Consider the following 144179-nt stretch of genomic DNA (forward strand, 5'->3'; position numbering starts at 1 on the left):
TTTTGGAAGAAATCAGGCAGCGGCAACTAGACGTTTACTACGGGCCAAATATACATTTTTGTGTATATAAAGAGAAATAATCAACCGATTTCATTGAAATTTAATATATGAACTCCTCGTATTAAAACAATGAACATATAAATTTTTTGGAAAGATCAGGGCTCGAGAACTGATTTGCATGCCGATTTTACATTTTTCTCCATATCCACAGAACAAATTGATGAAATTTCTTGAAATTTGATATTTGACTTCTGGTTGTTACCGAAACTAACTGGCGAACATTTGAGGGAATTCGGGTAGCACAAAGTAAAACTCTACTAAGAGCCAAATTTACATTTTTCTAAGTATGTTAACTATAAGCTTGCTAATGTCCTAAAAATTGGAAGAAGTATTTAACAGACATTTTTATAATATTCTGTAACACTTTCATTTAACTAGACAATACACTAGACAATACACAATGCGGTCGGTTATGTGCTGACCACATCAGATTTTTTTTAATATATAACTATTATTATAAAAGTTTAAAGAAAATTTAAAAAAAAATATTGTTATAATAGTTTAAGTTTTGTTATAATTTTGCTAAGTACAATAATATGTATGTATGTCTATTTTTTTTTAAAGCTTCCTGAGTAATTTTTTTTAAGCTTTCTATATGAATTGAATAATATTCAAAACTGTGGTTTGCTATATAGAAATAAATTTCAAACGCATAATTATTAAATCATGGGGGTAAACATACAAAAATTAATTTTTCAAATAAAGAAAAGGTTTAGTCAAAAACTAAATAATAATTTTATTCACATATATGTATGTATGTATATAATGAACGTATAAGAATTGAAGATTTTAAAATTTTTCGTTCCAACATATGAACGTATGTACATATGAATGTATTAGTATTGAAAATTTTGAAATTTTCTGTTGGAACAATTAAAAATAAAATTATAAGTACAAACATACATAATTATGAATGGATAGCTGTTTTTTTAAAACTGCGGGTGAACATATATGATTGAATTTTTCAAATAAAGAAAAGGTTTAGGCAAAAACAAAATAATAATTTTATTCAAATATATGTATGTATGTATGTATGTATATGTACATATGAATGTATTAGAATTGAACATTTTGAAATTTTCTGTTGGAACAATTAGAAATAAAATTATAAGTACAAACATACATAATTATGAATGGATATCTGTTTTTTTAAAACTGTGGTGAACATATAGGATTAAATTTTTCAAATAAAGAAAATGTTTAGGCTAAAACAAAATATTAATTTTATTCAATATATGTATGACATATGAATGGATTAGAATTTAGCATTTTACAGTTTTTCGCTGGAACAATAAAAATAAAATTTTAAGTAAATGCATACGTACATAAATTGGGCATGTATATATTTTTAAAGCTTGCTGACGAGACATAATATTCAAAACAATAACAAATTAAGGATTAATATTCAGTTGCCACAAAACATCTGATGTCTTTTATAAAACCTGACATTTATTTAACTTTATTTCGATTTTTCGAACTTAAAATATGTGAGATCATTATGTTTTCGAATATTATTTATTTCTCGTTCTCGATTTGTGTTTCTAATAATAAAAATTATTATGTTATTTGTTGGGTTGCGTTTCTAGTAATATGAAGTATAAAAGAAAAAGGTCCTTTTGTTACATAAAAATTGTTTCAGAAAATCTTAAAATAGGGCTATTTCGGGGCCAAAAAGTTCCAATGTCAGATTTTTCTGGGATCCTGGAGGCAAAACCATATCTAATGCCTTTTGTCCCATGTCTGTAGCCCTCCAAGTATTATGCCTGTAGTTTTGAAATTGTGTTCCATTCTGTGGCTGAAATATTTTAAGTTTACTTGTATTTTTTCAAAAACACACCCGTAATATACATATAGATACATTTTTTTCTTAATATTTTATAATATAAAACTTAAAAAAATCTGATGTGGTCAGCACATAACCAACCGCATTGTGTCTTGTCTAGTTAAATGAAAGTGTTACAGAATATTATAAAAATGTCTGTTAAATACTTCTTTCCAATTTTTAGGACATCAGTAAGCTTATAGTTAACATACTTAGAAAAATGTAAATTTGGCTCTTAGTAGAGTTTTACTTTGTGCTACCCGAATTCCCTGAAATACTCGCCAGTTAGTTTCGGTAACAACCAGAACTCAAATATCAAATTTCAAGAAATTCCATCAATTTGTTCTGTGGATATGGTGAAAAATGTAAAATCGGCCCGCAAATCAGTTCTCGAGCCCTGATCTTTCCAAAAAAGTTGTATGTTCATTGCTTTAATATGAGGAATTCATATATTAAATTTCAATGAAATCGGTTGATTATTTCTCTTTATATACACAAAAGTGTATGTTTGGCCCGTAGTAAACGTCTAGTTGCCGATGCCTGATTTCTTCCAAAACATACGAATTTTTGCGGACGGTCGAGGTGAGCTTATATATAAAATTTCAAGTAAATCGGTTGAAGATGTTTTTCAAAATGTTCAAAAATGTAAAACATGATCCGTGCCATGGTGGAAACAAACTTACATATAAAAATTCATCAAAATCGGTTCAGCCGAACTTGAGATACACGCTTGCACACACAGACCGACAGACCGACAGACCAACAGACGGACAGACCGTCAGACCGACAGACCGACAGACCGACAGACCGACAGGTTGCTAAAAATAGTTTATTTACACTTCCCTACTATGGAGAAGTACGTTCCCACCGAAAACTCGATATGCAAAATTTGTTGCCATCACATAACCTACCTATTGTTTAGACAATACGGTCGGTAATAAGGAAAGCTCTTAAAACTAATTACGAAAAAATACATAATTAAACAAATAATTAGTTCCTTTGAGATCTAATATCTTTTAGTAATTTATTTTAGAACCTCGCTTTGAGTTATGTCGCATAAAATCGTAAAATACCTTTCACAATATGCACTTTAAGCGATAAATTACTGTGTACGCATGAAATAACTTGCTAATAAAATTCATGCACGTATGAATTTGGATTTTATTATACACGCGAATAAAACGTGTTACTGTAGAATGAGCTAACACCAATACTAACGTATCTAGGGTAATGCGTATTGAATGCGATTTATATGCAAAAAGTCCCAGGTTCGAACCCTGTAAAATGCGATTTGCCAGATGAACTTTTTTTTATTAATAATTTTATTTTTTTTAAAATGAAATTAAAAAAGCTTCTCTCTTACAAATCAATATCAGCGAGTTTCCATTCTAAATATTTTTTTGAAAATACACTATTTGTAAAAAGTTTAATGCAATAGAATAACATTTTCTTATTAAATTTTGCCCTAAAAATATATTGTCAAGAAGTTTAATGTACACTTATATTTTGCTTACTAATACATTTTGCAAAAGATCGCGAAAAGAATACATAACAGTAGTATAGACTGGGGGATTCTGTATCAATGAAAAACGGAGAAATTGTGGATCTCTGGGTGGATTTCTATGAATTTTTTTCTGGATACTTTTTGTTGTGATAAGGAATTTAAAATTTAAAAATTTTTGTGTGATAAGGAATTTAAAAAAAAAATTTTTATTGGTGTTTTTTCATTCCTCCATTCTACGATAGTTGGTTTGGTTTGAATGCGATCCGTTGTGTGTGTGTGTAGTCTTAATAATACAGTAGGCTCGTATATATAGATTTTCATTATCATAATATATTTTAAAAATGACGCCAGGAGATCTCCTAACAGGCCATTTAGATTATTGAGAATTTTTTTGTTACAAAGAAGAGGTAAATCTTGGCATTAGGTATTTGAGTAATAAATTAAAAACAAAAACAAATAATATCTTATTATTTTTATTATTTCTTTTTTAAAAATTTATAAAATTTGTTAAAAACCTCGTGAGATTTTAAAATTTTACACATTTCTTTGGATTTTTTATTGCAGATATAGCAATAAGCCCCTTTAAGCATGATGAACCCTTTAGCTTCCTCAAAGCTATCACATCCTATTTTAAAATAGAATGTGGAGTATTCAGCGTCTAAGGTCTCGTCGTCCTCCGGATTAGCTGCTTTGATGTTGTCGAAGCACCTCGGGCAAATAATTTTTTCAGCGTTGTGTTTAGAGCAGGTGTCCTCAAAATCGTCATTGTCGAACACTCCTACCTTTGTAGAGACAAAACGATAGAAAATGGTGCAAACTTTCCCATTCCCAGCACCTTCGACAAGTTGAAAGGATAGGGGGAATTTATCAATTTTATGCCCTTGGCCAATTGCAGCTGATTCAGTAAGCATGGTTTGTTGTTGTTGTTTAATAAATTATTTAATTGAAACTAATAAAAACCTTAGAAAAGAATGGTAATTCATATATTTTGTAAGCCTTCGTAATTTGTATAAGAAGAACGATAAAAAGTCTTTTGATTAAAAACATTTGGTGTTGTGAATGATAAATAAAACTACAACATAACATTTAATAAAGTTGGGTCAAACCAATGGTTTGTATTGTAGCAATTTTCCCTTCAACAAGTGAAAATTCTGCTTTTTAATACAGTCTATGTATACCTATTACACTATTAAAATTATTTTCATTCATATACAAAACTATTCCTAGGATTGCATATATTTAGGATGAACGATTTATGCAGTCTTTGAAATAAAACAAAAATTAGTAGGTATAAAGTGGGGTTATTATAATGTTCGATTTTAAGGGTCAATTGTGTTAGTTAAGAAAAATAATTATATTTTTAATGTCATTGAATTTACCGTTAGTTTTTAGCGTTTATAGAAATTTGAAAAAGCTTGCGGTTTCGAAAATATATGGTGTCAAAAATTTTTCAACTTTCAAGAGGCGATAACTTGAGAGGGGGTGGAGATGGAAAAAAATTTGCTTCTAACAAAATGATCTATGTACGTATTTAATTTCAGCTTTCTATCTTCAAGGATGTAAAAGTTTTGTAAACAAAAAAAGTGTACACGGACGGACGGACAGACGGACAGAGTGAAACTAATAAGCACTTTTTTTCAAAAAATTTTTGGAAAAGTGCTAAAAATTGTTTTAATTTTTTTATTTTATAGTGAGACCACGCATAAGTATTAATTTTATTTTCAAGTACATACCTTTTATCATCATTAGAACTTAATGCTATTTTATTTAACATTTGAGTATATAAAGAATGTAATTTAGATCTAAATGTGTTCATGGAGCAATATTTAGTTTTATTAGTAATCAATAATCTCTTATAATCTTCTTTAGTTAAAGTCTTAGCTACATACTTCATGACTCCTTTAGATTTTTTAATAAAATCATTTGAGGTTTCTAAAAAATACATTTTCGACTTTAGACCAAATTCATTTATTATTCGATCATTCATTTCATCTTCAAACAGTCCTAAAATCTTTTTGTTTACTAAAGGAAAACCATAAGGGCTATCAGGTTCATAGTCCGAAGTATCAACTATAAGTTTTGATGGATCAGATTGTTGCACATCTTCAAGAATATCTTTGTAAAAATCGTCCATGAAAATTGTATAAATGAATGCATCTGTATCAGTACAATTTAAAAAAAGTGTATTATTAGAGAATTTTTTTTTCATATAATTGTAGTGAAAGTTGTATATGTGAAATTTTGAAAGTTCAAGGACAGTAAATCCTAGGTATATGGGTTTGTTATAAAAACTATACAGTTTGTCTGATTGTATAGCGCATAAATCGTTGCTAAAAATAGATATGCTTTTAAAATTAGTTTTTGATGTAAGCGTTCTAGTGCCAACATGATTACCTTTACTTTCCCAAAAATTAACAATTTTAATATCTTTTCTTTTGTCTACATTCTCCATTGTTTTACCGAATGCTGAACAATTCATTAGTTTGAAAAATTTTTTTTTCACATTTACTTTTAGCTAATGTTCTATGGTGCGTATTCAAGTTAAAATATTTCTGCATCCAATCGGACTGTTTGAACTTTAGAGCTCTATGAATTTTTTTGAGAATCAGACCATGCTCAAGACATTGTTTCAGATTCATATAATGAATAATATATTTCTTCTTATTATTTAGGTCTAATATTAGCTTTTCGATTTTGCTAAATGATGATGGTGATATTTTTCTCTCGCAACAAAAAGGTAAGTCGTTATGTTCATCGTGTAGGCTTTCGGGATATTCAAGATCAACTTCAAAAACATACCCAATATCTGAGTTTTCAGATATAGACATGCAATCTATGGAAGAGAGATCTACCCACTCAAAAGCACCATACGGGAGGCAGATTTAGACATCGCCCAGCCATATAAATTGTTGGCATCATAATAAACAATATAAGACTGTTGTTCATTACAATCACGATTTGGATCATTATATTTATTTGAAGCTTTGCTATATCTTAAAGAGCATTGGGTGATACCACCGCGAATCTTGAAAAAATTTATAGATTTCAATATCCGTTATCAATTCTAATATTATATTTGTATATTTCAGCGTTGCTTCCCCCGAAAGCCCGGGTGCTATGTAAAAATGAGCAGGATCTAAATTATAGATTTTGTAGCAACATGCTCTAAAATTTTCGAAAACATCCGCTAAAAGGAAAATGTCTGTTTTTAAGTACAAGTCTAAATAGTCCCACATGCTTCCGCAATTGAATTCTTTCCATACTTTAAGAGCATGTTCGTAATCGTCATTAGAGCATGGAGTATCAATTAATGTATTATAGAAATTTTCTTGAGAGGGTAAACTTGTTTCTTTCAGTTTCTTTAAAGAGTCAATATAATCATAGAGAAAAATACTCTTTCTTTTAAGTAGAGAGCATTTTATATCGCTAGGAAAATTTTTTGTCATTATAATGAAATCGTCATTGTGTAAATTTTTTGTTAATGATTCTAAACTACTAGGTATAAATCTAAAGGAGTCTAAAAATCTGATCTTAAAAAAATTACCGTTTCCTAAATCGATGGTTTTTGTTAATGATATATATAGTTCTTTGTTGAGTGGTATCACATCTATTACTCTATTAACTTCGTTCAAATATTTGAAAATTAAATGTGAGTCATAAGCAGAAAAATTATGGAAGAATACTGGATAGAAATTTTTGGATTTATAGCTTAGGTTACAACTTTGATGAACCGGTCCTCGGTACGCCCCAGTCAGATGACAATGGTCCTTTACTTTGATGTCCCCTGATTCAAAAGGTTTTAAGCAAATGCTGCATTCGATGTTGTTTTTAAACTTAGATGATTCTTTATCAGTCAAATTTTTTATTTTCTCTTTCCTATTTGAATATTGCGAATGCAATTTTAAACATTCATCAATCAAAGACAAAATAAATTGCTACACACAGTCTTTCCCTATAAAGGAAGAAATTAAAAGACTGTGAATTAATGAAAAAAAGAAAAAAACTTACCCTTAAATGTGAAAAATTTATCTACTGAAGAATCAAATGAGCATTTAATATAATATGAAAATGCAATAGGTACATGAAGCCTTGTATCTGTTGTTGATGAAATATTAGGATTATTTAGGCAAGAAGCAATCTGCTTGAGCATGCATTATGAATCGGCATAAATTACAAAAGGTACTTTTAAAATTTTGCTGTAGTCTTTAAATTGTAAAATGTTATTATCTGCTGTCGGTAGCTTTACAACTCTTTTAGAACATACAGATTCGTGATTGTTTAGTTTTTGCTCATTTCGAAAATATAATAGGCAGTGTATACATAAATGTATTTATTCGCGATGAAAAGTTATTTGACTTCTTATTAGTCTAGATAAGTTCTTTTTCCAAACGTAATGGTTCTTTTCATGCTTTTCTAAAAGAAGTAGATCAACATGATTTCTTTTTTTATTTTTTGTATGATAATAAAGTCCTATTATTTGTGTTTTGCTTCCGAATTTCTGCAGTCCATAAACATTTATATTTATCGATGAATTCAGTTCTTCAATTTGAAACAAATCTTTAACTTTAACAGGGTGAGAAACACCTGTGAAATTCAAACAATCAACCTTACAATTTGTTAAAACAATTTTCTCATCTTGTATATTGTTGATATTGTAACTTAGTACTCTATCGGCATTTGTAGAAGGTGATTTATTTTACATTGCTGCTATAAGACACCATTTTAGACAATATTCATCCTTGTTCTTAATATTTATACACGCCTTTTTGGATTTAATTTGTAAATGTAGTTTTATATAATTACCTCCTTTTATCGGTGTATACTTCACTACATTCATTTGAACGAAACAAATCTGAGCTAAGGACCAACCGCTATCTTTTTCTTGGAATTCTTCATAAATGACTTGATGCTTTCTTCATTTTCATTACTTTCGACATCTTTCGACTTGATAAATTTTGCGTATAATTCCAAATTGAATTTACTGAAATATACTGTTCTAAGACTTCCGTTAATTTTGAAACTAGTTCTGTTTTTATTCCATCAAGAAAATCTTTTGGTAATAGAACATTCTCCTTTTCATTTTCTCGAATAAATTTTTTTTTTTTTTTTACCGAGAAAGACGGAATCTCGAAATCACTGCCAGACGAAAAGCAGTAGTGTGAAACTTTAGTCCACTAAAAAACACCCTCCTCAAAATGAACTATAAAACTAGTCGAAAACGACTAACCATTAATTTTGCTCTAACCTTTTTGATTATTTACAAGCTTTGATTTGGCTCAATAGCGTACTAAGTACTCATTGTTTCAGATAAAAAACTCTAAACTAACTCGAGAGGTCTCGTACCTCTTATTATGTGTATCCGTATTTAATCTTCTCAGAACTTCGAGATTTGTGACCCTATCCGTATAAGAAATTTTCAAAATTTTTCGATAGCACCACATCTCAAACGCTTCTAACTTATTTAAAGCCATCACCTTCAGCGTCCATGATTCTACTCCATATAAAAGTACAGACCATACATAACATTTTAGATACCGTAGTCTTAGCTTAATGTTTATTTCTCGGTTACAGAGCACATTTTTATACTTCATAAAGGAACTTCTTGCCATTTCAATTCTACATCTTACTTCTTTATCTGAAGTCCAAGTTTCATCAAGGTGACAGCCCAAATACTTATAATTGTTAACTCGCTCGATAGGTACATCATTTATTGTTATATCACAATTGATGCTTGGGTTGTTACGCCTGCTGACTATCATGAACTTTGTCTTTTTGACATTCATATTAAGACCGAAACGACTGCTGTAATCATTGACTCTGTCAACTAGATATTGCAAATCACCCAAATTATCAGCTATCAGAGTTGTGTCATCCGCATATCGTATGTTGTTGATGTAGATCCCATTTACTTTAATTCCTTTATCTATTGAACCAATTGCTTGTTGGAAAATGTTTTCAGAGTACAGGTTGAATAATAATGGTGACAAAATACAACCCTGCCGAACACCTCTGTTGATTTGCAGGTTAGATGTTTTGAGGTGTCCTATTTTAATCTCTGCAGTTTGATTCCAGTATAGATTTCTGATGCACTGTATGTCCTTATCGTCGAGGCACATATTTCTTAAAATATTTATCATTATGTCGTGTTTTACTCGATCGAACGCTTTTTCATAATCTATGAAGCACATAAATACATCTTTTTCCACATCTTTGCAATTTTGCACCAAAGCTTGTATACTAAAAAGAGCTTCACGTGTTCCCATTCCTTCTTTGAACCCGAATTGTGTGCCTCCCATTGCTGATTCGCATTTTTTGTGCAATCGATTATGAAAAATTTTTAAAAAAATCTTTAAAGCGTGACTCATTAAGCTTATGAGTCTGTACTCATTGCATCTCTTAGCGTTGTTCTTTTTTGGAAGAGCAATAAAAGTTGATACTAACCAGCTTTCAGGATAAACTCCACTGTCATAAATATTATTAAACACTTTCTCCAGAATATTTATGTTATTATCATCAATTAACTTAATTATTTCAATTGCTAATTCATCCGGCCCAATCGCTTTGTTGTTTTTTAGTGATTCAATAGACTTTATGATTTCATCCTTTGTGATGGCAGGACCTGTTAATTGTCTTGATGATTCCTGAATGAAGTCGGATCTTGTAGTATCCGAGAAAAGCTGGTTTATGTACTCTTTCCAGATCTCTTGTTTTTCTTCCTGGTCTGTAACAATTTCATTCTGGCTGTTTACCAAAACAGATGGACATGTTTTCCGGTAAACACCGGAAGCTTCCTTGATTTTTTTATGTACATTAAAATCATCGTGGCGATGCTGCAGACCTTCAATCTCGGAACATTCTTGATCGAGCCAGTTAATTTTTGCTTGTCTAATTTTGAATCGAATCAATTTTTGAAGACGGTTGTACTCAACCCGATTAATGTTGCGATATTTTCTTCGTTCATTCATAAGATCCATTATTTCATCTGTCATCCATTTTTGTTTTGCTTTATATTTTTTTGTTCCTAATTTATTTTTTGCCACAGTTTTTAGAACATCTGTTGTTTTTTGCCATAAAGATGTTATGCTATTTTCTTGAAGGTTAAGAGAATGAAGTTGGTTGTTTATTTCTATTCTGGTGTTAACATATATATCATTATTTTTCAGTTTATCCAGATCAATTCTTTGTGGTATTTGCATTCTACGAATTGCCGCCAGTTTGATTTTTATTTTAGCAATAAGCAGATTATGATCTGATGGGAAGTCCGCGCCTGGGTAAGTACTGACTTTCTTTACTGATGTGCTGAATCTTTTATTTAAAAGTATAAAGTCAATTTGATTCCTGACAATGTGTTCCTTGGTGTCTTTCGGAGAAATCCAGATATATAGTCTTCTAGGTGGTAGGCAGAACCAAGTATTGGTAATTATGTACTTTTCTTCTTGGCAAAATTGTACCAGTCGATTACCTCTTTCATTTCGAGTTCCAAGACCATATGAACCTACAACTTCATCAGTTTTTCCTTTGCCAACTTTAGAGTTGAAATCACCCATTATAACATTCAACTCGTGTGGTTTTGTATTTTTAAGTAGATTTGTTATTTCTTCATAAAAACTTTCGATTCCTTCGTCACCGGCATCGGCTATAGGGGCGTAAACTTGGATAACATTTAAATTTATTGGGGTCGTGTTAAATTTTAAAAGCATTATCCTGTCAGAGTAAGGTATGAAGTCTGACACTGAATCGACAAACCTTTCCGACACAATTATTCCAACGCCCTTTCTATGTTGTGCAGTGTCATTACCTGAATAAAACATTGTCGCTCCATCAGTTCTACATTGACCAGAGTTCGGCCAGAAAGTTTCACTAATACCGAGTATGTCCACCTGTAGTCGTTTCATTTCGTGGATTGTGTTGGCAAATTTTCCAGGTTCGAAAAGACTACGAACATTCCAAGTACCTATTTTGAGATGTTGTTTCGTTTTACCTCCGGGGATTCTTAGCACCCTCTTTTTTCCGGAGACTGAGGGCCGTGTATTTTCGTGTGCTTCCATAGTGATTTTTCTAGGGATGATTATACTTCAGTGATTTCCCGTTGCCTTCTGAAGGGTTTTCGGTAGTTTTCCTTCTTTGTAATTCAGCCGCCATTTTATGGAACAGACGTTGTTCGTAGCCGCCTATTGTAGGACAGACGCTACTTTCGCACTCATTATTTAGCCTGAAATCTTATCAGTTGCCCGGTGGTCACCACTTGGAGGTATAATGAGTACTTGATAGTAGCTGTCACAGTTGCAATGCTGGAATGTTCCGTAGGAACAAACGGTCAGCACCTACCCTGTCGCTTACTAACCGACCACCGGTTATCTCACACGCCGGCAAATTTTGAACATAATCAGCAACCGAATCCTCTTTGTATTTTCTAATACAGCGTCTTAGTTGCTGCGATTCATGATTATATCTGGTTTTATCAGCAGGATCACGCGTTTGCTGCCACCTCTTTCTCGCCCGCCTGCTTCGTTTTACTTTTGTAAATATGTATATGTGGGGGATAGTTAATGCCCCCCTCCTAATAACGTTAATTTTAGAACTACTCCAACCCGCATTTTGAATAATTTTAGTAAAGTTTTCGGCCTCCTCATCTATGTGCTGGGTCGTTCTTATTCTTTTCCTTAGATCTATTTGCCGTTCAATCTCTAAGCGAAATCTTGACCAATCTGTAGTTCCATTTGTCAGCGCAGGTTTCGCTCTTTTCATAACTATATTTTCCTTAAGTTCAAGAATAACCACCGAATGATCGGAGTCAAGATCGTAGTTATCATGTACCTCGATGAAATTTTTCACAATCCGTTTCGTTATGAAGAAATCTATTAAATCTGGACACTTATTAACATCGGTTGGCCAATACGTTGGCTTCGCAGTAGAATGAAAAAGGCACCCCGTGCCGCCAATTGCTGTCCTAAGTTCTCTTCCTCTAGTTGAAGTATGCCTTGAACCCCAATCAGTGTGCTTGGCGTTAAAGTCACCCCCCCAATACAAATCTATCGCCCAGGTCTGTCAGAACGCATTGAAACATTTCTGCCGTAATTTTAAATCTAGGGTGACAATATAATGCAGCCACTCTAAATTTCTGCTTAGTCAAAGTGATCTGAACCGCTGTCATTTGCATTCCCTCGGTTTGCATCTGGTGCAGATCGCAATGCACCACATTTTCTTTTATTATTATCGCCGTTCCGCCCTCCGCTATATTTCCAGGATAGTTCGAGTTGTAAATTCTATAACCTGGAAACCGAATCCTGCTTCTTAAGGTCATATGTGTTTCACTTACGAGGCACACGTCTATATTCTGTGTATGCAGAAAACTTCAAACATGTCTTATTTGCAATACCATTGCAATTCCATGTTACTATTTTAAAATTACCTCGTGCCAGGTCTTTATTATAATTTACCAGGTCTTTTTGTATTCGATTTTTTCCCTTCGCTCTCTAAAATACTCAATCACTGAGAGATTTTGTCCATCATATCTAGCATGTTCTGCATCATATTTTGCATTTTATACAAAACATTCACGTCACTGGCCCTTGTTTTATTGCTCGTGCCACCGTCATCAGTTTTCGTTTGGAGAACGTCCCATATGTTACATCTTTTGAGACTATTCTCGAGGTGAATTTCCTCGGTGGCCGTTCAGAATTCTTCAGGTTGTTGTTGCTGTTGAAATTTCTACGTTTTTGCAGTTCCTTAGCTACAAGGCATTCCCTATAGTTTACTGGGTGGGCCTGATGTTAAGTGCCTGCCTGCACATTTAACACAATTCGGTTCTCTCTGGCAAAATTTTTGTGTATGCCCATACCTTTGACACCTTTTACACTGCGGAATGGTCCTGTCCTTTCGAAGTGCCTCTATCCTAACTTTCATCCTGTTTATGTAATCGATTTCATACATTTTTTTCATCTCTTCTTCATTTGAGAATGTTAACATAAACAGCGTTAGAGGCACCATAATGTTTTTCCCATTTTCTTTCATTTTTTTATTTTTATTGGTTACACCTAAGATCTTGTAACCCCTAGAGCTTAGGTCTTTCTTTATATCTTCCGGTTTACAACTGGGGTGAAGACCTCGTACCATGACTTTCACTGGTCTGGCCTGCTTGTTTTCATAAGTATGCCATTCTAGTCCAGATCCATTCATGGCTCTGGTAAGATTCCTGTAGTTCATTTCGGAATTTACAATAAGCTTAAATTGATTGTTGTTCATCATTTTAACCTTATAATTGATGTCCTTATTTTTTAATGTTGACTCTATTTTATTATAGTCAACCACATTACTTATGAGTACTGGAGGTGGCCTAGAGTTTTTCGTGACATTGCCTCGACTTTTAGAATCAGGAACATCCGCTTTCTCAGCGTTGGTTGTCACCTGAACCACTTCCGGAGACGATTCCGCTTTTCTTTTTTTACTGGACCTCTTTTGTTTTAGGATCCAATCCGTTTCTCTGGCGAGTTCCTCCTCATCTGTTGAGTAGGCGTCTAAGACTGACCTCATCTGCTTTGCTCGTGGTGCAGCCTCTTTTTCTTTATGACTGCCCACATTAGACTTATTGTTTGTAATTTGCGTATGCTTCTCTTTCTTTAGTTTCTCATTTTCAGCCCTCAGTTGAAGAACCTCGCATTTCAAAGCCCCACAGAGCTGTTCCAGTTGGCTAATCCTTTTGTGTATGTCAGCATTCTGATCATCACTTTCTTTGTCTTGAGCTTTACTCATGTTTGTACCCTTATTGGTCTGTGGAGCTTGAATGTTCGGTAGTCCACCTTCTCTATTTCTGTTCTTTTCTAAAATCCGCACATCAGATGTAGGTGGTGAACGCCGGGTTTTCGCGTTCCTACGGAACGGATCAATCAAGTAAATGGCTCTCCCCAGAATCCGTAGAGCCGACCTCCGAAGAGGGTGGATTCTCCAACGTAGTTGAATTACCACCTGGGGTACTAAATCCTTTTGTTTTGTCCATTGCACAAATGATTAAATTCTGCATTTTATACCTACTGCCAGGATTCAAAAACTGCCGTCCCTCAGGGATCAGACGCAGACCAGGGAGCCGCCTATTCTGGTCAGACGCTTCTGCATTTACCGCCCGCGCGCTTCCTAACCAACGAAACCCGGATTAAGCGCCGAGTACTCGCTTTCACCCGCTCTCGTCAGCCTTACTAAGTAAGTTGCCCAGGAGACACCCGGCAAATAACTATGTTAGCTACCTTCTAGGAGGTGAGAGTCGGATTTGTTGGCAGAGCTGATGTTTTCAGAGGGCATTTCCTAGCATTTTCAGCCTCACATGTTAGGAAAATGTGAGACTGACTAGGGCCCATGCCAACTTCTGTCCCCCTCTCGAATAAATGTTACTATTCATCCTTGGAATGCATTTTTGATGCATTTTAAATATTTATCGATAACAACAGCACTTTTTAGTTTATGAGTAATTGTGCGAATATGGTGATACCAAGATTTTTCGGGGATTTCTACTCTACAATAATCGCAATATTTTGTAGATAGCTCTTCTAATTTCGCAGGTGAAGTATTATCATCTGCTATAGCTATTTTACGTTTTTTTTTATTAGGTTTTTTATGGAGCTCCCTATGTCTTTTTAAAGCATCTAAGCGAGATAAAGTTTTTTTACAAATTTCACACTCAATTTTTTCTTTATTTGTATGAATGTTTACGTGTCTTCTCAAATTTCTAGAGAAAGTGAAAACTTTAGCGCACACTGGACAAGTTTTATTCATTTTGTTAACTAGGCAAACTTTCTTAACAAGAACTCAATTCATTTTGAAATACAAACTACTTATAGAGGGTTTCGAAAATGGGAATAGGATTTTATACAGACAGAGAGAAAAAAATATAATCAAAAAATCTAGAGAAAAAGATGTGTGGTTTATGAGAATAACTTTTTTAATTTTTTTATTAAAATTTTTATTCAATACATATACAATTTGGTTTTTTTTTATTCAACTTCTTCTTCCTCAGCGTCATCATCATCATGATCATCATCGGATAATAGTTCAGTAGGCTCGATCGTTCTGGTGAATTCCAAATCCACTGTTCACCTTACAATACTCTTCACTTGAAAGTTTTACAAACCCATATTTAGCTGTTTTACCAATTTCGAAGACGTCTTCGAAGATCTACTAGGTAAAATACATCAAACGAATCGTTGACGGTAACCAGTATGCTAATATCAAATTTTGTGGCTATCCCTTTACATGCCGATATTTTGTATATTCGACCGACCTCCAATTCGCTACATTTTATAGTCTGACGAAAGTTGTTGAGACTATTTAATTGCTTTAAATATCTAGCCATCTTAATTGAAGACTTTGTAATTGTGATTAAATAAAATATCCTGTTATTTATACTAAATTTGTTATTCATAAAACCAATTGATATCATTTTTGTAGTAGTACGAATTCATAGTAGCAAAATGTTTTCATTAGATAAAATTAAGAGTAAATAAAGTTAGGTCAAACCAATGGTTTGTATTGTAGCACTTTTCCCTTCAGTCTATGTATACCTATCACACTATTAAAATAATTTTTATTCATATACAAAACTATTTCTAGGATTGCATTTATTTAGGATGACGCATATATGCAGTCTTTGAAATAAAGCAAAAATTAATATAAAAAGGGGTTAACATAATGCTCGATTTTAAGGTTTAATTGTGTGAGTTAAGAAAAATAATTATAATTTTTAATTTCACGGAATTTACCGTTAGCTTTTTGCGTTTATAAAAATTTGGAAAAGCTTGCGGTTTCGGAAATATAAGGTGACAAAAATTCAAATTTTACGAATTTCAAAAGGTGATAACTTGAGAGGGGGTGGAGATGGAAAAAAATTTTTAACAATGAACTATTTGTTAATGTCTTCTAACAAAATGAACTATTTGTTAATGTCTAAAAGCTCCTAAAATTTCAAGCTTCTACAGGCTGGGGTCTAGAAGAAAAACAACATCAAAAATTTGGAAAAAAAGGACTTTAGATAACGGTAAATTTGAACGGCCATTTTGTTTTTCTAAAGTTTAACTATAGTATACCGCGCAAGGGGAAGCAAGCCACTGCCTTTCTGCATTTGCAAAATTTCAAAAATGTTCAACAATTATTTAAAAAAGGCCATTTTTAGGGTTTTGGGGGGATATAACTTCTAGAGGGGGGGAGATAGGTAAAAATTTTGTTCTACGGAAATAAGTTTCTAGTGTACACCTTTTTTGTAAACAAAAAAATTGTCCACGGACGGACGAACGGACAGAGTGAAACTAATAAGCACTTTTTTCAAAAATTTTTTTGGAAAAGTGCTAAAAAAGAATAAAATTGAATTCCATCATCCCAAAATTATTGTTCATATTAAAGCTAAACAAAATGTTTAAAGTTCGGAAAAGATTAGAAAGAAAGTTTTCTTACTCAACAACAAATTACCCAAAATTACTATTAAGCCAAATGTTTTAAGCTTAATAAAAATTTTTTGTAGTAGTATGAATTCATATTAGCAAAATGTTTTCATTAGATAAAATTATACATTTCATATTAAAGCTAAACAAAATGTTTAAACTTCGGAAAAGATTAGAAAAAAAGTTTTCTTATGCGACAACAAATTACCAAAAATTACTATTGGACCAAGTGTTTAAAAATTGATAAAAATTTTAATAATCAGACTGTTCAATAATGTGCAATTTTTTTGTTTTTTCATAAAACCATTTATTATTTTATGTTTTTAGCACTTTTCCAAAAATTTTTTGAAAAAAAGTGCTTATTAGTTTGACTTTGCCAGTCCGTCCGTCAGTCCGTCCGTCCGTTCGTCCGTACGTGGACACTTTTTTTGTTTACAAAACTTCTACACCCTTGAAGATAGAAAGCTGAAATTTAGTATATACATAGATTTTTTCTAGAAACTTATTTCCATAGAACAAAATTTTTACCTATCTCCCCCTCTAGAAGTTATACTCTCCCAAAACCCTAAAAATGGCCTTTTTTAACTACTTGTTGCAATGAAACCATAAGAATTTTTGAAATTTTGGAAACGCATAAAGGCAGCGGCTTGCTTCCTTTAGCGCGGTATACTATAGTTCAACTTTAGAAGAACAAAATGGCCGTTCAAATTTACCGTTATCTAAAGTCTTTTTTTTTCAAGTTTTTGATGTCGTTTTTCTTCTAGACCCTAGCCTCTAGAAGCTTGAAGTTTTAGGGGTTTTTAGACATTAATAAATAGTTTATTTCATTAGAAGAAAATTTTTTCCCATCTCCACCCTCTCTCAAGTTATCGCCTCTCAAATTTGTAAAATTTAAATTTTTGACACCTTATATTTCCGAAGCCGCAAGCTTTTTCAAATTTCTATAAACGCAAAAAGCTAACGGTATATTCCATGACATTAGAAATTATAATTATTTTTCTTAACTCACACAATTAAACCTCAAAATCGAGCATTATGATAACCCCACTTTATCTTAATTTTTGCTTTATTTGAAAGACTGCATAAATCGTTCATCCTAAATATATGCTATCCTAGAAATAGTTTTGTATATGAACGAAAATAATTTTAATAGTGTGATAGGTATACATAGACTGCATTTAAAAACAGAATTTTCACTTGTTGAAGGAAAAGTGCTACAATACACATCATTGGTTTGATCCAACTTTATTTTATTGTTTCTTAATATTAACATATAAATGTTACTAACAATAATAATAATATGACGGTATTATTTAAACCTTTGATATTTAATATATGTTGAGGCCGATGACGACGACGATAATTGATGATGTTGCCGGCTTCACAATGCTTTTAACATCATAATTCTGCTTTTTGAGCGAGTTATTTTGCGACAGCAATTTAACTTTTTCTTGATCCATTTTTCTTTTTTTTCAAAGTCTATCTAATAATAAGCAATATTTGTTCTCTGCTTAAATAGAATAATATTGCTTAGATCAGCATTTTTTTTTAAAATTATATATGTATATTTTCAACAGCACACATTCCAATATGATTAAAAGAACATTTAATTTGTTGACATTCAAATTTTTTTAAACTTGTTGAATTTTGCATGCTTAAATCGATCACATTGTAATTGTAACAAATTTTATTAATCCACTTTTTCTTTTCTTCGCCCTTCACATACCTTGCAAAAAATTGATGACATCGCAAAAATGCGTTTTGCCATCTGACCATTGAAAACCGTACTTAGTTTTAGATGTGAGCATATGATATCCATATGGTTGTCTAATGATAAAATGCTGAACTTCACCGTTTGATGAAAGGGAGGCAATTTCTTTTAATATGAATTTATTGTTGTTATCTCTAAAACCTTGTACATCGATGATGACGTAATCCATGATAGTTTTTGTTTTCACTTCTGTGACTGATTAATATGTATATGATCATGAAAGCACCCCCTCCAATAAATGGTGGAATATCTAATACACAGAACGAGTCTGAAGTGATACTTAATGATTTTATTGTAGTTTGATTACATGTGCAATTTATCATATCTTTTTTTAAATAATTTTGACGAGTTCCCCGCTCAATGGCGTTAATTCTACTAATCTGTCATGTAGCATTAGACGGTAAGCTATGGTATTTGCAGGTATCATTTCTGAAGTTTTCAATTCGGTCGTAACATCAACCGGCCCCATTTTTAGATTTTCATTTTGATAGCGTGTATCTATAATTAGGATCGTAGTCTTTTGCTTAAATTCCTGTAACGTTAACAATGGTTCAGCAACAGGATAATTATAATAACTACTTCGAAATCTTGTATAGGCATCATAAGCCACCCCATAACGATTTCTTTCAAATAGTAAATTCATGTCTTCGTATGGATAGCATTCTGAATTGAGGTAAACTTTTAGATCACTTATATTATAATGAACAAATTTTGATGGATCTTTCGTAATTTGATTAAGTTTATCTGTTTGTAGTGCAAAAATAATGAAACGATGTTTTTCCAATTGAGTTGTTGTTTTTACATTCCAAATATGATGATTAGTATTTTGTGGAATTGAATGGATGAGACTTGTTAATTGAAGATATATAGCTATTACTATCATAAAGGAACATGTTTATAATATATTTTCTTGTTTTTTCAAATGTAGTCTTACCGTTATAGTTTCACCTTGAAAATTAATCAAATTGCCGATCTGATCAATTAATTTTATCACGATTGTACTGATTCTGTTGACGGCCACGGGTAAATAAATAAGGTTTCGCGGGACTTCGATTATTTTATACCCTGGTGGTACTGCAATTGAAAATGCGTGTAGAATATGTGTTCTTTATCGTTAATATACGTTCCTTGTATAATACTGCATTAATGCGTATAATGTTAATTTTATTGATATCAATAGGTAAATCTGATACATGCCATTTATTTGCTTCAAGTTTCCCCTGACTAAATCCTAATAAATTCCCAATTACACCTTTTTGCAGAAATGAATCTCTTCAGTTGAAAAAATTTCGCATTTCAATATATTATTATTTGGTTTTATATGAAGTTTTTGCTTATCTGCTTTAGTGTCATTAATTTGCAACTCTCTTTTAAGAAACTCTTCTATATCTTCAACTTCATAGGAACCAATCGGAATATTGATGGTTCTACTACCGATAATGAATTTATTCTTATCATTATCAATATTCGGTATTGAATTATATGTCTGGAAATCAACTAAAACACAAACATAGTCTCCTTGTAGAGCTATAGGTGGGAAATATTCTGCTGTTAGGATGAAACTGTTAGCATTTAAAGTTAATGTTAAAGACATGATAGGTTATGAATTACTGAAACTAATCCATTTACGCATTATCCTTTATATCACCTCAACTATCATAATTAATTTAACTAGTTGATTAATATTCATATGTAATTCTAAAATTCAAAGCGAAAAAAAAATAACCTTGAACCTGATATCTCAATTTTGTGGTCATTATAAATCTCAACATATGAAAAATTTTGACCTACTTTTGCTTTTCATTTCTTATTATGTTTTTTCTTGAACTTGAAATTTTGTAGCAATGTATACAAAAATAATAACAACACAAATTAATTTTATTCATAAAATTTTTTATTAGATAAAAAGCGTAAACATAAATGACTTATGTTTACGCTTATGTACTTCTTATAATTATATGAAATTTTATCACCCAAATATTTAACAACTTCAATTGGTGGTTGTAAGTTTCCAAAACTATCAAAATATTGAATATTATTTAAATTCTTATGATATGCTACCCAATGTGTGCCTCGGCCTGTAGAATCATCTAAATTTATAATACCACATTCATGTTTCCATATGGTTTAGTTTTAGGGAGATTATCTCTCATAAAAACGCCTCGGAAATTTTGTAAATACTTTCGACCAAAAGCGTTTATATCAATATTTGTCAGTGCTCTTTTGGGCAGCAAATTTAGTGGTTTTTTGGAGCTAAATATAATCCAAACCCTTTTTTATATGGTTTAAATTGTAGACCTTTTCCTCTAATATCAATAGGTTCCATATTCTTATAGTGACGTTCACTTTCATTTAACATCTTCTTTGCATTTTTAGCATCGTTGACAGCTTTAGCTATACCAGCAGCACCTCCTGTAAGAGCTCCAACAGCTGAAAGACCCGCAAATATCGGAATTAATGGTAGAATACCACCGGTTTTAAGAACTGGAATTATACGTGGAATTTTTATCGATTTCTTATTTTTACCAATATTTTTAGCTGCTTTAAGTGCAATTTTTATTGCATCTTTTTCTTTTTCAGGTTTATATCCTTTAATAGCAATTTTAGCTTCATGGATTAATTTTCTTAAAGGTTGTTTCTTCTTTTTTATCCCATTTCTACAACCCATTCCAGTTTTAACTTTTGCCTTCATTGCGTTTGTTACCAACCAGGCGTTAGCTCGTTCACCAAAACTTGAATTTTTTGCTTTAACTGTCTGCCAGGCCTTTTCTGCTAATATATTATCAGCAATATGATGATCAGCAATAGTGTTACTTCTAGAATGCGCAATATCATGCTCTTTGCAAGCCTCGTCTAAACGATTAATACCCTTATCACCACGAGCTAACCGCTCTTTTAATTTTGTTCCAGGACCACAATAGTTGTAACCAGGTAAATGAGCTTCAAATGGTAATTTATTTATCAAAGAATTCAATAATCCTCCTTCTTCCCTCTCAACAATATGTTTATTAGTGAACGCCATTCGATTGTTGAACTTTATTTAAAATTTATTCCTTTTTCGAAAGTAAATCAAATGCAAATGATTGCAAAAGTATAAATTAAATAATCTTATATTAAGTTCAACTAGTAGGAGCTATGAAGTTTATCAAAGTGCATGACACAATAAAAGTAAAAAATTTTGACAAAAATCGGGTAGCAAAAAGAAAAGGAAACATGGAGCAATGTTTCCAGTTAGTATTAGGGGTTTAATTGTGGGCCCATCCAATTGCGGTAAAACTAACGTAATGTTGAGTATGTAAAACAGGAAGAATACAGTACTGATAAATTTAATATGATGTCATTCGTCGAAAATAAAATAAAAACACCAAAGAAGGAAAAATCCGAGTTTGAAAGTTTTTTAACATCAACTCCTAACACAATCACATTTACAAATTCAAAAAGTGGTAAATTAGAATCATCATTGTCTACATAATTACAAGACATACACCTCTACATAATTACAAGAAATCACAACTTGATAAAAGTTATGGCCCTTATTTTGATCATAATTTGGGAACCAGCAAAATAGGTAACGCAAAATTTAGCATAGATGGCGAAAGCAATCACATAATAATTGATGAGCAGATCTTTAAGGGGACTGAAGGTTTATATGCTCTAATATTTAAACTGAAACCGGAAAACTATACCGAAAATGATTTGAAGCAATATCCAAAAATATTGGAAAAAACCAACGCCCATCGGAGAAATTATAATTCATTAGAAGAAATTAAGGGTAATAAGGGATTTAAATATCAAAATATTATTAAAAAACTCTACATTCATGAACAGGCGCGGTCCTGATGTATTCGTCGCCCTAAGCGGTTCCTAAAAAGTGCGCCCCCCCCCCTTCAACCTTTTCACCTATTTTATTACTGTGAACAAAATTTAATGGGCATTGCACATTGTGCATCATAAAGCACTTTCTTGTAACCTTATTGTGCTGAATTATAGAATTAAAGTCTGGAACTAAACTTTCAATTTTTTGTTTTATAAATTCAAAAACAAGGTAATTTATTTAACTGTACGTTTTTTTATGAAGTTATGATCAGATTTATATCAATCACTTAAACTTGATATTTTGATTTTAACAACCAAAAAATTTACTTTTTGACGTACAAGTGAAACTTATTGTAAAAGGTTCTATGAAAATTATATCAAACGAACTTTTTCAAAGCTTATTTGAATATGAAAAAAAGTAAAAATTTATTTTTATTTTTATTCGTAATTTTAAATTTACGAACAAAATTTGGCTTTTTATTTCACAAATCGCCTGAAAATTGAAGCAGCGTATAAAAAAAGTTACGACTTGCATTCAAAAATTTAAGGAAAATCAAAGTTTCGTTCTAAAATTTGTGACTGAAAAAATAAGCTTTTTGCATGTATGAAACAAATTAAATATAATGTGTACGAACGAGTGTAGCCAGGGAGATCACTAAGCATAATAAAAACATTGCTTTGTGATATAATTATATGTGTACGAGCAAGTGTTGATAGGGAGCAATCTCAGCAAAATAAAAATTTTGCTTTATGAGATAATTATATGTGTACGCATGAATGTTGATCTTATACATATTAGGCAATATAAATTATGTGTACATGTGTATTTTTGAATAATTTATTTGTTGCGTACATTGCTTCTATATATGTATGTATATTATATGAGATGATTTCACTTATATATATGAACGATTGAATGTATAAAGCTGTGTGAAGTAATATTCTGTGTTTATAGGCATATACAATACATAAAAAATAAGAATGAAAGAGTAGTGTAGAGTAAAGAAATGTATGAGTAATTTTAATTCTATGAACATTTTTTGTTATATGGTGCAAATAGAAAATATATGTAATAACAAAATATTATGTTTGCATGTAGGTAGATTTTATTAAGTTAATTTCGCTATACTATAGTATATTTCGCTATAGTAATGAAATAGTAGGAGTTTATGGGTTGGTTGAGTCAGAAAATAAAACTCTTGAAAATAAAATAAAGCAAGAACATAATACAAAAATAAAAGATATTATTAATAATCAACGAAACGACTTAAGAAACACGGAAGCATATTATACTAGAAAAATTAATGAAATTAAAAAGGTGAACAAGTAAAATCAATCAGTATACGTTCAACAACAGCGGCTTCAAAATGGAGATACCACAAATTGGATATAAATTAAAAATTGTTTTAAATAAATATGAAGAAATTTTATTGGAGGAACATTATAATGAATTGAAGGAACATTTTAAATTTTTACTGCAATTCAAAAACTCTACTCGGTTAGAGACAAAAGACTATGGATATCATTATTCAATAAGTCCATATTCTTCAGACGTTCCCGTTGAAATTATTATGATTAGAATTGTAAAGATAATGCAATTGTATGAAAGAATTGAAAAAAATAAAATAAGAGTATAAAATAAAAAAAAAAACAAATATTGTTTTAATTATTTATGTTTAAAATGAGTAAAGATGAGGTTCTTGATTAAATTGAGTGTCTGAAAAACCTCGATTCTTAAAAATATTTAGGGAAAAGATTTTTTTAATAATTAATCAGAAATATGAGTAAGAGAGCTGTTGTTGAAGAATTACATAAACCTGCAGCAAGAAATTTTCAAAGACATAACATAGAGTTATTATAAAGGGTTATGATGACTTATGGTAAGCTGATTTAATTGAAATAGGAGCTTATGCAAAGGAAAATAGGGGATATAAATTCCTCTTGACTGTAATAGATACTTTCTCAAAATAAGCTTGGGCTATACCAATAAAAAATAAAACTTCTGATGGTACCAATGAAGCTATGGAACTAATTTTTAAAGAAGCCAAGCGATATCCAAAAAATCTTCAGACCGATGATGGAAAAGAATTTTTTAACAAAATTTTTAAAAAAATAATGAGTAACTATCAAATAAATCATTATTCTACATATAGCTCATTAAAAGCTTCTTTTGTGGAACGTTTCAACCGAACTTTAAAAGAAAAAATGTGGAAAGAATTCAGCTTCAATGGAAATTATAACCAATAAAATCATACAAAGCTTCGAACCATACAAAGACGCTTAGTAGATATAAATAAAAATAATGCTAATGAGTTGTTGTCAAGGGCATACAACCACATTAAGATTTCACAATGAGAAAAACTCAAAACTGGTGACTCAGTTCGGATAAGCTAGTTTAAACATGTTTTCGAAAAAGGTTATACACCTAACTAGACTACAGAAATATTCAAGATAAGGAAAGTGCAGATAACACACCCTGTAGCATACTTATTAGAAGACTACGAAGGTCAACCAATTGAATAAACAAATCTAAACATAATGACATTTATTTAGTAGAAAAAGTTTTAAAAACTAAAGATGATAAAGTTTTTGTAAAATGGCTTGGCTTTCCATCAAGCCACAATTCCTGGATAAATAAAACAGATTTAATTTTATAAAACTTCTTTTACTTGCATAGTATATTAAAAAATACACTAAAATTAATAGAAAATTTTAATATATTAAGACATTTTCATATGATAGGTTTGCTTTATCTGGCGTAAATCAAATATTGTATCTGCTGGAGATTGATAGTCTCTAACTCACCACTGCTTGTAAAGTTGGAATCATATGAACATCTTAATATCTTATTTTAATATTTTCATCTTCACCATATTCCAATCTGAAATGTCTGTAGAAGACTTGTGCACTTTGTGTTATTCCACCGATAGCCACTTCTTTTGCAATTAAATCGTTTTTAAATGCTTAGATTGCTTCTTCTACTGATACAAATTGGGAAACTGAGTTAGGTTTCAAAGAATTATCTGAATCAGAAGATATATTAGTTGTTGTTGTTGTTGCTATTGTTGCTCCAGATTCAGCTACATGCTTGAGGAATTGTACCAATAGATTTACCTTTATAGTTTAATTCAGTTCATTGTGGGTGAACACGTAAGAAAGTATTAATTAATTTAAAAAATCAACTTAAAAAGAAAGTTTTTGTTTTTGTTATTGTATTATTTAAATTATAAGTGCAATTCAGCAAAAAAAATAAATAAGAAACCAATTTTATTAAATTTGTTTATCAATACGCATTCAAAGTATTAATTTAATTAAGTAATCAAAGACCTTAAAAAACAAGTCAAAAAAAAAATTTTTTTTAATTACTTAAATTATAAAGTGATATTCATCAAAAAAAATCAAATTTTAATGATACAAGTATACAACCAAATTTTATTAAACTAATTTATAAACATGCAATGTCAAAAGTGTAATAACAAAGTTGATAGACAATCAAAAAATGTTGAGTGTCAGGTTTGCAAAAGCTGCTTCAGAACACAACTTCAAAGAAATTTACGTGTTCAAAATGCAGCTCCAAGAGGCCTTATTCACCGTCATCGCACTCTAATATATTGCCAAAGTTTACGGCCAAAAATTTACCTAGTACATCCGATTTAAATGCAAATTCTGATAAATTGGATCGAGAAAGAGTGTATTGTATGTTCGAGGAAAAAAAAAAATTCCCGAAACATACTTCGAAAAACTTTTGGCACTAGAAGTGGAAAATTCCTCGTTAAAGAAGAAAGTATCGATATTAGAAAATAAGATTGACAATATGGAGCAAAAAGAACTCAATAACTGTTTAGATCTGGTTAATATTCCAGATTTAGAAAACCATAACTCTATAGGTACTGCAGTTAATATACTTGGCTCCACGTTAAAATCAAACGTTCAGGGAAGTGCTAGTCTTGGAAAGTTGAAGCAAACGCACAACAGCAATGCAGTGAAATTAAATATAATGAGGATTGCTTTTCGCTCAAATGAAACCAAACAAGAAGTACTGACAAGAAAAAAGGAACAAAATCGAAAAATATCATATAATGGTAAGAAAATATATGTAAATGAAAGTTTAACGTCAAAAAAAAGACAAGTTTATAAATCTGCTAGGGAAATTTGTAAAGAAAAAAAACTATAAGTATATCTGGATAAAAAATGGTAGAATTTTAGTGCGAAAGACTGAAGGAGCAAACATTAATATTATTAAAATCTTTTCTGATTTAGAAAAATTATAATCGTAAATAATAAAACAAAATGAAACAATCTTCTTCTACCTTATTGCCTATAATGTCTATCAAACTCATAATACACCAAAATATTCGCATTTTAGGAAAAAATTTCAATACGTTTCTTTCTCATTTACAATCAATGCAAGAATTCCCATTAATTGTAGTCTTAAAGGAAATCTGGATTTATGATAATGAGTCGGAATATTACAATATTAATGGTAACTCTTTGCATTGTAATTGTAACAACACCTATGCGTCGGGTCGTGTTGCTGTGTACACTAAAGTAAATTTCCCTGGTACGTGCTCTTCAATTTCCTTGAGTACAGCTGATGTAATTAAAATAAACTGTACATATGAATGTACTAATTTTATAATTTTCTGCCTATATAAGTTCAATAATACTCACTCAGAAAGCCTTACTTTTTCAAATGATTTTGATGATATTTTAATGAACGAATCAAGTAAAAATCTTATTGTAATAGGAGACTTTAATATTGACATACTAAAAGAAAATCCATTACAGAATCGTTATTTGTGTATGATGTCTTCACATGGTTTAGATTCTTTAATTGACTTACCTTGTATTGTACTTGTATTGATCATATATTTTTAAGATTGCAAAATCGATCAGTGATTATGGAATTTTCAGTAGAAAATTTAATTCTCGGTATTTCAGACCATAACATGATCTCTCTTGTTTTGCTATCCAAGTTTCCAGCATTAATAAAAAATGGGTTAAACTCTTCCGAAAAAGTTGTTCAGAAATCCAAACTAATTGAAGCCTTACAACATGAGAGTTGGGAAGAAGTTTATTGCGACGAAAATGCATCTTATGCTTATGATAGGTTCATTAAATTACTCGGAAATCATATTAACTTGTGTTCTATAGAAGCATCTAAACCAAGTAGGACAAGGAAATTAACGCCTTAGATTACGGATCAGCTTTTATCAAAAATAAGATTCAAAAATAAGGTAGGCTTAAGATATAAAAATGATCCAAAAAATGTAGGCTTAAAAAATGAATTTAAAAATTATGTAAGGAAATTAACTCTGAGATATCGGTATTGCGTGAAAGGTATTATTGTTCTGAACTTGATAAACACAATGGTAACCCTAAAATGGAATGGCAATTAGTTAATAGTATACTGAACTCTAACTCTGCTCATATTGAAATAAATGAAATTGAAGTTGGCAATAAAAAAATTCAGCTCACATCGCGAACGAATTTAATAAATTTTTTGTTGAGTCAGCAGATATTTCAATTAGTAATTTTAACCAACGATGTAACTGTGTGCAAAATAATTTCAGTTTTTTACACAAAAATATGCAATCTAACACTTTTGGTTATTTGGAAATTACTAAAGAAGAAGTGAATGAAATGATTTTACAATTAAACAATAAAAAATCTTGCACTGAAGATAAAGTTAGTAATGTTCTATTAAAAGATATTGCACCTTATGTTAGTCAAATACTAAGTTACATATTTAATAAATGTCTTTTAGAAGGTGTATTTCCATCAGCTCTCAAAAGTGCTGAAGTTCTACCTCTTCATAAAAAAGGCTCAAAAATAATGCTATCAAACTACAACCCTATTTCATTATTACCTTCCATTAGTAAATTATTTGAGAAATTAATTTAAAAAAGAATGATTGGTTTCCTTTCGAAAACCAACTTTTTTCATAATAACCAGTTTGGCTTTGCTGAGGGTAAATCCACTGAAGATGCGATTTTTAAACTTTGCTCAAAATTATATTCCAGTTTAAATAATAGCAATAACACTCCAGCTCTATTTATTGATATAAAAAAGGCTTTTGACACCATTAACCATGAAATTCTTTTAGACAAATTAGAAGCTGCTGGTTTTACAGGAAATATTTTAAAATTCTTGGGCTCTTACGTGGAGGATAGAATACAAAGAGTGAAAGTAGATAAATTTTTCAGTGATCGAGCTTATTTAAATATAGGGGTGCCTCAAGGCTCCGTTTTGGGACCGCTACTTTTTTTAATTTGCATTAACTCACTATTTTTTCAGTCCTTCAGAGGGAAAATCACGGGATTCGCGGATGATTGCTCTATTCCTTATAGTGAAAACACTACATTATCCTTAAAGGAAAGTATAGATTATGATTTAAAATTACTTGAAAGGTGGTTTTTCATACATAAACTTATAATAAGTAGTAAAACTAAACTTATGATATTCCAACTGAAGCATTCCATATGCGAAAAATGTGATCTTACATCTATGTCATCAATTAACGATTGTTCGAGGAATTGCTTTGGTATTGAAATAGTAAATAATTATAAATATTTAGGAATAACTATAGACAACAAATTGAACTGGAAACTTCACATAAATAATATTCATAAATATTTGTTATTATGCATCCGTAAATTCTATGTACTTAGGAACTTTTGTTCTAAAAGCTTATTAATTAAATTTTACTATGCGGTGGTCCAATCCAAACTGCAATATGGGATTTTAGGTTGGGGAGGAACATATTTTAACACAATAGAACCCATTGTGATTGCTCAAAAATACATTATGAAAATAATCTACCATAAAACTAGAACATATAGTAGTTGGTCGTTATTCCAGGATTCGTTTGTACTCCCGCTTAGACATCTCTATGCTTATAAATGTTTTAAAAAAATGTTTAAATCTGGAACTTCATTACGTATAGGTAGTTGCAATTATTACAATCTTAGAACAAACAAACTTAATCTATTTGGATCGAAAACTCATTATAAAAAATTCTTTGAAATTCGAGCGCCAATTTATTTTAATAATCTTCCTCTTCACATTAGAAATGAAACGGTTTCTCATAAATATTTAAAATTATACAAAGCTTGGCTATTATCAATTAATTATTACGACTTTGCAAAACTTAATTAATTGTGGAATTTACTTGTTGTTGGTAATGGTTGGTAATTCATTCCGTGAACGTTTCCTTCTCACTCTTTGTATTTCTTCTCTTATTCTTTTCAATTTTGAAAAGTTTTATTGAGTTGGAAATACTCAGGAGAGGGAAAGTCCTCGGTTCACTTCATTAATTTGAAATGACCCATGAGATAATTTAAATTAAGATTTAAAATTCTGATTTTTAATAATTTTAGATGCGCCTAATATAACACCTTCAAATAGCTTGGGGGATGTCGCGGTGGTTTACAACAAAAATTTTATCAAATCAATTAGTATTCATGGCAGATCTGTTGTTGATATAAGACCCAACATTGAGAAAGATAGGGTTCTTACTTTCTGCACAGCACTTTTTCGAACAAAATCCTGCTGTCAGTTGGAAAACATATTATTAAATGCTGATAATCTTCAATTGTCTTTGCTTAAACTTGTGGACATTCCCCCTGAAACTTCCTCAAAAAAAAAAATTATAATGCAGTATCATTTGACTATAAAGAAGAATCCAGCTCTTCAGAGATAAATGATTTTAAATAGATAGTCTTGTCTGAAAACTACGATAGAATTAGTCCTGCAATGCTCAAAATTCTATATTTCGTTATTAAAATGCATGTGAAAAGAATTAGTGATGAAGAAAATATTACCCTTTTTAAAGAACGTATTGCTAAGAAGTACTTTAACTGCGATTATCAAACTTTGTGTAATAAAGAAATTAAGCAAATGATATTAAATTACTTATGTTGTTCTTTCTACCCAATGAGTAACTGCATGTTTTAAAAATAGTAGCTGATTTGTTAAACAAGATAGATATAAGAATTGATATAAATATAAAATAAAATTTGTCTTAAACCCCACATTTACTGTTTACTATTTATATGTATATAAATTGTATTAAGATACAGCTATGCAACACTAGTGAGTTTCTCACTACTGCATAGTTTATATTTTTGTTTTATTTTCTATTTTAATTTTCATTCAGATTTTAATATTTTTTTGGAACAATATAATATTGTGTAATTTTAAATTTTGAATTAATTAAGTTTTTGAAATAGTTATAAGTTAATAATAAATTGTTATATTATATATTATAGCACACTTTTATTAGACCTTAAATATTATAATCTTGAATACATATTGTAAATTTGAATAAAATAAAATAAAAAAAAATAAAAAAAAAATAAAAAAAAAATAGCCAAAAATAAATATGAAATTAAATAAAAACCTGCATGCATCTTGTTTTATTATTTTAACGATGTTAACACCTCGAAAATTGATAGTCAAATAATATTGATTTTACTTGTTCGTTTTTATTTATTGATTTCCTAGCATGAAGGTACTTAATTTGGTTTATTATTTTGATAAATAAAATTCTGTTCTTTTTTGAAAACCTTCCATATAATTCATATTTTGCTCATTGAATTTTTCGAGAGCTTTTCTTAGTTTTGATAATAACTCCCCAATTTTCGCTTTATTATTCTTTTCATTATATATATTCTCTATAGAGGAAATATACAATATACCTTCTTCAAGTTTTTATCTAAATATAGACTTTTTATTTTGATTTTCTTTAATTTATTGTTTAATTTATCGGGAAATATATTTGAAATAATGCGTTCAATAAATAAAAATCTCGAATAAAGGTGCAACCATTAGATGCTTGTATTTATATAAAAAACTAAAAAAGAGATTTATGAAATATAAACCATAAGCTATCATGTTTATCATATTATAATACTATTCTAATTGTAGGGAATCTCCTGACGTCATTTTTCAAGTTCACATATCTAGTATACTATATTTTTTAATTCCTTCATTCTATATACATATATACACATACATACGTTTTTTTCTTTTTTAATAAAATTTCTTATCTATCATTAAACTAAAATTTTGTTTGAAAACCACAAAAAAATTTTCGTATCCCCAAACTTTTTATTTCGCATTTTTTTAAACTCTGTAGGGTACTATTACCAAAACTGTACGATTTTCATACATTATTTCAGAAGAATAAGAATAAATAAAAAGCCCTTGAAAAAATAAATAGTACATGCAACTATTGAAAATTCCTAATGTAACAAAAAATTTCTCAATAATCTAAATGGCCTGTTAGGAGATCTCCTGACGTCATTTTTAAAATATATTATGGCAATGAAAATGAAAATGTGTGTGTGTGGTTTTAATAATACGAGCTTACTGTATTATTAAAACCACACACACACACACAACGGATCGCATTCAAACCAAACCAACTGTCGTAGAATGGAGGAATGAAAAAACACCGATAAAAATTTTTTTTCCTTATCACACAAAAATTTTTAAATTTTAAATTGGTTATCACAACAAACCGAATCCACAAAAAGATCCACAGAAATCCACCCAGAGATCTACAATTTCTCCGTTTTTCCCCAATCTATACTACTCATGTAACAGTGTAGATTTTATTAAAACATTTCTTAAAAAAGTGATCACTTTTTGTTATGACTCACACTTCTAAATATGAATTTACATACAATATTTATACCACCAAAAGTAAATAAAAAATTACACCTACAGGACGTACTACCATTTTGTAAAAAACGGTTACAAAGCACCTTGGAGCGGTTGAAGGGGGAGGGGGTGAAGGGGGAGGGCGGGTGGAATTCTTGCTTTTCCTGGGACCCTGGAGGTAAAACCCTATCTAATGCCTTTTGTCCCATGTCTCTAGCCCTTCTAGAAGTACCCGTACTTTTTGGTAATTTTTCAAATAAAGAAAAGGTTTAGTCAAAAACAAAATAATAATTTTATTCACATATATGTATGTACATATGAATGTATTAGAATTGAACATTTTGAAATTTTCTAATGGAACAATTAAAAATAAAATTATAAATATAAACATACATAATTATGAATGGATACCTGTTTTTTTAAAACTGCGGGTGAACATATAGGATTAAATTTTTTAAATAAAGAAAAGGTTTAGGCAAAAACAAAATAATAATTTTATTCAAATATGTATATGTACATATGAATGGATTAGAATTTAGCATTTTACAGTTTTTCGCTCGAACAATAAAAATAAAATTTTAGGTAGATATTTATTTAACATTGCGATCTGACATTTATTTAAGTTTATTTCGATTTTTCGAACTTAAAATATATGTGAGATCATTATATTTTCGAATATTATTTATTTCTTGTTCTCGGTTTGTGTTTCTAATAATAAAAAGTATTATTTTATTTGTTGGTTTGCGTTTCTAGTAATATGAAGTATAAAAGGAAAAGGAGCTTTTGTTATACAAAATTTTTTTCAGAAAATCTTAAAATAGGGCTGTTTCGGGGCTAAAAGGTTCCAATGTCATATTTTTCTGGGACTCTGGAGGCAAAACCCTATCTAATGCCTTCTGTTCCATGTCTCTAGCCCTTCTATAAGTACCCGTACTTTTTGACACCTGAGAAGTAGCTATATATATATAACTAGTCGTGTGTGCTTGCATTGCAAGCCTTGCAAGTATTATGCCTGTAGTTTTGAAATTGTGTTCCATTCTGTGGCTGAGATATTTTCAGTTTACACTATTTCTTCAAAAACACATCCGTAGTATACATATAGATATGTTTTTTCCTATTAAATGATAAGATAAAACTTAAAATAAGAAAAGTTCTGAAAAATAATTACCAAAAAATACATAATTAAAAAAAATAATTAGTTCCTTTGAGATCTCATACCTTTTGAGTAATTTATTGAAGAACCTTGCTTTGAGTTATGTGGCATATAGTCGTAAAATTCTATTTGCATTATCCTATACTATTATATAGGGTAATGCGTATAGAATACAATTTCTATCGTAATGCTCTTGATTAATAAATTTGAAATAAAATTTTAAGCATACATAAACCTACATAATTATGAAAGTATACCTTTCTTTTAAAACTGCCAAAAATAAAATAATGATTGTATTCAAAGATATGTATGTACATATGAATGTAATTTTTCAAATAAAGAAAAGGTTTAGGCAAAAACAAAATAATAATTTTATTCAAATACATGTATGTACATGAATGCATTAGAATTTAATATTTTAAAATTTTTTGTTCAAAAAATTAAAAATAAAATTTTAAACACAAGCATACATAATTATGTATACCTATTTTTTTAAATCTGCGGGTGAACCTACAGAAATAAATTTTTCAAATAAAGAAAAGGTGTAGACAAAAATAAAATAATAATTGTCTCCGGGTGTTCACTTCTAAATTCTGCTGTTGTATTTATTCAAATAAAAATAAAAATAATATTACAGTTAAACAAAAACCGATTTGAAAACAAATTATAATAACAAAAATGGTTTTGATGTGTCGAAATCTTTTTTTCAATAAAATCGAAGCTAAGAAAGTGTTAACCGTGAAAGCAACTGTTTCCATTTCTGTTTCATTTATAGACGGTGTTGCTGGTCAAATAGAAAGATGTCAAAAACTCAGAAATGGGACTGTATTAATTAAAACGAAAAATATGACACAGACAGAAAAACTAATCAAATTGAAAAAACTAAATGACATAACTAGCGTTTTAGTAGAAGAGAACAAGATATTGAATGAGAGAAGAGGTGCTGTCTTTTGTCCTGATTTTAAAATACTTCGACACGGACGACGAAGTTCTAAAAGGAACGAAAAATCCAAATGTAATTGAAATAAAAAGATTTACTAAACTCGTAATAAAATAACTGGTCGGTAAAATAAAAGTAGCAACTTATATATATATTCTAAAATTTAGTATAACAAATTTACATCGAAATATAAAGGTGCAATATTTAATATATTCCATTGGGGCTTATATACCGCTAATATTTCATTGCACGAATTGCCTCGAATTTAATCACTTTACAGCTGACTATGGAAAGAAAAAATTACGTTTAAATTGCAGTGAAGAATGGCATCTATTAAATGACAATTCTAAATGAGACAAAGTGCCAAAATGTGTAATTGCTCTGAAAACCATAATGCGTTAGTTAAAATGTGGCCTAAATTTATGTTTGAAAAGGAAATTAACTCAATTAAAGGAAAAGAAATTTAATATGAATATAAAGGTTTGCTTTTATACGACCAATAAGTGACATACTAAAGGCTTCATCTAAAACATGCACTTGCATGTGTACCTGTAACTTAAAGTCAATTGAGACTGTTGATACTTCTAAGAATTGAAATATTGAGATAACTAAGCCTCGAACGCAACTGATTTCTAAAACGTTCTCACCAAGAGAAACTATTCTTAAGAACAATAACATCATCTATGTTTTTGTTGTCTATAAGAAACTAAGTTTATATAATATGTGTAAAATCTAATATGAGCTCTGAAGAAGTTCATTGACATACCAATTTACAAGCAATTCCTTTATAAATTCCTTTAAAAATCTCTTATCGTTAAATATTATTGAACTAGGAAATTTTGTTAAAAAATTTGACAGCCCACTTCTATTGCTTGGATACTGCAATTTCCATAATACTTCCTGGGGCTCAAAAAAATCTTGTAAGCGAGAAAAATTATTGAAAAACTTATTCATCATTTTTCATTGAATTTATTGAATAATGGCAAATCAAGACATTTTAGTTTCTCATATGAATTTTTCTGTGCAATTGATTTGGCATTTGGCAGTCCAATATTACAACACTATTTTGATTGGATAATTAATAACGATTCCCACAGTAGTGATTATTTACCATAATTTGAAAATATTTGAAAACATTTGAATTTAAAAATATAAATAAACATAAATTGTTTTTGACACCATTTTTTTAATGCAGCAAAGAAATTTATGTCTATTATTATCAAAATGGCAATCAAAAATCGTAAATATTTATTCAGAAAGTATGGTTCTACTATAAACTTACAGATTATAAAAACTTTATAAAAGCCAAGTATAGTACAAGAATTTATTATAGATATAATAAGAAAAAACCATGGAAAGAATTCGCTTCATTGGCATCAACTAGAACACTTTCGAAGTATTTGATAAAATTCGTGCTATCAATATCAAATACAAAAATCAAACCATAAAGTCCATACTGTGTAATAATCAATTTGTAGTTGATAGAGGGAATTTTGCTGAAGTTCTAGCAGAACATTTTACCAAAATTTCTAGTACCAATAATTTTTCTAAAAAATTTTTGAAGTATAAATTCAAGAGAAAAAAACACTAATATATATATCATATTTATTGAATACAGAATTTTAAAATAAAAAATTTTCAATAGCAGAGTTGGAAAATGCATTAAAGGATTGCAACAGAACTTCCTCAGGTTATGAAATGCTAAAAAAAGTAAGTTGCTCTAAAATTCATGAATCTGAATTTATTATTTGTCCAAATACTTAAAACTAGCGTTTGGAGTTGTATGGTAGCTACCCGAACCTTCAAACCATTCCACTAAAACTTCAGGAATATATAATTACTTGCGTTAATTATATTTATACTTATGGTTGCGTTAGTTATTCGTACATATGTTCAGCATTTAAGATATATTCACTGGTAATACATTGATACTTAACGTCCCTGTCCTCTGAGCCACATATGATTCAGGAAACGTGCGCTTGATAAGCACTGATATGTTCCTGAGCCATATGTGGATCAGGGGGCATATGAAACTTCCAACGCAAATTATTCGACTGGACGTAACGGAACTATACAGTTTCTGCACTGGACGTGCTGGTACGATAATAAAGTAAAGAAAACCGACAGGACATGCGAAAAAATATTTTTATTTTATGCAGAAATCACAAACTATTATATATGGACCATATGTGTTTCAGGTAGAAGTACCCTACATCCGTCTTTTTTTTTTAATTATTATTATTACTAAAGCTATCCTATGACTACAAAAAAAAAATTATTCAAAAAACCCTGTTGGACTTGTCGGTCAATTTTGCATTTTTGTATTGGGACAGGGAACGTGTTAAAATATGAATACATGAACATTAGTAATTCATTAATTAAAGGAAGGAAAATTAAAACTTAGATAAGGCTTGTCGTTGGCTCACAAAATATGAAAAATTACATCCATATGCCCGCAGGCTCATTATAGTAAATCAATAAGTAATGATTTGAAATGAACATGAACTTAAGTTCCAAAACAAAAATACAAAGTTCACCCCTCTATGCATTATCGTTTGGGTCTATTATAATATGATATACATACCTAAAGTGTTGGCAGAATTCAGATTTAGTTTTTTGGTTTTTTTCCGAAAATACTCGATGGTTGCGGCATGGGTTTTGGCTTGTATGATATAATATAGATATATGTCGAAGTTCACGAAGTGCAGAGTATAATTAACTCTTCAAATGAGTTTTATTTCCAAAAAAAATTGCTCAAAAATATTAGATCTTAAATGGAACAAATCATTTATTGAGTATATACAAAAACGTGAACATTTTATTTTTCTTTCAGCTTTTTAAATTCTACTTTTCAGTTTTTTTGGATGAAAAATTCTTACTTTTCAGTGATTAAGAAAAGTATACTGAAAATTACGAAATATATGAAAATATTCAAGTAGGTACAAAAACCAAATATTAAAATTATAATTGATGACTTGAACCAATATTATTTTTAGCACTTTTCCAAAAACTTTTTGAAAAAAAGTGCTTATTAGTTTCACTCTGTCCGTCCGTCCGTGGACACTTTTTTTGTTTACAAAACTTCTACATCCTTAAAGATAGAAAGCTGCTATCTTTATATTGCTAGAAATTTATTTCCGTGGAACAAAATTTTTACTCTCTAGAAGTTATACCCCATAAAAACCCTAAAAATGGAGTTTTTTAACTATTTGTTGCAATTAAACCATAAGCATTTTTGAAATTTTGCAAACCCATAGAGGCAGCGGCTTGCTTCCTTTAGCGCGGTATACTATAGTTCAACTTTAGAAAAACAAAATGGCCGTTCAAATTAACCGTTATCTAAAGTCCTTTTTTTCAAATTTTTGATGTCGTTTTTCTTCTAGACCCCAGCCTGTAGAAGCTTGAAATTCTAGGGGCTTTTAGGCATTAGTAAATAGTTTATTTCTTTAGAACAAAATTTTTTTCCATCTCTACCCCCTCTCAAGTTATCGCCTCTGATATTTGTAAAATTTGAATTTTTGACGCCTTATATTTCCGAAACCGCAAGCTTTTTCAAATTTCTATAAACGCAAAAACCTAACGGTAAATTCCATGACATTAAAAGATATAACTATTTTTCTTAACTCACACAATTAAACCTTAAAATCGAGCATTATGTTAGCCCCACTTTATATTAATTTTTGCTTTATTTGAAAGACTGCATAAATCATTCATCCTAAACATATGCAATCCTAGAAATAGTTTTGTATATGAATGAAAGGAATTTTAATAGTGTGATAGGTATACATAGACTGTATTTAAAAGCAGAAGTGCTACAATACAAACCATTGGTTTGATCCAACTTTATTAAAAAACTGAAAGAAGAAATTTCTTTTAAAAAATTCTACAAAAATTTAAAATTTTTGAAAATCTTGAAATCATATTATGCAGTCCATGTGATATGATTTTCAACATTTTTTCTTTCAAAAGCACCCTATGTTTTTATACCCGTACGAACATATATTCGAAGGGTATACTAAATTTGCCTTAACGTTCGTAACGCTAAGAAATAATGCTCTGAGATAAAGACTCAAGTGTATGCCTTTGATCAGCTTCGAATTCTGAGTTGATTTAGCTTTGTCTGTCCGTCTGTCCGTCCGTCCGTCCGTTCCAACGATAGCTCAAAAACTAATTAAGATAAATTCACCAAAGTTTCACAAATGAATTATCGTAGTGCCAGAACCCTATTTAAATTGGACATGATCGGGGTACCGGTTCGAGTAGCTACTATATAGCTTCAAAATTTATTTGGCTATATCTCAGAAACTATTAAAGATGTGGTATTAAAATTTCACACAAGTGAATATATTAGCTGGGCCATTGTGTTTGATAAAAGTCGTTGAAATTACTTGGCTCCTTCTGGTACCTGCCATACAACATCAAAAGTTATTGGGCTATATCTCAGAAACTATAGAAGCTATGGTATTGAAAGGAACGAACTTTATGTAATTATACTGTTATTTTAGCAGACATTCCTTTTCAATATTCGGTTATGCTGCGCCGCTGTAAGAAATGCCAGCCGCAACTTTTTCGAATTTGAATGTTTATGGTTTCTTTAAAATAGTTTCTTGAGGGGTTATAACTTTTAAAGGAAGAGGAGAGATAGCTAGAACTTTTTTTCAACGTAAGTAAATTTCTAATAAAAATCGATTTATATATTACGAAATTACAGTTTTCTTTCTTCATGGTTTTTCTCTGAGCGTTGAGTGTCGGACACCTTGTATAAAAATATATCAGAATTTAGCAGAAAATATACGTACATAAATTTTTAATATTTTAAGTTTTTAATTTTCGTTGCTATATTAATGTTACACAAATGTGTTTTGGCACAATATATGTATCCTTTTTAGTTACGGCATTTTACAGCAAAGGAAATGTAAAGGAAATGAGATAACCGATTCAAACATAATTATAATTTTTTAACTATTAGATTGTTATCAAAACTAAAGAAAATATTGGAAATTATCATTCTTGCAAATTTATTGTATTATTACATAATATTTGGTTTAGAAATATTTTGTAAAGAAAATAAAACATTGATAGTATATTTTGTTATTTCTTAAATTTCTTGATTTATGAGTGTCGATATATTTTGAAATTTAAAATTTTCTTTCGCGAGAATTTAAAGTTTTTGAAAAATTTTCCAAAAGTTATTCGTAAAATAAATAAAAATTGCAATGCTCCAACATTTTTTTTTGGAAAAACTTTGTTCTTCCTGAAAATTTTGAGTATCTTTTTTAGTATCATGTGTAGTTCATAGATGTCTGATCACGATTAAAAAATCAAGAAATCTAAATGAATGGTTCGGATCCTAGAAAATATATACGGAGTGAGCTATTATAGATGATTATATACATCTTTACACAATAGATGTCGCAATGGTGATATAAAAGAAAATAAGGTATTATTCTCAACTTTTAATACTTGTTAATAATTTATGAATGCTTATGTATTATAGTATAAGCTGTCATACTGCAGTGCTATTTACTAATAAGCATTTTTTACTACTTCAAAAAATTGTGAATAATAATATTAAATTTAATAAAATACAAACAGTGATATTTCGTAATTAGTGTTGAGTGTGAAATTAATATAGGCAATTCGAATAAAATTTGGCAAACATTAGCTTATTTTCGAATATAAATTTAAAAATTTGTATCCAGTGAACATAAAAATTTGTATCCGTGTTTTTATTTTAAATGCTTTCATTTGAGCACACGTTGCCCACGGCCACTCATCTCAAACATCTAGAAATGCAATTAGATCTCTAGATGACATACTTCCGCGGAATTAAAATATAATTTTGTCATAGTATATGACGAAATTGCACATGAAATTATAAGTCTACTACCTAGATGCGCTCGTTAGCACAGGCAAAACTGTTCTCATTTCACTTATTTTCGCAACCACACCATTCACGAAATAATATTGCACTAACAATCGCATCGTCTGGAAAATTGACCAGCTACACCACAATTAACGGTCGCTTAAAGTATAACACATATTTCGGATCGTCAATTCCATAAATCGTAATATGTATAGGAATTACTCGTAGTTGTGAAAACTAACATGTGTGTAGAACTACAACATACGCATGTTCACAGTTTCACAAAAATGTTGCTTGATATTGAGACGAGGAAAATGTGACCAATAATTCATACAATTTATTACATTGCCAACAAATTCCTGTAATATCGCCGGAACAAGTGGTGAATTGATTCCCAAAGTTTTCCCAAAAATTGCAAAGTTTTCTCATAATTTCAAAAACCATCAGTACTTAGAAATTGTGCCAGGCTTTCTCTTAAAAAACTTAAGAACTTTCTCTTAATTTAAACTTTCTCTTAATTATGAACAATATCATCGAAGCTACAATATTAGTTGGAGAAAACAAAACTTAAAGAAAAAAATGTTCTGTTGCCGCATATCATTACGATTCCGACCGGTATACCCTTTAAATTTATACGATTGCCTTCAACCATCAAGAAAACAAAGAGAGAATCGGTACAGATATGCTGACTAAATTTGGGATTTGGCAGGCGAGTTTGACTTATTCCTAGGTAGGAAAGCTTTTGGATTTATTGCTAAACGCGTCTAAAGGATTTTTCTTTAACAATTTAAAGTATTCCAACTTTTTTTTTGGATTTTTGAAAATTTAAGCTATTCTCATTTTTTTAAACCTGTGCACTATTACTGTATTGATTTTAAGCTTTCTAAATAATAACATATTTTTGTTTTATGTTTAAGTTTCAATTTTAAGAATTTAAATGAACATTAAATGAATTTAAATGAAACTTAAGAATGAATGAAAGTTAATTAAATTTAACTATATTGTAATAAGTAATCTTTGAATTTTTGTTGGAAGCGTGACAACGCACGCAGCGTACAGTTAATCATTATCTGCCTATATTGAACTCAAAAAAAAAATTTTTTTTAACGAACTCAAATATTTTATTTTTATATTTATAAAATAATTCCATATTTACATTGATAACAAGGAGAAATTTATAAAATTGTTTTTTTTTATTTATATTAAGATTTTTTCCTGGTTTTTTTTTTTAGTGAAAGTATATGCAAATCATCATCCCAAAATAAAGTATTCCTATACTGAAGTGATATTTGCAACATGAGCTTTTATCAGGATATTGCATAGCTGCAGGCTTCTCACCTATAATGAGAAATAATAAGATTTTTTTTTTAAATACTAAATAAAATTTTTTTCTTAATTTAAAGTTACAACAATACTTTCTAATATTCGTAGAATCAATTTCCAAAAAAGCCTAAACGAATGACAGTAGAACCGAAACACATTTTTTAACACGATATATATAGACAATTAGAGCACAACAATTACTATATATATGTGACGAATTTATTCGTTTTACGTAAGCTCGACGATAAATTACTTTGATTTTTCTTCTGAAAGTTGAATTCTAACTCCTAGGATAATTTTTTTCAATTGCCGTGTGATAAAATAAAACTTCACAGAAGCTTCAAATATACTTGTCCCAATGCTAAGAGAATGCTTGTCCCAACGTGAAAGCGCGGGTTGTTTTAAGTCGAAATATCTTTTTTTTGAGAAGAAATAACAAAACAAAACTATATCTATCATAAAGCAGCTAAAACTCTGAAGTAATATTTCAAATATCTATTAAATATAAAAATATTTTTATTCATAATTATTTTGAATTCTTAAAATACATGTACAAATAGCGGAAAAACTGCAAGCACAACCTTCAACATTTTATGGGATACCGAAAACATTTGGTTATTTTTAAGTGGAGAGCTTTTTTCTTATAAGGGAAAATAATTCAAGATAAGGAAGATAATTCAAGGCAAGTAATTATAGTTTCAAGTTGAAAAAATAATTAATGAAAGAATCACAATATTGATATATGTAATTAATAAAAAAAATATGAAAAGGAAATTTCAAATTGATATCTAAAATACAGTTAAATATTATTTTAACAATACAAATTTTTACCAATTCTAATTTTTTTAAAAACGCCATCATTTATTTTTACTACCGGATTTGAATATTTTTCTATTTTTGAAATAAATAGTATCTTAGTAAATGACTCAAAAATTCCGATTGAATAGCAGGTGATTGTGTAAATTTTTGTCCGTTGCGTAACATTTACTCTTATAATAAATATTACTCTTATATTTCCAGTCTTGTAGAACACTGAAAGACCCTAATGAGATCTTTATAAGAGCCAAAGAGCGTAATTACTAGAGTTATTAATTCTTGTGATGAGAGTTAAGCTCCCATTAAAAGAGTTTTTAAAGCATATAACTCTCATATGTACTAGTTTTGGTATACGAAAACTCTCATAAACCATTTAAAATAGTGTTACAAGAAAGAGAAAGCAATAAATTGTAGAATAAATATATCGGTCTTACTTTGAATTTTATAAAATATATATCTATTCCACTCTTATAATTATTTTTTTAACAAAAACGAAACAAAATATATGTACATATGTTTACGTATATGATATCTAATCAATAAATATTTGTATTCAAATACTTAATATCATAAAATTATAAATATGGGAAATTAAAATAATTTTTTTGCCATGATTGTAAATCAAAAAGTTGCTGGCATTAAAATTTTATTGATAAAAGTTGATATTGTACTTCGAAAAAAAAAAAAAAAATTGTATAAATATTTTTTAACCCAATGATATCTTATTTCCTTTTTTTTTACATAAATTTTAAAATTTAAGAATTGTTAAACAAAAAATAAATATACTAATGTGCATAAATTCCAACCAAAGCTTTAATATACTCAATAAAAACTATAATTTTGTATTTCATTAACTTTAATTTAATAATTTCTGTACAATAAATATTTTTCGGACTTCTTTCCAAAAAAAAGAATTCTCAGTCTCATTAGGGTTAAAATTTAGATAAGGAAAATTGACAATACTAAAATGGCCGTAGTTTTGTTATGAGGTAGCAGAATTTTTAACACTGTAAGTGTTAAAAATAAGAACCTTATGAGAGTTTCATAAAAATAAAAAAAAAAAAAAAAATTATGAGAGTATTGGAGTGTGGTATGCGAATTTTATGAGAGTTTAGGCCAATTTTATAGGGTATTACTCTGGAAAATTGTTACTTAGGTACATATTTATTACCGACCGCAATGTGTAAACAATAGTTAGGTTATGTGATGGCAACAAATTTTGCATATCGAGTTTTCGGTTGGAATGCACTTCTCCATTGTAGAGAAGTGTAAATAAACTAGTTTTAGCAACCTGTCGGTCTGTCGGTCTGTGTGTGCACGCGTGTGTCTCAAGTTCGGCTGAACCGATTTTGATGAAATTTTATATGTAAGTTAATTTCCACCATGGCACGGTTTGACCAACTTTTGGGATATATCACGTCTCAGGAACTGCACTTTTTAGCGGGTCTGTTTTACATTTTTGAGCATTTTAAAGAAAATATTCAACCGATTTACTTCAAATTTCATATATAAGCTCAGCTCGACCGTCCGCGAAACCTTCTAACTTTTGAAAAAAATTAAGTGTCAGCAACTAGACGTTTACTACGGACCAAACATACAAATTAATGTAGAAAGACCAAAATTATTAAAACAAAAAGTAAGTAACTGTAAAATTTTATGTATAATTTAAAATAAAAGAGTCAATCTAGATTCAACCGTAAACGAGGAAGTTTTATTGTAGAATCATAGATAACTAGCGCAGAAATCGGTTCGTGTAATAATAAAAAAAAACTGCAACCGCGACTGTAAAAAATTTTGAAGTGTATGGGAATTACACGAAAAATGTAAATAAAAAAACAAAAAAAATTTAATTGTGTATAAGAATTACGCGATTAAAACAATTAACTACTAAAAATTAATTATTAATAAAATTTTTGATTTAACTATAAAAAACAAAAAAATAGTCTGTGAAATAATAAAATAAAATTACAAAAATAAAAATATTGAGTTCAAAATAGAATATCAATTCCAAAATACACCCAAAATAAAAAATATATAAAAAAAAATAAAAAATTGAACTATAAGTGAGAAAAAAAATACATAATACTATCAAAAAAAATTGTTTTTAATCAAAGAAATTCAACTAGCCCAACCCGTCCAGTAGCTGAAATCAGTAGATCAATTCCAGAGTCATAAACATCAATCAATAATTATAAAAAAAAAGTAAGATAGTTCTAATTCAATTAAACTTAGATTTTTAAACAACAATTATTATTTATGTATACTCCGATCGTATACAATTTTTTCAACAATTTGAGAGTGTTTATTGTAGATTATTCATAGAAAACTTGAAACAAAACTTGAAACAAAAACTATTATATTTGCAAGGAAAAAAAAAATAATAATAATAATTCTTTACTTAAAATTACATTTATAAAAACAAAAAAATTTTTTTTTGTACATTATAATGTAAAACACATGTACACTTATACCCAAAATATTCTCTTGCACATTCAAAAAAATAAATCCAATAATTATAAAATTTCTTTGTACTTTCACAAAACAAGTTGTAGGTATATTTTCTATATAAAAACGAGAAAAAAAATAGAGTTGACCTTATACTGTGTCAAAATACTGTGTGTGCCAAACTACTATTGAAGTTGTACGGCAGCTACCAGAAAGAGCCAAGAAATTTTAGCGAACACATCGGCCCTACTAATATATTCACTTAGCTGAAATTACAATATCACAGCTTTTATTGTTTCTGAGATATAGCCAAATAACTTTTGAAGTTGTACGGCAGGTACCAGAAGGGCCACGTAATTTCAATGACTTTTATGAGACACATTGGCCCTACTAACATGTTCGTTTGTGTGAAATTTCAATACCATAGCTTTAATAGTTTCTGAAATATAGTCAAATAACTTTTGAAGTTGTATGGCAGGTACCAGAAGGAGCCAAGTAATTCCAAGGGCTTTTATAAGACACATTGGCCCTACTAATATATTCGTTTGTGTGAAATTTCAATACCATAGCTTTAATAGTTTCTGAATTATAGTCAAATAACTTTTGAAGTTGTATGGCAGGTACCAGAAGGAGCCAAGTAATTTCAACAACTTTTATGAGACACATTGGTCTTACTAATATATTCGTTTGTGTGAAATTTCAATACCACAACTTTTATAGTTTCTGAGATATAGCCAAATAAATTTTGAAGTTGTATGGCAGCTACCCGAATCGGTACCCGCATCATGTCCAATTTAAATAGAGTTCTGGCACTTACTACAATAAATCATTTGTGAAAATTTGGTGAACTTAGCTCAATAAATTTTTGAGTTATCGTTGGGACGGAGGGGCGGACGGACAGACAAAGTTAAATCAACTCAGAATTTGACGCTGACCAAAAACATACACTTGAGTCTATATCTAACACCGTTATTTCTTAGCGTTACAAAAGGTAAGGCAAATTTAGTATACCCTTCGAACATACGTTCGTACGGGTATTAATATAAGTACGTACATTAATATTACATATTGCTTTTAATAAAAATATTGTTATTAAAATAAGAATAAAATAACGAATTAAATTTTTCGAATTTATCCAATAAATATTAAATATTATATAGTCGATTTGAAACACAAAAAAAAATTAGCATAAATTAAGCTTATTATAAAAAAAAAACATTTTTTTTAAACATTTAACATAAAATAAATAAAATTTAGCATAAATTTTTTTTTTTAGACAAACAGAAAATATTACTTTTGATATTTTACAGAAAAAATTACAATTTTAATATAACATTTAATATAACATTTTATATTACTCGTTTTAATATTACATTTGAATATAGTTATAAAATATTGACATACTTTCATTTCTTTTAGTAAACGATTCAATAATTTAATACTATTACAAATTCTTAATATTATAAACAATTCAGTATAATTTGTAATTGATAATTCAGTTTTGATTTAAAATATTAATTTTGAATTTGGAAATGGCAGAACAAAAAATTACCTTAATTTTAAACTTTATAGACAAGATCGTTCCTTTCGATGGAAATGACCAAAATTATCTCCCAGATAATTTAGGTTATATTATTAAAATAATTGGAGAAGCCAAAGCTTCACTGAGAAGACAAGGAAACCTAACAGACTGGGGGAATATTAAAAAAATTCTAATATCATATCATGGAAAAAAAAAATTTCGCCTGACCAACTTATAGATAGGATCCCCTATTGTAGAGTCAAAACTACAATCGAGGAATATTTTAATTCAATAAACAAATATTTATGTAGGTTAAATAATTATTACTTGCTCAATGATAACTTGAGCACAGACAGGGTCGAGAGTAATAAAAGGATTGCTTTCGAAACTTTTGGAAACAATATTTCTGAACCTGCGAGGAGTATTGTCCAAACTAGAAACCACAATCTTTAAATGGGACCTACGATATAATTCGTGAGACAAATTACCATAAATTAGGTCCAAAACAACCTCGTTTATTTCAAGATAACTCTAAATATAATTTTAAATCCAATTTTAACTCTTATTCTAATACTAACTCATTTGATTACAAAACCGGAAATAAAACAAATTTAAAAAATACACCTTCTCCAAGTAATAACTATAACCAACAAAGAAATCATAATTATTCCAATAATTATTTTAACAACAATTCATCTAGTAATCAAACAAAAACTAATTTAGACTACAATAGAAACCCCAGAAGTAGACAATTTTCTCATAGTTATAAAAAAAATAATGAACCAGAACCGATGGACATTTCAAAAAACGGATCCTCTAGAAATTTTTCTCTAGGAACGAGCCAAAAACAGCTTCCCTATATAGCAATAAAAAATCCTATCAAAATCCTGAGGTTCATAATTGATACTGGAGCAGAATTCAGCATCATTAACCCGGACCTTTGTCAATACAAATGGAAAATTAAAGGAGAAATACACTGTTTAAAAGCCTTAGGCCACAATATTCATACGAATATTAAATGTAGATTTCCTCTTTTCGAAATTTTTAACGCAACAAATATGTTCGTCGAATTTTTAGAATTTAAATTCAACGAAAAATTTGACGGTCTCATGGGAAATAATATATTGTGCGCTTTAAATGCTACTATTGATTATAAAAACCGAATATTGAAGACTTCAAAGTCAATAATTCCATTTTACTTAAACCAAAACGAAGAAAATTAAAAAAAAAATTGTTTTAACGAAAATATGACCGAACTGTTTTCAAGTGAGATTAGGCAATATAACTTATTAGATCACATTCAAACATCGCATTTGAATGATGAAGAAATTAGGCTTTTACATAAATTAATTTTAAATAATAAAAAAATCTTTTATAAGGGGAGTGATAATTTAACCTTCACCAACCACATTAAGCACTCTATTTCAACGAAAAATGAAATCCCTGTGTACTCTAAATTGTATCGATACCCTCAAGTTCATAAAGAAGAAGTCGATAAGCAGATCGAAGAAATGCTTAGAAATAAAATAATACAACATTCTAATTCACCTTACAATGCTCCTATCTGGGTAGTTCCCAAAAAGGCTGATAACAGTGGCACGCAAAAATGTCATTGATTATCGAAAATTGAATGAAATAACTGTTGAAGACCGCTACCCCATTTCAAACATTGAAGATGTGTTTGAGAAACTTGGAAAAGCTAATTATTTCACTACCTTGGATTTGGCTAAAGGATTTCACCAAATCGAGGTAGAGCCTAAAGACAGACCCAAAACTGCTTTTTCCACATCAACTGGGCATTACGAGTTTATAAGAATGTCATTTGGGATAAGAAATGCGCCCTCGACCTTTCAGCGTTTAATGAACGACGTCTTGAAAGAATTTATTAATAAAATTTGCATTGTGTATATGGATGACATCTTAATTTATTCAACATCACTTACTGCAAGAACACATAGATTCCATCCAAAAAATTTTAAGAAAGTTAACTGAAGTAAACTTAAAGATCCAAATAAACAAATGTGCCTTCTTATGTAAGCAAACAGAGTTTCTTGGTCACGTTATAACTAACAAAGGTATAAAACCTAATCCGGCAAAAGTCGAATCTATCTCAAATATCAGTTTGCCTAAAACACGCAAAGAAATTAAGACCTTCTTCGGTATTACAGGATAATACTGGAAGTTTATTAAGGATTATGCAAAAATTGCGTATCCTTTAACAAAATATTTGGAAAAAGGCGCAAAAATTAACTTAAAAGATAATGAATATATAAATGCCTTTAATGTGTTAAAAAATCTCTTGATAAGTAAACCAATTTTAGTTCATCCTGACTTTGAAAAACCTTTTGTCATAACAACGGATGCATCTAATGAAGCAATTGGCGCGGTTATTTCTCAAAATAATCATCCAATATCATATATATATAGAACTCCAAACAAGCATGAAACTCGATACGCAACCATCGAAAAAGAGCTTCTAGCAATCGTTTGGGCGACTAAACAATTTAGACCGTACATTTATGGTAGAAGATTTACTATAAACACAGATCATCGTCCCTTAGTACGGCTGAATAACTTAAAAGAGCCAAATAGTAAACTCCAGAGTTGAAAATCAAATTAAATGAATTTGATTTTAACATCGAATATCTCAAGGGAAAAGAAAGTCAAATAGCAGACTATCTATCACGAATGGAAAATTTTAAATATAACAGGGGTCGGAATGAAAACGCTGAAGTTTCATCGAATGATCTCCAAGAAAATGACTGTTCTCTTGATTTAAATCAATTTTTCACCTCTTATGAAAACTCTTGTAGAGCCGGCGGAAACGAAGAAGTAATATCAACTGGTGCTACAATTCATAGCGCAAATGAAGATCCAATAGATTACATTTATATATCCGAGAAAGCTATCAATTTATTTAAAAATCAAATATTTCTAAGCAGGGGAAAAAAACAAAATTTTTCAATGAAAATTATTAATAAAAAAGTAAAAAAATTTATAACCGTTAATAACAATAAGGGAAATTTACTAGAATTAATGAGAAAAGTAGTTTTAGACAAAGGCGTAATGTGCGTATATTGTGAAGATAATTCACATTTTATCGACTTTCAAGATTTATGTGTAAAATATTTTTCATCTAATAAAAATTTAAAGTCTTCAATTAAATTAATTGACATCACTGACAAAGAAAAACTTTTATATATTATTTGATCTGAACACTTAAGTGAAAACCTACACCCCTATGGTTCGGGAATACAGAAGTATTTCCCGAAAAAAAAAAATAAATATTGTTACCCAAACCTTTTAGTAGAAGTCACAAAAGTAATTAATAACTATGATGTATGTCAAATAGCGAAACATGATAGAAACCCTCCTAAAATACTCTTTGAAATTTCCGAAACACCACATAGTTTCAATGATATAGTTCACATGGACATTTGGTATCCTGAAAGAAATAAAATGTATTTAACAACTATTGACAAATTCTCAAAATACGCGACTTTACATAAACTGAACAACAGAAATTGGATCTCAATATTGGACTGTATAACACAAAGAATACAAAATTTGGGAAAAATGAAAAAACTAGTGTCAGACGGCGACATGTGTATTATACATAGGGCAGTCATATTATTTTTAAAAGAAAACGATATTGACTTCCACCAAACAACACCAGGTATAAAAACGGGTAATAGCGATACCGAGCGGCTTCATGGTACCCTTAACGAGCATCTAAGGATCATGAATGCCGAGCGTAGTAAAGATAATCTAGGTGATCGTCTTTACAAAAAAATCACCTATTACAACAACACGCTACATTCAACAACAAAACTTAGACCAATAGACTTAATAACAAAAAATTTTGATAAAACTGACATTCAAAATTTAAAAGCTAAATATGAAAATGAAAAATTAACTGGGCTGGAAAAATTCAATGCAAAAAAGAACCCGCAATTCCAACTGACAAACAACATAGTTAAGAATAGACAGATAGCAAAACGCTCCCCAAAATATAAAAAATTAAAAAATTTCACTTAGGAAAGTAATTACGTGATAGACACCAGTAAAAAACGAAGTATAAAATATCATAAAACGCAATTAAAAAGAAAATATAATCATCAAATAAATTCTATTTTCAGAAACCATGAAAATAACGGCGATATTGATTATACTTTGGGCAATTCTATACGGCGGAGTAACACAAAACCTAGAAGTTACCCCTATTTATACAGAACATGGTTTTGCCCTACTAAGGTTGGAAAAACAACCTATAGTAGATCATTATACAAGAATTTTGCATCTTATAAACTTAAAAGAAATTGATGAAGTTTACAAAATCCTCATAGAAAACATAAACAGGATGTCAACCAACTATAAAGACAATCCTAATTTTATCTTACTTGAAAGAGAACTGACAGTTTTACATCGCAATATAAAGACTATAAAACCACATTTACATAGAATTAAACGAGGGTTTATTAACTTTCTCGGTAGCACTGCTAAATTCGTAACTGGAAACATGGATTCCGAAGATGCTCAAGAAATATATGATCATCTAACGAATCTCGATACGAACTCGAAATAACTCGTGGAACAATCAAACAAACAAATAATCATCAACAAGGAACTGTCGTCTGCTCTTCAGAATATCACTAATCATATAAATAAACAAAAATCAAAAATTGATAAATTCCTTAACAACTCTATCAACAGGGAAACAGAAATTTTAGACAAATTGACCCAAGAGGAAAAAAGGATATAATTATATTCAGTAGGCAGAATATTTTGGCATATGACATTTTGACTATTGAGGAAATCGAAACACTAAATGTCACAGCAAATACATTACCATTTATAGAAAGTGACTTGCTACAAAACGATGATAGTGTAATTGTGGTGATTTCAATACCAACCTTTTGCAAAGAAAAATATTTCAAAAGCCATTGTACTGCCCTTCCCAAATTCAAAATGTGAACAAATTAACACTGGAAACGTTAAAGTTCTTATGAATAATAATAAAATTGTTGAAATATACTACATTATATTACTCTCATTATCTACTTTGTTAGCCAACACTACACAACTTACCTTATTGAAAAATACAAAATGTGCATAAAAAAATCAAACATCCCTTCTCAATAAAATTTTGAAAACATCTTATTAATATTAGCCCCATTAAAATCTCCAACGCTTGCAGAAGAAATAACAGACAAAAAGGAACGAAAAAAAAAACAACAGGCAGAAAAAGAAAAAAAAGAAAACGAAAAAATATATATTCTTAATTCTTTACATATTATACCGTACCCGTATAGTACAAAATGTATATCAATTTTCTGCAAAATTAATTTTCGTTTTATTTTTGTATTTTCATAAGTTGAAGGACCTTTAGCTTACTGCGCAACATAAGAAATTACATGTGAATATGGTATAATTATTCTTAATATTGTTATTGATTATAACCTGTACGAACGTATATTCGAAGGGTATACTAAATTTATTTTACCATTTGTAACGCTAAGAAATAACGGTCTTAGATATAGACTCAAGTGTATGTTTTTGATCAGCGTCAAATTCTGAGTTGATTTAGCTTTGTCTGTACTTCCGTCCGTTCAACGATAACTCAAAAACTCATTGGGCTAGGTTCACTTAATTTTTAGAAATGATTTATTATAGTAAATGCCAGAACCCTATTTAAATTGGATATGATGGGGGTACTGGTTCGGGTAGCTGCCGTACAACATCAAAAGTAATTTGGCTATATCTCAGAAACTATAAAAGATGTGGTATTGAAATTTCACACAAGCGAATAAATTTGTTGAAATTGCTTAGCTCTTTCTGGTAGCTGCTATACAACACAGTACTCATCACAGTACTGAAATTTTGCATAAATTAATATGTTAACCAAAGTTAGGTCAGCTATAACATATTTATTGGCACATAGGATTGCAAATTCGTACGGGCATCGTTTTTATAATGTAGTTGTTCTATATATAGTAGTTTCCTGCAAATTAAATTATATCAGCAGAGAAATTAGTACTTGAATCATGAAATGAACACTTGAAAAATGCAGTGAAATATTTTTGTTACTTTTTTAATGGTGCTTTTATTTAGGAACCTAAATAACCAACATATGTAGGTCTCCGTTAATGCACTTATATTTATATCATATTAGAATAGGAAAAAATATGGGATGTGCATGTTTATACTTTTATGTACACATGTAAATAAAATGAAGTAAATAAAACAAAGCAATAGAAACCAAAAAAAAATCAATACGTCATACTATACAAGTTCAATACCTTTCATTTTGTTCACAGATGAAGCAAAGGCAAACTTAAAATTTTTTACATAAAGAGACCTGCTTTCAACATACCGCTGAAAGTGTGCTGTAACATATTTTATCTGTTAAAATTATCTTACTCCATTTTACTTTCTTTACAAGTTTACTTTTTAACAAGTTCTAATACTCAATTTTTTTTACGAAATATTACGAATTTTTGGCTTCGTTCCTGTTTTTTTTTTTAAATGCTACTGACTACTCAACTTACCTTATTGGGAAATACAAAATGTACATAAAAAATCATATAACATCATATAACATTTGAAACCATACTGAAATATGAATTTGAAATTTTTTTTTCTTATTTTCTTTCCGCCTACCTTTCTTTCTCTTTCGTGCAATAGAATTTAAATGATAAGCATTTTAAAAAATCTGATGTGACCAGCACATAACCGACCGTAATGTGTACTGTCTAGTTAAGTGAAAGTGTTACAGAATATTTTAAAAATGTCTGCTAAATACATCTTTCCAATTTTTAGGACATTAGTAAGCTTATAGTTAATATACCTAGAATACCAAATGTTGATCAATATGTGCCACAGTCGAAATAAACTTACACATAAAATTTCATCACAATCGGTTCAGCCGAATTTGAGACACACGCGTGCACACACAGACCGACAGACCGACTTTTGGGATATATCAGGCCTCGGGAACTGCACTTTTTAGCGGGCCTGTTTTACATTTTTGAACGTTTTGAAGAAAATATTCAACCGATTTAATTGAAATTTCATACATAAACTTCGCTTGACCGTCCGCGAAATCTTTTAACTTTTGAAGAAATCAGGTGTCGCCAACTAGACGTTTACTACGGGCCAAATATACATTTTTGCGTATATAAAGAGAAATAACCAACCGATTTTATTGAAATTTGATATTTATATTCTTCGTATTAAAACAATGAACATATAAATTTTTTGAAAAGATCAGGGCTCGAAAACTGTTCTGCAGGCCATTTTACACTTTTCACCATCTCTACGGAACGAATAGATGGAAACTAACTGGCGAACATTTTAGTGAATTTGGGTAACACAAAGCGAAACTCTACTAAGAGCCAAGTTTACATTTTTCTAGGTATGTTAGTAAGCTATAAGCTTACTAATGTCCTAAAAATTGGAAAGAAGTATTTAACAGACATTATAATAAAATTCTGTAACACTTTCACTTAACTAGACAAATAACATTGCGGTCGGTTATGTGCTAACCACATCAGACTTTTTAATATAGTATCTTTAAATATAAGAATTTTACCTGTGTTGCTTGTGATAAGTTTTTTTTGATTTGCTAAAGTTTAGAAATATACAATCTACTGTTATTTTTGAAATTACTTAATTTTTTTAAAGTATATTATGTGTATTAGAGAAGAGATGCTGATGTTATGTGTATTATTATTAAAAGATGCTAAATTGAAATATTTTTTAGTTAGATGTTTATTTTTTTACACCGAACTCAAATTTTTTAGAAATTGAAAATTTAAAAGAGACTTTTTTATTTTGGGCACAAAATAATCACAAAAACAATAAAAACAAAACGTAAAAATACAAAAAATTGAAATATTAATATTTTGAGGATTGTAAAAAAATATTTAAATAATTTTAAAAATGATATTGATGAATTTGATGCTAATGATGTTGATCATTGTGTCTTTCATTTATTTCCATTTAATTTCTTTAGGACTCCTCAAAAATTCTGAAAATAAGTGCTTATAGTATCTCTCTGTCCATGTACCTGTTTGCAAAACTTCTACACTCCTGAAGAAAGAAATCTGAAATTTCATAATATATAAGTAGATCGTTACTAGAAACTTACTTTCGTAGAAGAAAAGTTTTAGCTTTCTCCCTCTTTCCTCTAAAAGTTATAACCCCTCAAATATACATTTTAAATAATCCATTAACATTCAAATGCAAAGAAGTTGAGGCTGGCATTTTTTACAGCGTAACAGCATAACTGAGCATAAAAAAGAAATATCTGCTACACGCAACGTTACCTTAACTCCGTCCCTTTTCAAGCTTTTAATGTTGGTTTTCTTCTATAAGATAGGTTGTAGAAGTCAGAAAATTTTCCACCTTTTAGATATGAAAATAAAATTTTTCAAACTCCTCCTCGCAAGTTTTCGTCTCTCTAAATTCGTGAAAGTCGCATTTTTGGCAGCGCATATTTCCGAAACTGCAAATTTTTTCAAATTTCTATGAATGAAAGCTAACAATAAATGACGCAATCAACCCTTAAAACGTTCTATATTATGTTCTATAACCCTTAAAACGTTCACGCCAGAAATTTAATTTTAATATTTGGCTTTTGTACCTACTTGAATATTTTCATGTATTTTGTAATTTTCTAGTATATTTTTTTTAAAAAACAGGAAAATAAAAATTTCCCATCCAAAAAAACTGAAAAGTAGAATTTAAAAATCTGAGTCTACTGAAATCCGGACAAAATTCAGGCGCGTTTGATCCAGAACTGACTGACGACTTCCTGGTCTGAAACAGGGGAGGCAGAGTTGACTAGAGAAACCGATTAGATTCTTAAAACCAAAGAAAATTAAAGAAGAGACAAATCAAAAGTTTACCAGAAATGGCACCGGTACTAGAAATTAATGGCACCAGAGTGGAGAAATCTTCACTAAAGAAGAATGTTCAACTTAAAAAACATAAACCTCCGCCGGTAATAGTAAATAGTGTAACTAATTATACGAAGCTAATAAGGATCCTCAATGAGGAAAGTATTAACGTAAAAAATAGGTAAAGATGAAAGGTAAACATGATAAACAACGATCAACTAAAAATAAATGTTGAAAATGAAAATGAATGCAGACAATTAAATAAAGCTGTTAATAGCGCCAAATTGGAATGGTATATTTATGAAAATAAATTGGCGAGGCCAATTAAAGTAATGGTCAGAAACCAACATCCACCATGTGAGCCAGAGTATATTAAGTGTGAACTTAACAAGAGGGGATTCAAATGCGTAGATGTCATAAATAAAATTAAAAAAATAAAAAAAAATTATGTAAATATAATTAAAAAGTTGTCACTTTTTATGTTGTGCTTCGATCACGACAAAGACATAAATAAAATATATAAGATAACATATCTTCAGCACGTGAGAGTAAAAGTTAAGACTCTTAGAAATAATGGATCCAACCCGCAATGCAAGAGATGCCAGAGGTTTGTTCATATACCAATATTTTGGCAAAGAGAGGCTAAATTTGTTAAAAGTGCTGGTAATCATATGATGACAGAATGTAATAAGAAAGATCTCAGGCCAGGTGTGCAAATTGCAACGAGGCACACTGCTAGCTACGGAGGACTTTAATGGCAGTGGTCTAAACGGGTTACGAGTAATCATGAAAGAACCCAAGAACGATTAATGCTTTTTCATCAAATAAGGTGCTGTATACTCACAAGTAGCTTTCAAAATGGCAGAAAATTTTATAAACAAAAGATCTAAGAAAGCTGTGAAAAATGCGAAAACGCAAAAACCTAAAGACATAATGCAAATTATGCAAGACTTGCTGCAAAAGATTAACGAAATCACAATGAGACTAACTACTATAGAGAATAGAGACACGTTAGCAACCCCGAAGCGATTTCTGGAAAATGTCAGTAAAACAACAATTTTCTTATTCGCACGGTTCAATACCGATGCGTGTCGCATTTTTTGATGAAATTTCTTTCTTTTTCTGTATGACATTTTCTGTGCTTCTAGCCGTGCTCCAACTGAATCTAATGGAATTACTTACAATGGAATTGAATTGTAATGTTTTGATTTGAGAGGCATTATTTGTAAAGACTTCTTAATATCTCTTATTGAAATAATATTTTCAAACTATTTTGCAAATGATTTAGTGGAATATATTGGTCGTAAAATGTGGGATTTTGAAATTTCTTTTGAAATAAATGTTTCGTTTGCAATATTTAAAGTTACATCATGAAACTTTATTAAAAATGTTCAGCTTAATTTACGAAAGTTAAAATTTATTTTAATGGAATCGTTAAAATTGTTAAGTAAAATTATTCCGTGTGACACTTCTTCTACTAAAGGAAGTTTCTTCATAATTTTTGTATTGCATTTCGCTTTCACATTTGTTAGTAAGTTTTTGTCACAATTTGACGTTGACAAATCTATAAAATTATTGATTTTACATATTCCTAGGATTTTAAATATTTTACGTTCGCTCTTTTGTCCAAATATTGCTTCATTGAATTTGAAAATATGTTTGTATGGTAAGTTTAGGATTACATTTTCGTATGTGGCATTATGAGTGATTGGTAAATTAATAACATATAAAATAAAAGTGGAATTAGACATAATTTTTACCTCAGCAAAATTCATGGCCTCTATAATTGATATGGAGGGAAATTGCTCTTTTATTAAGATACTAGTTGCAGCATCAACTTTTCTGTAGATAGTATCATAGTAACTAGCCTTAGCCCAATGCATGGCGTATTTGATGTTTCCTAACTCCTCTTTATTGAGCTTGATTATATATTACTGAAAATTCATTAGAAGTTCGAGGCTCACGTTGCCAGAATTATTTAGATATGTCTTTATTTCGTTATTTATCTTTGTTACATTATTTATCCTTTCATTATATATAAAATTTATAATAACTTGTCTATTGTTGTGCTCTAAGACGTTTATCATCTGTTGTCCGATCGTCATGAAGTCGTCGGGGCCTACATCACCGGCAATCCATTTCCACGCGGGTCCCGAGAATTTTTTAGACTTTTTGGGTCAAACCGGTTTTAAGTTTTGGATTAAGTTACGAATTTCTTGCAATTCGTGAAATAAGTATGGTCAGTTTAAGTGGTTTTTGTCGGATCCTATCACTGGAACTATCTGGGCTATCGTATGGTCGAGTGAAACATATGATTATACTGGTTAACTGAACGCTGTAGCAATTCTTGAAAGTTGCGAGCTATGTTTTCAGCTTTTTGGCATCTGACTATCTCCGAGAGCGTAGAATGGAAACGTTCTACTTGTGCGTTAATTTCGTTCTTATATTGGATAATGGACATTACAGAAGCCGAATTAAAGCACTTTATCGTTATCGGTAACGATATATTTTGGTACACTAAAAAAGAATAGTAAGTCTCATAAAACCCAAGAATTCCACTTCGTGTTTAGAAAATTCGCCCTTGTGAAGCTGGATTCTGATGTTTGATTTTTCTGGCGCTTTAAAAATAGAATTTAAATTTTGAAAGTCTTCTTATTCAGCTTTAGGAAAAACGACGATGTCATTTATATATACGTAGCACTTTTATCCTATACATTGTCGTAAGCCGTTACCAAGCGCACGTTATAAAATTAAAGGCGCGTTCTTTAACCCGAAATATAACACGTAAACTCATATTTTCCGTTATTGATGGAAAATTCTGTTTTTTCCATATCGCATTCTCTCAACGGAATTTAATGAAACCCGCTTTTCAACACTATTACCGTGAAAATTTTGTTTTGCCAAATTCCGAAGGACCTTGTTAATCTTCGGTGTAGGATACATATCTACAATAGAAATTGCATTTAGTTTCCTCAAATCAATGACCATATGATACTTCGTTTCTCCTGAAGCATCGGCCTTTTTTGGCACATCATGCAGGGAAATTGAAAAGAGATCTGAATGACCTGATTATACCATCACGAAGCAGATCCTGCACTTGTTTCTCGATTTCATTCTTTAGACACATCGGGTACGGATATGGCCTTGAATAAACTGGTTTGCCGCTGAAGACGCAAATTTCCTCTTTGACCATGGTGGTATAAGTCAATTTTTCTTCGAGGTCAGAAAAGAGGTTTTTGTGAAGTCTTATGATATTGTTCAATTTATTTTTTGTTTTTGATTGAGATGTTCAAGCCAAATGTTTATGGTATTAACCGAGGTTTGAAGCAAGTTGTTTCATAGGAGCTATACCACTCCGTTTAGTGGTGATATAATTTTTATCTGTATGACCGATAGCACTGAATTGTTTAAGAGTATTGTTCCAGATTATCCCGTCAAGCGAATTTAAGCTATTCAGTATAAGAAATTTTATATTATTGAAAAAACCAAAAAGATTGAAAGACATTGTACAAAAGAGTTAATTATTTTTAATAGAATTTCTAATATATTGTGGATATATGTAATTATTGTTTGAACCTTTATCTATTGAGTAGCTTTAACATTTTCCTGCTCCTCGTTACATGTTCAATAAATCGTAACGAAGAGCCGTTTAATCTAAAAAACACAGGTTGTCTGTCGGTTCGATACAGTCGTTTGTTTCATCTACTTATGCGTCATAATCATTGTATGTATAGTCTTCGATTTCTTCGTTTTCGTAAGAATTTTCCATTGATTGTGAGATTTTACTGGAAAAACATGTTGTGACCGATTCCGGTTAAAGAGAGGTAGATTGTTTGCTTGGCCAAAGGATGGCCTATTCATATAATTAACACGTTGAGACTGAATGCTTTTATCTACATTCATCGGTTTCGGTGGGAGCTGACCACGAGGAATTTTATGAAATTCTGGTTCAGTTAGGAAATTTTATGAAAAACCCATCTGGTGGGTTGAAATTGAGTCTAGGTGGTATTTGAAGGTTATTAAGAAATTGGGGGTAAAATATTGGTTTATTTGGATTTTCGCCAGTGTTAATAGTGATGATCCACTATTTCTTCGTGTGTTGTTTGCATGTTGAGTTCTTTAATCTTTATTTTGTAATTTAAGGTGCAGGTGGAGTGCCTGGGATTAATCACTAAGTTCTTTTATCCTTAAAAGTCGAGGAAGGTCTCTCCGCAGTCCTCGCACAAAGGTGTCCCATGCCTTATCATTATATGTTTTGACCATATTATCTAATGATTCCTTGCTCATGACCATACATGAAAGCTTGTTAAGAATCAAGGAGCGATGTTGATAAACAAGCTTATAAAATTCCGACACAGAGTTTAATCCAGGAATCAATGCGGATATTTGGTACTCGAGTGTACCCAAAATCTGTCTTATCGACATAATGTGTTATGATATTGAAATTTCAAGCGAATATATTAGTAAGGGGAATGTGTTTGATAGAAGTCGTTGAAATTTCTTGGTTCCTTCTAGTAGCTGCCATACAACTTCAAAAGTTTTTGTCTTATCTCAGAAACTGTAAAAGCTGTGATATTAAAATTTCATACAAGTGAATATATTAGTAGGGCCAATGTGCTTAATGAAGTTCGTTGAAATTACTTGGCTCTTTCTGTTAGCTGCCATACAACTTCAATTAGTTTGGCCATATCTTAGAAAATATTGAAAACACAGTACTGAAATTTTTCATAAATCAATATGGTACTATGACAACTTAAATTCTCATAGTCAGTAATGGTATTTTTATTCGCAAACAGAATAAGAAATTCGTACGGGTATCACAGAGTTAACATGGTCAACTCTATTTTTTCGCGTAATTTACAATTTTTTAATTTCAATTTTATTTTAAAACTTTGTTGTAAGTTTACAAAAAATAAATTTTTATTCCTAAATTCAAGAATTTATTACTTAAAAAGATATGGTTTCTAATTTCTTTCCTTTTGCAGTTTTTAACTTTTTTTAAATTTTTACAAATGCATTTTTTTTTTCAATTGGTGTCTTAAAAAATGATTCGAAAGTATTACGGATTGTAATTCAAAATTCATAGCACCAACTTAAGTAGTAAAAACTTTTAAATTACATGACGAAGATGCGGATAAGCATTCTGGGATGACTAATTTCTTGCAGGTAGTTGGAAGGTTGGCTTTTTCTTTTGAACTCTTTTTTATCCTTTTGACAGGTTTACTCCAGGGCCTAATTCCGCTTCACTTAGGCTATTGCTCCTGACTTATGTGGTTAGTGAGATGTAGAGAATGCCTAGATTCTCTTCTAACCTTACTTTTTCTCAGTTACAGTATTTTTTTTTTATGTTTTGAGCACTGATATTTTTATTAGTTTTTTTATCAGCAATTTAAATTTTATTTTAAAATACTTTTATTCTCTTTATATACGCAAAAATGCATATTTGGCCCGTAGTAATCGTCTAGTTGCTGACGCCTGATTTCTTCCAAAAGTTAGGAAGTTTTGCGGCCGGTCGAGCGAAGCTTATATATGAAATTTTAAGCAAATCAGTTAAATAGTTTCTTTAAAATGTTCAAAAATGTAAAACAGGCCCGCTAAAAAGTGCAGTTCCCGAGGCCTGATATATCCCAAAAGTTGATCAATCCGTGCCATGGTGGAAATAAACTTACATATAAAATTTCATAAAAATCGGTTCAGTAGAACTTGAGATACACGCGTGCACACACAGACCGACAGACCTACAGACGGACAGACCGACAGACCGACAAACCGACAGACTGACAGACCGACAGGTTGCTAAAAATAGTTTATTTACACTTCCCTACTATGGAGAAGTACGTTCCCACCGAAAACTCGATATGAAAAATTTGTTGCCATCACATAACCTACCTATTGTATACACAATACGGTCGGTAAAACACAAACAAAATATTAGCAAAACCGTTATGATATTTTAGTTTAAAGTGTTGTGTTTGTTAAATGTTATGAGGGCTAAAATTTTGCTATTATTGTTAAAATTTTACTATTATTGTTTAATTAAGAAAGCGTAAGTCAAATTTCTTATAATATGGGAACAATAGAATCAAAAGGAAAGCAAATGGTAAAACCGGTTTTGGACCAAGAAAAAGAAAAAAAGAAATCTATGGACAACGTTCATACTGAAGAAGCTCAATTTAGTATGTACTTCACTAACCTATTAGTGAAGAAATGTTAAAAATTTAAACTAACAACTCATTATACCCTGCACTTCGTGAAGGGTATATTAACTTTGGTATGGAGTTTGTAACTACTTGAAGGAGTCATCTGCGGTATGTACATATATATATTGTTACGTCACCACCATGCTTTACTCTACATGATACGTGTAGTAAAACAGAATTGCCCGTAATAAATTCAAATAAAGATTGTCCTCTACCTTTCCAATAAATAAAAATTGTTTTTATCAAATAAAATAAATTTTTTTTCCTTTCGTAATAAAATTCTACTTGCACTTTTCAAAATAAACATTCGCGACGCGTTATGTAACATCCGTTTGCAATTTATCGAATTACATAAAATTTTAATTAAATTGTAATTATGAATTTTAAATAACAAACAAAAATTGCCTATCAAGCAATTTTTACTTTGAATCAAAAATATTTGGAATGAAAGTTAATAAAAATAAAAAGTAAGTTAGTTCTAAGAAGCCATACGTGGAATCAACAAGTATGAAATATTAATAAAAATAATTTAAGAGAAAAATAATTTAAGTAGAAAATAATTTTAAATAAAAAAAAAACTTTTTGAATACAAAAAAATAAAAAAGTGCTTTTAATCCACGTATAAAAACATACAACTTTTCTTAAGCGAAATCTTGAAATACGTAAGTGGCGCAGTTCGGCAGAGGATCTTAATCGCTAAGATCTAAAAAGATAAAGAGATTCGCATAAAGTTGTGTCTGAAAAACGGTCTAGAACTCAAATAAAATTTTTCAAATAAACTTGAAAAATGAAAAAAGAAAATTTCTGAAACTAAAAATTAAAAATTTTTTTTTTGAACTTTTAACATAATGTTGGAAAACTTAAACATCCAGAAAAATTTTAATAAAATAAAAATTATAAAACAATAATCACAAAATAATATTACAAAAAGAAATTAAAATTAAATACAAAAAAAAAAAAGAACATTGAAAAAAAAAGTGAAAAGTGGATTCCAGAAAAGAAAAGAAAACAATTAGGTACGAGGAAATATTCAAAATGGCAACAAATAACACTGATGCTTCAACATCTTCAGCTACCGCCAACACTACAGCTCCGCTGCAATTAACGATAGATCCGATGCAGTACATCCAAAATTTACCAGAATTTAACGGAAAAGGTGAGGAACTTTATTCTTTTATAGAATTAGTGGACGATATTTGTCCTTTAATATTAAGATATGATACTAGTAGTTAAAAAATTTTATTAAATAAAGTAAGAAGTAAAGTTATAGGTTGTGCTAGGTAAGTGTTAGAAATTAATAATAATATTCAAAGTTGGCCGGAAATGAAATCCGTTTTGATTAATACTTTTGGAGATAGTAAAACTGCTTTGCAAATTTATGATGAACTAAGAGCAGAGCAGTCAGTTTTACTAATCATAGTGTAGACTTGTTCAATGAAATTAAAAAGATATTGAGGCGACTCAATAATAAAGTAAGGGCTGATCCTAACTCAGTTTTTACAACCGCCATAAATATCGAAACAGCTTTAAAAATTTTCAAAAACAAGTTACCGGAACCAATGCGTTTCATTTTGTATTGCAGAAATCCGGCTACAATAGAAGAAGCAATGGATATTTTGCATGAATGCAACTATGCATATTACAGTCCTTTCAGAAATAAAACAAATTTAAACAAACCACCGACACGCAATTTCTATATGCCTAATAGCCAAAATAATTCTAATAGAGCAAACAATTTTAATCATAATAATCTTAATAACATTAACCGAAACAGAAATAATGAACATTTAAAAAACAATTATACTAACCAAAATTTACAAAATGGTAATTTTAACAGTAGTAGTAGAACTAATCAGATTAGTAATATTAGATAGTACTAATACCAGAAATAATCATAGTTTTAATAGAACAAATTCTAATTTTAACTCGCATGGTACTCAACACATCGAACCAATGGAAGTCGATACGAGTACCACGCGTAGAGTAAACAACTTAGAAGTTAGTACATCGAAAAGAAACTTTGAAATAGAAAATTTTTCACTCGCAAGCCTCGGAAAAACATCGGAGCTTCCTTATATAAAAGTTCAATCAAGGGGAAGACCTTTAATATTTTTAATAGATTCTGGTGCTTCAATGAGCATCATCAACACAGGTATTTGTAATCCTATTTACAAATCCGAAATAAAACCAATCAATGTAAAAACATTAACCAATTTAATAGAATGTAGAGATAAAGTTACAATAGATAGTTTTATTGAATTTGATTCAAATTAAAAAATGGAATTCTTAGAATTAAAATTTCATGATAAATTCGATGGGCTTATGGGCAATAATATTCTATTGCCGTTCGAAGCTGAAATTAGTTATAAAAATAGAATTTTAAAATTGAATACAGGTAACGAAATCCCTTTATGCTTCAATGAAAATGAAGAAAATGATTATTAGGTTCCTGTACCTCTACAAAATATTGCAATATTTCAAAATGAAATATTTTTGGCACGTAACAATTTAACTAACGATATTGAAGTAGATGAAATCAGTTCTGTACACGCGACTATAGACACTAACGAAAACGTAGAAACTAATTCAAATAATAATCCACATGAAAATTATTTGGATGATGTGGAAATACGCTCAACTAATGCTACTGTTCATTCTGCGCAAGAAGATAGTACAGAATACATTCCTATTTCTGAATTACCTCTAAATGTGTACAAAACACAAAATATTATTAACATTGGGCCCCACACTCAAACTAGAGTAAAAAAAAATCTACGATAGAACAAGAAAAATATTTTACCATCCTAAATAGGATGAAAATTTCATGATTAACATTTTAAAAGATCATATACCATATAAGGGAATAATTGGTATCATGATTGATGACCTACCAACATACAATAAATTTCAAAACGTTTATTTAAAACATTTTTCAAAAAATAAACTATTAAAATTAAATAAATGTTCATTTCTACTTGAGGACATTTTATGCCGACATGAATTGCAGGAACTTATTCTTGGCCAACACCAAAAATCAAAACATAGAGGTATCAATAATGTCTATCAAAATTTAAAGAATAACTATTACTATCCTAAATTAAAACAAAAAATCCAAAAACTACTAAATAATTGCCACATATTATGTAATGTAGCAAAATATGAATGAAAACCCTTAAATCTACCACTAAAAATTACTGAGACTCCTTGTAAACCACTAGAAATAATCCATCTCGATATTTGGTTTAAAAGCAAAGGAAATGCTTACCTAACGGTAATCGACAAATTGTCAAAACATGCACACGTAATACCAATTAAGTTCAGAAATTGGATAGATTTAAAAAATGCTTTTATGCAATACATCTCATCTTCTGGCAAACCTAAAAAAATTATAACAGATCAAGAAAAGGGTTTTAACAGTTTAAATTTCAAAAACTTTTTAGAAAATGAAGGAATTAAGATACATTTTAACACACCCAATAACCACTCAAGTAACGCGGATGTCGAAAGATTCCACAATACATTAAATGAGCATATCAGAATCTTATACGCAATACAAAAAAAGAAAATTTACCTATGGATGAAGATCCAGTTATAAAAGGTGTTAAAATTTACAACAAAGCAATCCATTCCTCCACGGGCAGAAAATCTATTGATTTTGTAAACGGTATCAACCTCTGCATAAAAAGGTTAAAATCGAGAAAGAAAGTGATTCTCATTTTAGGATTGGTAACGAAAGCTATCCTCGCTATTTCAATCAATCCAGGAAAAAATTAAAATTTCAAAATTAAAACGAAAGTTCTTCTTCTATAAAATTTTCAACCTAACAAATTTTACAACATCAAAGTACCATATGATTAACAAACTTGACAAAGTCTTAGATTTGATTTTTCGTTACATTTTTATACAATAACTCTCGTTACCTTGATTAAATGCATATAAATTCATACATCACAATTTTAACATAAAATTTTTATCACATCTGATCTTAATGTTTAAATAAAAATCTATAGTAACTAACAATACTAACAACAACTCTGTAATTTTTATTTTAAAAGCAAAATAAAAAAAAACAAAATAATAATAAGATTCTGAAATGTTTATAAAACCATTTCAGCTTATGTAAGCACTAATTCGAAAAAAAAAAAAAATTTTAAACTTATTAATCTTTTAAAATTGACAACAAAATTTCTACTTAATCACATTACATCAGAAATAAATTGTTACTGAAATGATTTTGTACTTTCAGCTCTTTTTTTATTATAATCGTATTTTGCAACATAACTCACATTAACGAACTACACAATGGAAATGGTTATATCTTATTACAAGACTCCGAATTAAAAATTGTAAGAAATTTCGAAAAAATATTGCATGTTGTAGATTTAAATTTATATAAAGAAACTATTAACAAAATTCAAACTAATATAATCCACCTCCATAAAAAAACAGAAATACCCACTAATCTTTTACACAATTTTGAACATTTAAAAGAATTCCCCATCAAGTACACAAAAGGGGTTTGTTTAATTTTGTTGGTAGCGGTCTTCATATTTTAGCCGGTGTAATGGACGTCGACGACAGAGTAGAAATAGAGCAACACTTTGACATATTAAATGGCAATAATGATAAAATAACTAAAAATTTAAACCAACAAGTCTACATTAATACAAAATTATCGGATCAAATTCAAAACATAACCGATCATATTAATAATGTCCAGAGTAACTAAAATTTAAAATTAAAGAAACTATTGATGAATTAAAGAATGATATAACAAAAATTGATTTAAAATTAGAAATGTTAAGTATTAAATTAGAGTTAAATGAGAATATTAATACCATATTAAACCAAAAAAAATTTTTAAAGAAATTATATTAGCCAGTAGACTTGAAATATTATCAAAAAATATTCTTACTTATGAAGAAATTAAATTTTTAAATATTACTATAGAATACCATTTATAAAAAATGCAGTATTATTTAAAGAAAACAACATTATTTTTACGCTTTCAATCCCAATTTTTTCACAAGAAACCTGTTTTAAAACTTTAATTGTAAAAATTCCAAATAAGAATAATAGCTTAGAATTAGATACCAAAATAAACAAAATAATTACTTACAAGCAAAATGTTTTTGAAGATACTAAAAAAAAAAATTATAACAAAAACAGATCTAAAAAGCTTTAATGATAGTTGTATAGCAAATTTACTAAACATAAAGAAAATCAAATGTAATTACTTTAAGAATTTAACTATGGATATTTTTTCATTAACAGACAAAGTAATTGTAACGAAAAACTTAGAACAAACCTTATTAATCAATAATTGTGAACAACAAAAAGAATTTAAAATAAAAGGTAATAATATTGTAAAGTTCGTAAATTCCAAAGTTGCTATCGATAATTTTATGCAGGAAAGTTATCAAAAACAATATTCAGCCAAAATACTGCCGTATATAGAACGGGACATAACGATCGAAAAAATAAAAACCGAATTCAATTTAGAAGATCTATACCTCAAACATATTAATAATACTGAAATAATAGAACAATTGGAATACTCTGACACAGTGAAGTGGTACACGAGTGTTGGAACCGATTGTATAATAGTAGTAATTATTTTAATCGTAATTTTTTTTCTTATGATCTATTTTAAATGTCACCTTAACTCTTCAAAACCCAAACTAAATGTTGTTTTTAATAAAATCCACGGAGTCGGATCTTAAGGGCGGAGGTGTTACGTCACCACCATACTTTACTCTACATGATACGTGTAGTAAAACCGAATTGCCCGTAATAAATTCAAATAAAGATTGTCCTCTACCTTTCCAATAAATAAAAATTGTTTTTATCAAATAAAATAAATTTTTTTTCCTTTCGTAATAAAATTCTACTTGCACTTTTCAAAATAAACATTCGCGACGCGTTATGTAACATCCGTTTGCAATTTATCGAATTACATAAAATTTTAATTAAATTTTAATTATGAATTTTAAATAACAAACAAAAATTGCCTATCAAGCAATTTTTACTTTGAATCAAAAATATTGGGAATGAAAGTTAATAAAAATAAAAAGTAAGTTAGTTCTAAGAAGCCATACGTGGAATCAACAAGTTTGAAATATTAATAAAAATAATTTAAGAGAAAAATAATTTAAGTAGAAAATAATTTTAAATAAAAAAAAAACTTTTTGAATGCAAAAAAATATTCGGCAAGTGTTTTTAATCCACGTATAAAAAAATACAACTTTTCTTACGCGAAACCTTGAAATACGTAAGTATATATTCTTGCTCAGCGTAAAATTCTGCGTCGATTTAGACATGTCCGTCCGTCCGTCCGTCCGATCGCACGACAACTCAAAAACGAATAATGCAATCGGCACCAAACTTTCACAAGTTTTTTCTGTTGTGCCAAGGACGAACCCTATTGTTACTAGACTAAGTCGGACAACGGGTTCGGGTAGCTGCCATACAACTCAAAGAGTTTATTTTAAATATTTCAAAAACTAATAAAGCTATAAATTTTTAATTTTGTATAAATGTGTCCAATTATATCTTACACATGGGATAGCTGCACCGGTTCGGGTGATTGCCATGCAACTCCAACAGCAAATTTTTTATATTCGGCAAAATAATAAAGTCAGATTCATGAAACTTGGCAGTCATATGTCCAATTATAGGTCACATATATTTCTGAAGTTTTAGAGGAACTGCTTGACATGTTCGGGTACCTGCCATACAACTCCAGAAGCTAATTTTAAATATTTGGAAAAATAATAAAGTCAGATTCATGAAACTTGGCAGTCATATGTCCAATTATAGGTCACATATATTTCTGAAGTTTTAGAGGAACTGCTTGACATGTTCGGGTACCTGCCATACAACCCCAGAAGCTAAATTTTAATATTTGGAAAAATAATAAAGTCAGATTCATGAAACTTGGCCGTTTTGTGTCGAGTTATAGGTCCGATATATTTCTGAACTTTTGGTGGAATTGCTTGACAGGTTCGAGTAGCTCCCATACAAGTCTAAAAGCTTATTTTAAATATTTGGAAAAATAATAAAGTCAAATCCATGAGACTTGGCAGTCGTGTGTCCAATTATAGGTCAAACATATTTCTAAAGTTTTGGTGGGATTGCTTGACAGGTTCGAGAAGCTCCTATGCAAGTCTAAAAGCTTATTCTTAATTTTTGGGAAAATAATAAATTCAGATTCATTAAACTTGGCAGTTATGTGTCCGATTATATATCAGATATATTTGTGAAGTTTTAGTGGAATTGCTTGACAGGTTCGGGTACTAGCCATACAACTCCAAAAGCTTATTTTAAATATTTGGAAAAATAATAAAGTCAGATTCATGTAACTTGGCAGTTGTATGTCCGATTATAGATCAGATATATTTCTGAAACTTTGGTTGAATTGCTTGACAGGTTCGAGTAGCTTCCATACAAATCTAAAAGCTTATTTTAAATATTTGGAAAAATAATAAAGTCAGATTCATGAAACTTGGCAGTTGTATGTGGAGTTATAGATCACATACATTTTTGAAGTTTTAGTTGAATTGCTGGATCCCGTACAAGTTAAAAAGCTTATTCTTAATATTTAGAAAAATAATAAAAGCTAATTTTAAGTATGTGGAAAAATTATAAGGTCAGATTCATGAAACTTGGCAGTCGGATGTCCAATTATAGGTCAGACATGTCCGTGAAGTTTCTATAGAATGATTTCACAGGTTCGAGTAATTACTATACAATAACGAAAGGTGCAGGGTACAATTCAATCGGTTTATACCGACTGAAACGTTTTTACTTGTTTTCTAATTAAATTTCTTTTTTCATTTTTCAAATTTTAAAAAAATTAAAAAAGGTAAAAAAAAATTATAAAACAAAAATTCAATTAACGCTTTTTAATTCTTCGACAGTTTGTTTTTTGTAAATTTTGTTGGTGTAAAAAGGGGTTAATTGCATATTTTTCTAAATTCCGCTTTTGCTGTAAAATTCACAAAAATTTGAAATATCCTATTTGAAAGTATTTTAAGAACAATATAAGATCTAAAAAATAAAAATTCTATGTTTCCAATAGGTAAAAAGTTGCAATTTTATTAAAATCAGAATATAAAAATGCGTTTTTCTCGAAATATTGAAAATGTTACTTAACTCCTTCTTCTTCTAAGCCCTTTAATTATTTTGTGAACTTAATTGTACGCAAAGTGCAATGCAAATGAACTGAATTCTAGTATTTATTTAGTAAAAGATTTTCATCTGAGTGAAATCATAATCATATCCTTTAGTCACATATAGAAACTTTAATCGTATTTATCTGACAGGCTTTTGCGAATCAAACTGGACGAGTACCTTATGCTCAGAGAAATTAGGGTTGGTGACTCTCAAGGTGGTATTCTAGGTCCTAAATTATATGTGCTTTATACAAGCGATTTGCAGACTTAGGGGGATATTACTTCGGCTACATTTGATTTGCAATGGAATCAAATGTTAAAGAATCGACAAAAAAAGAGGAAACAAGTAACAGTATTAGTAAATGCACAAATACAGGGAGAATAAGGCTACATGAAAGTAAATTTTTACTTTTATTTAGCCCTGAGAATTGAGTTTGAATGTCAAACTGAGATGGAAAGAATATGTAAAGAGGAAAAGAATAGAATTAGAAAACAAATATAGAGAAAAATATTGGCTCCTGGGTCGTGGGTCTGGAATGTCAAGATACAAGGCTGTTGATATATAACCAAATGATAAAGCCTATATGGACGTATAGCTTGTAGCTATGGGGTTGTGCTAAGCAAACACACATCAAACAAATACAAAACTTTCCAGAACAAGGTCCTTCGTAATGTGGTTGATGCTCCCACGCAATACTGGTATTCATAGGAATCTGGGTGAACCCCAAGTAAGTAAGGAGATAAGGAACTGTGCCATGAAACAAAGGGCGCGTTTAGAACAGCATATAAGATTCTAGGCCACCCCACTTACAGGGGAGAAGGTTTGGAAAAGAAACCGAAGCGAACGGGACCTCCCGGATTAGCCTAAAGTGCTGTGACAGCACTTCCGTGCCTTTATTCACAGAATATAAACATAAAAACACGACAGAGCAAAACTTATGGCTAGTCTGTTTGACTAGTTTTAGGAGTTTCGGACCATCCAAATGCCTTTTAGGTTGGGTTAAAGTCCCCCACTATTGATAGGTCTGGTGAAAGGTTGGGTGAGCATATCTTTGCCTTTCGATAACTCTTAGCACTTGTATTAAAAAAATTTCTTTCTTCCTATATTTCTTTCTTTTGTGTTCAACAGAATTCAGAAGCTTTTTAAACTCTTTTTCACTTAAAAACCTTGTCAACTCTGTGATACCCATACGAACTTGTTATCCTATGTGCGAATAAAGATGCCATAACTGACTATGGGGCAGACTATGACATTAAGTTGCCGTATTACCATATTAATTTGTGCAAAATTTCAGTACTGTGTTTTTCAAAATACAGTGTGAGCCCAACTACTGTTGAAGTTGAATGGCAACTACCAGAAAGAGCAAAAAAATTTTAACGAATTTTATCAAGCACATCGGCCCTACTAATATATTTGTTTGTGTGAAATTTCAATACCAAAGCTTTTATAGTTTCTGAGATATAGCCAAATAAATATTGAAGTTGTATGGCAGCTACCCGAATCGATACCCCGATCATGCTAAATTTAAAGGGGGTTCTGGCACTTATTACAATAAATCATTTGTAAAAATTTAGTGAACTTAACTCAATTAGTTTTTGAGTTATCGTTGGGACGGACGGACGGACTGACAAACTAAATCAACTCAGAATTTGACGCTGATCAAAAACTTACACTTGAGTCTATATCTAAGACCGTTGTTTCTTAGCGTTACAAACGGTAAGGCAAATTTAGTATACCCTTCGAACATACGTTCATACGGGTATAAAAATAAAAAAAAAAAAATCTGATGTGGTCAGCACATAACCGACCGCATTGTGTATTGTCTAGTTAGGTGAAAGTGTTACAGAATATTATAAAAATGTCTGTTAAATACTTCTTTCTAATTTTTAGGACATTACTAAGTTTATAGTGAACATACCGAGAAAAATGTAAATTTGGTTCTCAGTCTTCCGCTTTGTGTTACCCGAATTCCCTGAAATGCTCGCCAGTTAGTTTCGGTAACAACCAGAACACAAATTTCAAATTTCAAGAAATTCCAGCGATTCGTTCGGTAGATATGGTGAAAAATGTAAAATCGGCACGCAAATCAATTTTCGAGCCCTGATCTTTCCAAAAAATTTATATGTTCATTGTTTCAATACGAAGAATTTAAATATTAAATTTCAATGAAATCGGTCGATTATTTCTCTTTATATACACAAAAATGTATATTTGGCCCGTAGTAAACGTCCAGTTGCTGATGCCTGATTTCTTCCAAAAGTTAGAATTTTCGCGTACGGTCGAGCTCAGCTCATATATGAAACTTCAAGTTAATCGGTTGAATATTTTCTTCAAAATGTTCAAAAATGTAAAACAGGCCCGCTAAAAAGTCCAGTTCCCGAGGCCTGATATACCCAAAAGGTTGATTAATCCGTGCCATGGTGGAAATAAACTTACATATAAAATTTCATCAAAATCGGTTGAGCAGAACTTGTATACACAATACGGTCGGTAATAATAAAAAAAAATTCGCAATCAATGGAATTAAAAAAAAAAACAATCGTGATACTTCGTAAAAAAAATTTCGCTTTAGAACTTGTAATATATAAAGATACTACCCCTGGCATATACTCGTAAATAATGTTACGTAATCCTTGGCTACAATTTGCCATTCTATTTTGTCACTTGCCAAAAACCTTTTTTTAATAAGACAAATTGTGCAATTTCTTTTGCTTAGATATCGAATTAAAAAAACATTATTTTCTGCCTATACAGAGTGATTCAGTAATCAGTGACATAAAGTATGCCGCCATTTAGGACATCAAAAATGAATTGAAAATTGAAAGTTTTTGTTCGAAACTAGGTGTCAAATATCAACAAGTCAATATACTAAATTCAATATACGGAGCTGACTGACCAGGAGACTAGGGCCTCCAGAAAAGGTAAGTGAGACAAAAGGTGAGTGTTGTCTTTTGAGTAGTTCGGCGATCTTCGGTTCAATTTTATTCGGAGCAGCCCTGAATTAGTTTATTTGTTCAAAAAAGTTCCAAAAAAAGTGAAAAATTAGGATTTCGCTGTAAAGTTTATTGCATTTCAATGAAAATTTAAAAATTTCATACTTTTGCCAAAGTAACGGTTCTCAAGAATGTCAACTGCTTTTTAGAATAACTATTGTGATCAAAAATTAATAATAGGTCATAATTACAACACCTAAATTTAAGCAAAATTATAAATTGTAACAATTTTTTGGAAAATTTCGAAATTTCAAAGTTAAAAGAGAAGTTAAAATGCTTCGAAGTTTCAAAAAATTTCGACAAAATTATGGGGTTGTAGAAAAATAAAAAAATAAAAGAAGGGAAAAATTAGATTTTTTCCAAAATTCGAATGCTTAATTCCGAACGTACATAAAATACAAAATCAAGTAATATGATAATTACGGAATCAAGTAATTTGATTCCGTAAATGAGGGTATATTTTATGTCACTGAAACACAAATTTACTTGTGTTCTTACTTCATATAGATAACCAAGTGAAGAAGTGTTATCTATTTACGAAATGTGTATGTATATTAATTTTAAACACACAGGGACAACAATTTACATAAGCACCTTTTATTTTACAATTGGAATTTTTGATTTATTTGCTAAGATACTATTTGTTTCAAAAATAAAAAAAATGTGTAAATCTGAAGATAAAAATATATTGTTGTCCGGTCTAAAACGTACGATTTTGAAGTGTATATAAAATTTGTTTTTGTGATAACACTTAATTGTTTTATTTTAGATAATATAATTTTCCAATTCCCTTTCATATTTATATAAATATTACAATAATTATTCTTTCATTAATTTTTTTTCAACACTACAATCATTTCCCATGTTTTGAATAAACTTACCCTATGAGATAAAAAGAATCACTTAAAAATAGATAATGAAAAGCTTTCGGTACCATATAAAATGTTGAAGGCGGTTTTTCGTCTTATTTGCATCTATTTCAAAAACTTTAAAAAATTGTGAATTAATATATTATTTTATTTAATAGATTTTTGAAATATAACTTCGAAATTTAACCTGTTTTATAATAAGAGTAAATTTAATTTGTTATTTTTTAATAAATAAAGTTGGGTCAAACAAATGGTTTGTATTGTAGCACTTTTCTCTTCAACAAGTGAGAATTCTGCTTTTAAATACAGTCGATTTATACCTGTCACACTACTAAAATTATTTTCATTCATATACAAAACTAGGATTGCATATATTTAGGTTGCATGATTTCTGCAGTCTTTGAAATAAAGAAAAAATTAATATAAAGTGGGGTTAACATAATTCTCAATTTTAGGGGTTAATTGTGTGAGTTAAGAAAAATAATTATATTTTTTAATGTCATAGAATTTACCGTTAGCTTTTTGTGTTTATAGAAATTTGAAGAAGCTTGCGGTTTCGGGAATATAAGATGTCAAAAATTCAAATTTTACAAATTTCAAGAGGCGATAATTTGAGAGTGGGTGGAGATGGAAAAAAATTTTCTTCTAAAGAAATGAACAATTTGTTAATGTCTAAAAGCTCCTAAAATTTCAAGCTTCTGCAGGCTGGGGTCTGGAAGAAAAACGACATCAAATATTTGGAAAAAACGGACTTTAGATAACGGTAAAATTGAATGGCCACTTTGTTTTTCTAAAGTTTAACTATAGTATACTGCACTAGGGGAAGCAAGCCACTGCCTTTCTGCGTTTGCAAAATTTCAAAAATGCTTATGGTTTCATTGCAACAAATAGTTAAAAAATGGCATTTTTAGGGTTTTGGGGGGCTATAACTTCTAGAGGGCGGGAGATAGGTAAAAATATTGTTCTACGGAAATAAGTTTCTAGTAAAGGTCTATGTAGGTGTTAAATTTCAGCTTTCTATCTTCAAGCGTGTAGAAGTTTTGAAAACAAACAATGTCCACGGACGGACGCACTGACGGACGGACGGACGGACGGAGGGACAGAGTGAAACTAATAAACACTTTTTTTCAAAAAATTTTTGGAAAAGTGCTAAAAAGTAGCCATTCCGATTTAAAAAAACCCATATAAAATAAGGTCATGTTTTCATGTTTTTATCTTAGCATTGGGATCCATTTCAATGCTAAAAAAGTTTCGTTTTAGATTTTTTTTTTTTTTTTTATTGGTGTGAAAAGAAAACTTCCTTTTATTCGGAATAAAATACTTTTATTTTTCGCTAATATATTTCGTGCGCTACATACGCACTTTATCAAAGCTGATTTTCTTCTACTGATTCGTTTTAGATATTGTAATAAATTATTTATATTCCTTCGTTATTTATATTCCCTACAAGTGTTTTTGCAATCAATTAAAATAGAAAACCATGTGAATAACCATGAACAAATAAGAAAGATGTCTAGGCCACTTCAGCTTGGCAGCGTGTGTTGATCCTCTGGGAACATAAATGTAAAACGTATGTATATTGTAACGCTCCGCTTTTGACCACTTATAGGCGATACAGTCCCATAAGTATTCAATTACAAACTAATACCAGTAAGTCAGTATATGCATTATAAATTAACTCAATATATTTTCTTTATTAATATTTAATAAAAAAGTTATAATTCAACTTTAAGTTATTTCAATTACGTCAGTGGCTGGTGATCTGTATTAGTTATTTGATTTAGTTAAAATAATTAGTGATTGGCCTTGCGAATTAGTTATTGGCTAACGAAAAACAAATAAATTATTAAAAACTTAATTTTACTTTGTCAGTAAGTTTACCATCTCGTCGGCCAGAGCTAATTTATACCGAGATATTACCGATTTATACCGCATTGTATACAATAAGGTAGGTCATGTGATGGCATCAAATTTTGAATGTCGAGTTTCCGGCAGGAACGCACTTCTTCATAGTACGGAAGTGTAAATAAACTATTCTTAGCAACCTGTCGCTCTGTCGATATGTGTATGTACGCGTGTATCTCAAGTTCGGCTGAACCGATTTTGATGAAATTTTATATGTAAGTTTATTTCGACTATGGCACGGTTTGATCAACTTATGATCATTTTAAAGAAGATATTCAACCCTTGTAATTTCATATATAAGCTTCATTCTTACTTGAAGATACTTGAAATATTATATATAAGCTTCATCCGACCATTCTCCTATATAACCTTCATTCGAAATAAAAATACACAAAAACATAAACACTAAAAAATAAAAGTTCAAAAGATTTCAAAACAAAAAGGAAATCAATAAGGAAGAAAATTAGAATAGTGAGCAACATGGGATTATTTTCGCCCGACAGGACCAACAATTTACAGAAAACTTTAAACGGAAGAGCTATTAAGGGAGATAATTATGGTCATAGCAGTGGTCATAATATAAGGCATAATACCATACCCAGAAAGACAAAAGCGACAGTGGTGGCAGTTTGAAAAGGTAAAAAAAAAAGTAAGCAATAAAAAAAAATTTATCTCCTTTACACCAAAACAATAAAAAAAAAATTTATATACTCGTCGTTAATAAGGAACAGAAAAATTTGTGTCATTTTTTTTCTCTCTCATATGATACTGCTTATATCGATAAAGATGATCTTATCTTATATTATACTGTTAATATCGACAAAGATAAAATATTAGCAAAAATAATTTGTTCGTATAAAATAATAATAGGATATACAAATATTATTACATTTATTAAAAACTTGAAAATTGTCTTTAACATTTTTTTTTTCTTAACTGAATCTATTACAAAACAAGTAAAAAAGTTTCAGTCGGTATAAACCGATTGAATTATACCCTGCACCTTTCGTTATTGTATAGCAATTACTCGAAGCTGTGAAATCATTCTACAGAAACTTCACGGACATGTCTGACCTATAATTGAACATCCGACTGCCAAGTCTCATGAATCTGAGTTTATTATTTTTCCAAATATTAAGAATAAGCTTTTAGACTTGTATGGGATCTACTCGAATCTTCAGATATGTATGTGACCTATAACTCGACATGCAACTGCCAAGTTTCATGAATCTCACTTTATTATTTTTCTAAATATGTAACATAAGCTTTTGCAGTTGTATGGCAAGTACCGGAACCTGTCAAGCAATTCCACTAAAACTTCACAAATATATCTGATCTATAATCGGACACACAACTGCCAAGTTTCATGAATCTGACTTTATTATTTTTCCAAATATTTAAAATAAGCTTTTAGATTTGTATGGAAGCTACTCGAACCTGTCAAGCAATTCAACCAAAGTTTCAGAAATATATCTGATCTATAATTGGACATACAACTGCCAAGTTCCATGAATCTGACTTTATTATCTTTCCAAATATTTAAAATTAGCTTCTGGAGTTGTATGGCAGGTACCCGCACCTGTCAAGCAATTCATCTAAAACTTCACAGATATATGTGACATATAATTGGACATATGACTGCCAAGTGTTATGAATCTGACTTTATTATTTTGCCGAATATAAAAAATTAGCTGTTGGAGATGTATGTCAGCCACCCGAACCGGTGCAGCTATCCCATTATAATTTTTAGAGCATGTATAGGATATAATTGGACACATGTTCTTTCCATTTGAGCTTGACATAAAGTGTCATTCCTAGATATTTAGCCGCATTTTCCTGTTCAATTTTTACCCCACCCAAATTAACACCAGAACTTTATTTGTAAATTCATTTATTTTTGTTTTAAAACCATCAAAATTATTGCTTGTCTGCTGCAATTTTCCTGTGGCGTCCTCAATATGTGATGCTACTGCCATAATTGCAGTATTGTTAGCATATGTAGCCACAACTGTATTTTCTTCACACAATTGTACAAAGAGCAGATATAATACTGGACCAAAAATAATGCCCTGGAGCATTCTGTTCTTATTTCTCTAAGTGCGGAATAGTCCCTCTCCTATTTGACTCTAAATAATCTGACGGTTAAATAAGAAGACAGAATATATACCTTCGTGCTAAACCCCGTCAAAAGCCTGTACCACGTCCGCAAAAATGGTTGCACAAATGTGCTTTTCCTCTAGGACTTGCTTAATAATATTTGTAATTCTATGAATTTGATGAGTAGTTGAATGTCCTGCTCTAAGCTCAAATTGGTGGTTCGGAAATAATGACCTCTTCTCAATTATAGAACCCATTCTTTTTAGTATCAACTTTTCGAAAAGTTTCGACAAAATTGGTAGCAGAACAATTGGTCTATGAGACTTGGTCTTATTTAAAGGTTTACCAGGTTTTGATTTCATTGGCAGAAGTTATGTCACCTTCCAAGCACTAGGCACATATTTTAACCTTAATGCAGAATTCATTAAAAAAGTCAAAGTCCGTAATTCCTTCAGTAGCTCAGAGGTAATTAAAGCATAACCCGATGCTCTCCTTGATTTTAAACTTTTTATTTTTCACTATTTTTCTTTGTACAAATGGAGCAATAACGTTTGCTGCTCTCACATTTCCTATTGCAATATATATGTCTGAGTGTATATCTCTTGGCCTAAAAATTTGTTCAAGATGATTTGCAAATATTCCAGCCTTATCTTTATTCTCTATTACCCATTTGCCATCCGTTCTCCTAATAGGAGGACATGTAAAATTGGATTTTTAATATTTTTGCAGCCCTCCATAAGGAAGAATTACTTTTTTGTTCGGCTGACAAGTTTTTGATGTAATGATTAAATAAATATGCTTTGAGTTATTTGACAACCATATTGAAATTTGTATTATTACAAATTTAAATGTAATTATCAAATAATTATCGTTTTGTATTATTCCAGGCAGCGCTTTGTATGATTTTATTAAAATTCTCTACCTCAGAATCCAAATCATCTCGGGTTCGCACTTTAATTTTTAAGTTTATTTTATTCTCTATCTCTTCTTTAAAACTAGTCTAGTCAGTGGATTTATTAATCAACAAGGGCTTATTTTATTTCTTGGTAACTGCCTCAGTTAAATTTAATATAACAGCAGAATGATCCGAATCCAAATCATAGTTATCTTCTAAACTAATGCAATTTGGCGAGATTTTCTTGACAATAAATAAGTCTAGCAGATCTGATATTTTATTTCTATCACTTGGCCAATATGTTGGTCTACTAGTGGATTGGTAGTGGCAACCGATCTCTTTAATAGCTTTTCTTAGCTCTCCTCCTCTTGTTGGGATCAATCTAGAATCCCAATCAATATGTTAGGCATTATAGTCACCTCTTAGAATAAACCTTTCTTTAAGGAGATTCAGGAGATCTTTCAATAAACCACTCTTTATAACACGTCCGGGAGGACAGCAAAGTACACCAACATCGAAATTTTTTTTATAGTTCTCTAATCGTATAACAACAAATTGGCTATCGTCTCTTTCTACTTTACTTTATATTTTATTTAACCATTTATTTTTATATCTGTTTGCTGTTTTAAATGCGTCTCCGTTACCAAACATATATCAATATTTTGAGTCCTTAGGAATATTTCTAATATACGCGTTTTATTGAGAACGCCATTTGCGTCCCACTTCGCAATTCTTTGCCGATTATTTTTCCTTCTTTTTGGAGTACATACATAAACTTCATCGTGCTTGTTTTCTAATCGGTTTAATCTCAATGAGATTTCGTTGATAGTTTTTAGCACTTTTCCAAACATTTTTTGAAAAAAAAAGAATTTTCACTCTGTCCGTCAGTCCGTCCGTCCGTCCGTCCGTCCGTCTGTCCATCCGTCCGTCCGTCTGTGGACACTCTTTTTGTTTACAAAACTTCTACACCCTTGAAGATAGAAAGCTGAAATTTAATTCGTACATAGATCTTTACTAGAAACTTATTTCCGTAGAACAAATTTTGCACCTATCTCCCCCCCTCTAGAAGTTATAGCCCCCCAAAACCCTAAAAATGCCATTTTTTAACTATTTGTTGCAATGAAACCATAAGCATTTTTAAAATTTTGCAAACGCAGAAAGGCAGTGGCTTGCTTCCCCTAGCGCGGTATACTATAGTTAAACTTTAGAAAAACAAAATGGCCATTCAAATTCAAATTTGGGAAAAAAGGACTTTAGATAACGGTAAATTACCGTTATCTAAAGTCCTTTTTTCCCAAATTTTTGATGTCGTTTTTCTTCTAGACTCCAGCCTGCAGAAGCTTGAAATTTTAGGGGCTTTTAGACATTAACAAATTGTTCATTTCTTTAGAAGAAAATTTTTTTTCATTTCCAACCCCTCTCAAGTTATCGCCTCTTGAAATTTGTAAAATTTGAATTTTTGACACCTTTTATTTCCGAAACCGCAAGCTTTTTCAAATTTCTATAAACACAAAAAAACGGTAAATTCCATGACATAAAAAAATATAATTATTTTTCTTAACTCACACAATTAACCCTTAAAATTGAGCATTATGTTAATCCCACATTATATTAATTTTTGCTTTATTTCAAAAACTGCAGAAAGCATTCAACCTAAATATATGCATTCCTAGAAATTCCTACAAAACTGTATATGAATTAAAATAATTTTAATAGTGCGATAGGTATACATCTACTGTATTTAAAAGCAGAAGAGAAGGGAAAAGTGCTCGTTGAAGGGAAATGTGCTACAATACAAACCATTGGTTTGACCCAACTTTATTGTGAAGGAAAGAGATTGATGATTATCAGTTTTCTGATCTTTTATTTCATTAACTGCACCCACATTGGTATTTTTCTGTTTTTCGCCTTTGGACATATTTTTTTTGCTCTTACCACATGGTGGTGTCCGCATGACCCAAGGTGTTCTTTTAAAAGGGTCGGTAGTAGTAGTTTGATGCAAAAAGTGGTCTCACCCAGAAACTGTGAAACCAGCCTCCGAAGAGTGTGGATTTTCCAGATTTACTGGATTACCACCTGGGGTATAAATCCCTTTGTTTTATTCATTGCATTGATTTTGTTTTATTTCGGATTTTACTTCTCCTAGGCTTTGGCAATAAATACCTCGTGCAAGGCAGCACGTCTAATTCTGCCGTCCCTCAGGGATCCGTCTATACTGGATTTTAGTGGACTCTTACCACAAGCATTCCTACAGCGGGTATTTCGCACCTCCGGCTGCCGTGGAAAGAAGAAATATAAGAATTGTAATAACAGTTGTAATATTAGCAACAGTAACAATAATAATAATAGAAGATACTTCTAGTGACTGGAACTAGACCCATTATGTCAACGAAGAATCAGATCTGGAATAAATGTATTCAGCTTCAATTTTCAAAAATTAACATTCTCAGTAGACACAGGGGTAGAAATTTCGGTAATAAAAGCAAAATTTGTACACAAGAACACCCCAAGAAATAAATCAAATATTACGAACATAATAAGTACAACTTGAGGAAACATTAACAACTTAAGTACACTAAATTACAGTTTATATACCGAAAACCTAAAACTTGCAAAAACTCCCCACATAGTATCAAATTTTGTCCCAATAGAAAGCCTAGGAATGCATTTCAGGATTGCATTTCATCAAAAAATTCAGAACAATCTTAGACTACGATACTCTAAATATGTTTCTCTACGATACATTCCGATCGGAAGTACTTTTCAAAAATCAATATTTTTACCATAAAGAAAAGAATTATTTTATTACCAATAAAATTAGAAAAAATTTCGGTTATTTAAAAAACAAAAAATTAAGAAGAAGTTTTCTTAGCCTCAGTAATAATTTCGATAGACAATTCTGCTGTTAATTTATTAAACACTAATAATTATTAACAACATAAAACTTGATAATTATGAAAAAACGTTAAAAAATTTGCAATTGAACTATTGCAAGATTTTATCGTATGTTCCAAAACAAACACACGTGACGTCGCGGATTTGTTATTCATTTTTCAGCTTAGGAAAACTGACTTAATCTCTCCCGACATTTTAAATAAAATTGTGATTAATTCCAACCTTAGGTCTCGTTCTCCTGATCTTTTCATGGTTCCTTTTCATAGGACCAATTACGGGAAAAATGAACCTGTCAGCAGAATGCTGCGTTTATGCAACAAACACAGACTTGACTTTTCACTGAAGAAAGACACGATGAAAAAGCTTCTATTTACTTATAGTTAAGTATAACACTTTCCTTTATTTTAACAAATTCTTGTTTTAGCTTTTCATTGTTTATATTCAAATTTAATGGAGTATTATTACTAATAAATTTTATTTTGTATAATTTTTAAATTTAATTTTTAAGTCAAAAATTTGTTCTGTCTAAAAAATATGTATCTGTATATGCATTCTTTAATTTTAAGTTATGTAAAATGTTTGAGCTAAACATAAAAAAAAATAAATAAATAAATAAGTAAGTTATACATTCGGTTATACAGCCAAATAAAATTTCAATTCTAGTCGAGAAATGAGAAGCGAAGTCGAGAAAAGAGGAGCGAAACAAATTTAGCATAGTGCATGAATTTTACTATTATTTAACCGAAATGGTTTTGTGTTTTATTTGATCTATAATTTTTAAATTTATTTTACCTATAATTGAATACATGTCTTAAACAATCTTACGGTACTAATAAATGATCAACTCTGCATTTATACCCGTATAAAAGTATGTGGGTATTATAATTTTACCTTATAGTTTGAAACGCTATGATAGGCTGAAATGTAGACATAAGTGTATGTTTTTGATCAGCGTCGACTTCTGTATCGATCAAACTATTTCTATTGCTCTGTCCGTCCGTCCCAACAATAATTCAAAAACCAAATGAGCTGTGCTCACCAAATTTTCACAAATGATTTTAGTACTAAATGTCGAAACATAAATTGGATGGCTGTGGTTAGGGTAGCTGCTCTGCAACTTTAAAAGTTATTAGTACTTAATTATTGAAGCACTGAAAAATTTCGCACAAGCAAAGATATTATGTGTAAAAATCATTGAAATTTCTTGACTTCTAGTGGTAACTTCTATACAGGTTCAAAATAATTGGTCATACTCATACCTTAAAAACTACTTAAGGTACAGTGCTGAAATTTTGTAAACAAATGTACGAATTGTATAAGCAGTTATTTTGTATAAAGAAATGGTCAATATTTTTGGTAAAATCTATTGAGATATCATGAGTGCTTATGATAGCTGCCAAAAGTTGTTTGGAATTATATCCGAAATTATAAAAGTATTGAAAATTCGCATAAGAAAATGTTTTATTAGAACTGATATATTTTTAAAACTAACTAAAATTTCTTGACTCGTGATGGAAGCTGCCATACAATTTCGAAAGTTACTTGATAGTTTATTATGGAAACTATTGAAATTACAGGGCTGAAATTTTGCATAAAGAAATATTATGATACTACAGCCATAAGTTAAAGTAATACTATAGCCATAAGTTACTAAGTAAAATTTTTTGCAGTGGTTTGATTTTATATGAAATAAGACTCGTGACAACTAAAGTGTACATATATGTTTATAAAATAGCGTTATACATATACAAATTCAAAATGTCATGTGAAACAGTGTGGCAATTATTTGATTTGGATAATTGTTTAGCTCAAACATGTAACAATCAGAATAAAGGTACTATCTAATTTAAATTAAAAATTTTAATAAATGTATTATAGAAGTCGAAATAAGAGATTCGTTAAATCTCGTCGGAATAGGACCTGTTTTTTATATTGAAGGAGATTGATAATATATTTATATATTAATTAAATTAATTGCTGTCAAAGTTTTTTTGTTTTTTATAAAAATTCTTTTTATTATATTTTAATTAAACAAATGCAAATTTTGTATTTTTCTTATTATTGCATTAATTTCGCTACTTAATTAAAAAAAATTATAAAATAATATTATTGTAACTCTTAAATTTGTAAGAATTTTGTTAAAACCGTTAAGAAATAAAAAAAAAAGACCATGGTTTTGTGAAAGAATCAGGACCCTCGCAAAGAAAAGTGTGATAAATAGGAACACTAAAACTGGACTTGATTACAGGCATTATATTTCAACAAGAAGAAATCGAGTAAACCTTGAAGTAAGAAAAATTAAAACAGTATATTGGTTTTGCTAACTAACCATCAACTGTATCTGGTAAAACTCTGGTCTGACATTTTAATCATTTATGCAGGGAACGAGATGCAGAAACACAACCTTCATTGAATATTGAACATGACATCACCAATGAATATTTAAAATATGGAGAGAATCTATATGTTCAATAGTTTAGGAGACTCTTCAATACTATTTTAGATCAACCGTTAATACCATGAAACTGGAAAACATGTATCACTATACTTGTACTCAGGGTGTGCGGGACTCAACGGTATTCCTGAAGCAGGGTGATGGTATGCATGCACATGAGCAAAAAACATTTAGTGACTTTTTTTTAGGGCCTTGTTCTCGAGTAATGGGGCCTCAAAGTTGAAACATGCAAAACCCGTCTTATTTTTACACTTTTATTTATAACTTGGGAATTGTGACAGGTAAATCCAATCTTGCAGATTAAAAGCTAATGAAATTTTAAACTCATTTTCAAATTTCTTTTAGTTTTATTTCAAAATTAAATAATACTTTGTATCAAATTTTTTAAGTTCTCAATTGTCAAATAATACAATATGTTTAAAACAAAAATAAATGCAATGCATCAAAAATTAAATTTAAATCTCAATTTTGACGATATTGAATGAATGGTACAACTTTTATTTGATGAAGAGCGTAATAGATTATCGAAAAAATTTAGTAAACTTTTTTGTAAAAAGTGAGCACCATGAAAATTCAGTTATGTTAGAATTAAAAATTAATAATGTAATCAGTAACAATAATAAAGTTCGCTCAAACCAATGGTTTGTATTTTAACACTTTTCCCTTCAATAAGTGAAAATACTGCTTTTAAAAACAGTCTCTGTATATCCGCCACACTATTAAAATTATTTTCATTCATAGACGAAACTATTTCTAGAATTACATATATTTAGGATGAACGATTTATGCAGTCTTTGAAATAAAGCAAAAATTAATATAAAGAGGGGTTACCATAATGCCCGATTTTAAGGGCTAATTGTGTGAGTATAGAAAAATAATTATATTTTTTAATGTCATGGAATTTACCGTTAGCTTTTTGCGGTTATAGAAATTTGAAAAAGCTTGCGGTTTCGGAAATATAAGGTGTCAAAAATTCAAATTTTACAGATTTCAAGAGAAGATAACTTGAGAGGGGGTGGAGATGGAAAAAAATTTTCTTTAAACGAAATTAAGCATTTGTTAGTGTCTAAAAGTTCCTAATTTCAGGCTTCTACAGGCCGAGGTCTACAAGAAAAACTATATCAAAAATTTGGAAAAAACGGACTTTAGATAACGGTAAAATTGAATGGCCACTTTGTTTTTCTAAAATTTAACTATAGTATACTGCACTAGGGGAAGCAAGCCACTGCCTTTCTGCGTTTGCAAAATTTCAAAAATACTTATGGTTTCACTCCACTAAATAGTTAAAAAAGGCTATTTTTAGGGTTTTGGGGGGTATAACTTCTAGAAGGGGGGAGATACGTAAAAAATTTGTTCTACGATAATAAGTTTCTAGTAGAGATCTATGTACGTATTAAATTTTAGCTTTCTATCTTCAAGGGTGTGGAAGTTTTGTAAACAGACACACAGACAGACGGATGGACAGAGTGAAACTAATAAGCACTTTTTTTCAAAAAATTTTTGGAAAAGTGCTAACAAATGCGGTCAGTAAGTATATAATATGAAACAATATTATATATCACGTGAAAATACAAAATTGTATTTAATGAAATACATTATAAATAATAAAATATATATGCATATATGTTTGTTATAGTTAAGGATATATGCACAACATAACCGACATTATCCCAGTTTTCAAGAATTTAGCAAGCTTTTAGTAAACATACCTAACAAAATTAACTTACATATAAAATTCATAAAAATTGGTTCAGCCAAACTGTATATACTAATCAGCACAGACAGGCAGACAAATAGACAAATAATCAGACTGACAGACAGATTAGCATATTTCTAAAAATAGTTTATTAAAGCTTCTCTGTCATGAATAAGTGCTTTCCCACGGAAAATTTGACATCCGAGTGCCATCACATAACCTCCCTTATTGTGTGCATTACTGTCTGTAAAATTGTCGCTACCTCTGTAAAAATCAGATGATAATTTAATGATAATTTTCGATGTAAGATGTATTACAGAAATATCTGCAGTTTAATAAATTTAGATATAAAACGTGTTTGTCAAATAAGTAACAATCATCATATCCCGAGCGCAGAAAGAAAAATGGCATACTTTTGATTGAACATTTTCATAAGGTTTCATAGTAATTAAAGAAATTTCAACTTATAAAATATTACCACTACTTTAAAAGTTAATGCCTGCACAATCAAAAATGAAAATCTATGATCATTCGAAACAACAAGTAGTGAAGGACTGAAGGAAATTTCTATGTATGAAATGAATTTCGATGTAACGGTAAAAAAATGAATATCATATCACAAATTGACAAACAACACACAGCAAAAAGAAAATATTGAATTATTTTTCAAAACAAAATAACGGATTTTAACTGTTATATTTAAAAGTTTGCTCGAGAAAAAAATATTTTACAGTACTTTTTACATGTGCTCTCATATTCATTAGTGAAAGAAATTTTTTTACACATGACTTCTTGTTGTGTCATTTTTTGCTCTGATGCATCAATATCGATACACGAACATTTGCACTAACCAGTGAAGTTTCATAATAACATAACTTTCAATCAAAAGTTTGAAAAAAACTTATTATCAAATTCAAAAAAGTTTTTTCAATGGTTGATAATTTTTCCGAAATATAATTTTTTTTTTTATTAGTATGAAAAGAAAACTTCCTTTTATTCGGTATAAAATGCTTTTTTTTTATTTTTTGCCAATATATTTCGTGCGCTACATACGCACTTTATCAAAGCTGATTTTCAAAGAAGAAAACCTTATTTCAAAGAAGAAAATCCACTTTGATAAAGTGCGTATGTAGCGCACGAAAAATAATAGCAAAAAATAAAAAAAAAGTATTTTATTCCGAATAAAAGGAAGTTTTCTTATTATCAAATGTTAAAATGGGAGCAATCCAATTCGCTTACACGAATGAAGACTCGAGTATTGAATGCTTCTTCATAACTTTTCACTTTCGTATATTTATAGTTTTAAGAAATTTATTGTTGTTATCAGTGCCATGAATTATGTGAAATTTCATATTAGAGCAACTTACGCTCATTTTATGAACTTATGATTGTATTTTTAATTGCTGCACTTTGTATAAACAAAACCATTAAAAAAAACAAAAAATTTTTATAATTTCATTAGGTAAATATACATATATGTATGTGTCTAAAAGAGACTAAAAAGTGGAGCGGCTCTTTAAATAATAAAAGTATTGAAAATACAAAGCTAAAAAAATGTGCACTTACAGCTAAAGGAAAAGTTGCTGAAAAATTTTAACAGCCTTTTAAACAATGTTCATCTGAATTTGTTTTTTTTTTCACAAATAAATTCTAGTAGCTTTAGAAGTGTTTAATTTACGAAAATAATGTTTAAAAACTCTTCAAAGTGACATTTTCGTTGCTATTTTTGATTCTCTACAACGACATTTTTGCATAAAGTTGTTAATAAATTACAACGCCGTAAACATAATTGTATTTGAAAAACATAATATTTCTAAATATTTCTCTAAAAGATATCTAATTATATATGTACAAACATTTTTGGTTATATATATACCTTTTAGCACATGAACAAAAACACTCGACGGTTTAGCATTAGCCGGAGCACATGTGTAATTACCACCATGACGAACAGTCGCATTTTTAACATGCAAAAAACTAGACGGTAATTGGCCCGATGTAACTGTTACTCCATGGTCTAAGTCATAATTTATCATACGGGACTCGTGGTACCTGCCAATCAACGAGTTATATTATAGATAATGTGATATTTTATGAATTAATTAAATAAAAAAACTTACCAGAATACATATAAAGGACTCTCTGTAGCTCTTTTTAATTTACATTCAAGCTTCAATGTGGAACCTTCATTTATATGTACATCAGGGGCTTCCAAAATTTCAGCTACTGCCTCTGTTTAATATAAAAATATATACGAAAAGAAATTTAGAAAACAAGTGAAATAAGTTTTTTAACGTTGAGTTAATTTAATTGCATTAATTAAATTAAAACTTTTTAATATTCGATTTATTCCTGAAATTTAAGTTTCAATTTTGCGTATATTTATAAAACTTTTTTAAATCACATTTTTAACCCCGCTGGGTTGGGAGTAGAAATACCCTCAGCAGGCATACTTCTGGTATGAGTCCATTAAAATCCGCACAAAATCCAGGCGCACCTTATCATCCAGAATGGACGGCTTCCTGGTCTGTGCCTGATCCCAGAGCGACGGTAGTGCAAGAAACCCTGAGTTAATATATATAGAAGTTATAAACAAATATGAAATGTCTAATAATAAGAATATTAATGCGGTAGAGATATCTACCAAAGCGCCGGCAGAGGCCACGGCTGTCGAAGAGGGCTTGGCTGGATGCTTAAGACGTTCAAAGAAGTCCGCAGTAAAATCAAAATAAACACACTGACTTGTATCTAGCAACCCCAAAGCGATTTTTGAAAAATGTCAGTAAATAAAATACGCGTAACGCAGCATTCTAAATGGAAGGCACGAATCGGAGGTTTCTCTTAAAGCTAAAAATATCTATGTATATCTGTTGTTACAAAACCCCTTGGGGAAGGAATTGATGTAATATAAAAAAGCATATTTTTAAGCATCTATATGCGTGAGGGAAATAGATTCTTACTGGGAGGTGACTAAAAGTTGCAATGAGAGGTGACTGAGAGTTGCGATGTTCTTATCGGTCTGCTGGCAGTCCCACTTATTGATGCTAACAAAGACCCGGATCTAATTGACTTTTTTATATGTAAAAGGATTTCAGCAAAGCTTTTGGACTTGGAAGATGATTTTAATTTGAATTCCGATAACTCTGCTGTAATATTAACCCTTAGTGAGAATCATGCTACGAAAGGAGAAATACAACATTATGTCAATATACAGACCACCATCACAACAATCCATAGAAGTTGACAATTTTTTCAATTTATTAGATAATCATTTGCCTTTTTTGGACAACAACACAAAGGCTAAAATTATTTTATTAATAAATTGGACATAACAAAATAGAATAAAATAAACGAATATGTAAAATGATACAAAAGCGTAATTGATTCGAATGGATTTTACTTATGCAACAAAAAACCCACTAGATTTAAACCGACCGGATTATACAATGCACGTTAACAATATGAGTTTAAAATTTGTTTTTGCAATATCTACAATTAGTTCTCATTGTTATATACGAAGTATTCGAATCTCACAAACCACTCTATAGAAACTGCCAAGTTTCATGAATCTAACTCTATTATTTTTTTGAATATTTTAAATTAGCTTTTGGAGTTCCATGGCAGCTACTCAAACCTGTTAGGCCATTCCATCAAAACTTAAGAGATATGTGAGCTGATATTGTACACATGACTGCCAAGTTTCATCAATCTAATTCTATTATTTTCCCAGATCATTAAAATTTACTCTTGGAATATTATAAAGAAATATATATTTTGATCAACAATTGGACACATGATTGCCAAGTTTCATGAATCTAACTTTATTATTTTTCCAAATATTTAAAATTAGCTTTCGCAGTTGTATGGCAGCTACCCCAACCCGTTATCCTAAATGGCTCAATTACAAAATTTCTTTTGCGTCGTTTGCGCAAAAGAAAAAAACTTGTGAAAGTTTGGTACCGATTGCTTCATTCGTTTTTGAGTTATCGTGCGATCGGACGGAATTTAATTGCGTTGTTTAAATAAACGCAGAATTTTACGCTGAGGTAAAATATATATATATATGTATGTCCATACCGGAGATGACTCCTTCAAGTGGTTACAAACTCCATACCAAAGTTAATATATCCTTCACGAAGTGCAGGGTATGAAAAAGATAACAGGTTTTCAAAACAATGGATAGATGATAAAGTCGTGACATTGATAAAAAGGAAAAATTACTGGCACAACAAATGAACAAGAAACTATGACAATGAATATATAAAAACTAAATTCAAATATTGGTTAAATAAATTTACCTCAATCAAGAGAAAAAGAAAAAGGGAATATGGAAAAATATTAAAGAGATTTTAACACTTGAAAAAAATGATAAAATAAACAAATTTTTTAAGAACCGTGATAATAACGAGAAGATAATAAAACTAAATGACTTCAACAACTACTAGTAAACTAGTAAAATAGGTGAAAATATGACAAAAATCGTAACATCTGAAATTTATTTCTAATAAAGTTGGGTCAAACCTATGATTTGTATTGTAGCACATTTCCCTTTAACATGTGAAAATTCTGCTTTTAAACACAGTCTATGTATCACACTATAAAAATTATTTTCATTCATATACACAACTATTTCTAGGATTGCATATACTTAGGATTAACGATTTACGCAGTCTTTGAAATACAGCAAAAATTAATATAAAGTGGGGTTAACATAATGCTCGATTTTAAGGCTTAATTGTGCGAGTGAAGAAAAATAATTATATTTCCTAATGTCATGGAATTTACCGTTAGCTTTTTGCGTTTATAGAAAAAGCTTGCGGTTTCGGAAATATAAGGTGTCAAAAATTAAAATTTTATAAAACTTCAAGAGGCGATAACTTGAGAACGGGTGGAGATGGAAAAAAACTTTCTTCTAACGAAATGAACTATTTATTAATGTCTAAAAGATAAAATTTCAAGCTTCTACAGGCTGGGGTCCAAAAAAACGAAAATCAAAATTTGGATCAAAAATTTGGAAAAAAAGGATTTTAGGTAACGGTAAATTTGAACGACCATTTTGTTTTTCTAAAGTTTAACTATAGTATACCGCGCTAGGGGAAGCAAGCCCCTGCCTTTCTGCGTTTGCAAAATTTCAAAAATGCTTATGGTTTCATTGCAACAAATAGTTAAAAAAGGCCATTTTTAGGGTTTTGGGAGAGTATAACTTCTAGAGGGGGGGAGATAGATAAAAATTTTGTTCTACGGAAGTAAGTCTCTAGTAAAGATCTATATACATGTAAAATTACAGCTTTCTATCTTCAAGGGTGTAGAAGTTTTGTAAACAAAAAAAGTGTCCACGGACGGACGGACGGACCGAGAGAAACTAGTAAGCACTTTTTTTCAAAAAATTTTTGGAAAAGTGCTAAAAATATGAAAATAGCAAAGCCAAAAAATTTACAGTCAAGAAGGCGACGCTACAAAAAACTATTAACTGTATACATAAACTTGAATACACGAATTGTGTGTGAGCTACAATAACGACATACAAATAAGGGTTATCAAAGAATGTTTGAATAAACTAGCACCATTTTTACCGACCGTATTGTGTAAACAATAGGTAGGTTTTGTAATGGCAACAAATTTTGCATATCGAGTTTTCAGTGGGAATGTACTTCTCCATAGTAGGGAAGTGTAAATAAACTATTTTTAGCAACCTGTCGGTCTGTCGGTCTGTCGGTCTGTCCGTCTGTCCGTCTGTCGGTCTGTGTGTGCACGCGTATATCTCAAGTTCGGCTGAACCGATTTTGATGAAATTTTATATGTAAGTTTGTTTCCACCATGGCACGGATCGATCAACTTTTGGTATATATCAGGTCTCGGCAACTGCACTTTTTAACAAGCCTGTTTTGACACTTTTGACCATTTTGAAAAAAATATTCAACCGATTTATTTGCAATTTCATATATAAGTTTTGCTTGACCGGCCGCGAAAATTCCTATGTTTTGGAAGAAATAAGGCAACAGCAACTGGACGTTTGCTATGGGCCAAACATACATTTTTGCGTATATAAACAGAAATAATCATCCGGTTTCATTGAAATTTAAAATTTGAATTCCTCGTACTAAAGCAATGAACATATAAATTTTTTGGAAAGATCAGGGCTCGAAAACTGATTTGCGGGCCGATTTTACATTTTTCACCATATCTACGGAACGAATTGATGGAATTTCTTGACATTTAATATTTGAGAAAAATAATAAAGTCAGATTCATGAAACTTGGCAGTAGTGTGTCGAATTATGGATCAGATATATTTGCGAAGTTTTAGTTTAATTGCTTGGCAGGTTCGGGTACCTGACATACAACTTCAAAAGCTAATTTTAAATATTTGGAAAAATAATAAAGTCAGATTCATGAAACTTGGCAGTTGTGTGTCCAGTTATATCCGTGAAGTTTCTATAGAATGGTTTCACAGGTTTGAATAATTGCTATACAACAACGAAAGGTGCAGGGTATAATTCAATCGGCTTATACCGACCGAAACGTTTTTACTTGTTTTTTCTTTATTTTGATAAAATCGACTTTTGAATAATTCTTTTTTTTTCTAATCAGTTTTTAATGATATTTAATATAGAGGTATTTTACTTTAAGTCAAAGGATTTTTGCCGCACTAGAGCTATGGTGCAAATCGTGGTTTAATCCTTTTAATAAATATTTGAAATCGTAGATTAGAATTAAAAAAAGTTTAGTCGACTGTGAAAGGAAGAGTTTGATTTGAAGATGCTTCAGTAAAATTTATTGTATTAGCACCTCTTTCATTATCAATCACTATCCAAAAGTTACAATAACCTTTTTAGTAACCAACGTTAACTTATATGATGCAATTTTTGGTGCCATAACCTGATGACCTTCAACAGATTTTGTACTAAGTTCTGTGTTATCGTTTTCATCCCTTTAGCTTTCAACACATGATGCAGGTGAAAGTTATCATCATCTGACGATTCTTATTAATTATGTGGAAAATTTTGGTAAAGATGATTCTGACAATTCTTTGAACTTATCCATTCCGTAATTTTTTATCTATTATTAATTATTCACTGAATAACTTTTTGTTTGTTTTCCGATTTTATTTATTAAAATATTTTATTTGTATTTATTAAATTCTTAATGTTTAATATTAGCTTTTACTATTTGATTTTCCCTATTTGTCGAGTCAACTCAAAACCAATGTATGCAAGAAACCTTTATGCTAGTCGTGTGTCGTTCGCGATGAACTAATCTTAAAGAACGAATCACTTCACTGAACTTACCTGATTAGTTCACTTCTTCAAAAATAAATCGTTCATCGTTCACTATGAATTCCAATTCTCTTTTCTAGTTATCAAAAAAAATTACTGCATATACATATTTTATTTACAATTGGTAGTTGATATACATTTTATATTTTTCCTTATTTCTTTCTGTATTAATACATAAACTCCTATAATGTACAAGATGTCTTAATTTTTTGCGTATGAGTGTATCCAAAGTTTTTTGTCCAGAAAAAAAACTATTCATTTCTTTAGTATCCATATAAATTTTATGCGGGAATGCTATAACGCTGAGGGGCAAAATAATTTTACTTCATTTTTAAAATTTAATTTTAATTTAAATTTAGTGAGTAATTATGTTAAATTTTTTGTGTCACATATTTTTGGTTCGGAAAATCGAAATAATTTTAACGTAAATAAATGTCAGCTTTTTTCAAAGACATCAGATGTTTTATGGCATCTGAATAATAATGCTTCATTTGTTGTTGTTTTCAATATCATATTTCGTCACCAAGCTTTAAAAAAATATACATACAGAATATAATATATGTATGTACGTATGTAGTTAGAATTTTATTTTTATTGTTCCAAGCGAAAAAATTTAAAATGCTAAATTTTAATACATTCAATGAACATACATATATTTGAATACAATTATCATTTAATTTTTTCCTAAACCTTTTCTTTATTTGAAAAATTTAATAATTAATGTTTTTCTATACGTCAAACCACATTTAGGGAGCTTTAAAAAAAATCTACATACACATTTATGTACTTAACTATTATAAAAATATTTTTTTGGAAATTTTCTTTAAACTTTAACACAAACACAAACGAGAACACAAGAAACACAAGTTTAAGAAACACAAACCGAGAACGAGAAATAAATAATATTTCGAACCTGGACCTTTTGCATAGAAATCGTATGCTATACGCATACCTATATACTATTACGTTATATAATATTAGCATTAACTAAGTATATATTCACACATTTTATTCTCCTGTATTATAAAATATAAATACATATGGGCATGGATTTTAATAGCGAATTATTTGTTGCGTAAATAGTAATTGATCACTTAAAGTGCTTATTGTGAAAGATATTTTACAATTTTATGCGACATAACTCAAGTTCTGAAATAAATTACTCAAAAGATCTCCAAGCAACTAATTATTTGCTTAGTTATTTATTTATTCGTAATTAGTTTTTGGAGCTTTTCTTATTATAAGTTTCATCTTAAAAAATATTAGGAAAAAAGCATATCTAAATGTAGATTTTGGGTGTGTTTTTGAAGAAAAAAAGTAAACTCAAAATATCTCACACACAGAATGGAACACAATTTTAAAACTACAGGCATAATACTTGCAAGGCTTCCAATGCAAGCACACTCGACTAGTTTTTTATGTAAATATTTTATATTGTTAATAAATAAAGTTGGGTTAAATCAGTGGTTTGTGTTGTAGCACTTTTCTCTTCAACAAGTAAAAATACTGCTTTTATATAGAGTCTATAGATACCTACCGCACAACTAAAATTATTTTCATTCATATACTTTTTGATACCATTCATAGACGTATTTTTTTTAATGTGATGGAATTTACCGTTAGCTTTTTGCGTTTGTAGAAACTTGCGGTTCAAAAATTCAAATTTTACAAATTTCAAGAGGCTATAACTTGTGGAGAAAGAAAAAAAATTTTCTTCTAAAGAAATGAACAATTTGTTAATGTCTAAAAGCCCCTAAAATTTCAAGCTTCTGCAGGGTGCGGTCTAGAAGAAAAACGATATAAAGTATTTGGAAAAAACGGACTTTAGATAACGTTAAAATTGAAGGGCCACTTTGTTTTTCTAAAGTTTAACTATAGTATACTGCATTAGAGTAAGCAAGCCTCTGCCTTTCGGACGGACGGACAGAGTGAAACTAATAAACACTTTTTCTCAAAAAATTTTTGGAAAAGTGCTAAAAAGGAAGCATTCAACTGGGCCTGTATGTCTTATTTTAATGGATAAGTGTTTAAAAAAGGATAATAATTATGATTGCTAAAAAAACTAAAAAAAATAAAAAAAAATTAATCATTCTAACCCATTATGGATTACAATAAAAGGTTAAAGTAAATTAAACAAAAGACTAAAAAAATTGGAATAGGATTTCAGTTTTTTTCGAGGATTAAAAATAAAGATAATATTATAATTATTTTTATTCTATAAATTATAAGAAAAAATAAATTTAAACTTAAATGGTTTGAAATTTTTATTTCTTCAAATTTAAGAAATTACTTATAATTTAACAGTTTTTTTAGTAAAAGTTTTGAATTTTTCTCTACATGTTAAACTTTTTGGTTTATATAAATAGAGACATTTTGTGATTCGAAACTTATTTCTAATTTATAAAACCCATTACATATTATTTTCTCTGAATTTTACCATAAATACGAAGAGCCATGTAATTGTAACCAAAAAACATGCAATTATATATACATATAGAAGAGAAGTGAATGAAGTGATCGATTGAACGAGATTTTATAATTGGTCATTGAAAATAGGAATTCGTTCAGAACTATAATCACTGAAATAAGCGATATTGCCCATGAACCTTTTTAACGCATAAAATTCACACGTTTATCTCTTTTTTTTGTTTTTAAATATTGTGTTGCATTAAGAGAATAAAATATGTTAATCTCTTCTTACACTGTTTTAATTGTATGAAACAGTGTATAACGTTCATACACTTCAACGTTCAACGAGAAAAGTTTTTTTTTGTCAACATTTTAGTTCAAAGAAAAGAGGTTTTTTTGTCAACATCTAAAGCAACGTATGCAAACATATGTTAATTTATATTATTTAAATTTTAAAAAATTTTCGAATAAATAGAGGTAAAAGCAACATACATTTAAGGTTTAGAAATAAAGCAATGTAATCCGATTATACACTTTTTCTTTATAAACTGTTTTTCCAACGTGAATTATACACTTTAAAAACAATACCGCAATAAATATTTAGAATTACTTGAAATAGTTGTACCTATGAAATCGACTACGGAGAATCCAATACCGATCATACCAACTTGATATGAGAACGCCAACTGAAAGTAAATGTAACGCATACAATATAAAATCTATTAAACAACAGTTAAATTTGTTGTTAAAACAATGTGTTCTAAAATTTGGGATCAGGGACGTGCAATATCTTTAATGAAGCGGTAACACATAGTTACAAAGAAATTGAAAAAATAATTGACAGTTTTACGAACATTTTTGAATAGCAGTTAGATTGGATTCTTTTACTTAAAATTTAGAAACAAGATGTTATTATATTTTAAATAATATGTCTTTCCTTGTAAATTTAAATGCTTTCTTATTTATTTAATGTTCAATTTTTTTCATTATCTACTTAATTCATTACTTCTTTTAAACTTAATTGTTTCAATCGTGTTCATTAATCGCTACTAGCAAGGCAAAACATCTTAAGTCAGACGTTTTTGAACTTTTGAATACTAAATCTATATTTCGCTCTGAATCCGGTATCTTTAGCCCCTCCGTTTCATTTTACGCACCTGGTAAAATCCTTTTAAGTTCATATCCTTCAATTCTGCAAAACATCTTAAATCGGACTTAAGATGTTATGTCTTTTTTATTTTTGGATATTTTGGATACTAAAAAGACAAATAATTTTAAGTCGACATAAGATGCTATGCCTTTTGCAAAACCGTGAAATTTTACATTCTTAAGTCGAAGAGTCCATACACACCGTTTGTCCAAAATGCAAATCATCTTAAGTCTACTTAATATGTTTTGCCTTATTACGTTTTGTACATTCAGATGTTATATTTTTTTAAATATCATTTAATTTCAAATTATTTTAATATAAAAATACAAGTAGTTTAGCTGTAATAAACTAAGGTATTAATTTAAACAATAGTTTACTACATTGGCAAATAAAGAAAAATATTGTTGAGAACTGAAAGTTTCTTAATACTGTTAAAATATAATTTAGATAGTTTTAATTTAGATATGTAGTAAATAATTTGCTTTCGAAATTTTAAAATTGAAAATGTTCATGTCGTTTCTTGTTTAAGAAAGAGATAAATTCGTTATTCACGCAATGTGTCTTCAAATCAAAACAAAAAAAAAAACACAGAGTCAAAAATGTTAAAAACCTGGTAAATTGAGCTCTGTTTTTATTTCATTCAACATATTCTTAATTACATAAATTATTTAAAATATCATCACTTAATAATCACTCCGTAGTTACATAGATTTATAAAAATCATTATTAAGCACATTATGCATTAAGAGGTTTTATTTTCCAAAACTGGCAACTAAACTAAATTTTATTTATTTTTCACTATTGTTTGTATGTTTGTTTGAATATGTATATGGACTGCATATACAAACGGACAACAAAATTTATTAGAAAACAAATACAGAGAAAACTATCACTCCTAGGTCTGGATTACCAACACATAATAAAATGTTAATGTATAACAAAGTGATAAAGCCTATACGGACGTATGTCTTGCAGCTATTGGGTTGTGCTAAGCATCAAACAAATACAAACTTTCCAGAACAAATTCCTTCGTAATATGGTGGGTGTTCCTTGGCATGTGCGCAATGGTGATATTCATAGAGATTTGGGTGTAGCCCAAGTGAGGATATAGGGAACTGTACCATCAAACATAGGGCGCATTTGTCGAGGTCTGCCGACTTATAAGGGAGAGGGTTTGGACAAAAAAAAAATGCGAAGGTTTTTTAGAAAATGTAGGAGGAACTTTGTTTATGTTTCGTTTATGTAAAGACATCTAGGGCTAGTTTTGGGAGGTTGAATAAAATCAATTCGAAAAAATATTAGAGCAATGAGTTCTAGGCAACTCTATTTCCTGTAATAAACCTACAAATAGGATGTAGTAATGGTTGATGATATACAATTTTTGAGTAAAAATTGCCATATGTTTGCTAGCAGAATCACGTTGCCTCATCAGTTGATTTTTCTTGTATCGCCACTATTTTATTGAATGCCTGCAGAACGACTCATTTTAGTTTAAAGTTCTCTCTAAATATCCAATTTAGTAAAACACCAACAAATGTTATATATTAAATAATTGAGAAATTTCTATAATTTAGAGAATATGTAAAACTTTTGTAGGCAAGAAGAGACGTTTTGGGTAATATAAAAAATTATTGGAAGCACTTAGCCGAACACTGCAAGGTTCGAAAGAATCTACTCAGCTTTTTGGCGGAAAAACCACTCTCTCTGTTATGTAACTAGGTTTTCAGGATTAATTTCCTGAATGAACAAAATAAAATTCTACTTTATTCCATTTACTTCATTCCATGTAAGTAAAACTAGCTCGTGATCTTAAAGCAAAGCATACTCCAACATATCTTACATATAAGAAGCCAACATAGAATGGAAATTCGTTAGTTTTGACAAATTTTGGGTCCTAAACTTAAACAGTAACATGTTTATAATAGTATCTGGGGTAATATCTCTTAAAGACAGCCAGAGTTTTCAGGACGAATATTCAGTAGCTATTTTGAACATGTGTTGCATAATATAGATACGAGGGTTCTTGTGCGCAATCAAAATTCACATTCTAACATAAGAAAAAAAATTTTAAACATTTGCAATTACTAGAAAAAAGGAGGAAAGCGCATCTACCAATCTCCTCTAGGGCCCTCCTGATAATACGGGCTAATAGGTACAGCGTACAGGAAGTAGAGTTTTGATCAAAGTATACCTATTAATAAGTATGTCGACTCGTTCCATTCCGTCAGTTTTCCATTGCATTTTGCTGCCAAATTCTTAAAATATTCCATTTTTATTTAGAAATAGATGGTAATAAGAGTTGTGTAGGCAAGAAAGAAACAAAATATTGTAAACAAATGAGTGTATCAAAAACATTGAACTGAAATATAATTAAATTAAGTCAGGTAAAAATTTTATTTTTATTTTGATAGTAACAAAATTAATTTTTTTAATTTCACTTTATTAATGTTAGGTAAAAAATTCGATTGTATGAAAGCAAAAGATATGAGTTTGAAATTTCATGTATGAATGTACACAATTTCATACATGTATTTATTTTATTTATTTTATTTTTCCGTAATAAAAAAATAAAAACACCAAAAATTTAAATTTTAGTTTTATTTATTTATTTAACTTTACTTTAATCTTAGGACTAAGTTAGTTAATTTATTTATTTCAATTTACTTTAATCTTAGGATTAACAGTAAAACTGAACTTTTCTTTTTGAAAGCAAACTTAGTAATAAATATTGATATAAAATGAATTTATTAACCTAAGGTACTTGGAAGCATAAAACTATTTAGTCAGCAGTAATTACTTTAAGTGTGTTAATTATATTTTTGTATGTAATTTGATATTTTAACTTTTATTTGAAAACAATTTTTTTTATGTGAAAGTAATTACTGTTGATTGTGAGTTTTTTTGATATTATGCAAAAATATGAAAATAAGAATTATGAAATTTATGGGAAAGATTTTTTTTTTTATTATTTTAAGTTAATGGAAAATTTTGTTAAATTTTATAAAAGAAAGGCGACGGAAATGAGGTGTCGTCTTTCAAATTGACTTTATTTGAGTTTTCTGACATATCTCCTCCTTCCCTTGTTTGAGGACTCTCCTGAGTCGTCATATTAATTTTAATTTTAAAAATTTTGTGCTTCCAGGCAAATGTTATAATTATGATCAAAATGGTAAGTATACAAATAGATGTAATAATTTCGTATATATAATATGATTTTCTTTTGTATTTTATTTCTGTAATCTTGTTAAAATTTTCAATTTGATTTAAGATAATATTATCAAAACTTAATTCATTATTTACATTTGCAATATTTTCTTCAAAATTTGATAATAAAAAAATATGTTTAAATTCAGTTTTTTCATTTTTTATTGTAAAATTGTTGATATTTATAGAACAGCTGTTGTTAAAATTAATCAAATAATTTCCATTCATAAGAAATGATCTTTCATCACAATTGCTTGAAAGATTTACATTATATTGGTTTTTTGCAATTACTAAACCTTCTTGGATTTCTAAAATTTCTGAAACATTATTAAATGATTTATTACAATTTCTTTTAATTAGGCAATTGTTTGATGGTTTTAAATTTTTTAAGTCTGTATTTTTTGTGTAAGTAAAAGTTTTATTATCATATTTTAAAATATTTTCCGGAGTAAATTTTAATTCTCTATTTGTATTGTCAGTCATTGGTATTAGTAATGAAACTGTTAATTCTATAAATTCTTTTGGAATATTTATAGCGAAAATTAAATTGTTTTTGTCGTCAGTTAAAGTTCCTACTTTTATATTATGGAGTTTATCAAAGTCAATGTCGTATCCAATAATTTCTTCCTTTGTTAGTAAACTACTGTATATTGTACCTGATCTTGCTGATGAAATGTTATCTTGTGAGTGTTCTATATTGTCTTGTAAAATTTTCAGTTTTAAAGCATAGTCAGTGTAGATTGTTTGTGTAAATAATTGTTTTTCATGTTCTCTAATCATGTTAAATTTTCTCGAAATTGTATTTCTGTCTTGTTCTATTGCTTCTTTAAGTTTTACAAAAGACTCGTTGAAATTTTGATTAATTTTTACTTGTTTGTTTAAATTGGTTATTGCCATATGATTATTTTGTGTTATAATGTTTAGGTGATTTTCGATTTCTAATCTGTCTGTATTGTCCATTGTCTCATAAAGCTATTTATGTACTGTGCCTACAAAGTTAATTAGACCTCGTTTTTGTCTATGTGGAATTAATGTATGTATTTTTGTACGAATTGTTTGTATTTGAAGTTTTAAAGTGTTTTCTCTTTCGTCAAGGTTTGCATATTTTATATTGGTTTCAAAAGTATTTAAAATGTTTGAAATTTCTTCGATGTTAACGATATGTAATATTGTGTCGTAAGTTTTTACTAATTTAACGTCATTTAATTTTATTTCTGAGTACCCAAGGTCTGTATTAATCTGTTCTACTGTCAGATGTCCCTGGCAGTAACTCAGCATTATCGTCAGCAGTAACATTTTGAATATTAATTTTACCTGCAAATTTAGTCTTTCGTTTAATATTGGATGAATGAATGTTATCTAGTTTATGTTTATTGTATTTGGGTTGCTCTTTATGTCTAACACTTTTATAACTTTTTAAATATAACCCTCTATTCTATTATCTTGGTAGTTTTCCCTTTTTTTTATTATTTTTATTTACAATTCTAGTTTTTTCTTTGAGAATATTATTATAAATTGTCTTGACGTCACATTTCCCTTCTTGGATGTTTATGGGTTTTTCGTTAGTTGTAGAATGATAGCTATTATTGTACCATTCTATAGCCTTAGAAACCTTTTCTTTAATATTAAGTTCTTTATTTTCTATTCCTAGCATTCTAATTGTCTCACTAAGAGTGTTATGTAACCGTTCTATGTCATAGTTACCGGTATGTGAATTGGGTTTAACTAAATGGAGTTCAATATTTTCGTTTCTTATATTTATACTACGAAATTCGTTATCTGTCACTAATTTTGTAAAATGTCCTCTTTGTGATTTATAGTCCCTGAGTTTTTCAATTATTGTCTGATTGTTTCTATCTTCAAGGTAATAAGCTGTCGCGAATTTTGAAAATTTGTCTAAGAAAGTTAAAAAATTTGATTTGGAATTAGTATATACATCCATGTGTAGAATTTGTTTAATATTTTTTGGAGTTTCGGTGAATTTAAATTTATCTTTTATTGGGTTTCTATCGTACTTTACTCTACTACATATGTCGCAGTTATTGATATACTTTTGAATAAGAAGTTTAAGATTTGGGAAATATATATGACGTTTTAAACCCTCGTAATTTTCTAAAATTCCTGTATGTCCAGTTTCTAATCTATGGTATTTATTTATTTGTTTATAAGCCTCTCCTTCTGCCTTCATATCCTTTGCATGGAATGAACATTTTACGAACCTAATTGTACCAATGTCACTAAATAGATCTTTTATTTTTTGTTGCAAAATATTATATTGATAGTCAGGTAGATCCGTATAAATTCCTACTTTACCTGGTTTTATGTATCTTCTTAAAATGTCAGATAAATTATTTTCTAAGTCTTGTGAGTTTATATAAATTTTCCTATTGTTATGTACTGTTTCTGTTTCCCTAATTTTTTCATTTGTTAAAATAATTTGTGTTTTGAATCTGTTTACAACTGTCTCTAGTATTGGTATGTGGTCATTAAGGTCTTCTTCCTGAGAGTGTATTGTCTCATTTTCGTCAAAGTTGTTATGTAATGAATTTGTGTCATCGTCACCCCCCCCCTTTCTGGGTCGATCGTCTCGATTGCATTAATTTCATGAGTTTCGTTGTTTATTCTGCTGAGAAAATCAGCCACTTTATTTTCTTTACCCTTTATATAGTCGATATTAATGTTATATTCTCCTAGTTTGAGTAGCCAACGATACAGTCTTGGATTGACGTCCTTACCTTGTGTTTTAGAGTGTAACTACTTTAATGGTTGATGGTCAGTTAATAAGTCAAATTTAACACCGTAAAGGTAAGGTCTAAAGTAATTAGTCGACCACACAATTGCTAATAGTTCTTTTTCAGTTGCTGAGTATTTCCTCTCATGTTCATTGAGGGTCCTACTAGCGAAACCCACTGAGTGGCTATTCTGTTGGAGAACAGCACCAATAGCATTTCTACTGGCATCTGTTATAAGTTTAAATTTTTTATTGAAGTCGGGGTACTTAAGTATAGGTGTTTCAGTTATTAATTTCTTTAATTTTTCGAAGGCATTTATGTAGTTCGAATCATTAGTGTTGACTTTCACATTTTTCTTTAGGTACCGAGTCATAGACATATCTAAAAACGATTTAATTTGTTTTTGAGTCTCCGGTAATTTCAATTTACGGATATCCTCAATTTTCTTTGGTTTTGGTCTAACTCCCTCGGGTGTTAGAATATTCGGTTTCGTTAGAGAAGAAGTTACATTTATAGAATTGAATCTTCAGATTAAATTCCCGTAATTTATTGAAAATTAATTTTATACTTTTAATATGCTCTGCTAGAGTCGTACTGAAAATTAAAATATCGTCGAGATAGACGACACATATTTTATTTATAAAATCTCGAAGAATATGGTTCATTAGGCGCTGAAAAGTTGTTGGTGCATTTTTCAGGCCGAAGGGCATCCTTATATACTCATAGTGCCCCAGAGGAGTAGAAAAGGCTGTTTTCTTTCTATCTTCCTCCTTTACTAGAATTTGATGGAAACCTTTGGCAAGGTCCAGGGTAGTAAAGTATTGGGCTCTTCCAAGTTTGTCTAGTATAGTCCCGATGTTGGGAATGGGGAATTTGTCGTCAACCGCCACTTCGTTCAGTTTACGGTAGTCGATCACAATTCTCCATTTTTTCTGTCCTGAATTGTCCGTCTTTTTCGGCACAATCTATAAAGAACTGTTGTAAGGTGAATTGCTCTCTTTTATTATTCCTTGTTTGAGCATGTCGGATATTTGTTTCGATATTTCCTGTTCGTGAATCTGAGGATACCTATATATTTTAGAATATATCGGCCTGTCAATAGTGGTTATAATTTGGTGTTGAATTTCTGTGGTGCTAGTTAAATGATCCCCCTCTTTAAAGAACAGATCCCTATAATTATTTAATAATTTATTTAAATCAGTTTTTTCTTCAGAGTTTAGAGATTTAGTCAATATTTCAAAGTCGTTACTGTTTATACTACTATAATCTAATTGGTGAATTTCATTTTCATTATATGGACAACTATTTAAAAATTTAATTTTTCTATTATTTATTTGTAAAACGTCATCTTCCATGTTGATTATGGCTTTCAGAGGCCTAAGAAGATTCTGACCTATTATACCATCAAAATCCTTATTATCAAATTTAATTAACTTCCAAATCATTTCTGCGTCTTCATTAAATTCTAGAGGCAGACCTGTTTTTATTTCTTGATTTACATATACAGTTCTATTTATCGTGTTAAAAAGGATAGGTTTCTTAATATTATACCTCCTATATCTAGGAAGTTTATTATAATCTTAGAGAGTAGTTGAAGAACCAGTGTCTATTAAACATCTGATTTTTTCGTTTTCAACCGTTGATTCTACTATCAATAGTTTCGTTTTTGGCGACCTGTAAGAAAATTTATCTCACCTTCAATATGATCAACTTTCATAGGTTCTGGTCTATTACTACTTGTTCTGTAATTATGATTATTTAGTCTGGTCTGTCCGGAATTATTATAATTATTATAATTTTAATATTGGTTATTGTTTTGAAAATTAATATTACTAAATTTGTTTTTCGAATTTTTATTGTTATCATATTTTGTAAAATGATTAAATTTATTTCGGTTATTAAAGTGATTATCATATTTATTAATGTTATTACTATTTTTATCTCGAATAAGATTTAAATTTACTAGGGTATTATAAGCTTCCCTAAGATTTTCTATATTTTTATTTATAATTACTGAAGCTAAATTTGTATCAATATTATTCAAGAAGGTGTTAAAGATTACAGGTTCATTTATTTTTGGATTAAATTCTTGAGGTTTTCTACTATCAAATTCGAATTTTTCGTTTAATTTTGATAAAATAATTTTTAATTTATTGAAATAATCACTCACCGAATTACTTTTTAGAGATAAGGCTTCCTGATAAAGTTGGTGATATGTTTGTTGAACTCCGAAGTTGTTGGTTAAGATTCCTTTGATGTTTTCCCAAGTTGAATTTGGTCCCAGCGTTCGCATAACGTCCAGAGCTTGTCCTTGTATTTTATTGATGATAATCCTTATAAAGGCATACTGCTTCAAATCAGGACTGTTGTCGAACAGGGGTAGTAATGTATCTACCTCCCTTATGAACGATGATTGGGCGTAATCAACATTTCCTTTGAACTCATGGATGCGTTGGGCATCCTTTAGCAAGTCACTGGCAGTTAAAGTAAATTCCGCCCTGTTGTTGTTAGCACTATTATTATTATTAACATTATTATTATTATTATTTAATGCCATTTTTTCTGGTATCTCATAAATTAATGGTCTTTCACTTCTAGATTTTTGTTTTTCTTTTGGCATTAATTGTTTGTACTATTAAATTATAACAATTTTATTGGCTTTATTGAAAATATATATTTATGTATATTTTTTTTTTTTTTTTGAAATGTTCTTTTAAATGAATAACTGTTACACTTTTATATAAATTATGAATTGTTTTTGCTTGGTTTAATTTTAACTTATATTACAAATTTATTATTACATAATTTTTTTTTTTTTTTTTTTATTTAAACTTTAGTTTAAATTGAGTTATAAATTTAAATTTATACGATTCGATCACTAAACTGTTTATCTTTAGACAACAGAATTACCGTTCTGCGCCAATTATATTTATTTTATTTTTCCGTAATAAATAAAATAAAAACACCAAAAATTTAAATTTTAGTTTTATTTATTTATTTAACTTTACTTTAATCTTAGGACTAAGTTAGTTAATTTATTTATTTCAATTTACTTTAATCTTAGGATTAACAGTAAAACTGAACTTTTCTTTTTGAAAGCAAACTTAATAATAAATATTGATATAAAATGAATTTATTAACCTAAGCTACTTGGAAGCATAAAACTCTTTAGTCAGCAGTAATTACTTTAAGTGTGTTAATTTTATTTTTGTATGTAATTTGATATTTTAACTTTTATTTGAAAACAATTTTTTTTATGTGAAAGTAATTACTGTTTTTTTGATATGTAATGATTGTGAGTTTTTTTGATATTATGCAAAAATATGAAAATAAGAATTATGAAATTTATGGGAAAGAATTTTTTTTTTATTATTTTAAGTTAATGGAAAATTTTGTTAAATTTTATAAAAGAAAGGCGACGGAAATGAGGTCTCGTCTTTCAAATTGACTTCATTTGAGTTTACTGACATAACTTGTGTGTGCCAAACTACTATTGAAGTTGTATGGCAGCTACCAGAAAGAGCCAAAAAATTTTAACGAATTTTATCAAGCACATCGGCCTTACTAATAGATTCGCTTGTGTTAAATATCAATATTACACATTTTGTAGTTTCTAAGATGTAGCCAAATGACTTTTGAAATTGTACGACAGCAACCAGAAGGAGCCAAGCAATTTGAATGACTTTTATCAAACACATTGGCCCTAGTAATCCATTCGGTTGTGTGAAATTTGAATACCAGAGCTTTTATAGTTTCTGAGATATAGCCAAATAACTTTTAAAGTTGTATGGCAGGTACCAGAAGAAGCCAAGCAATTTGAACGACTTTTATCAAGCATGTTGGCCCTGCTAATATATTCGCTTGTGTGAAATTTCAATACCATAACTTTTATAGTTTTTTAGATATAGCCAAATAATTTTTCAAGTTGTATGGCAGCTACCCGAACCGGTACCTCCATTATGTCCAATTTAAATATCTATAAAATTATGTCTATTTAAATATATATAAAAATCATTTGTGAAAATTTGGTGAACTTAACTCAATTAGTTTTTGAGTTATCGCTGGGACGGACGGACCGACGCACGGACGGACGGATGGACGGACGGACGGACAGACAAAGCTAAGCCAACTCAGAACTTGACGCTGATCAAAACTTACACTTGAGTCTATATCTAAGACCGTTATTTCTTAGCGTTACAAACGGTAAGGCAAATTTAGTATACCCTTCGAACATACGTTCGTACGAATATAAAAAAAAGTGTATGCATACTGGTTAATGCTTTATGAAATATAATTATTACCGATTCATAGGAAATATGTTTTAAATTTATTAACATTAAAATAAATATAAAAAATTTAAAGATAAATTATTTATTTATTGATTTAAAATATTTTCAAAAGTACATATTTACCTCTCCACATCTTTTGGGAATAAATGAAATTTTCAAAATTTTATTATATAAATTATAAGAATTTTTTTTAAACATTTTTTCCGCTTCGCTTTTATAATATGAATACACATTTTTTGCCACCTTGTACTGGATTAAGTTGCAGAAATAAAACTCCCGCTTTTAAAATTCTTAATATTTTTTCCTATACTTAATATACGAAAAAATAAATAACTCCCGCTTTTAAAAATACATTATAAAAAAAGACTGGTAGACATTTTATCTTAATGGAAATTTCTTCATGCTACTGCAGAACACATGGATGACGTAATCAAAGGAACGAGTTAAAGGCAGAAAAATTCATTAAAAAAATTTTTCTCCTCGAACTGGACTCGAACCAGTGACCTACCGCTTTCTAGGAGGACGCTCTACCAACTGAGCTACAGAGGCATGAAGAAAGAGCGTCCGCTAAATTTAAATTTCACTAATTAAATTATGAATTTTACTAATGCAACATCATAGTTGCGGAATTAATAAGAGTGTGCTTATTACACTACTAATTTATCTTAATGGAAATTTCTTCATGCAACTGCAGAACAGATGGATGACGTAATCAAAGGAACGAGTTAAAGGCAGAAAAATTCATTAAAAAAATTTTTCTCCTCGAACTGGACTCGAACCAGTGACCTACCGCTTTCTAGGCGGACGCTCTTTCTTCATGCCTCTGTAGCTCAGTTGGTAGAGCGTCCTCCTAGAAAGCGGTAGGTTACTGGTTCGAGTCCAGTTCGAGGAGAAAAATTTTTTTAATGAATTATTCTGCCTTTAACTCGTTCCTTTGATTACGTCATCCATCTGTTCTGCAGTTGCATGAAGAAATTTCCATTAAGATAAATTAGTAGTGTAATAAGCACATTCTTATTAATTACGCAACTATGATGTTGTTTTAGTAAAATTCATAATTTAATTAGTGCAATAGGCACAATCCTATAAATATATATGTTCTTGTTATTGTCTGTTTCAATAGTAGATTGTATGTAGCAATCAATGTAAACAAAACAAATACTCAGTAATCAGGTGAATTACAGTATAAGCAATGTAGAGAACATTTCGTCGGCAATTTCTTCATGCCTCTGTAGCTCAGTTGATAGAGCGTCCGCCTAGAAAGCGGTAGGTCACTTGTTCGAGTCCAGTTCGAGGAGAAAAATTTTTTTAATGAATTTTTCTGCCTTTAACTCGTTCCTTTGATTACGTCATCCATCTGTTCTGCAGTTGCATGAAGAAATTTCCATTAAGATAAATTAGTAGTGTAATAAGCACATTCTTATTAATTCCGCAACTATAATGTTGTATTAGTAATATTCATAACTGGTAGACATCTATTGCGTACTCTTTCCCACTCCCAAAAATTCTTATGTGTATAAAAATGAAAAAAAGAAGGTATACTGCTTAACTACTTAGCTAAGGAAATTTCTTGTATACAAATATTAGTGAGTGATTGCATTAGTGATGTAAACGGTGAGTCGAACTACTTCTTTATAGATATACCTTGGTTTTGATATGTAGGGAAGCCCTGGTAACATAGCCATCTAGACTCATTCATCCATATCAATATCATGAAGCAACTGCCGATGGTGCTGCTATGTACAACGCGGGATTTAACTCTCAAAGGCTAGGGAAACTCCAAAATCAAATGATCCGGCCCTCAAATAACCCAACCAACAACCGGATACTGTAAAAACATGTTATACAATCTTCAAAGATGCCTCGGATATTAGGTGGAAATAATGGAATAAGAACTAGGAAACTAGATGAAGTTAAAACGATGTTGCAATCTGGAAAAATGCAAGAAATAGCAATACGATATGAAATAGACGTCCTGGCTGCACAAGAAACCAGGTGGAAAGGATACGGAAAGATTAACAAACCCGAATACACCATATATTATAGTGGGGTAAAAACAATTGGTGATTGTATCGTACAGGGTTTATTATAAGTAAAAAATAAAGACATTCAATACTGGGTTTCACACCATTAATAGCCGATTATGCACATTAAGACTGAAGTAGAAATTCTGTAATATTACGATTATATGTGCCTGCGTTCCAACTGAGGATGATACAGAATCGTAAAAAAATATTTTTTATGAAAACTTAAGTGCAATATGCGAAAAACTGGAGCATACGACACTATAATACTGTTATGCGACTTAAATGCCAAAATTGGAAAAGAGGAACTTATACGAGATGTTGAAGGAGTACATTCTTTGCATAATAATACAAATGGTAATGGTCTACGATTATGCCAACTGCAAAGCCAGCTAAACAGCATTAAAAGTCAAAAGCACTTCTTTTGAAAGAAAAGATTATTATAAGGAAACATGAAAGATCCCAAGTTCCCATGCTGCGAACCAGATTGATCAATCTTCAAGGAATTTCTAATTTCTTCAAGGAAAGCTTCCTCAATCTTAAGCGTTAGAACAATCAGGGGTGTGAACTGTGACAGTGAACACTTTCTGGTTAAACTGGTCGCAAGGCAAAGAATTTCCAACATAGCCAAACAAAGAATCAAAGCCATGAGTGCAATATTTCGAAAAAACATTAAACATTGGTTATGCCGAAAGTGAGGAGAGCATTCATGATGATTTACCATTAGACTCAGTTATAGACCTACCCATAATTGAAGAAGTAAAAGAGGAAATATACAAATTAAAAAACAATAAGGTTTCCAGGAAAAGCGGAATCACAATATAGCTGATTAAGAATGGCAGCGAAGTGTTGTTATTGAGCACACCTAGCCTGATGTGCAATATATGGTGCAGGGGAAGAATTCCCGAATGAATGGACACTGGGACGTATTATACCTATACATAAAAAGAGTGATAAGATAAAATGAAAAAACTACCGAGGCATAATGTTGTTGCATATTATGTACAAAATATTATCGACATTTATCATATATATCACAATATAATCATAGTGAGGCACACTATGAATATCAATGTGGCTTTAGAGAAAACCGGTCTATGGTTCATCAAATATTCACGCTTAAACAAATTATGGAAAAATGCTACGAATATAAAAGCGATTTACACATACTATGCATTAGCTTCCACCAGGCCTTCGATTCTGTTAGACGAAGCAAAATACATGAAGCATTAAACCAGCACGGAATTCCACGCAAATTAATCGAAATATCATTACTTACAAAGAAGGATTCAAAGGCTGCTGCATCAATCCAGGGTCAAATTTCTAGAGAATTTTCGGTTAACCTAGGAGTAAGACAAGGGGGACGTTCTATCCAGCTTAATATACATATAATATAATTTTGACCACGTGATACGGCCACTAGAAGCAGGAGCACAAATTTTTACGAGACCATATCAATTAGTCACTTATGCTGATGATGTCTGCATTGTTTCAAAAAATTACAGAACAATAGCTGAAACTTTCGTTACTCTGTCCGAAAGAGCATCTTATTTGGGACTTGTAGTAAAAAAGGGAAGAAAATGAGTAGAAACGAAAGGAGAGGGGCTTCGAAAAATATTACTATTGGCGATAACAACTTCGAAGGAGTCACACATTTTGGATATCTAGGTGCAATAATATCTAGCGATAACAGTATGCATCTTTGTGTAAAAAAAGAATCCAGGCGGGAGTTTTAAAGTTAACTTTGTATAAGACAATTACCGGGCCCATTGTGACCTACGGATGCAAAGCGTGGACTCTTACAAGCTGACAAAAGAGAGAAATTTATAATAGAAATTATTTATAGAATAAATAAATAATTAAATATGTATGTACTTGTGTTGAGCAAACAATGAACTAAATTAAGGTGGGCAGGTCACTTAGCTCGAACGGATTAAAATCGCAAGCAAAAACGTACCTTTAAAAATAAACCCATGGTAAATAGATGAGGAGGCAGACCAAGAGCAAGATGCATAAATGGTGTAGAGGAGCACTTGAAAAAATTAGGAGTCCGCCAATAGCAAAGAACTGCAGAAAACCAATTCAAAAGAGGAAGATTAAATAAAAAATAGAGCCAGAAGAAGAATAATTAATAGAAATAACCTGTCAAATTCTGTAACAAATAATTATACTTCAATGCTTTAAAAAATATAATATTGGTGATTCCAATATTGTAAGAAAAACATTATTTAAACCGTTTTTAAACTTGAGTTTCTAAGCTCTTTTACTAGATTGCCAAAATAATGTTTAAATATTTAACAAACAGAAAGATTTTAACAAATTTTACATTCGTGACAGCACCGCTTAAATAATACGATTTTTCTACGTATTCAAAACGGTTTCCAATTAATTTGGAAATTAACACCCCTAAAAGTTTAAAGTTTCTAAAACACAACAAAAAAAAATGAAGTATTACAGTGAAAACGTTTTTTTTTCAATATGGAAGCCTTTGCGCCTTTTGCTTTATAATGTACACATTTTTATACCCTGCACTTCGTGAAGGGTATATTAACTTTGGTATGGAGTTTATAACTACTTGAAGGAGTCATCTGCGGTATGTACATATATAATATATATTCTTGCCTAACGTGAAATGATGCGTTGATTTAGACATGTCCGTCCTTTCGATCGCACGATAACTCAAAAACGAATAATGCAATCGACACCAAACTTTCACAAGTTGTTTCTTTTGTGCCAAGGACGAACCCTATTGTAATTTGACTGATTCGCACAACGGGTTCGGGTAGTTGCCATACAACTCAAAGTGTTTATTTTAAATATTTCAAAAACTTAGTAGAAACTTAGATATCAATATAAAATTTTGTATACACGTGTCCAATTATTTTCTACATATGCTCTAAAAATTTTAATAGGATAGCTGCACCGGTTCGAGTGGCTGCCATACAACTCCATAAGCAAATTTTTTATATTCGACAAAATAATAAAGTAAGATTCCTGAAACTTGGTAGTTATGCGTCCAATTATAGATCATATATATTTGCGAAATTTTATTTGAATTGCTTGACCGGTTTGGGTACGTGCCATGCAACTTCTAAAGCTAATTTTAAATATTTGGAAAAATAATAAAGTCAGATTCATGAAACTTGGCAGTTGTGTGTCCAGTTATAGGTCAGACATATCCATGAAGTTTCTCTAGAATGGTTTCACAAGTTTGAGTAATTAATACACAATAACGAAAGGTGCAGGTTATAATTCAATCGGTTTATACCGATTGAAACGTTTTTACTTTTTAATAAAAAATAGCGAAATATTACTTTCGAATCTTCTCCAAACTATTTCAAAATTTTTAAAATGTTATACGCAGTGTCTTTTCTGGGATCCCTCGGATTTAGTTTTTTTGAAATACATTTCTAGAGCACGATAAAACGGATGCAGATAGATATAGCCCAGACGAGCTCGATTTTAGAAAGAACAAAAAAATTATTTTGGAGCGAGAGTTGATATTATTCTCTTCATCTTCTTATATCTTTCTTTAAAGTTTTGTGGTCTTGAGATTGGAAGAATTAAGGAAACAACTGAACCTGACGATCAAAGAAATAAAACCTCATTCTCAAGCAACGGAATTTGCATAACAATTTGAAACGTCTGTAAAATTTAAAATTTATCAAACAAAAAAGGAAAATTTGTTAGCACCTGATTGAGAAGTTTAAATCTTAAATACAACTGGTACAGATAGCTTAGCTGGAGCAGAGCCTAACTTTTCTAATTAATGCTAACAACTCAATGTCTTGAAATTGACAAAAGTGATTCATATTTAAAATTAAAGTGGCAAAAAAGCGGTGTAAATAATTTTAAGCCTATATTTATTGTATCAACTCTCTGTCAAATTGTGATAATATATACATGAACAACTGTATGCATGAAAATCAGTAATGCAGCTGTCTGAATATTAATATCATTTATGCCGAATATGGGATTGAAAAACAAGTCAAATAATAATGCAGCTGCACTTGATAAATGATGACGTTCAGAGGACCATAATGTTGAGAATAATATTTAATTATGGGAGCTGAATACGAATCGTGTAAGAGCTACTTCAGCCATAGAATGCAATTTGGTGAATGCAATGATGCGAGTGAAATAAATAACATTGATTTTGGTGTTCTGCTTGGAAATATAATTAAGCTAGTCTTAAATTTTTGATAGGAATTTTAAACACTTAAAATTGAATGGTGCACCTTGTTTGTGTACGTATAACATTATCATAGTTTACGCAGCCCAAGACCTATGGATAGTAGAAAATATCACAAACAGTGACAAGATAAAAATATAAAAGCGTGATATTTTTCCAAAATAAAGGAAAAACTTTACTAACGATGCTATGTATAACAGTACTACAATCGAAAATGTTTCCGAATGTAGATAACTGAATATTTAAATTGATTTTGGTGAAAAGTGCATATAAACGAACTTGCAACAAAAACAAATAGAATACCTGATGGTTTTAAAATATTTTTTGTGTTTCTTATACATTTCTCATATCTGTTTCTTATACACAAAAAAATTCCAACAAAACTATCCAGAAGAAGTGAAATAATTTAAAAATTGTTGACTACAGAAATTTGTGCCATGACCCACATTGGGCTTCTTTCTTTTCGATGTTTTTTCTTTTTTTTTTTTTGGTTTTGAAACAAAAACAAGCTGACTAACAATAGTTCAACTTATATGGCCTGGAATTTTATTTAATATACAAATTACATTATTTGAAGAGCCACCAATGTAAATAAAAAATTTACTACTGTGGCATTCAAAATAGAAGTAAACAATTATTTTATAGAAATATACGACTATTCTTAATCACTTCAAAATTCCTTAGTTTTTGTTTTCAAATTCTTGACTCTTGAAAGAAATTTTACTCTTGTTATTTCCTCTCATTCAAACTCTGTAACTAATTTTGAGAGAAAATAAATAAATAAATAAAATTAATAAAAATAGTAACTTGCCAACTATTTTAAGTTCAACAAATATTGATTGTGGCGGATGCGTTGATATTTGGCACTCATAAAATCCTTCATCTTCGACGCGGGCATTCTTTATTCGTAATGCCCAATTACCTAAGTGTCTAGTGTGTTCTATGATAAAACGTTCATCACTGCTATAAGTTGAAAGACCAACTGTTAATAACTGAAAATCCTTCCGGCGAAACCAGGAAACCTAAAGAATAAATTAAATGTTTCTCTTTAATTTAATCATTAATTTTATAACACATTATAAAATTTTTAATATCATTATACAATAATATTATAATATGCTAGGTATTATTATATCTACCCTGTATTCCATTTAAATATGACATGAATTATAAGCATTATTGAGTTACTGTTTAATTTGCATTTAATTTACTATCACCTTCCGGTATGGATTTATATTTTAGAAAATAAAGAGAAGAGAGCTATGTACAATCTACAATTATTACGTCGTTGGGAAAACCAGGAAGTTTGGAATAATCTAGGTGAAGTGACTGTGGTGCCGGCGTAAAGTGGGACCTACGTTTCCTGGACCGGAGAAAAACTCTCGAAGAGGTCAAGAGCTGGAATGAGGTCATACTCTTTCAGCGAATTCTCTCAAACTGCACAGACGAAGAGGCTTCAAGATAGGTGGCTAGGCAGGTACCTACGTTGAGTGCATGGAAAGGTGTACGTACCCAGAAGCACGGACCAAGAGTCGAGCAAGACTTTGGCAATCTTCCAGGCACTTAATAAATGAATAGACACTCAGGTCTCAAAATAGTTATGCAGAAGAAAGTCTGAGGAGGCCAGGTGCTGAAGATTAACATATATGACGCGTCAGCAGATGCCATTGAAAAGGAGGACACGTTCTAAGGTATCGTTTTAGGAAGATCTTCGTGTACGGCTGCTCAAAATGATCATCGTTCAGTAAGAAAATTGGAAACTTTGCAGAATGTGGAACATCTGCATTATCGAGTCTTCCTCCAACCTTCAGAGCAACGCAGAGTCTTAAGTTTCTAAAAGAGGGTTGAAATTTTTTGAAAAATTTGTTGAATAGAAATGTTTATTTTGTGTTATTTCTATTTTAAGTAAAGCATAATTTCTTCTTTAGCTAGAAAATGTGCCAGTAAGACGAATGTTATTTTGCATTTGCAGTTTTTCGAATATCGAATAATTGAAAATTTTATTGTAGCTACTAATTATATACATATATGACATTACTTTGAGATAATGTCATATAAATAATAACCTAAATTTTTTGTCGCAAGAAACTATGTGAAGAACGTTTTTCCGAAATACTTTGTCTAGCTTCTGTGTTACTTTCTGTGTTGGCCAATGTTCAGGCATCTCTTTTAAAAAGTTGGGAACAGTAAATAAACTATTAGCTTCAGAGTTTACATGTTTCCATTTATAATTTCCATTTAACTGCTGAATTTCTGAAATTGGGTTTGTGACAAAAATTACCCATCTTGAAGGATATGCTGAGATCTAACACAAAACTAGCTCCGAATCAGTCCACAGAAACGCATCATCAATTTTTAGATATAGTAAAGGATATACTTTGTTCAATAAATTCGAAAAAAAATTAGAGTGAGAATTGACTGAGTCTTTAATGAGACTATTTTAGATTTAGTTGTTAGCAAGTTTATATGAAAAACGGAAGAATACATCTTAAATAAGTTCAACAAACAAAAGCCTTTAAACTATCACGAAAACCGTAAAGTTCGCGCTGTAGTGAAATTTTTAAGGAAATACAAAACGAGGAATGGTTAACAGATGAAGAAAGTATAAATCTTTTCTGATTTTTTTCCATTCGGAATACAAATCCAAACGAAGTGATTCATCCCAATCTAATTTTAAAAATCTTTTTTAAAAAATTTTGGATCTTATAATGATGGTATTTATAAATCCAATGGGATAAAATAACCTTGCTGCATTATACTAAACTGCACGTTTGGTTATCTTATTTTGCCCAAAAAGACTCCAATATATACAAAATTTGACTTTTTGTATTCCATTCCAGAAGTTGATAACGTTGTTCTATTTCAATTCTTGTTCAATTTATTCCTTCTTACGAATTTACTCCGGTTAAAAGATAATCAATGTACACATCTCTTGAAAGTCTTTGCGATCTAATAGAATAAGTTTGAGAATTTAGTGTTGCGAAATATGAGAGCAATTTTCTTGCAAGGTAAAGGCTACGTGTAACTGCTTTAATTCATATTGTTTGAAGATAATCGAAAGAGCTTTGAATTTCTATTTAATCTTGCTTCGAGATGCTTTATACTGTTCTTTGAAGTGAAGAATTGAAGAAATCCTCACATTTCAATTGATCACAGTACGTTTAATAGTGCTCAATTCATTTGTAAGTCGATCGGTTATAAAATTCTGGCTATGCGCCAGAATTTAGCAAAGCTAACACTGGCCGAAATGTACGGAAATAATTTTTAACATGAATAGCATTTTTGTAGACTGGAACGTAAACAGTCACTAACTTTGGAACGATAAAGTAATTGCAATATGTTATTGCTACTCAGCGGGTACTCAGCAGCTACGTACCCGGTACCAAAATGGGGAAGAGATTTTGAGTGCCTTTTTGTTAAAAAAAAACGTGCCCGTACAAATAAACGTTCCTGTTTCGTCTTTGTGTGGTTTTCGGAATTTTACACACACATGTAGATTTTTAATAAAAAACAATACTTATAATACGAATGAAAGAGAAAGATATTTATTACAAAAATTTACTTTAATAAATTCACGAAGTGCAGGATATAATAAATGATTCTAGTTTTTTTTAATTTAAATATTTTTGATTATTGTTTAAACATGCAATTATAATAAATTCATACAATATGCATGTAAAATACGAGTATGTATATATACTACAACTTTGAAAAAAAAAAATTTATCATTATTTTATTTTTGTAGCATAAGTCTATGAAGTAATTTTATATAACTTTCTTTTTAAAACGTTATTATGTTATTTATGAAATATTTCACTTTTCTATAACAATTGCTAATAAAGTAACATGGTAACCCTTGTGTATATTGAACTTTGTAAATACAAAAAGTAAACTGTCGACTTCAACTTTTTGCAAATTCCTGGTAACCAAAACTGACCTTTGGTACTATAAAGTGACAAAGTGGAAAAAGAAAATCCCTGCAAAGTAGCCTTGGGTCACAATGTGTGAGATGTTGCTAAAAAGTTTTTAGTATCACACTAACCCACTTTGCCACGTAAAGTTTAAAGAGGAAAGCATACTTGGAGCGAGCGAAACAACACATATTAAATTTTGATTCACACTTAAAAATTATTGTTTGTTTTCAGTTTGTATTATTAAAAGCGCAATAGGTTCAATGTATTTTTATTTTTTTTTTTTTGGAATTAATTATTAAAGATTTAATTTTAAAAAATAGTGGCATAATGTCGGGAATATTTATTTATAAATTATAAATTTATTATATATTTAGTGGTATAATGTCAGTGATGTTTATATTACTGCAATTCCAAGCAATGTTTCGTGTAAACAAATACAAATGAGTTTTTGTAAGAAAAAACTTTATCGTAGCCAAAAATGCTTTGGAACCTTAACATAGCTTATGCTTAAGTAATGGGGACTTTGCAGTAAATTCAAAAGGGCTTTGGAACAATAAAGCTTTTTTTATTAAAAGTTCAGTTATAGTAGTTCCAGGATTAAGTAAGGATTTAGTTTTTGGAACTTAAACAGCGACGTACTGAATGACAAATTATTATGTTCATTGCCACGTTTCGTGATGTCATGAAAATTACTATGTCGAGAAAGTAGCTTTTTTATAAGTAGCATACATGAAAATTACTATGTCGAGAAAGGACGCTATTTCTTTAATATTGACTAGATAGAGGCAATTTTTTTATTTATTTTTTCTTACTACGTGGTCGCAAATTTTAGTATTCGCTACGTTTTCGCCTTTTTTTTTGTGTCAAAAAACTTTTTGTGACTTTGTATTGATCTAATTATCAATACAAACTGACCCATCTAAAGAAATAAATAATATATTGCATTTTTATTATTTCATAATTCGGATTATTCTCTATGGAGTTTTTAAATATATTGATAAAGTTAGTGTAATCAGAATATTTTCCAGCAAATCTTGGCAATTTTATTTTATGTAAATTATTTCCAGATGAAACTGGTTTCATAACACAGGATTGGTTCATTTCGGAGAAATGCTGTCTTGAGTTCGTTTTTGATTGATGAGAGATGTAAGTGGAGCCTTGCCAGCAGTATATATTTCCTCACAATCAGTGCGATGTGAGGTATTGGTAATATATCCCATTTAAATTAATTTTTAATTTCAACATATTACTGATCATTGCGTGAGAGGTTTGTTATTTAATAATTTGTAAGTTGAAAAAATTATTGAATTTTATAAATATATTGTTACGTCACCACCATGCTTTACTCCGCATGATACGTGTAGTAAAACAGAATTGCCCATAACAAATTCAAATAAAGATTGCCCCTTACCTTTTCAATAAATAAAAATCGTTTTTATCAAATAAAATAAATTGTTTTCCTTTCGTAATAAAATTTTACTTGCACTTTTTAAAATAAACATTTGTGACGCGTTATGTAACATCCGTTTGCAATTTATCGAACTATTTTAATTAAATTGTAATTATGAATTTTAAATAATAAACAAAAATTGCCATTCAAGGAATTTTTACTTTGAATCAAAAATATTGGGAAAGAAAGTTAATAAAAAATAAAAAGTAAGTTAGTTCTAAGAAGCGGAATTAACAAGTTTGTAAAATTAATAAAAATAATTTAAATGAAAATAATTTAAGTAAAAAAATAATTTTAAATAAAAGAAAAAACTTTTGAATACAAAAAATAAAAAAGTGCTTTTAATCCACGTCTTGAAATCTTGAAATACGTAAGTTGCGCAGCCGGTAGGATCATCTTAATGGCTAAGATCTAAAAAGATAAAAAGATTCGCATAAAAAGTTAAATCTGAAAAACGGTGTAGAACTCAAATAAAATTTAAAAAAAAAAAAAAAAAATTTCTGAAACTAAAAATTGAAAAATTTGTTTTGAACTTTTAATGTTGTAAAACTTAAACATCCAGTAAAATTTTAATAAAATAAAAATTATAAAACAATAACCACAAAATAATATTACAAAAAGAAATAAAAATTAAATACAAAAAAAAGAACATTGAAAGAAAAAGTGAAAAGTGGATTCCAGAAAAGAAAAGCATTAACAATTAGGTACGAGGAAATATTCAAAATGGCAACAAACAACACTGGTGCTTCAACATCTTCAGCTACCGCCAACATTAACGGATCTACCGTTAATTGAGCTCCGCTGCAATTAACGGTAGATCCGATGCAGTACATCCAAAATTTACCAGAATTTAACGGAAAAGGTGAAGAACTTTATTCTTTTATAGAATTAGTGGACGATATTTGTCCTTTAATATTAAGATATGATACTAGTAGTCAAAAAATTTTATTAAATAAAGTAAGAAGTAAAGTTATAGGTAGTGCTAGGGAAGTGTTAGAAATTAATAATAATACTCAAAGTTGGTCGGAAATGAAATCCGTCTTGATTAATAATTTTGGAGATAGTAAATTTGTTTTGCAAATCTATGATGAACTAAGGGCAGTCAGTTTTACTACTCATAGTGTAGACTTCTTCAATGAAATTAAAAAGATATTGAGGCGACTCAATAATAAAGTAAAAGCTGATCCTAACTCAGTTTTTACAACCGCCATAAATATCGAAACAGCTTTAAATATTTTCAAAGACAAGTTACCAGAACCAATGCGTTCCATTTTATGTTTCAGAAATTCGGCTACAATAGAAGAAGCAATGGATATTTTGCATGAAAGCAAATATTCATATTACAGTTCTTTCAAAAATAAATCAAATTTAAACAAACCACCCAAACAAAATATCTATATGCCTAATAACCAAAATAATTCTAATAGAGCAAACAATTTTAATCATAATAATTTTAATAACATTAACCGAAACAGAAATTATAATAACAGTAACAGAAATAATGAACATTTAATAAACAATTATACTAACCAAAGTTTACAAAATAGTAATTTTAACAGTAGTAGTAGAACTAATCAAATTAGTAATAGTAGTACTAATATACTAGAAATAATCATAATTTTAATAGAACAAATTCTAACTTTAACTCGCATGGTACTCAACACATCGAACCAATGGAAGTCCATACGAGGACCACGCGTAGAGTAAACACCTAAGAAGTTAGTAAATCGAAAAGAAACTTGGAAATAGAAAATTTTCATTCGCAAGCCTCGGAAAAACATCAGAACTTCCTTATATAAAAGTTCAATCAAAAGGAAGACCTTTAATATTTTTAATAGATTCTGGTGCTACAATGAGCATCATCAACACAGGTATTTGTAATCCTATTTACAAATCCGAAATAAAACCAATCAATGTAAAAACGTTAACCAATTTGTAGAATGTAGAAATTAAGTTACAATTTGATAGTTTTATTGAATTTGATTCAAATAAAAAAATAGAATTCTTAGAATTAAAATTCCATGATAAATTCGATGGGCTTATAAGCAATAATATTGCCGTTCGAAGTTGAAATTAGTTATAAAAATAGAATTTAAAATTGAATACGGGTAACGAAATCCCTTTATACTTCAATGAAAATGAAGAAAATGATTATTACGTTCCTGTACCTCTACAAAATATTGCAATATTTCAAAATGAAATATTTTTGACACGTAACCATTTAAGAATTAATCATTTGAATTTAAAAACCAAACAAGAACTTTTAAAAATTTTGAAAAAAAATAGTAAAGTTTTCTTTCATGAAGGTGATAACTTAACATTTACCCATGAAATTAAACATAAAATTAACACCATAAATGACGTACCATTTATGCTAGAGCTTACCGGTACCCAGAAATACATCGCGAAGAAGTGAATACGCAAATAAAAGAAATGTTAGATCAGAGAATAATTAGGCATAGCGATTCACCTTATTCTGCTCCATTATGGGTTGTACCCAAAAAGCAAGATACGTCAGGTATACAAAAATGGCGTATCGTCATCGATTATAGGAAATTAAATAACATCACAACTAGCGATAAATTTCCTATTCTGAATATAGACGATATTTTGGATAAGTTATGTAGAGCAATGTACTTTACCACACTCGATTTGGCTAAATTTTTTGACCAAATCGAAATTTGTGAGAAAGACACTAAAAAGACAGCTTTTAGTAAAAACGGAGGACATTATGAGTTTGTTAGGATGCCATTTGGCTTAAAAAATGCTCCTGCCACATTCCAACGTGAATGATGAACTCTGTACTAAAAGATTACTTTGGAAAAATCTGTTATATCTATTTAGATTATATAGTCATATCCAGTACTAGTAAAGAGAAATATTTTGATAATTTATCTAAAATATTGAACAGACTCAACTGCGCGAATTTAAAAATTCAATTGGATAAAAGTGAATTTATGAAGCAAGAAACCGAGTTTCTGGGACATATAATCACGACTAAGGGCATAAGGCCCAATCCAAATAAAATTGAAGCAATAAATAAATTTCCAATTCCAAAAACATCTAAGGAAATTAAAAGCTTTTTAGGACTAGTTGAATATTATAGAAAATTCATCAAGGATTTCGCTAAACTTGTCTTAAAAAGGGAAAGAAAAAATACAAAGAAGCTTTTGAAAAATTAAAATTATTAATTATGACTGACCCAATTTCGGTCTATCCCGATTTTACAAAACCATTTGTATTAACAACCGATGCAAGTAACTTTGCTCTCGGTGCCGTACTTTCCCAAAATAACTACTCTGTTTGTTACGCATCGCGGACACTCAACAAATATGAGTGTAGGTATTCAGCAATCGAGAAACAACTACTTGCAGTCATTTGGGCAACAAAATACTTTCGCCCATATCTGTACGGCAGAAAATTTTTAATAAGAACTGATCACAAGCCTTTACAATGGTTACACAACTTAAAAGAACCCAACTCAAAGCTGCAAAGATGGAAAGTTAAATTAGAAGAATTTAACTTTGATATTGAATACTTAGTTGGGAGGGAAACAAAGTCGCAGACGCGCTGTCTAGAATACAAATAAATACTAACGATATTGAAGTAGATGAAATCAGTTCTGTACACACGACTATAGACACTAACGAAAACGTAGAAACTAATTCAAATAATAATCCACATGAAAATTATTTGGATGATGTGGAAATACGCTCAACTAATGCTACTATTCATTCTGCGCAAGAAGATAGTACAGAGTACATCCCTATTTCTGAATTACCTCTAAATGTGTACAAAACACAAAATATTATTAACATTGGGCCCCACACTCAAACTAGAGTAAAAAAAAATCTACGATAGAACAAGAAAAATATTTTACCATCATAAAAAGGATGAAAATTTCATGATTAACATTTTAAAAGATCATATACCATATAAGGGAATAATTGGTATCATGATTGATGACCTACCAACATACAATAAATTTCAAAACGTTTATTTAAAACATTTTTCAAAAAATAAACTATTAAAATTAAATAAATGTTCATTTCTACTTGAGGACATTTTATGCCGACATGAATTGCAGGAACTTATTCTTGACCAACACCAAAAATCAAATCATAGAGGTATCAATAATGTCTATCAAAATTTAAAGAATAACTATTACTATCCTAAATTAAAACAAAAAATCCAAAAACTACTAAATAATTGCCACATATGTAATGTAGCAAAATATGAACGAAAACCCTTAAATCTACCACTAAAAATTACTGAGACTCCTTGTAAACCACTAGAAATAATCCATCTCGATATTTGGTTTAAAAGCAAAGGAAATGCTTACCTAACGGTAATCGACAAATTGTCAAAACATGCACACGTAATACCAATTAAGTTCAGAAATTGGATAGATTTAAAAAATGCTTTTATGCAATACATCTCATCTTCTGGCAAACCTAAAAAAATTATAACAGATCAAGAAAAGGGATTTAACAGTTTAAATTTCAAAAACTTTTTAGAAAATAAAGGAATTACGATACATTTTACCACACCCAATAACCACTCAAGTAACGCGTATATCGAAAGATTCCACAATACGTTAAATGACCATATCAGAATTTTATACGCAATACAAAAAGAAAAAAATTTACCTATTTAGAAGATCCAGTTATAAAAAGTGTAAAAATTTACAACGAAACAATCCATTCCTCCGCAGACAGAAAACCTATTGATTTTGTAAACGGTATCGTAAAAACAATCTGTAGTCCCCGCCATTCACAAAAAATTATTATCATCTAAAACCAAAAAATTAATAGTATTAATAAAAAACGAAAAAAAGAAAAAGCATCTACTTATCTTAAACTTAATAGAATTACCAAACTTCAACCTCTGCATAAAAAAATTAAAATTGAGAAAGAAAGAGATTCTCATTTTAAAATTAATAACGGAAGCTATCCTCGTTATTTCAATCAGTTCAGGAAAAAATTTAAATTTCAAAATTAAGACGAAAGTTCTTCTTCTTTAAAATTTTCAACCTAACAAATTTTACAACATCAAAGTACCATATGATTAACAAACTTGACAAAGTCTTAGATTTGATTTTTCGTTACATTTTTATACAATAACTCTCGTTACCTTGATTAAATGCATATAAATTCATACATCACAATTTTAACATAAAATTTTTATCACATCTGATTTTAATGTCTAAATAAAAATCTATAGTAACTAACAATACTAACAACAACTCTGTAATCTTTATTTTAAAAGCAAAATAAAAAAAAACAAAATAATAATAAGATTCTGAAATAATATTTATAAAACCATTTCAGCTTATGTCAGCACTAATTCGAAAAAAAAAAAAATTTAAACTTATTAATCTTTTAAAATTGACAACAAAATTTCTACTTAATCATATTACATCAGATATAAATTCTTACTGAAATGATTTTGTACTCTTTCAGCTCTTTTTTTATTATAATCGTATTTTGCAACATAACTCACATTAATTGCTCATATATCGAAATTAACGAACTACAAAATGGAAATGGTTATATCTTATTACAAGACTCCGAATTAAAAATTGTAAGAAATTTCGAAAAAATATTGCATGTTGTAGATTTAAATTTATATAAAGAAAATATTAACAAAATTCAAACTAATATAATCTACCTCCATAAAAAAACAGAAATACCCACTAATCTTTTACACAATTTTGAACATTTAAAAGAATTCCCCATCAAGTACACAAAAGGGGTTTGTTTAATTTTGTTGGTAGCGGTCTTCATATTTTAGCCGGTGTAATGGACGTCGACGACAGAGTAGAAATAGAGCAACACTTTGACATATTAAATGGCAATAATGATAAAATAACTAAAAATTTAAACCAACAAGTCTACATTAATACAAAATTATCGGATCAAATTCAAAACATAACCGATCATATAAATAATGTCCAGAGTAACTAAAATTTAAAATTAAAGAAACTATTGATGAATTAAAGAATGATATAACAAAAATTGATTTAAAATTATAATTGTTAAGTATTAAATTAGAGTTAAATGAGAATATTAATACCATATTAAACCAAAAAAAACCTGGTGTGGTCAGCACATAACCGACCGCAATGTGTATTGTCTAGTTAATTGAAAGTGTTACAGAATATTATAAAAATGTCTGTTAAATGCTTCTTTCCAATTTTTAGGACATTAGTAAGCTTATAGTTAACATACCTAGAAAAATGTAAATTTGGCTCTAAGTAGAGTTTCGCTTTGTGCTACCCGAATTCCCTGAAATGCTCGCCAGTTAGTTTCGGTAGCAACCAGAACTCAAATATCAAATTTCAAGAAACTCCATCAATCATTCGTTCCGTAAATATGGTGAAAAATGTAAAATCGGCCCGCAGATCAGTTTTCGAGCCCTGATCTTTCCAAAAAATTTACATGTTCATTGTTTTAATACAAGGAATTCAAATATTAAACTTCAATGAAATCGGTTGATTATTTCTCTTTATATACACAAAAATGTATATTTGGCCCGTAGTAAACGTCCAGTTGCTGATGCCTGGTTTGCTCCAAAAGTTAGGAATTTTCGCGGACGGTCGAGCAAAGCTCAAATATGTAATTTCAAGTAAATCGGTTGAATATTTTCTTCAAAATGGTGAAAAATGTAAAATCGGCCCGCAGATCAGTTTTCGAGCCCTGATCTTTCCAAAAAATTTATATGTCCATAGTTTTCATACGAGAAATTCATATATTAAATTTCAATGAAATCGGTTGATTATTTCTCTTTATATACATAAAAATGTATATTTGGCCCGTGGTAAACGTCTAGTTGCTGACGCCTGATTTCTTCCAAAAGTTAGGAAGTTTCATCGCCGGTAGAGCAAAACTTATATATGAAATTTCAAGTAAATCGGTTGAATATGTTCTTTAATATGCTCAAAAATGTAAAACAGGCCCGCTAAAAAGTGAAGTTTCCGAGGCCTGATATATATCAAAAGTTGATCGATCCGTGCCATGGAGGAAATAAACTTACATATAAAATTTCATCAAAATCGGTTCAGCCGAACTTGAGATACACGCGTGCACACACAGACCGACAGACCGACAGGTTGCTAAAAATAGTTTATTTACACTTCCCTACTATGGAGAAGTAGGTTCCCACCGAAAACTCGATTTGCAAAATTTGTTGCCATCACATAACCTACCTATTGTTTACACAATACGGTCGGTAAAAAATTTTAAAGAAATTATATTAGCCAGTAGACTTGAAATATTATCAAAAAATATTCTTACTTATGAAGAAATTAAATTTTTAAATATTACTATAGAAATGTTACCATTTATAAAAAATGCAGTGTTATTTAAAGAAAACAATATTATTTTTACGCTTTCAATCCCAATTTTTTCACAACAAACCTGTTTTAAAACTTTAATTGTAAAAATTCCAAATAAAAATAATAGCTTAGAATTAGATACCGAAATAAACAAAACTAGTCGTGTGTGCTTGCATTGCAAGCCTTGCAAGTATTATGCCTGTAGTTTTGAAATTGTGTTCCATTCTGTGGCTGAGATATTTTAAGTTTACTTTATTTTTTCAAAAACACACCCGTAATATACATATAGATATGTTTTTTCCTAATAAATAATAAGATAAAACTTAAAACTTAAAATAAAAAAGTTCTGAAAAATAATTACCCAAAAATGCATAATTAAACAAATAATTAGTTCCTTTGAAATCTAATACCTTTTGAGTATTTTATTTTAAAACTTCACTTGGAGTTATGTCGCATAAAATCGTAAAATACCTTTTACAATAAACACTTTAAGCCATAAATTATTGTATACGCATGAATTAACTTGCTACTACAATTCATGCACGTATGTATTTGGAATTTATAATACATGCGAATAAAACACGTGACTGTGGAATGTGTTAACACCAATACTAACGTATATAGGGTAATACGTATTGCATACGATTTCTATGCGAAAAGTCTCAGGTTTGAACCCTGCAAAATGCGATTTGCCAGATGAACTTTTTTTATTGATAATTTTATTTTTTTTAAAATGAAATTAAAAAACCTTCACCCTTACAAAATCAATATCAGCGAGTTTCCGTTCTAAATATTTTTTTTGAAAATACCCTACTTGTAAAAAGTTTAATGCAATAGAATAACATTTTCTTATAAAATTTTACCCTAAAAATATATTGTCAAGGAGTTTAATGTAAACTTATGTTTTGCTTTCTAATACATATTGCAACAGATCCCGAAAAGAATGCACAACTAAGTTTTCACTTTTTGTTATAACTCACACTTCCAAAAATGAATTTATATACAATATTAATACTCCCAAAAGTTAGTAAAAAAATACCCCTACAGGATGTAGTACCATTTTGAAAAAAACGTTTACAAAACATCTTTGGAGGTGGTGAAGGGGGAAGGGGGAGGGCGTGTGGAATTCTTGCTTTTTCTGGGACCCTAGAGGCAAAACTCTATCAAATGCTTTTTGTCCCATGTCTCTAGCTCTGTAAAATATGATGGTTTTTAATGAGTTATACGAAATATGAATAAAATATAGAATTATTAAGGGAACTTCAAGGTACTGCGTAACCTAGTGGTTAGCGTGGTAGTCTCATAGCCAGAAGGTTATTGAATCAATGCTTGCTTGGATGTTGTCGTGTTTTTAGCACTTTTCCAAAAAATTTTTGAAAAAAAGTGCTTATTAGTTCCACTCTGTCCGTCCGTCCGTCCGTCTGTCCGTGTGTCTGTTTACAAAACTTTTACACCCTTGAAGATGGAAAGCTGAAATGTACAGTAGGTATGTACATAGATCTTTACTAGAAACTTATCTCCGTAGAACAAAATTTTTACCTATATCCCCCCTCTAGAAGTTATACCATCCAAAAATCCTAAAAAAGGCCTTTTTTAACTATTTGTTGCAATGAAACCACAAGCATTATTGAAATTTTGCAAACGCATAAAGGCAGCGGCTTGCTTCCCCTAGCGCGGCATACTATAGTTAAACTTTAGAAAAACGAAATGGCCGTTCAAATTTACCGTTATCTAAAGTCACCTTTTTCCAAATTTTTGATTTCGATTTTCTTCTAAACCCCAGCTTGTAGAAGCTCAAAATTTTAGAGACTTATAGACATTAACAAATAGTTCATTTTGTTACAAGAAAATTTTTTTCCATCTCCACCCCCTCTCAAGTTATCGCCCCTTGAAATTTGTAAAATTTGAACTTTTGGCGCCTTATATTTCCAAAACCACAAATGTTTTCAAATTTCTATAAACATAGAAAGCTAACTATAAATTCCATAATATTAAAAAATATAATTATTTTTCTTAACTCATACAATTAACCCTTAAAATCGAGCATTATGTTAACCCCTCTTTATATTAATTTTTGCTTTATTTCAAAGACTGCATGAATGCATTATCCTAAATATATGCAATCCTAGAAATAGTTAAATATGAACGAAATTAATTTTAATGGTGTGATAGGTATACATAGACTGTTTTTAAAAGCAGAATTTTCACTTGTTGAAGGGAAAAGTGCTACAATACAAACCATTGGTTTGACCAAACTTTTTTTTTTATTATTTTTTTGAATTATTTTAAATTTTTTTTTTTTATTTTGTTTAAATTTTGAGTTTTATTTTTCTTTAATATATAACAGATAAATGTAATTATAAAAGTTTAAAGAAAATTTCCAAAAAAATATTCTTATAATAGTTTGGAAAAATTCGCAAAAATTTTAAGTACATAAATATGTATGTAGTATGTATATTTTTTTTAAAGCTTCCTGAGTAATTTTTTTAAGCTTTTTATATGAATTTAATAATATTCAAAACTGTAAAATGTATAGAAATAAATTTTAAACGCATAATTATTATATCATGGGGTTAAACATACAAAATTTAATTTCTAAAATAAAGAAAAGGTTTAGTCAAAAACAAAATAATAATTTTATTAAAATATATGTGTGTATATATATAGGAATATGTGTATGTATGTATATATGAATGGATTAGAATTGAAGATTTTAAAATTTTTCGTTCCAACATATGAACGTATGTATGTACATATGAATGTATTAGAATCGAAAATTTTGAAATTTTGCTGTTGGAACAATTAGAAATAAAATTATAAATGCAAACATACATAATTATGAATGGATACCTGTTTTTTTAAAACTGTGGGTGAACATATAGGATTGAATTTTCCAAATAAAAAAAAGGTTTAGTCAAAAACAAAATAATAATTTTATTAAAATATATGTGTGTATGTATATAGGAATATGTGTATGTATGTATATATGAATGGATTAGAATTGAAGATTTTAAAATTTTTCGTTCCAACATATGAACGTATGTATGTACATATGAATGTATTAGAATCGAAAATTTTGAAATTTTGCTGTTGGAACAATTAGAAATAAAATTGTAAATGCAAACATACATAATTATGAATGGATACCTGTTTTTTTAAAACTGTGGGTGAACATATAGGATTGAATTTTCCAAATTAAGAAAAGGTTTAGTCAAAAACAAACTTTTTGATTATATAATAATAATAATTTTATTAAATTACAACTTAACTAATCCTTTTCACAAATATAACAGACATTCTGTTATATTTGTCGTACAGAGCTTTCAGAAACTGATCTTATTGATGTACTAAATAAACATCTTAATCCAAATTTGATAAACGGAATAATGACAGAGGAAAGTATAATGGGTAAAATTCAACGTATTTATTCATTACATTTTCAAAGTTATAGGATCAGATTCACTAGAATTATGGTACAGGATATCCCTAACGAATTAGAACAAGACGAAATTATAGCTTCAACACATCGTCGTGCACATAGGAATGCCAAAGAAAATAAACTTCATATTATTCGGTTTTACTATTTTCCAAAAATGACTACAAAACTTAAAAATTTCGTAAAAAAATGCTCTATTTGTAAGGAAAACAAATATGAAAGACATCCGACTAATCCGAAAATACAAAACACACCAATACCCAATTACGCAGGACATACTCTTCATATAGACATATTTTCGACTGAGTCAAAATTACTATTAACCTCAATCGATAAACTGTCAAAATACGCGCAAGCAAAAATAATTAAAAGTCGATCTATAGAGGACGTTAAAATGGCATATGGGGACATCCTATATTATTATGGTGTTCCGGAATGGATCGTGATTGATAACGAAAAGTCATTGGATTCGGCATCCATTAAATCAATGGTTGAAGATGAAGTGAAAATTAAAATTTTTACAACACCCCCCTATAAAAGTGAGGTTAATGGACAAGTAGAAAGATTACACTCGACTCTGACTGAAATTATGAAATGTCTCAAAGTGGAGGGTACAAATAGAAATTTTGACGAACTTTTACAAAGGGCTGTTAACGAGTATAACTACACGTTTCACTCGACAACCAAAAAACAACCACATGAATTATTTTTCGGACGAATTCCCAATTTAAGTCCAGCAGATTTCGAAAGAACTAGATTAAGTAATATTGAAAAACTCAAAAATAAACAGATTAAGGATCTCGAATTTCATAATAGAAACAGAAACCCTTTACAAATTTATATGGCAGAACAGGTAATTTATGTTAAACATAATAAACGGTTAGGATCCAAACTTACACACAGATACATTAAAGAAATTGTTAAAAAAGACAAAAATACTGAAATTTTAACCGAAAGTGGAAAAGGAATTCATAAATCTAATATAAGAAACTAATTTTGGGTGCTATCCCATGTGCTGTCCATTTCCCATGTGCTATCCTAGGAAATGTGGAAATATTGAATTGCACAAATTCGCAAATAATAGCAATTCAAATAGGACAAGCCAAAATTCAAGAAGGAAGCTTCAGAATAATACATATCACGGAACTGGAGGAATTACAACAAGCAACGGAAGAAATTGATCTTGCAGTTAACCGAACTTATGTCACCGAAAAACATCCCTTATATCCGTATCTCAGTCATGAAATTTCTCAGTTAAAAGATTATTTGAATGAAATAAAACCCAAACGTGAGAGACGAGCAATAAATTTCTTAGGTACTACTTGGAAATGGCTCGCTGGTACTCCCGACCATGACGATTTTGTTATGATAAAAAAGAAAATTAATAACATTCTAGAGAACAATAATCGACAGACAATAATAAATAATCTTTACAATGATAGGCTAAATCTTTTATCAAATATAAGTAATCAAATTCTAGAAACTATAAAAGACAATAATATCCTTAGTGATCAGGTTGCATTTAAGTTACAATATAAAATAAAAATTCTAAAAGAAGAAATAATTAATATTAAATATAGTATTCATTGGGCTAAATTAGGCATAATAAATTCAATTTTAATCTCAAAAATAGAAATCGAAACTATCTCTCTAGATTTTTCCAAAGTAAAAATAATTACAAATGGTACTTGCTTACTTTATGTTATAGAAATTCCATTAACAAAAATTGAAACTTATAACAAAATTTTAATCAAACCAATAAAAATTCAAAATGTAATAAATCAATTAGAATTCGAACAAATTTTGACTAATGACAAAGAAATGGATGGTATCGCAAAAGATTGTAATGTAATAAGATCTTTAACAATTTGTAATAAAAACAATATTGTAAATTTAGAAAACTCCGCTTGCATAAAACGTTTATTTGAAAGCAAAAATTCCACTTGTAAAATTATCAACAATCAACACATACCAACCATTGAAGAAATTGACCAAGGGATAATATTCTTAAATCAGTTAAAAAGTTGAGGTTTTCATTAATAACGAAGTACGAAATCTTTCCGGTACTTACCTTATCAAGTTTCATAATACAACAATTTCAATAATGGGTAAAAATTTTACTTCCAAAGAAACCAAATCGATACAAATACTACCTCCTATTCTACAACCAAAATCAATTCAAAAGGATATTTATGAACATTTGTCACTTGAACTCTTAAAGGAAATTCATATAAATAATATAATACCAAACAAATAGAACTTTTAAAACAGGAAAACGAATGGAATCAAACAATCAACTTTTGGTCTATATCAGTAATTATTATCATTTTAACTATCATAATCATCAGTGTATTATTTAAAAAACGACGTACCATCAAAATCAAAAACATCTCTAAAAATGAAACAACTAAACCAGTTGCCAACCCAGAAACTGCAATGCATCCGCAAATCATACTTCGACTACAATCTGAAACATCAAATGAGGACATTTGAATTTGAAGGTGGAGGAGTAAACAACCAATACAAACTTCAACACGCATTTCTCAAGTACACACTTCAAAATGCATTTCTTCTAATTAATCAAATTTAAACATATCAACAATAAGTATTTCGAAATAAACAAAACCAACAGTATCAGCTTAAAAATAAACGTTTTCCATAAAATAACAAAAATCATAAATTACAATTACGTAATGCATATTATTTGTTTGCAACATTGTAACAAAATTAATTTCTTTAAATTTTTATAATTGCTGATAAAGCATCACGCCTAAACAAAACGGAAACATAATGCAAGCGAGGTTTTCATTCTTTTTCAAATCAAAAATATTTGAAATTTGTACATTATTATAATTTTGAATTTTAAACAATAAAGTTGAATTTTTTAAGAAAAGAAAATCTTAAATCTTTTTTATTTAAAAATCTTAACTTATAAAATTTTATCCATTTCAATAATCTAACTAACGGTTAGATTAACTTGTATATATGAATGGATTAGAATTGAAGATTTTAAAATTTTTCGTTCCAACATATGAACGAACGTATGTACATATGAATGTATTAGAATCGAAAATTTTGAAATTTTGCTGTTGGAACAATTAGAAATAAAATTATAAATGCAAACATACATAATTATGAATGGATACCTGTTTTTTTAAAACTGTGGGTGAACATATAGGATTGAATTTTCCAAACAAAGAAAAGGTTTAGTCAAAATCAAAATAATAATTTTATTAAAATATATGTGTGTATATATATAGGAATATGTGTATGTATGTATATATGAATGGATTAGAATTGAAGATTTTAAAATTTTTCGTTCCAACATATGAACGTATGTATGTACATATGAATGTATTAGAATCGAAAATTTTGAAATTTTGCTGTTGGAACAATTAGAAATAAAATTATAAATGCAAACATACATAATTATGAATGGATACCTGTTTTTTTAAAACTGTGGGTGAACATATAGGATTGAATTTTCCAAATAAAAAAAAGGTTTAGTCAAAAACAAAATAATAATTTTATTAAAATATATGTGTGTATGTATATAGGAATATATGTATGTATGTATATATGAATGGATTAGAATTGAAGATTTTAAAATTTTTCGTTCCAACATATGAACGTATGTATGTACATATGAATGTATTAGAATCGAAAATTTTGAAATTTTGCTGTTGGAACAATTAGAAATAAAATTGTAAATGCAAACATACATAATTATGAATGGATACCTGTTTTTTTAAAACTGTGGGTGAACATATAGGATTGAATTTTCCAAATTAAGAAAAGGTTTAGTCAAAAACAAACTTTTTGATTATATAATAATAATAATTTTATTAAATTACAACTTAACTAATCCTTTTCACAAATATAACAGACATTCTGTTGATCGTACAGAGCTTTCAGAAACTGATCTTATTGATGTACTAAATAAATATCTTAATCCAAATTTGATAAACGGAATAATGACAGAGGAAAGTATAATGGGTAAAATTCAACGTATTTATTCATTACATTTTCAAAGTTATAGGATCAGATTCACTAGAATTATGGTACAGGATATCCCTAACGAATTAGAACAAGACGAAATTATAGCTTCAACACATCGTCGTGCACATAGGAATGCCAAAGAAAATAAACTTCATATTATTCGGTTTTACTATTTTCCAAAAATGACTACAAAACTTAAAAATTTCGTAAAAAAATGCTCTATTTGTAAGGAAAACAAATATGAAAGACATCCGACTAATCCGAAAATACAAAACACACCAATACCCAATTACGCAGGACATACTCTTCATATAGACATATTTTCGACTGAGTCAAAATTACTATTAACCTCAATCGATAAACTGTCAAAATACGCGCAAGCAAAAATAATTAAAAGTCGATCTATAGAGGACGTTAAAATGGCATATGGGGACATCCTATATTATTATGGTGTTCCGGAATGGATCGTGATTGATAACGAAAAGTCATTGGATTCGGCATCCATTAAATCAATGGTTGAAGATGAAGTGAAAATTAAAATTTTTACAACACCCCCCTATAAAAGTGAGGTTAATGGACAAGTAGAAAGATTACACTCGACTCTGACTGAAATTATGAAATGTCTCAAAGTGGAGGGTACAAATAGAAATTTTGACGAACTTTTACAAAGGGCTGTTAACGAGTATAACTACACGTTTCACTCGACAACCAAAAAACAACCACATGAATTATTTTTCGGACGAATTCCCAATTTAAGTCCAGCAGATTTCGAAAGAACTAGATTAAGTAATATTGAAAAACTCAAAAATAAACAGATTAAGGATCTCGAATTTCATAATAGAAACAGAAACCCTTTACAAATTTATATGGCAGAACAGGTAATTTATGTTAAACATAATAAACGGTTAGGATCCAAACTTACACACAGATACATTAAAGAAATTGTTAAAAAAGACAAAAATACTGAAATTTTAACCGAAAGTGGAAAAGGAATTCATAAATCTAATATAAGAAACTAATTTTGGGTGCTATCCCATGTGCTGTCCATTTCCCATGTGCTATCCTAGGAAATGTGGAAATATTGGATTGCACAAATTCGCAAATAATAGCAATTCAAATAGTACAAGCCAAAATTCAAGAAGGAAGCTTCAGAATAATACATATCACGGAACTGGAGGAATTACAACAAGCAACGGAAGAAATTGATCTTGCAGTTAACCGAACTTATGTCACCGAAAAACATCCCTTATATCCGTATCTCAGTCATGAAATTTCTCAGTTAAAAGATTATTTGAATGAAATAAAACCCAAACGTGAGAGACGAGCAATAAATTTCTTAGGTACTACTTGGAAATGGCTCGCTGGTACTCCCGACCATGACGATTTTGTTATGATAAAAAAGAAAATTAATAACATTCTAGAGAACAATAATCGACAGACAATAATAAATAATCATACAATGATAGGCTAAATCTTTTATCAAATATAAGTAATCAAATTCTAGAAACTATAAAAGACAATAATATCCTTAGTGATCAGGTTGCATTTAAGTTACAATATAAAATAAAAATTCTAAAAGAAGAAATAATTAATATTAAATATGGTATTCATTGGGCTAAATTAGGCATAATAAATTCAATTTTAATCTCAAAAATAGAAATCGAAACTATCTCCAAAAAATTAGAATCAGAACAGCTCCCTTTTGCAACAGCAGAAGAAGCTCTAGATTTTTCCAAAGTAAAAATAATTACAAATGGTACTTGCTTACTTTATGTTATAGAAATTCCATTAACAAAAATTGAAACTTATAACAAAATTTTAATCAAACCAATAAAAATTCAAAATGTAATAAATCAATTAGAATTCGAACAAATTTTGACTAATGACAAAGAAATGTATGGTATCGCAAAAGATTGTAATGTAATAAGATCTTTAACAATTTGTAATAAAAACAATATTGTAAATTTAGAAAACTCCGCTTGCATAAAACGTTTATTTGAAAGCAAAAATTCCACTTGTAAAATTATCAACAATCAACACATACCAACCATTGAAGAAATTGACCAAGGGATAATATTCTTAAATCAGTTAAAAAGTTGAGGTTTTCATTAATAACGAAGTACGAAATCTTTCCGGTACTTACCTTATCAAGTTTCATAATACAACAATTTCAATAATGGGTAAAAATTTTACTTCCAAAGAAACCAAATCGATACAAATACTACCTCCTATTCTACAACCAAAATCAATTCAAAAGGATATTTATGAACATTTGTCACTTGAACTCTTAAAGGAAATTCATATAAATAATATAATACCAAACAAATAGAACTTTTAAAACAGGAAAACGAATGGAATCAAACAATCAACTTTTGGTCTATATCAGTAATTATTATCATTTTAACTATCATAATCATCAGTGTATTATTTAAAAAACGACGTACCATCAAAATCAAAAACATCTCTAAAAATGAAACAACTAAACCAGTTGCCAACCCAGAAACTGCAATGCATCCGCAAATCATACTTCGACTACAATCTGAAACATCAAATGAGGACATTTGAATTTGAAGGTGGAGGAGTAAACAACCAATACAAACTTCAACACGCATTTCTCAAGTACACACTTCAAAATGCATTTCTTCTAATTAATCAAATTTAAACATATCAACAATAAGTATCTCGAAATAAACAAAACCAACAGTATCAGCTTAAAAATAAACGTTTTCCATAAAATAACAAAAATCATAAATTACAATTACGTAATGCATATTATTTGTTTGCAACATTGTAACAAAATTAATTTCTTTAAATTTTTATAATTGCTGATAAAGCATCACGCCTAAACAAAACGGAAACATAATGCAAGCGAAGTTTTCATTCTTTTTCAAATCAAAAATATTTGAAATTTGTACATTATTATAATTTTGAATTTTAAACAATAAAGTTGAATTTTTTAAGAAAAGAAAATCTTAAATCTTTTTTATTTAAAAATCTTAACTTATAAAATTTTATCCATTTCAATAATCTAACTAACGGTTAGATTAACTTGTATATATGAATGGATTAGAATTGAAGATTTTAAAATTTTTCGTTCCAACATATGAACGAACGTATGTACATATGAATGTATTAGAATCGAAAATTTTGAAATTTTGCTGTTGGAACAATTAGAAATAAAATTATAAATGCAAACATACATAATTATGAATGGATACCTGTTTTTTTAAAACTGTGGGTGAACATATAGGATTGAATTTTCCAAACAAAGAAAAGGTTTAGTCAAAATCAAAATAATAATTTTATTAAAATATATGTATGTATGTATATAGAAATATATGTATGTATGTATATATGAATGGATTAGAATTGAAGATTTTAAAATTTTTCGTTCCAACATATGAACGTATGTAAGTACATATGAATGTATTAGAATCGAAAATTTTGAAATTTTGCTGTTGGAACAATTAGAAATAAAATTATAAATGCAAACATACATAATTATGAATGGATACCTGTTTTTTTCAAACTGTGGGTGAACACATATGATTGAATTTTCCAAATAAAGAAAGGGTTTAGTCAAAAACAAAATAATAATTTTATTAAAATATATGTGTGTATGTATATAGGAATATATGTATGTATGTATATATGAATGGATTAGAACTGAAGATTTTAAAATGTTTCGTTCCAACATATGAACATATATACATATGAATGTGTTAGAATCGAAAATTTTGAAATTTTGCTGTTGGGACAGTTAGAAATAAAACTATAAATGGAAACATATATAATCATGAATGGATACCTGTTTTTTTAAAACTGTGGGGGAACATATAGGATTGAATTTTCCAAATAAAGAAAAGGTTTAGTCAAAAACAAAATAATAATTTTATTAAAATAAATAGTATGTATATAGGAATATATGTATGTATGTATATATGAATGGATTAGAATTGAAGATTTTAAAATTTTTCGTTCCAACATATGAACGTATATACATATGAATGTATTAGAATCGAAAATTTTGAAATTTTGCTATTGGAACAATTAGAAATAAAACTATAAATGCAAACATACATAATTATGAATGGATACCTGTTTTTTTAAAACTGTGGTTGAACATATAGGATTGAATTTTCCAAATAACGAAAAGGTTTAGTCAAAAACAAAATAATAATTTTATTAAAATATAAGTATGTATGTATATAGGAATATATGTATGTATATATATATGAATCGATTAGAATTGAAGATTTTAAAATTTTTCGTTCCAACATATGAACGTATATACATATGAATGTATTAGAATCGAAAATTTTGAAATTTTGCTGTTGGAACAATTAGAAATAAAATTATAAATGCAAACATACATAATTATGAATGGATACCTGTTTTTTTAAAACTGTGGGCGAACATATAGGCTTGAATTTTCCAAATAAAGAAAAGGTTTAGTCAAAAACAAAATAATAATTTTATTAAAATATATGTATGTATGTATATAGGAATATATGTATCTATGTATATATGAATGGATTAGAATTGAAGATTTTAAAATTTTTCGTTGCAACATATGAACGTATGTATGTACATATGAACGTATTAGAATCGAAAATTTTGAAATTTTGCTGTTGGAACAATTATAAATAAAATTATAAATGCAAACATACATAACTATGAATAGATATCCGTTTTTTTTAAACTGTGGGTGAACATATGGGATTGAATTTTCCAAATAAAGAATAGGTTTAGTCAAAAACAAAATAATAATTTTATTAAAATATATGTATGTATGTACATAGGAAATATATGTATGTATGCACATATGAATGGATTAGAATTGAAGATTTTAAAATTTTTCGTTCCAACATATGAACGTATATACATATGAATGTATTAGAATCGAAAATTTTGAAATTTTGCTGTTGGAACAATTAGAAATAAAATTATAAATGCAAACATACATAATTATGAATGGATACCCGTTTTTTTAAAACTTTGGGTGAACATATAGGATTGAATTTTCCAAATAAAGAAAAGGTGTAGTCAAAAACAAAATAATAATTTTATTAAAATATATGTATGTATGTACATAGGAAATATATGTATGTATGCATATATGAATGGATTAGAATTGAAGATTTTAAAATTTTTCGTTCCAACATATGAACGTATATACATATGAATGTATTAGAATCGAAAATTTTGAAATTTTGCTGTTGGAACAATTAGAAATAAAATTATAAATGCAAACATACATAATTATGAATGGATACCTGTTTTTTTAAAATTGTGGGCGAACATATAGGATTGAATTTTCCAAATAAAGAAAAGGTTTAGTCAAAAACAAAATAATAATTTTATTAAAATATATGTATGTATGTATATAGGAATATATGTATGTATGTATATATGAATGGATTAGAATTGAAGATTTTAAAATTTTTCGTTCCAACATATGAACGTATATTCATATGAATGTATTAGAATCGAAAATTTTGAAATTTTGCTTTTGGAACAATTAGAAATAAAATTATAAATGCAAACATACATAATTATGAATGGATACCTGTTTTTTTAAAACTGTGGGCGAACATATAGGATTGAATTTTCCAAATAACGAAAAGGTTTAGTCAAAAACAAAATAATAATTTTATTAAAATATAAGTATGTATGTATATAGGAATATATGTATGTATATATATATGAATCGATTAGAATTGAAGATTTTAAAATTTTTCGTTCCAACATATGAACGTATATACATATGAATGTATTAGAATCGAAAATTTTGAAATTTTGCTGTTGGAACAATTAGAAATAAAATTATAAATGCAAACATACATAATTATGAATGGATACCTGTTTTTTTAAAACTGTGGCCGAACATATGGGATTGAATTTTCCAAATAAAGAAAAGGTTTAGTCAAAAACAAAATAATAATTTTATTAAAATATATGTATGTATGTATATAGGAATATAAGTATGTATGTATATATGAATGGATTAGAATTGAAGATTTTAAAATTTTTCGTTGCAACATATGAACGTATGTATGTACATATGAACCTATTAGAATCGAAAATTTTGAAATTTTGCTGTTGGAACAATTAGAAATAAAATTATAAATGCAAACATACATAACTATGAATGGATATCCGTTTTTTTAAACTGTGGGTAAACATATGGGATTGAATTTTCCAAATAAAGAAAAAGTGTAGTCAAAAACAAAATAATAATTTTATTAAAATATATGTATGTATGTATATAGGAATATATGTAAGTATGTATATATGAATGAATTAGAATTGAAGATTTTAAAATTTTTCGTTCCAACATATGAACGTATATACATATGAATGTATTAGAATCGAAAATTTTGAAATTTTGCTGTTGTAACAATTAGAAATAAAATTATAAATGCAAACATACATAATTATGAATGGATACCTGTTTTTTAAAAACTGTGGGTAAACATATAGCATTGAATTTTCCAAATAACGAAAAGGTTTAGTCAAAAATAAAATAATCATTTTATTAAAATATATGTATGTATGTATATAGGAATATATGTATATATGTATATATGAATGGATTAGAATTGAAGATTAAAAAATTTTTCGTTCCAACATATGAACGTATGTATGTACGTATGAATGTATTAGAATCGAAAATTTTGAAATTTTGCAGTTGGAACAATTAGAAATAAAATTATAAATGCAAACATACATAATTATGAATGGATACCTAATTTTTTAAAACTTTGGGTGAACATATAGGATTGAATTTTCCAAATAAAGAAAAGGTGTAGTCAACAACAAAATAATAATTTTATTAAAATATATGTATGTATGTATATAGGAATATATGTATGTATGTATATATGAATGGATTAGAATTGAAAATTTTAAAATCTTTCGTTCCAACAAATGAACGTATGTATGTACATATGGTTGTATTAGAATCGAAAATTTTGAAATTTTGCTGTTGGAACAATTATAAATAAAATTATAAATGCAAACATACATAATTATGAAGGGATACCTGTTTTTTTAAAACTGTGGGTGAACATATAGGATTGAATTTTCCAAATAACGAAAAGGTTTAGTCAAAAATAAAATAATCATTTTATTAAAATATATGTATGTATGTATATAGGAATATATGTATGTATGTATATATAAATGGATTAGAATTGAAAATTTTAAAATCTTTCGTTCCAACAAATGAACGTATGTATGTACTTATGGTTGTATTAGAATCGAAAATTTTGAAATTTTGCTGTTGGAACAATTATAAATAAAATTATAAATGCAAACATACATAATTATGAAGGGATACCTGTTTTTTTAAAACTGTGGGTGAACATATAGGATTGAATTTTCCAAATAACGAAAAGGTTTAGTCAAAAATAAAATAATCATTTTATTAAAATATATGTATGTATGTATATAGGAATATATGTATGTATGTATATATGAATGGATTAGAATTGAAAATTTTAAAATCTTTCGTTCCAACAAATGAACGTATGTATGTACATATGGTTGTATTAGAATCGAAAATTTTGAAATTTTGCTGTTGGAACAATTATAAATAAAATTATAAATGCAAACATACATAATTATGAATGGATACCAGTTTCTTTAAAACTGTGGGTGAACACGTAGGATTGAATTTTCCAAATAAAGAAAAGGTTTAGTCAAAAACAAAATAATAATTTTATTAAAATATTTGTATGTTTGTATATAGGAATATATGTATGTATGTATACATGAATGGATTGGAATTGAAGATTTTAAAATTTTTCGTTCCAACATATGAACATATGTATGTACGTATGAATGTATTAGAATCGAAAATTTTGAAATTTTGCTGTTGGAACAATTAGAAATAAAATTATAAATGCAAACATACATAATTATGAATGGATACCTGTTTTTTTAAAACTTTGGGTGAACATATGGGATTGAATTTTCCAAATAAAGAAAAGGTGTAGTCAAAAACAAAATAATAATTTTATTAAAATATATGTATGTATGTACATAGGAAATATATGTATGTATGCATATATGAATGGATTAGAATTGAAGATTTTAAAATTTTTCGTACCAATATATGAACGAGTGTATGTACATATGAATGTATTAGAATCGAAAATTTTGAAATTTTACTGTTGGAACAATTAGAAATAAAATTATAAATGCAAACATACATAATTATGAATGGACACCTGTTTCTTTAAAACTGTGTGTGAACATATAGGATTGAATTTTCCAAATAAAGAAAAGGATTAGTCAAAAACAAAATAATAATTTTATTAAAATATATGTGTGTATGTATATAGGAATATATGTATGTATGTATATATGAATGAATTAGAATTGAAGATTTTAAAATTTTTCGTTCCAACATATGAACGTATATACATATGAATGTATTAGAATCGAAAATTTTGAAATGTTGCTGTTGGAACAATTAGAAATAAAATTATAAATGCAAACATACATAATTATAAATGGATACCTGTTTCTTTAAAACTGTGGGTGAACATGTAGGATTGAATTTTCCAAATAAAGAAAAGGTTTAGTCAAAAACAAAATAATAATTTTATTAAAATATATGTGTGTATGTATATAGGAATATATGTATGTATGTATATATGAATGGATTAGAATTGAAGATTTTAAAATTTTTCGTTCCAACATATGAACGTATGTATGTGTACATGAATGTATTAGAATCGAAAATTTTGAAATTTTGCTGTTGGAACAATTATAAATAAAATTATAAATGCAAACATACATAATTATGGATGGATACCTGTTTCTTTAAAACTGTGGGTGAACATATAGGATTGAATTTTCCAAATAAAGAAAAGGTTTAGTCAAAAACAAAATAATAATTTTATTAAAATATATGTATGTATGTATATAGGAATATATGTATGTATGTATATATGAATGGATTAGAATTGAAGATTAAAAAATTTTTCATTCCAACATATGAATGTATGTATGTACATATGAATGTATTAGAATCGAAAATTTTGAAATTTTGATGTTGGAACAATTAGAAATAAAATTATAAATGCAAAAATACATAATTATGAATGGATACCTGTTTTTTTAAAACTGTGGGTGAACATATAGGATTGAATTTTCCAAATAAAGAAAAGGTTTAGTCAAAAATAAAATATTATTAAAATAAATGTATGTATGTATATAAGAATATATGTATGTATGTATATATGAATGGATTAGAATTGAAGATTTTAAAATTTTTCGTTCCAACATATGAACGGCTATACATATGAATGTATTAGAATCGTGTATTTTGAAATTTTGCTGTTGGAACAATTAGAAATAAAATTATAAATGCAAACATACATAATTATGAATTGATATCTGTTTTTTTAAAACTGTGGGTGAACATATAGGATTGAATTTTCCAAATAAAGAAAAGGTTTAGTCAAAAACAAAATAATAATTTTATTAAAATATATGTATGTATGTATATAGGAATATATGTATGTATGTATATATGAATGGATTAGAATTGAAGATTAAAAAATTTTTCGTTCCAACATATGAACGTATGTATGTACATATGAATGTATTAGAATCGAAAATTTTGAAATTTTGCTGTTGGAACAATTAGAAATAAAATTATAAATGCAAAAATACATAATTATGAATGGATACCTGTTTTTTTAAAACTGTGGGTGAACATATAGGATTGAATTTTCCAAATAAAGAAAAGGTTTAGTCAAAAATAAAATAATAATTTTATTAAAATAAATGTATGTATGTATATAGGAATATATGTATGTGTGTATATATGAATGGATTAGAGTTGAAGATTTTAAAATTTTTCGTTCCAACATATGAACGTATGTATGTACACATGAATGTATTAGAATCGAAAATTTTGAAATTTTGCTGTTGGAACAATTAGAAATAAAATTATAAATGCAAACATACATAATTATGAAGGGATACCTGTTTTTTTAAAACTGTGGGTGAACATATAGGATTGAATTTTTCAAATAATGAAAAGGTTTAGTCAAAAACAAAATAATAATTTTATTAAAATATATGTATGTATGTATATAGGAATATATGTATGTATGTATATATGAATGTATTAGAATTGAAGATTTTAAAATTTTTCGTTTCAACATATGAACGTATGTATGTACATATGAATGTATTAGAATCGAAAATTTTGAAATTTTGCTGTTGGAACAATTAGAAATAAAATTATAAATGCAAACATACATAATTATGAATGGATACCTGTTTTTTTTAAAACTGTGGGTGTACATATAGGATTGAATTTTCCAAATAAAGAAAAGGTTTAGTAAAAAACAAAATATTAATTTTATTAAAATATATGTATGTTTGTATATAGGAATATATGTATGTATGTATATATAAATGGATTAGAATTGAAGATTTTAAAATTTTTCGTTCCAACATATGAACGTATGTATGTACATATGACTGTATTAGAATCGAAAATGTTGAAATTTTGCTGTTGGAACAATTAGAAATAAAATTATAAATGCAAACATACATTATTATGAATGGATACCTGTTTTTTTAAAACTTTGGGTGAACATATAGGATTGAATTTTCCAAATAAAGAAAAGGTGTAGTCAAAAACAAAATAATAATTTTATTAAAATATATGTATGTATGTATATAGGAAATATATGTATGTATGCATATATGAATGGATTAGAATTGAAGATTTTAAAATTTTTCGTACCAATATATGAACGTATGTATGTACACATGAATGTATTAGAATCGAAAATTTTGAAATTTTGCTGTTGGAACAATTAGAAATAAAATTATAAATGCAAACATACATAATTATGGATGGATACCTGTTTCTTTAAAACTGTGGGTGAACATATAGGATTGAATTTCCCAAATAAAGAAAAGGTTTAGTCAAAAACAAAATAATAATTTTGTTAAAATATATGTATGTATGTATATAGGAATATATGTATGTATGTATATATGAATGGATTAGAATTGAAGATTTTAAAATTTTTCGTTCCAACATATGAACGTATATACATATGAATATATTAGAGTCGTGAATTTTGAAATTTTGCTGTTGGGACAATTAGAAATAAAATTATAAATGCAAACATACATAATTATGAATTGATACCTGTTTTTTTAAAACTGTGGGTGAACATATAGGATTGAATTTTCCAAATAAAGAAAAGGTTTAGTCAAAAACAAAATAATAATTTTATTAAAATATATGTATGTATGTATATAGGAATATATGTATGTATGTATATATGAATGGATTAGAATTGAAGATTTTAAAATTTTTCGTTCCAACATATGAACGTATATACATATGAATATATTAGAGTCTTGAATTTTGAAATTTTGCTGTTGGGACAATTAGAAATAAAATTATAAATGCAAACATACATAATTATGAATTGATACCTGTTTTTTTAAAACTGTGGGTGAACATATAGGATTGAATTTTCCAAATAAAGAAAAGGTTTAGTCAAAAACAAAATAA

The 144179-nt window shown here is 29.3% G+C and overlaps 3 protein-coding genes across 3 annotated transcripts; all 3 read right to left on the minus strand.

Annotated features, from left to right (window-relative positions):
- Positions 1-18912: 18912 nt before the first annotated feature.
- LOC129616348 (uncharacterized) lies at positions 18913-19464 on the minus strand. Its single transcript, XM_055531968.1, has one exon. It carries the CDS (start codon positions 19462-19464, stop codon positions 18913-18915), a length of 552 nt encoding a protein of 183 aa, XP_055387943.1.
- Positions 19465-41126: 21662 nt separating this feature from the next.
- Positions 41127-114769, minus strand: LOC129616349 (neuronal growth regulator 1-like). The gene is made up of 6 exons (XM_055531969.1): positions 114766-114769; positions 114601-114686; positions 113296-113506; positions 87329-87440; positions 87085-87260; positions 41127-41360 (listed from the first exon to the last, which is right to left on the minus strand). The coding sequence occupies exons 1-6, from the start codon at positions 114767-114769 to the stop codon at positions 41251-41253; spliced, it is 699 nt and encodes a 232-aa protein (XP_055387944.1). The 3' UTR covers positions 41127-41250.
- On the minus strand, positions 102965-106518 carry LOC129616340 (homeobox protein 3-like). The gene is made up of 2 exons (XM_055531958.1): positions 106392-106518; positions 102965-104893 (listed from the first exon to the last, which is right to left on the minus strand). The coding sequence occupies exon 2, from the start codon at positions 104597-104599 to the stop codon at positions 103778-103780; it is 822 nt and encodes a 273-aa protein (XP_055387933.1). The 5' UTR covers positions 104600-104893; positions 106392-106518; the 3' UTR covers positions 102965-103777.
- Positions 114770-144179: the final 29410 nt, after the last annotated feature.

Source organism: Condylostylus longicornis, unplaced genomic scaffold (genome assembly GCF_029603195.1).
Source record: "Condylostylus longicornis isolate FDR11 unplaced genomic scaffold, ASM2960319v2 ptg000184l, whole genome shotgun sequence".
Taxonomy (NCBI): domain Eukaryota; kingdom Metazoa; phylum Arthropoda; class Insecta; order Diptera; family Dolichopodidae; genus Condylostylus; species Condylostylus longicornis.

Bases quoted from the DNA above. Each gene is read 5' to 3' on its own strand.
- LOC129616349 (XM_055531969.1), bottom strand. The intron at 87,261-87,328 runs GTAAGTTTTTTT...GTTGATTGGCAG, and splicing joins AGTCCTTTATATGTATTCTG to GTACCACGAGTCCCGTATGA. The intron at 41,361-87,084 runs GTATATATATAA...TTCTCATTATAG, and splicing joins TTTTGTTCATGTGCTAAAAG to GTGAGAAGCCTGCAGCTATG.
- LOC129616348 (XM_055531968.1), bottom strand. From the start codon at position 19,464: ATGATAGTAATAGCTATATATCTTCAATTAACAAGTCTCATCCATTCA.
- LOC129616340 (XM_055531958.1), bottom strand. From the start codon at position 104,599: ATGCCAAAAGAAAAACAAAAATCTAGAAGTGAAAGACCATTAATTTAT.